This window comes from Bufo gargarizans, chromosome 4 (assembly GCF_014858855.1).
Source record: "Bufo gargarizans isolate SCDJY-AF-19 chromosome 4, ASM1485885v1, whole genome shotgun sequence".
NCBI lineage: Eukaryota > Metazoa > Chordata > Amphibia > Anura > Bufonidae > Bufo > Bufo gargarizans.
Genome location: NC_058083.1, coordinates 290,556,022 through 290,700,200, shown reverse-complemented (window position 1 = coordinate 290,700,200; position 144,179 = coordinate 290,556,022). Strand labels below are relative to the sequence as shown.

General features: G+C 43.4%; 1 protein-coding gene across 1 annotated transcript; it reads right to left on the bottom strand.

Moving 5' to 3' along the window:
• Nucleotides 1–56,136: 56,136 nt before the first annotated feature.
• On the bottom strand, nucleotides 56,137–109,512 carry RPF2 (ribosome production factor 2 homolog). Its single transcript, XM_044290775.1, has 10 exons — nucleotides 109,401–109,512; nucleotides 109,084–109,216; nucleotides 107,723–107,760; nucleotides 106,201–106,240; nucleotides 105,311–105,392; nucleotides 97,974–98,050; nucleotides 93,090–93,189; nucleotides 87,733–87,835; nucleotides 58,911–59,055; nucleotides 56,137–56,648 (listed from the first exon to the last, which is right to left on the bottom strand). The coding sequence occupies exons 1-10, from the start codon at nucleotides 109,421–109,423 to the stop codon at nucleotides 56,466–56,468; spliced, it is 924 nt and encodes a 307-aa protein (XP_044146710.1). The 5' UTR covers nucleotides 109,424–109,512; the 3' UTR covers nucleotides 56,137–56,465.
• Between the last annotated feature and the right edge of the window lie 34,667 nt (nucleotides 109,513–144,179).

Genomic DNA, 144,179 nt, shown 5'->3' with positions numbered 1-144,179 from the left:
TAACACAAATAATAAGAAAAATCAAATAAAGAACATAGTGGGAGGAACACCAAAACAAAGTGACTCGGAATATAATACCATCGACGACACAATATGTGATTGCACACTAGCAAATATTTCTATTCATGAAAACAGTTTAGAGGATGACAATCTTCAGGAACAGATAACAATAAATCAAACCCCCCCTCTCTCCCCACAAAGGGTGCATCTACACGGACCAACTAGCAATACTTTCAATACACATAAAAACGGTTGTATTGTAGTAGAAAATAGATTTGAAATCCTACCGATGGTTGAGGAAACTAATGTGGAAACAAGAAGTGAGATCACTGGGATACACACCACAACCAGGGATGTACAAATACAGAACAAAACCCCGGATCCACACGTGGAGGTAGAACGTGTGCGAAAAACCACATGGAATAAGAGAAAAAGCAATACAAATATCAATAGCGATGATGATGTTGTTAATAAAAAGGAGGAATACAAGAAAATAACAAAGAAAACAGTGAATAAGGATTTTTTTCAGGCAAAGGCACCAGCAAAAAGAAAAAAACCCAAAGAGGGAGAAGAGGGAAAGGACTGAAAAGAAAAATACAAATACAGGATCCAACAGGCCTGAATATATGTAATTTAAGCTCATATACACTGAATAGGGAAGAAACAAAACTACTAGAAAAAGGCCTTAAGTTCGCTCCATCATCAAAATTTTGCCCGTTTAATGCCTTCATTGGCATAAGAAAATTCACTCGAAAACTAGCTCTCAAAAAATATTTTTTGAAAAATACCTCTATGAAAAAAGACGAAACCTTGAAAGAAACAAAAGGAAAAACTAGACAGATAAAGGAAAAAACATCATCCAAAATCGAAGCAGAAAAGGAAAACAAAAAACAAGAAAATTCAACAAATAAAAATGATAACTATGAGGGAAAAGAAGATTACAACAATAAAAACCAGAAACCAACGGACAAGGACCACTTCATCCATACGACACTAAAAGAAAAATCCAAATTTAACCCAATCAGTGAATACTCAGATGCAATAAGAACCTTCCAAACACTAGTGACCAGGGATCTGCGCAGAATCAACCCGCACAGGAGAAGAGGTCCGGGAAACCTCTGTAAGGGTGAACTAAAAGCTATACAAACTTTACAGAATAATAATGGTATTATTATCAAACCAGCCGACAAGGGGGGGTGTATAGTAATACTAGAACAAGAGGCATACCATAAAGAATGTATACGACTACTATCTGATAATAAAACATATAAGAGACTTCTAATAAATCCCACGGACCCATACAAGAAGAAACTGAACAATCTAGTAAAAAACGGCAAACTAAATAACATTCTAACATTGGAGGAAGCGACCTACATTAACAACCAGAATCCCAGGATCCCAATTTTTTACTATCTGCCCAAGATACACAAAAACAAGACCAACCCCCCTGGAAGGCCTATAATTTCAGGAATTGATGGACTCACATCCAATTTATCAAAATATGTTGATGTACTACTACAACCTTATGTTCAAAAACTACCTGCCTACCTCAAGGACACTACACACATTCTACAAATCTTGAAAGAAATTGAATGGAAGGATAACTATATCTTGGGAACGCTGGATGTGACCTCACTCTACACCGTGATTGAATACGAGAAGGGTAGAGAAGCAACGGAATTCTTTCTGAGAAAAGATGGCGTTATGCCAGAAAACCAGATCAACTTTATTGGAGAATGTATCACCTTCATTTTAAAACATAATTATTTTAAATACGGATCCGATTTTTACTTGCAGACGTGGGGGACCGCGATGGGGACCAGATTCGCACCGAGTTTCGCAAACCTATATATGGGTCGGTGGGAGGAGCTCACTTACCAGACCCTGGGCGGAACCGGTGCGAGTCTGGTCCTCTGGAAACGTTTTATTGATGACATAATTTTTATTTGGAAGGGAGATGAAATTTTACTGGAAAATTTTTTAAAGGATTTAAATAAAAATGATTTTTATCTTAATTTTAGTCCCACCTGGAGCAGAACCCAGATCAATTTTTTGGACCTAACTATTTCCATCTCAGAGGGTTCTATCTCTACAAAAACCTATCACAAACCCACTGACACTAATAGCTTCATACCCCTTGACAGTTGCCACCTGCCTACCTGGCTGAACAATATTCCAAGAAGTCAATACATACGCGCTAGGAGAAATTGTACCAACAACACGGACTATGATGAAGAAGTGCAGAAACTTAATGAGAAATTCTTAGACAAGGGATATGACATCAAAAACCTTTTACCAATTGCTGAACAAATTAATAACCTGGACCAACGCACGCTCCTACAGACTAAACAAGCCGTGATAACTAAACAGACAGTTGATGACCACCCACAAACAATTGACATCCCAATCATTAGCAATTATAGTGAAGGCACGTCTACCTTCAAGAATATCATTAAACGACATTGGGATATACTCAAACAGGACAAACAAATCGGCGAAATGCTAACACCGCACCCCAAATTTATATTTAAGAAGGCTCCCAACCTCTCCAACTTAGTGGCACCCTCCATTAAAACTAAAACATTATCCATAAAGAAATGCAATATGAAGAAGGGCTTCTTTCCATGCAAACTATGCCCAAACTGTAAATTGACCAATAAATACACAAAAGGACCCATGTTAGAATTAAAAACAAAGGACTCCGCTTTCAAATTGAACCATCATATAACATGCAACACGGCAGGAGTTATTTACTTCATAAAATGCCCATGTCAAAAAATCTATGTGGGAAGGACCAAAAGACTACTAAAAACAAGAATTAGAGAACATGTGAACAATATACACAAAAAATTTGAGGGACACCCACTATCCCGTCACTATGCTCAACATCATGCATGCAAATTCATGGGATCCATTTTTGGAGGGATCGAAAAAGTACCGGCTAATAAGAGAGGTGGTGATTATATAAAAGAAATGTCAAAACAAGAAAGCAAATGGATATTTAAACTAAATAGCTTGGCCCCATATGGCCTCAATCAAGGTATTGAACTGTTTGCTTTTGAATAAAAGAAAATACTAACCGGATCAGATGGGGTTAAGTGTTCCTAGCGCCAACAAACTAGCAGTTGCCATGGGAACAACAGCCTATTTACTTTCAGGATTGACAAACCTCACCATCCCTGACGAAGGAGCCCGTTTAGGCTCAGAAACGCGTCGGATTGAATTTGTCCCCTGAAGGCTTCCATACTCAAGTGCGGTGACGTCACACGCCAAGCTCCCGGACTCCAACTAGGGTTCCCTCGTGTGAGTGATTTGCTGCCGGCCGGAGCACCACCCACACTAGAGGTTGAACTTGAAGGCGACCTGTAAACCAACCCACCGGATCCGAAAAGAATTATACTCCACGGACAGATAAATTACCTGTCAAATAAGGTAACCACCAGAAAAACTACTGTGAATACATCCTTTCTTGTCTTTCTCACTAGAAAATTGTGAAACTTTCTTTTCCCCTATCTCTCGTACTGTGAGCTAATACTCGGACACAGATTGGAATCAGCGCAGGTTCCGATTCTGATTTGTTATCAAATCAGACCTCCCTAACTAGATTTAGATTCTACTCTTGGGTTTTTACTCCCCAGGTGCATTATCTTGCACTTATCAACATAGAATTTTAGTTGCCAGATTTTTGACCATTCCTCTAGTTTTCCTAAATTCTTTTCCATTTGGTGTATCCCTCCAGGAACATCAACCCTGTTACAAATATTTGTGTCACCAGCAAAAAGACACACCTTACCATCGAGGCCTTCTGCAATTTTGCTGATAAAGATGTTAAACAATATGGGTCCCAGAACAGATCCCTGAGGTACCCCACTGGTAACAAGACCATGGTCTGAATATACTCCATTGACTACAACCCTCTGTTGTCTGTCCCTCAGCCACTGCCTAATCTATTCAACAATATGGGAGTCAAAGCACAAAGACTGCCGTTTTTGGATAAGCCTTCTATGTGGGACAGTATCAAAAGCCTTACTAAAGTCTAGATAAGCGATGTCTACTGCACCTCCGCCATCTATTATTTTAGTCACCCAATCAAAAAAATCTATAAGATTAGTTTGACATGATCTCCCTGAAGTAAACCCATGATGTTTTTCGTCTTTCAATCCATGGGATTTTAGATGTTCCACAATCCTCTCCTTAAGTATGGTTTCTATTAATTTCCCCACTATTGATGTCAGGCTTACTGGCCTATAGTCGCCTGATTCCTCCCTACTACCTTTCTTGTGAATGAGCACAACATTTGCTAATTTCCAATGTTCTGGGACGACTCCTGTTACCAGTGATTGGTTAAATAAATCTGTTAATGGTTTTGCTGGTTCACCGCTAAGCTTTTTTTGCATTAGTCTTCCTTCCTAATTGAGGTCCTCTTTAAAAGAATACTTCCCAAAAAAAAAAAAAGAATACTTCCAATTCAATGCCTCCTCAGTCTCGCACCCCTCTACAGTTTGGCTAGCCCATAAGGCATTTATAAGGGGTATTTTAATTAAGCTAAGTCATAGGGTGAAGAAAACTAGTGAAAAATAACTAAATGACCTAGTCTTTTTTTTATATGGAACAGTTTTTCACAATATTTTTTTGTGCGGCCCATTTATATATTTGTATAGGTTAATCATGTCCTCCCTCAGACGCCTCTTCTCAAGACTAAATATATATTTTTTTATAAATCTTTCCTCATAACTAAGACCCTTGATGCCCCTTATGAGTTTAGTCACTCCTCTTTGTACTTTTTCCACCTCCAGGACATACTTTCTATGAACCAGCACCCTGAAATAAACTGCATATTACAGATGAGGCCTTATCTCAAGTGTCCATGCCTCTTTTGATACATGACAATATCACGCTAGACTTAGAAGCAGTTGATTGACTTTGCATGCTGTTATTTAGTAGATTATCTACAAGTACACCCAAATACTTCTCTACAGAGGACTCTACCAGTGTTACCCTACCAGGACAATTGATGCACGTAGCTTATTAGTACCCAGATGCATATCTTTACATTTAACCACGTTGAATTTCATTTGCCAAGTGGATGATCAAACAGAGTATCCAAGTCAACTTGTAGTTTATAGCCATTTTCCATAGACTGCACATAGCTTGATATTATCTGCAAAATTAGAAATAGTGCTAATAATGTCATTCTTTGTATCATTAATAAATATGTTAAATAATAGGTGATCCAGCACTAAACCTTGGGGTACAACACTTATAACTAAGGACCATTCAGAATCAATGGTCACAACACGGTCCATCAGCCAGTCTTCAATCCAAACTATATTTTCTAAGTGTATACGCATTCTTTTACCCATTAAATGTCTATGAGGGACAGTATGAACTGTTTTTACAACGTCCAAGAACACCATATCTGCAACCGACCCTCTGTCAAGGCTTCTACTCAACTTTTTATAAATCCGCCATAACACAAGTTACTCCTGCAAGGACAGTGCACAGACTACAAAGAAATAGGACTATCAATTACACTATAAAAAGAGATCAATAGTTTTGTTAAGGGTACTTTCACACTAGCGTTTTTCTTTCCGTCCTAGGGGCTCTATACCGGAAAAGAACTGATCAGTTTTATCCTAATGCATTCTGAATGGGAGAAATCCGTTCAGGATGCATCAGGATGTCTTCAGTTCAGTCTCTTTGACTTTTCAGGACGGAGATAATACCGTAGCATGCTACAGTTTTCTCTCCGTCCAATATTCCGGAACACTTGCCTGAATGCCGGTTCTGGAATTTTTTTCCATAGGAATGTATTAGTGCCGGATCCGGCATTCAAATTGCCGCATTGACGGATCCGGTATTCCGGTCTGCGTATGCGCAGACCTTTAAAAATGTGAAAAAAATAAATACCGGATCCGTTTTGCTGGATGACACTGGAAAAACGGATCCAGTATTGCAATGCATTTTTCTGCCTGATCAGGCACTTTTCAGACTGATCAGAATCCTGATCAGTCAGAAAAAATGACATGCGTTTGCATACAGTTTGCCTGATCAGGCAGGCAGTTCAGGCAACGGAACTGCCTGCCGGAATATGGCATTTATGCAGACACAACTAATTAAGCAATAAACCTACAATACAGGAGAGGAGAAGTAGCACAATGGATTACAAACTTCCCAAAGCAAATTAATACATGTTAGAGAACTGGGTTGGATTTGCATACTATTATTTTTTAGTAAATTGCTATCTTTTTAATGTTTTTACTGAAATTATTTTTATTTGTAAATACCTGCATATACACTCACCTAAAGAATTATTAGGAACACCATACTAATACGGTGTTGGACCCCCTTTTGCCTTCAGAACTGCCTTAATTCTACGTGGCATTGAATCAACAAGGTGCTGATAGCATTCTTTAGAAATGTTGGCCCATATTGATAGGATAGCATCTTGCAGTTGATAGAGATTTGAGGGATGCACATCCAGGGCACGAAGCTCCCGTTCCACCACATCCCAAAGATGCTCTATTGGGTTGAGATCTGGTGACTTTGGCAGCCATTTTAGTACAGTGAACTCATTGTCATGTTCAAGAAACCAATTTGAAATGATTCGAGCTTTGTGAAATGGTGCATTATCCTGCTGGAAGTAGCCATCAGAGGATGGGTACATGGTGGTCATGAAGGGACGGACATGGTCAGAAACAATGCTCAGGTAGCCCGTGGCATTTAAACGATGGCCAATTGGCATTAAGGGGCCTAAAGTGTGCCCAGAAAACATCCCCCACACCATTACACCACCACCACCAGCCTGCACAGTGGTAACAAGGCATGATGGATACATGTTCTCATTCTGTTTACGCCAAATTCGGACTCTACCATTTGAACGTCTCAACAGAAATCGAGACTCATAAGACCAGGCAACATTTTTCCAGTCTTCAACAGTCCAATTTTGGTGAGCTTGTGCAAATTGTAGCCTCTTTTTCCTATTTGTAGTGGAGATGAGTGGTACTCGGTGGGGTCTTCTGATGTTTTAGCCTATCTGCCTCAAGGTTGTGCGTGTTGTGGCTTCACAAATGATTTGCTGCATACCTCGTTTGTAACGAGTGGTTATTTCAGTCAAAGTTGCTCTTCTATCAGCTTGAATCAGTCGGCCCATTCTCCTCTGACCTCTAGCATCAACAAGGCATTTTTGCCCACAGGACTGCCGCATACTGGATGTTTTTCCCTTTTCAGACCATTCTTTGTAAACCCTAGAAAGGGTTGTGCGTGAAAATCGCAGTAACTGAGCAGATTGTGAAATACTCAGACCAGTCCGTCTGGCACCAACAACAATGCCACGCTCAAAATTGCTTAAATCACCTTTCTTTCCCATTCTGACATTCAGTTTGGAGTTCAGGAGATTGTCTTGACCAGGACCACAACCCTACATGCATTGAAGCAACTGCCATGTGTTTGGTTGACTAGATAATCGCATTAATTTGAAATAGAACAGGTGTTCCTAATAATTCTTTAGGTGAGTGTATATTATTGATATTTCTGTATTATACCAGAATTAACATTGTTAATGCAGAGTTCACTTAAAACATTTACGCAACAATTGTATTTAATTTTCTGGAGTCGCAGGTTATTAGAGATTGTTAAAAGGGTTTTCCGTTAAAAGGGTTTTCCCACAAATATAAAACAAAAAAACAAAATCACTGAGTACACTATGCAAAGATAATTGGAGTCATGCTATTTTAGAATGAGTCACAGAAGGCATGAACTCTAATATAAATAGATAAAAATGAAATTTAGAAAAATTACGAAATGGGACCTCACAAACAAAAACAATACAATGTTCTATGTATAGTTTCGTGCACAGGACTTGGGGCATACCTTGGCAGCATTTTTATTGTTTTCACTGTACCCGATTATAAATTTTTGATGTCCTGATGAACCCAACACTGGGAAACACATCGGGAGTAGGGTGTATTAGGGAGATATCAGGGGTAGGTTCCAGTGGAGGGTACACCCACCATCAGGGTATTTCCCTGTATTTAGGGCTAAAAAACATTTTTTGTAGGGATAGAACCACTCTTGATATTTGCATTTGGCTTATTATCATTTTTGTTTGTAAGGGTCCATTTCATGATTTTTCTAAATTTTATTTTTACCTATTTATATTAAAAGTTATGTTTTAGAGTTCATGCCTTCTGTGACAGGTTTTCCCACAAATATGCTTAGACAAATAAAACACTAGCCTAACAAAATTAGGACAATTGTAACTGGTTTGTACACTTAATACATTTTCTTCTCTGCCAAAATATTAGATTTCTAAAATTATTGCTCCTCCTATAGTGTATCAACATTAGAGGTGGACAGCATGCATCATTTACCCGCCTCATCTTTGGCAGTATGGAGGGATCCCTGCTGGTGACCGGCATCATCTCTACTTGTCAGAGGAGCTTCTGAACATGGAGAATAACCCTTTAAAGAAAATAACTATCAATGTAAGATGTTATGCTAATATAATTGATGATACCTCATACTGTTAAAACCTTCTATTGTACCTAATACCACCTACTGCCCCTATGATCTCCCACCCATATTTACTTAGTGCATTCATATAAACATAAATGCTATGATATAATAAAAATATCAAGAAACCTCGTTCAGCATGAACAAAGCAGGGTATTATATAAAAATGTTTTCCTGCAGGCTATTACAAAATTGGCTTGGGTAAAATAATAATTATTTTGGCAGTGCAAATAAATGTGATAAGTATGTGTTAAAATAATACTAGCTAAGTTTTAATCGTGTTATCTTTTATAGTTAGATCAAACAATGCCATTATTGGGAAGAGAGTAACAAGGGTTCACGTGAGAAAAACATATCTAAGAAAATAAGATGCGCTACATTGGTGAGATATTGTTGGCTGAATAATTCTCCTACAGAATGTAATGTAAATCCCACTTACCCAAAAAATCTGCATGGTCTGTAAAGTGAAAAAACATTACTCATCGCATGTCTGTGCTGAGGTATTTCAGCAAATGAAGTCGATAGAGTACTCACAGGGTGTGTGTGCCCCATGATATTTTCTCCCCTATTATTACTGAGATATTGCATATGTCCATACAGCTTGTACCATCGCTACAGGGAGGAGGAGACATTTGGTTTTCTCAATAGGCGTCTCCTACTCCCTATGCGGGAAGTGAATGCATAGCACCCGCACTGAATCCTGACCCATTAAATTCAATGGGTCTGTGCAAATTTTTTTCACGCATCATTTCTGCATTGCATGAGAATCGCAGCATGTTTTTATATTCTGCATTTTTCATGCAGCCCTGGCCCCAGAGAAGTGAACGGGGTTATAGTGAAAAACGCATTGCATCTGGAGATGTTGTTTGTCTGTTTTTTTCATGCGCATGAAAAATGCATCAAAACTTGTGCGGAAAAAACTGAAACACTGAATGCAATTGCAGACAAAACTGACTGAACTTGTGAAATGGTGCGAGTTTTATTGAATGCATCCTAGCACAACCCCATATCGTTTGTGTGAAAGAGACCTAAGGCTACTTTCATACTTGCGTTCAGTCGGATCCGCTCATATAATGCAGACGATGGATCCGTTCAGAACGGATCCGTCTGCATTATATTGTAAAATAAATTCTAAGTGTGAAAGTAGCCGCAGACGGATCCGTCCAGACTTTACATTGAAAGTCAATGGGGGACGGATCCGTTTGAAAATTGCACCATATTGTGTCACCTTCAAACGGATCCGCCCCATTGACTTCCATTGTAAGTCTGGACGGATCCGTTTGCCTCCGCACGGCCAGGCGGACATCCGAACGCTGCAAGCTGCGTTCGGGTTTCTGCCTGCTGAGCGGAGCGGATCCCAAACGCTGCCAGACTGATGCATTCTGAGCGGATCTGCATCCACTCAGAATGCATTAGGGCTGGACGGATGCGTTCGGGGCCGCTTGTGAGAGCCTTCAAATGGAACTCACAAGCGGAGCCCCGAACGCTAGTGTGAAAGTAGCCTAAGTCTTTCCCTTTCAGTCTCTCTGGGGAAGGTAAGAAAAGAAGCTTGTAGCAGTGCAGCGGAGTCCAAGATTGTAACTGACTAAACCCATGCAACTTGAAGATGTTTTGTGTCTTGGCCATTATATGTCTCAATAATAATGCATGCAGATGCAAGTCTAGTACTGGGGATTTGTTGTTAGCAAAAGTCAAGCCAAGTTCTCAAGTCTTAAGAACATGCCAGGATGCACTCAAATGATAGGGATGTAAGGAGTAAACATTATCATTCCCCTAATGTACAATATTGTAAGAGTGTCATATTAAGAGACTGCTTAGGGTACATTCACACGACCGTAAATGGGTCTGCATCCGTTCCGCAATTTTGCGGAACGAGTGCGGATTCATTCATTTTCTATGGGGACGGAATGGATGCGGACAACACACAGTGTGCTGTCCGCATCCGCATTTGCGGAGCGTGGCCCCGATCCTCGGGTCCGCAGCTCTACAAAAGATAGAACATGTCCTATTCTTGTCCGCAGGTTGCGGACAAAAATAGGCATTTCTATAGGGGTGCCGGGTGGGTGTGTTGCGGATCCGAAACACACCACGGTCGTGTGAATGTACACTTATTGATATAATACCGTATTTGTCATGTATCTACAGTATGTTGTGTATGCCATGTAAATACAATGGTCCCTCAAGATACGTGTAAGGACTTGCTTTATTGGCCTTAAGCTGTTCACACCTGCGTTGTGAAGTCCAACACTCAGATCTGCTCACTTTATCCAGCAGTTATTCCTGCTTTCGGCTGGACAAAAAATACTACACGCAGCAATTTTTTCCGGAGGAAAGCCGGCTTATATGCCAGAAAGAGGTGGTTTTTCACGCAGGCCTCATAGAAGTGAATGGGGCTGCGTAAAAATCGCAAGCATCCACAGACAAGTGCGGATGCGGTGCGATTTTCTCGCATGGTTGCTAGGAGATGATCAGATTATTTTCCCTTATAACATGGTTATAAGGGAAAATAATAGCATTCTGAATACAGAATGCTTAGCAAAATAGGGCTGGAGGGGTTAAAAAATATATATATATAATTTACTAATTATTTTAAGAGGGGCACACCTGCATCTGAATAATCACATGGAGCTGCAGCCAATATGTTAAATGCTATTTATTTATGTCTAATAATAACAATAAAAACAGATGAGGTACCTCGAATACTATACAATACAATATAAATTGTGTACACTTAAAAACATATAATATGATCTACTATCTGTAGGGACTGGATATTAATACAATAGAAGTTCCCTCAATTATAAGTTGCTGTGCCGTGAGAGATCGTGGTTGTACAGGTTTGTATAAGTTCTTTGATACAAATTACATGCGCAGAGTTGGTTTGTAGCGCTATGTCTCTACTGATCGTAAAATAGCAACTTAGACGGATAGTTATAAGGTTAAGCACTGAGGAAGGAGTCACTGCCAACTCTGAAACGCGTCTGGTGTACACAAGTCTCGAGTTAAGAAAGAAACCGCAGCATAGCATCTGCGCAACACATTTGAAGTTTTGGTAGCGCTTCTCTACAGCCGACAGGAAGAAATTTAAGTCCTGCTGTGTCTAGAGTAATAGACACCAAGTAACGCTGAAGCTCCCAGTGGGTCTTAACCATTCAGACCCCGGCGTCTAAACGGACAGTTTTTTCTCTGTTGCGGCATTCTGTGCAATCATCTGCAGGAGCGCCCGCAATTGAAATCACCTATGCTGTAATACGTGGGACGCCGCGGTTAGCACGAGGGATCGGCCACTCCATCGCTCCAGAACAGTGAGTAGTGTGTATACACACAGGAATATTTAACAGCACACTATTCGATATAAGCTGTGAAGGTAACTAACGACAAAGAAAGAGACAGTATAACTATCCGTCTAAGTTGCTATTTTACGATCAGTAGAGACATAGCGCTACAAACCAACTCTGCGCATGTAATTTGTATCAAAGAACTTATACAAACCTGTACAACCACGATCTCTCACGGCACAGCAACTTATAATTGAGGGAACATCTATTGTATTAATATCCAGTCCCTACAGATAGTAGATCATATTATATGTTTTTAAGTGTACACATTTTATATTGTATTGTATAGTATTCGAGGTACCTCATCTGTTTTTATTGTTATTATTAGACATAAATAAATAGCATTTAACATATTGGCTGCAGCTCCACGTTATTATTCAGATGCAGGTGTGCCCCTCTTAAAATAATGAGTTACTTATATATTTCAGAAGATTGGGGATATCTTTTTAGAGGGAGCACCCATTCCACTATAATTGGAGGGTGAGCCAATCCAAATCTTTTAACCATATATATAATTAAACTCACCTCATCCACTTGTTTGCGCAGCCCGGTGTTCCGTTAAAAGTTGGTACCTGTTAAAAGTTGGTACCCTCGTCACTTCCGGTACTGACGTCAATTTGAAACGAAGGTGTGAGCTGAGAGCTCGGCTCCTCATTGGCTGACGCGAAGGCGTGTTGGCGCTTGCGCAGACGCAACATGGGTACCATGATTTCACAGTAGCGGCTGTGAACGCGCAGAGGGAGGGAACCTTGGATTTACGGCCCACCGCGCATGCGCGAATAGGCTTGGCCGCAATGTAAGATTTTGGTTTATAGGACCTGAGCAAGGGGAGGGACGCAGGGAGGGGGGGGGGGGTTTGGCCGCTCTGTGATTGGTCATTCAAGGTACCATACTTTAACGGTGCACATTATGCCATCGGAGCCCAGGGAGGGACGCAGGGAGGGGGGCGGGGTTTGGCCGCTCTGTGATTGGTCATGGGGGTACCATAATTTAACGGTGCACATCATGCCTAGGAGCCAAGGGACGCAGGGAGGGGGGCGGGGCTTGGCCGCTCTGTGATTGGTTATTCGGGGTACCATAATTTAACGGTGCACATCATGCTATCGGAGCCGAGGGAGGGGGGTGGGGTTTGGCCGCTCTGTGATTGGTCATGGGGGTACCATATTTTAACGCTGCACATCATGCTATTGGAGCCGAGGGAGGGACGCAGGGAGGGGGCGGGGTTTGGCCGCTCTGTGATTAGTCATTGGGGGTACCATATTTTAATGGTGCACATCATGCCTAGGAGCCGAGGGACGCAGGGAGGGGGGCGTGGTTCGTCCGCTCTGTGATTGGTTATTCGGGGTACCATAATTTAACAGTGCTCCGTTAAAATATGGTACCCCGAATAACCAATCACAGAGCGGCCAAGCCCCACCCTCCTCCCTGCGTCCCTCGGCTCCTAGGCATGATGTGCTGACCCGAACCAGCCTTACACTGCCAGATCATCACTAACAAGCTTTACTATGAACGCTTGTTAGCAATGATCTGGCAGACTATCTGCCAGTCTAATACAGGCTTTACTAGAATTCTATTAAATGTCTAAGGCCTCATGCACACGACCGTTGTGTGCACCCGTGGCCGTTGTTCCGTTTTCCGTGATTTTCTGCGGATCCATTGACTTTCAATGGATCCGTTGAAAACTCAGAAAATGCACCGTTTGTCATCCGCCTCCGTGATCCGTGTATCCTGTCTGTCAAAAAAATATGACCTGTCCTATTTTTTTGACGGACAACGGTTCACGGACCCATTCAAGTCAATGGGTCAGTGAAAAAACATGGATGCACACAAGATTGGCATCCGTGTCCGTGATCCGTGGCCGTAGGTTACTTTCATACAGACGGATCCGAAGATCCGTCTGCATAAAAGCTTTTTCAGAGCTGAGTTTTCACTTCAGATCCGACAGTATATTCTAACACAGAGAGGCGTTCCCATGGTGATGGGGACGCTTCTAGTTAGAATATACTGAGAACTGTGTACATGATTAAACTGGGACTCCGATCGGAACTCTCAGACGCCACCAATGATTGGCACGAGGGGGGGGGGGGGGGAGAGGGGAGGCCGCACACTGTACCACCAATGATATTAATACAATAGAGGGAGGGATGAGGGGCCGCACTGGCCACCAATGAAACTGAAACTGGGGAGGGAGGGGGGTCTGCCCCCTGCTGCCTGGCAGCACCCGATCTCTTACAGGGGGCTGTGATCCATACAATTAACCTCTCAGGTGCCAATTAACTCTCAGGGGTTAATTGTGCGGATCATAGCCCCCTGTAAGAGATCCGGGGCCTCCCCACCCCCCCCCCCCCGATCACTGGTGGCAGCGAAGAGTTCCGATCGGAGTCCCAGTTTAATCGCTGGGGCTCCGATCGGTAACCATGGCAACCAGGATGCTACTGCAGTCATGGTTTCCATGGTTACTTAGCAATATTAGAAGCATCACACTTACCTGCTGGCTTCTGTGCTGTCTGTGACCGGCCGGGAGCTTCTCCTACTGGTAAGTGACAGGTCTGTGCGGCGCATTGCTTAATGATCTGTCACTTACCAGTAGGAGGAGCTCCCGGCCGGTCACAGACAGCGCAGCAGCCAGCAGGTAAGTATGATGCTTCTAATATTGCTAAGTAACCATGGCAACCAGGACTGCAGTAGCATCCTGGTTGCCATGGTTACCGATCGGAGCTCCAGCAATTAAACTGGGACTCTGATCGGAACTCTCCGCTGCCACCAATGATCGGGGGGGGGGGGAGGCCGCACACTTTGCCACCAATGATATAAATACAATAGAGGGAGGGAGGGGGGCCGCACACTGTGCCACAATGATATTAATACAATAGAGGGAGGGAGGGGGGGCCGGGGGGGCGCACCCTGGCCACCAATTATATAAATACAATAGAGGGGAGGGAAGCCGCACACTGGCCACCAATGATATTCAAACTGGGGAGGGAGGGGGGTCTGCCCCCTGCTGCCTGGCAGCCCCTGATCTCTTACAGGGGGATATGATACACACAATTAACCCCTTCAGGTGCGGCACCTGAGGGGTTAATTGTGCTGATTACAGCCCCCTGTAAGAGATCGGGTGCTGCCAGGCAGCAGGGGGCAGTCATGTACACAGTTCGTAGTATATTCTAACTAGAAGCGTCCCCCATCACCATGAGAACGCCTCTGTGTTAGAATATACTGTCGGATATGAGTTTTCACGATGTAACTCAAATCCGATGGTATATTCTAACATAGAGGTGTTCCCATGGTGATGGGGACGCTTCAAGTTAAAATATACCATCGGATTGGAGAAAACTCTGATCCGATGGTATAAAAGGGACTCCTGACTTTACATTGAAATTCAATGGGCACGGATCCGTTTGCAATTGCACCATATTGTGTCAACGTCAAATGGATCCGTCCCCATTGACTTGCATTGTAATTCAGGACGGATCCGTTTGGCTCCGCACGGCCAGGCGGACACCAAAACTACTTTTTTTTCATGTCCGTGGATCCCCAAAAAATCAAGGAAGACCCATGGACGAAAAAACGGTCACGGATCACGGACCTACATACCCCGTTTTTGCGGACCTTAAAAAAAAAACGGTCGTGTGCATGAGGCCTTACAGTGTGAGATTACCTGACACACCCAAAACACCCAGATCTAGCCTGAACATACACTGTTGTATAAAGTTATTAATATCCATTCGGTAGAAATTTCTGAAAATCTGGAATAAAAAAAAAGGTATGGATGTTACATTTAGGTATTTCCTTATAGACTATTTTGACTTTCTACAAGAAGAACTAGAAAAAAAAAAAGCCTAGTACTGATTTATGTTGTGTGTGTGATGGTAAGCCTTGAGTGAAAAAATTTGTTAAAAAGGTGTGCAGACTAATTCCCAGCATGAGAAATACTAGTGAAGCCTGCATTTTGCCCAGTAAAGACATGCCCTTTCTCCACCATTTTGAACCATTGCAGAAACTTCTATAAAATCCTTGATACTCCTGACTTCCTCACCTTGTTTGAAACAAAAGAGGAAATCCAAGCCTCTTCTACAACTTAACTTGATCTTCCGTAACGACAAAGGCATTTTAAAACTTGATCTCTCAGGGTCAGTTTAAAACTTGATCTGTCGTTACTTTCAAAGTGCATTTTCACAGATTACTGGATATACTGTAATCTTACCTTCTTTTAGTGAGAACAATACCTTGTGGTTATCCAACAAAAAGTATTTATCAACAAGACAGGTAATAAATATCAGATCACAAGTGGTACAACCACTGGAAACCCCAGCAATCAAGGGTCCCAAGTCCCTTCTCTGAATAAAGTGGTAGTGCACATGGCGATCCACCGCTCTATTCACTTCTACGGGGCTAATGTTTTCTCTTCACCATCTGAATATATTTATCACCTATCCGGTGGATCGACCTGGAGAAAATCTACTCACCTCTATGTACAGTTTCAATCAGTACAAAAAATGGAGCAAATATTTTTAATAATGCAAACGGATCCGTTTTGACTTACATTGAAAGTCAATGGGGGACGTATCCGTTTGAAAATTGAGTCATATTGTGTCAACTTCAAACGGATCCGTCCCCATTGACATACATTGTAAGTCTGGACGGATCCGTTTGCCTCCGCACGGCCAGGCGGACACCCGAACGCTGCTTGTAGTGTTCGTGTGTCCGCCTGCTGAGCGGAGCGGAGGACAAACGGTGCCAGACTGATGCATTCTGAGCGGGTCCGCATACACTCAGAATGCATTAGGGCAGTACGGATCCGTTCGGGGCCGCTTGTGAGAGCCTTCAAACGGAACTCACAAGCGGAGCCCCGAACGCTAATGTGAAAGTAGCCTTAGGCAGGCTTATTAGGCCTCATGCACACGACCGTATGTATTTTGCGGTCCACCAAAAAACGGATCCACATAAAATACGGATGACCTCCGAGTGCATTCCATATTTTGGGGAATGGAACAGCTGGCACCTAATAGAACAGTACTATCCTTGTCTGTAATGCGGACAATAATAGAACATGTTCTATTTTTTTGCGGAACGTAAATATGGACTGTGGGGATTCGCCCTGGTAGACAGGATAAGCGAAGACACAGTATAGAGGCACCAATCAGTTCTTAAATCAAAGGCCCCTTTCACACGGGCGTTGCGGGAAAAAGTGCGGGTGCGTTACGGGAACGCCCGCGATTTTTCTGCGCGAGTGCAAAACATTGTATTGCGTTTTGCACTCTCGTGAAAAAAATTGCGTATGTTTGGTACCCAAACCCGAACTTCTTCACAGAAGTTCGGGTTTGGGATCAGTGTTCTGTAGATTGTATTATTTTCCCTTATAACATGGTTAAAAAAATAAAAATAATAATTTAACTCATCTTAGTCCAGTTGATCGCGAAGCCTGGCATCTCCTGTCTCCTTTGTTGAATAGGTAAAAGATCATGTGACATACCATGTGGTGACCGGAGTGACGTCATCAAAGGTCCTTTACCTGTATTTAATGCTCACCACAGGTCCTATTCAACAAAGGAGACAGAAGGAAATGCCGGGCTTCGCGATCAAGTAGACTAAGATGAGTTAAATTATTTTTTATTTTTTTTAACCCCTCCAGCGCTGTTTTACTATGCATTCTGTATTCAGAATGCTATTATTTTCCCTTCTAACCATGTTATAAGGGAAAATAATAATGATTGGGTCTCCATCCCGATCGTCTCCTAGCAACCGTGCGTGAAAATCGCACTGCATCCGAACATGCTGCGATTTTCACGCAACGCATAAGTGATGTGTGAAAATCACCGCTCATGTGAACAGCCCCATAGAAATGAATGGGTCGGTATTCAGTGCGGGTGCAATGCGTTCAACTCATGCATCGCATCCGCACGGAATACTCGCCCGTGTGAAAGGGGCCAAACAGTTCAGTGTTTATTCACACTCTTGGCAGGTTCATAAACAAAAAGTCACATTCAACACAAAAAGTCACCTTTTGGTTTTGGTGTTAGTGTACACCCAGCTGGCAGTTCTGCCTCAAAGAGTCCATGAACAGACTTTGTCGGAATATTTATGCTGTCTCCGATTGACAGTCTATATGATTTATGTGAATAAATTAAAATCGGTAATAAAGGAGATTCTAACTTATTATCATAAATATCAAGCTAAAACAAGCTCGTGATCTGCGTTGAATTGAAGACAAAACCCAGTTACTGACAAAATATATATGTAATTTATTAATACAATTTATAGTGCAAAATAATATATATAACAAAATTGGCGGTAATAAAATTCAATCAATGATATGCAAAATAGTGGTAAGACAAAAATAATTGAGAACATATATCTATATACACAATTATGCCTTCTTATAATAATACCCCTCACTTATATTAAAAGTCAATTTAATACTTGATTTCTCTCAGCCGACAAATGTCCGATTAAACCCAAATCTGGTTTATCTTTTATCTATATAAATATATATATATTATCAACCATACTGGTCTAGAACTGAATTCAGTTCCTTGGAGATAATACCGTGTTTTCACTAGTATATTTTTAATCTCCCTGTATTGGATTAATTTTCAGGATGATGCTGCAGGTACACCCCAATCTTATTCCAAAACAGATACTATACACAAAGTATGGTTAATTGAATATATCTATAGATATGTATTATATTAATTAATTATCCTATAAAATATAGGTAAGGTTATACTATACCAAAATGTCAGCTAGCAGAAATCAGTTTCAATGGTTCTAAGATGGCTGCCTCCAATGACTGGCAAGATGGTCAAGATGATGTTCAGAGAGAGAGTGAGATCGCTCCCTTCTGTCAGCCCATACCATCTTTTTATCCTATCTTAGAAAGGGCTTGGCCAAGTTTTATCATTAACTAGTGACCTCACTTTATAATTAATAGAACCATCCTCTAGGGAAAAATATACCCTAGATCTTTGTTACCCTAACACTAGATGGCACTAGTATTCCATACAAAAAAATCGAAGCATTCATTTATTTCTCTTATTCATATATAATAGCACTAACATGTAATCTAAGGTTTCAGACAAACCTTGAGAAGATCTTAAAGAGACAATGAGTTTTATACTTGGTCAACTAACTTGTGTATCCTTAAGTCTTTTGACCAGACTTGATTAAATCAAAATAAATATGGCTATCTCAATTCATTGTTCTTGGATGAGACAGGGTTTGTTCATGATTACCTGTGTCCACATCCATTCCAGGAAAGAAATAATTAATTTGTGTGTTCCACTGAGACAGATTCTAAACATGACAGAGGAGTTTATACCTCATTTCTAATCTTACAATTGAATATATCTATGAGGACTATACTCTTATATATATACTATATATTCAGCACACCTATTAAAATTGATTATATAAAATCAATCTACTCCTATATTGATTAATATAAAAATCACAAAGAAAGATTAGAGTCTTTCTATTTACTAAAATCATCAGAATTCAAATACATTGTCTTATCTAGGCCATCACATTTCATTAGACCTTGGGACATCTCCTTCTCACAAAACAGACTTAGGTAAACACCTTGGTATATATCGTAAACCTTAGGTTAGCAATTTCAGAGTAAAAAAAAAATCCTGAATTCACTCTGCCTTAAAATAAGACAAAATGGTTGTCCCTTAGGCTCATGTCCATTCACTTATATAGGCCTTATAATTATGGACTTTATTTATACTCAATAGTTCTGACAAATCCCCCCCCTTCTTCCCACGTTAGTCAAGGATCCCCTTAAGACCTAACTGGGAGAAGGTCGGAAGAATTTTCATGTTCATCAATATTGTATCTGAGTCTTTTATCGCCTCATAACGTCAATCCTGGAAAAGTATATTATCACAGAGATTCTGTGTCCAATGGTTTTAGCATGTGAGAAAAATGCAAAACTTGGCACCAATCATGCCATTATTGCTGTGACTTTGTTCTCATGCATAATGTACCAATTTGGTTCCTTTCCCAAGCTAAAATGGTGATATTCGGTATCTTCATCCAATGAATGTCCTTGGATCCAGTTTCGCAAAGATTCTTGAAATATAATCTTCCTAGCCATCATTCACAATCCTGGGACATCTGAAACACGACTGTAGATTCGGGTTGATGATTAGTTCCGTCTTTAATTGGACCTCTTGAATCAACACCATCTGCACGATATCTGTATCTTTGTTGTCATCATCATCGCCAGGAATCACGTCTGGTTCCACCCGTCCTTTTTCTATAAAGGAAAATGAAAGTATGAATACAGTATATATATATATTTATTTATTTTTTCTTTTGAGATATACAGTTTCCCTAGCGTTGCTATGTAAAATGCTTTATATGGAAACCCCAGAATTGGAACATCTGTGAACTGAGAGAAATCAGATTAACGCATCCTTATTCATTCTCTTATTCAGCGTCATCTTCTATGATTCTCAGTTCTGATCTTGGATGACATACTCGCAATTGATTTACATGGACCCATTTCTCGATGAAACCATCTTTGGTATTAATTTTCACCTTATAAACTACAGGTGATATTTTATCAATTACATCATACGGACCTTTCCATGATGGGAGAAATTTTCTTTCTTTTACCCGATCCCGGGCAAAGTTATAGAGATACACTCTATCTCCTACCTCATATTCCTTTTTGGTCGTTTTCAAGTCATAATAAGTTTTGTTACTTACGGCGGCTTTCTCAAGATTCTTCTGCGCGAAAGCAAACGCGTGTTGAAGATACTTACGAAGGTCCTCCACATACTGATGTGTCGTGGCTGCATTGATCAGGTTATGATCTGATGTGCGATACAACAGATGTTGAGGAAGTACCATTCTTCTTCCTGTCATCAGCTCAAAAGGTGACATCTGGGTAGCCGTACTTGGAGTAGCTCTAATGGCCATGAGTACTAATGGTAACCTTATATCCCAGTCTTTACCCGATTCCTTAACATATTTCTTAAGGATGTTGACAATAGACTGGTTATAGCGCTCAACGGATCCGCTAGATGCTGGACGATAGGCAATGTGTAATTTTCTCTTCACACCCAACATCTTCCACATCTTCGCCATTACCTCACTTACAAAGTGTGATCCACGGTCTGAATCAATCCTTAACGGTAACCCAAATCTGGAAAATACATGGTTAATCAACAAAAATGCACAGGTCTCGGCTGTGTTATTGCGGGCCGGTAAACACTCTACCCATTTTGTAAACACACAAGTGACGGTTAACATGTATTTATTTCCTCGGGATGACCGGGTAACAGGACCAATAAAATCTATTTGGATGTCAGACCATGGTAATGAAAAACCTTTCTTCTGGAGTGGAGCACGATGTTTAGGACCTTGCGGTTGAAATTGCGCACATACCAAACAACCTTGACAATAACTTTGGACATCCTTTAACATATGAGGCCAGTAGGCATAATCACGTAGTGACTCATATGTAATCTTTTCTCCACGATGACCAGCTGTAGGTGCATCATGGGCATGCTGTAACATTAAACCTCTAAATGTAGTAGGAACTACCCACTGCTGAATACCATTTTTAGAGGTTCTCATTAATAACCCATCCTGAATACTAAATTGGGATTTGGATTTCATCAGTAATCGGAGGTCTTCTTTTTGGGTATAATTATCCTCCGATATGGGATTATTATTAGGATCCTCAATATGTTTATAGAAGATTCCCAATATAAGATCTTCCTTCTGGCTTTTAATCAGATCCTCACTAGAAGATTCTTGGCTCCACTGAACTATACTATTTTCAGTTTGGGCCTTAGTTTGTTGTCTAGTGATAGCGTCAATGGGAATCATCTCTAGTAAATGATCTATATTCACATGATCACCACTTATGGCTCCTTGTTTAGCTAGTTTATCAGCTAGGTCATTACCCTCTTTATCTTTATTTTGGGTTTTGGAATGACCTTTAGTCTTTTTCCAATAAATGGTTAGATCATTATGTCGGACTAGCTCATCTATGGCACAAAACAACTTGGCGTGTTTCACTGGTTTGTTATTGGACCGTAACATATGACTCCTCTTCCATGTGGGCATATATTCTACAAAGCTGTTCCGCACATAATTTGAATCAGTAACAATGACGAATTCCTTTATATTGTGCTCTATAGCAATTTTAACGGTTTTGTAGACAGCTGCTAATTCGGCTACCTGGCTACTCTTAGCACCAATACTATAACCTATTGAAATACTCGGGCACCCATCTATCCACGTAATTCCAATTCCTGCCACTAGTTTTCTTTCATCCCCTACAATGGCATGGTAAGCACAACCATCTATGTACGCACAGGGGAGTAGAGAGCAATAGTCGTCTTCATACACTTTGTAAGGGGAAGATTTTTGTTCCTCTAGAAAATCATCTATCGGTTCTTCCGTTTGAGAATTATCAGCGCAATTATGCAGTTCAGCAAGTCCTTGGGCTACTGGACACTTTTTATTTTGCTTATACTGAACTTCCAACGGCCATCCTTGTAAAGACAAGGTCCAAGCAGTGATCCTGCTGTTAGACAAGTTACCATCCCTAATTTTATCACTCTGTAGATATTGTAGGGGTTGATGGGCCGTTTCAACAATGATTTTCTCACCCTGTATAAAACTTCTAAAGTTTTGAAGCGCCCAGACTGTGGCTAGTAAAGCTTTTTCACAGTTGCTAAACTTTATTTCTACTGGTGACAGTGATTTACTTGCATAAGCTATAACTTTATGCAATTTATCTTGTTTTTGGCATAGGACAGCACTAATACTAAGATTTGTAAAACCAGTTTCCAGATAAAAGGGTTTACCCCCCTCGGGATAAGCTAGACATGGGGCTTGGGTGAGTCTCCTTTTAAGCTCAGACATAGCTTGTTCCTGATCCTCCCCCCATGTCCAGGGTACACCTTTCTTTAACAATGTCAGCAATGGTTTACTAATCTCAGCATAGTTATCAATGAATTTACGGGAGTAATTCATCATACCCAGAAATGATCTTAATTCACTAATGTTGGTAGGCGTTTTAGATTTCATAACAGCCTCCACCTTTTTCTTCTGGGGATTCAGGCCTTCACAGGTAACCTCATGTCCAAGGAAATTTACCTTAGTTCGACACCACTGGGCTTTCTGTAAAGAAATTTTCACACCTGCCTCTTTCAACTGATTCAGTACATGCCTAATTTCTTGAATATGCTGGTCAAATGAAGTACTTTTCATCAAAATGTCATCTACATAAGTTAAATTTCCTCTTTCTGTGGCATCAGGCATAGCCTTATGTAAAAATACAGCAAATTCATGACCTGAATTTATGTACCCAAACGGTAGTCTAGTCCAGGCAAACTGTTCTTTACCAAAAGTAAAGGCTAATTTGTATTGATCTTCAGGGCTTACTTTGATGGTCCAATATCCCTGAGCGCAATCTAAGGTGGTAAAGATCCTAGCGCCTTGCATTTGTACCAAGCATTGGTCTATATACGGCACGGGCCAGCCGGACATATATACACGTTTATTTAGCTGACGAAGATCAGCACATAAACGCCATTGACCATTCGGTTTAAGAATTCCAAGAATAGGATTGTTATAAGAACTGTGTACTGGTCTTATAATACCTCTCTCCTTGAGATTTTGGATTATTTCCGCTAGCGAGTCGTAACAAGCTAGTGGAAGACGATATTGCTTGATATAAACGGGAGGTGCCTCAGGATCAGTCTGGATCCTGGCAATGTGTATGTCAGTCAGACCACAATCAAAGGAATCTTTAGCAAAGATATCCTTGAATTCTAAGAGAACTTCCTTTAGTTGTTGTCGCTCTGGGTCATTGGAGCATCCATCAGCTAATGAAATTTGTTGCTGGACCATTTCCATAAACCCTGGAAAAACTTCTGGTTGACCTATTTCATAGGTTTCCTCCAACCTGTCAGTGAGGTCATGATTTGACTTACCTGCTTTTTCAGCAAACTCATGATATTCCTGGGCTTCCTGCTCATTGATTGTATGATCAAAGGTAAGAGAGGATTCCTCTACCTTACAGGTACCTTCTTCAAGATTAAAAGGATATACTGAACTAATGGTGAACAATCCTTCAGGAGAAGAATAAAATGTTTGTTCAACCAATTGTTCTTCTGTTAGATACGATTCAGGTATTAGGCCAATAATTATATTCTGAAACCCAAAAGTATAATAATCTGAATCTAATGCCATACCAATGATAGTGTCTTTAGACAAATGAACTTCATTTGGCATCCCATTATTCACAATTATTTGGGTTTTAAAGGTTTGTAAATTCACCATAGGGGTATGATTTACTGAAATACCTAATAGTTGCATTCTGTTTGACAGGCATATCAATGCATCACCATTCTTTAATTTTTGGCCTTTTGATACCTGAATGGGTAACAGGAAATTATTAGTACCTGGAGGGATGATTATATCTCGTGGCACTAATACACTGACTGCATAAGGCAGTATCTGGGATGACTTGAGTGCTTCATGTTCATCCATAAAACCTTCAGGATTCCCTTTTAATCTTGTCCACAATGTGGAATTCACTATATCCACATGGATAGCAAAACGATGTAAAATATCATTGCCAATGTACATAGGATATCTGGGTTCATCAAGCACCAGGAATAAATGAGTAGCCGATTTTCCTGCAATAGAAATGGTTAATATACATTTTGCAATTATATTATGATCATCAGAATCATTATCTAAGTCATGTATCCAATTATCTTGTGGATTTGGATATCGAATCACTTTAGAATTGGCCACTTGATTTAGTAGATCCCTACTAATATAACTGTTTTCATGGCGCAAATCCAATTTAGCCCTCTTAGTTCTTCCTAAGTCATTCACCTGTACTGGGAAGAACATCTCATCATCCACCTTTTCCATTCCCACTAGGAATTGTTCGTGACCATTAAACCCAATAGGGTCAGTAGTTTCTGGGTGTAGGTGGATTGTAAGAACATCCCCTTCCAAACAGACATCTTTTACTCGTTCAGGAGACACACATATGGTGTTATCTTCCTGTTCACCTATAGTGGAATTTGGAGTGATTTGCAGGAAAGAGACATCAGGGACTTGGCTATTTCGGAAATGTACCTCAATGGAATCCGGCCTTTCCTCTATCACATGGCAGTTACGCCTATTGTGATAGGATTGTGATTGTTCATAATTAATGGGCATCCTCACTTGAGACCATATCACCTTATTAATAAAATCAATAACTGGACTTAATCTTTTCAGGAAATCGATGCCAATAATTAATCTATCAATGGGCATATCCACGATCAATGTAGGATGGCTAATTACTTTGTTTCCTACTTTAAAATCCAGCCAAGCTTTACCTAAAACCTTGAGGGCATTGCCTGAGACACTTACCAGGTTAGCATTAAAACTTTTTAACTTATACCTGTTAGAAGATACATCCTGCAATTGTTGGAAGTATTTTACAGATAATAAAGTTGCTTGGCTACCTGTATCTATCAAGGCTATTATTGGCGAGAAATTATCAAATAATTCAACTTTCATATAATATCTATTATCTATTTCCTGTATGGAACAAAGATATTTGGCATGATTATTGAAATGGTTTTCCTGCTCAGCAGTTAGACTTGTCCTCAACTCCTCCTCCTTCCTTTTATGAGCAGGATCGCATGTCTTCTTCTGTGCAGCTGAAGACTTTGTGTGCTGTAAGACAGAACAAACAGGTTTCCCCTCCCCCTTGCCATGTGGCTTTGTAAGGGTTAAATTCCTTTTAAAGGGAAAGACAATTATATTAGATTGCTCCACTTTACATACATTTAAGTCATCAACCTCTGCAACATTTGACATACTTACCTGCTTCTCCCCCTTTATATTTGGGGAGGATTCTCTATAGGAGGGGTTACCCCTAAAAAAGGATTTTTAGGGTTAGCAGTGATTGTTTTAGACAATTCCTCCATCCGCTGCATCAACATACCAAACTGATCTTGGATTTGATCCATTCGATCATATAGGTTACTTCTCTTTCTCCCATAACCTTTGGGAGATTGATTTTGGTACCGATATGATTGTGATCTCCCAGAACCATCTGACTCAGAACCACTTTGAGCCCTTTCTGGCCTACGTTGATATCCCCTATAATAATTATTCTGATATCTTTGAAAAGGAGGGAACCGTCTATTTCTAAACTCCTTCTGGTGGTTTGGGTTCTTTTCAGCAACATTTGGACCCTTATTCCCATCTGGCCTAGGCTGAATTTTATTTGGCTCGGAAGGTCTAGGAGTTTTTAACACATCAGCATAACTTCTTTTAGGGCTTTCAAATTTTCCCTGATCTCTTTTTATGTGAGTTTCTGCTATTTCCTCACTCGCTTTTTTAAATTTTCTATCAGGAGACTCATCACAATTTTGTATTGCAGCGTACAGAGTTGTACTCTCAGTGAGTAACCAATCCAGAGTCTTTCTGGGATGGTAATCCCTGGCCAAAATAAATTTTATTTTATTGGGCAAAGCGTCATAAAATAACTGGATAAATTCACTACCTTCAAAATTGGGATCTTTTTCAGATAAACTATAGGCATTTTTGAGGACTGACAAAAATTCCCTGGGACTTTGATTATGTCTACATTTCAGGGTAAATAAGGCCCTCCTTGCAGCAGTAGTGGACTTATAGGGACCAAATTCAGTTTTTATTTCTGCGACCACATCTGACCAAGAATCCCTACCCATATCTCTAAGGGAATTAAAGAAATACCGGTGTTTTGGTTCGAATACCCAGGTAATAAATTCAAGTTTCTGTATGTCCTTTTCTAAATGTAAAGTTTTCATGGCCTCCTCATATATTTCCAAATGACTTATTATGGAGGGTGAACCCTTTTTTGCAAATTGACCCACAGTTTCCTTGAGAAATTTGATCACTTTAGTAGTGTCTATCATGGGCTGATAAGATCTCTGTACTGAACTTTTAGAGGACCTAGGAGGTGAAATCGGTCTTAATTTAGGAAGAGAATGTTCTCTCAGAGCCAATAATTCTTCTCCATTAAAGGGGTTGTCATATTTACTTTCTGCATCTAATTCCCCCCTGGAATATTTTACCTGCACTCTATTAGAATCCTTAGGCTGTCTGAATTGAAGAGGGTCAAGATCCCGGTTATCTAACTCTGTTTGTAAATTTCTATTGTCCTTATACAACTTTTTACATTCCTCATCTAGATCCACCATAGACAATTGACATTTAGACAATTCATTAGTAGCCTGACTTAATTTCCATTCCAGAGTCCTAATAACTTCTTGCTGTTGACTGTCTCTGTCATTATATTCTGATAATTTAGCAGACCATTGTGCTAATTCACCAGAAACCATGGCCGCCTTATTTTCCATTTCAGATAAATCTTTTTGAAATTTATCAATTTCATATGCCTGTTCAACATTTTTATATTTTGCTTTTTCTAATTGCTTTGCTATTTCAATAACTAAATATACAAATTCAGGCCAAGATTGAAGGATTAATGAATCCTTATCTTTCTTATGTTTAGCTTGGGAAATGTGACAGAGATAATCAGCAAATCGGGATTTATCAGACCAGATATCATCTGCATATTCTACAGCTCTCTTTTCCAATTCAAACCTCCAATCCTTTAACTCTCTCTTAATATCCAACCTGTCATGCATATGACCCAACACAATATATTCAATTAATTCTTGAGTCTTTCTATCATGCATATCAGTCTTTACCACTGCAGCAGCAGCCTGCATGCCTTGGCTAGCCTCGCCATTGTTATCAGACATTTTTTTACTTGTTGCACTACAAGTACCACAATAACTTTATCAAATATATATTTTGCACCCCAAAATTTTGTTTCTATTACAAGCAGATCTCGGTAGGGACCTCCAATTTAATGTCGGAATATTTATGCTGTCTCCGATTGACAGTCTATATGATTTATGTGAATAAATTAAAATCGGTAATAAAGGAGATTCTAACTTATTATCATAAATATCAAGCTAAAACAAGCTCGTGATCTGCGTTGAATTGAAGACAAAACCCAGTTACAGACAAAATATATATGTAATTTATTAATACAATTTATAGTGCAAAATAATATATATAATAAAATTGGCGGTAATAAAATTCACTCAATGATATGCAAAATAGTGGTAAGACAAAAATAATTGAGAACATATATCTATATATACACAATTATGCCTTCTTATAATAATACCCCTCACTTATATTAAAAGTCAATTTAATACTTGATTTCTCTCAGCCGACAAATGTCCGATTAAACCCAAATCTGGTTTATCTTTTATCTATATAAATATATATATATTATCAACCATACTGGTCTAGAACTGAATTCAGTTCCTTGGAGATAATACCGTGTTTTCACTAGTATATTTTTAATCTCCCTGTATTGGATTAATTTTCAGGATGATGCTGCAGGTACACCCCAATCTTATTCCAAAACAGATACTATACACAAAGTATGGTTAATTGAATATATCTATAGATATGTATTATATTAATTAATTATCCTATAAAATATAGGTAAGGTTATACTATACCAAAATGTCAGCTAGCAGAAATCAGTTTCAATGGTTCTAAGATGGCTGCCTCCAATGACTGGCAAGATGGTCAAGATGATGTTCAGAGAGAGAGCGAGATCGACTCCCTTCTGTCAGCCCATACCATCTTTTTATCCTATCTTAGAAAGGGCTTGGCCAAGTTTTATCATTAACTAGTGACCTCACTTTATAATTAATAGAACCATCCTCTAGGGAAAAATATACCCTAGATCTTTGTTACCCTAACACTAGATGGCACTAGTATTCCATACAAAAAAATCGAAGCATTCATTTATTTCTCTTATTCATATATAATAGCACTAACATGTAATCTAAGGTTTCAGACAAACCTTGAGAAGATCTTAAAGAGACAATGAGTTTTATACTTGGTCAACTAACTTGTGTATCCTTAAGTCTTTTGACCAGACTTGATTAAATCAAAATAAATATGGCTATCTCAATTCATTGTTCTTGGATGAGACAGGGTTTGTTCATGATTACCTGTGTCCACATCCATTCCAGGAAAGAAATAATTAATTTGTGTGTTCCACTGAGACAGATTCTAAACATGACAGAGGAGTTTATACCTCATTTCTAATCTTACAATTGAATATATCTATGAGGACTATACTCTTATATATATACTATATATTCAGCACACCTATTAAAATTGATTATATAAAATCAATCTACTCCTATATTGATTAATATAAAAATCACAAAGAAAGATTAGAGTCTTTCTATTTACTAAAATCATCAGAATTCAAATACATTGTCTTATCTAGGCCATCACATTTCATTAGACCTTGGGACATCTCCTTCTCACAAAACAGACTTAGGTAAACACCTTGGTATATATCGTAAACCTTAGGTTAGCAATTTCAGAGTAAAAAAAAAATCCTGAATTCACTCTGCCTTAAAATAAGACAAAATGGTTGTCCCTTAGGCTCATGTCCATTCACTTATATAGGCCTTATAATTATGGACTTTATTTATACTCAATAGTTCTGACAACTTTAGGCGGCCTGTTTCCCCTCACACTGGTCTCAGACCTCCAAGCCCAGCACAAGCCTCAGATCCCAATACAGAAATCCTTTCTGCTGAACCCATCTGTCTTTTAAAGGCAGCTAAGTGTTGTCAAAACCCGGAACGGCACATGAGTCCAGTCCGGTGTTTGACCTGACCTGGCCGATAATCAGTCCAGCAGCATACACTGGGAGGAAAATACCTGCCTCCCCATACAACTCCCTTTACTGTGTCACAGGACATACGGAAACGGAATTGCAGACCCATTGAAATGAATAGTTCCGTATACGGTCCGCAAAAAAAAACGGAATGGACATAGAAACAAATAATGTTCGTGTGCATGAGGCCTTAGGCTTTTAGACTGAAAGAGGGTTTCTAACATATAGACCCCTTAATAACTGAATTCGTCCCCACCCCCAATAGAAGAAATAGGCATTTGAAATTTTTGTAAATTTTTGAAAGTTTGTAAAATTGCTGCTACAAAAACATCCTAAAATATAAAAGTAGATTAAAAAATGCTGGCAACATAAAGGAGACATATGGTAAATGTTAAATATGAACTATTTTCTGTGGTATGACTATTTGTGTTAGAAGCAAAAAAATAAAAATCTAAATGAAAATTGCTCATTTTTACAAATTATCATCTCAGAATTACTTCGATAAGTAAAAGTGTTAAACTTATTACCACATAAAGTCACACATATCAGATTTGAAAAACATCCTTAAATGGGTTCTCTCCCCATGACAACCCCTGTTTTTATGCCATGTTAGGGCATATTGATGTAAAACCAGATGGGTCTTCCTGTATGTGCCAAAAAGAAGGGCCACCCTGTCTGGTGCATTAAACAAATGTCTCTTTATTGTGACTGCCATTTCTTCCCTGGAAATAACAACTGATTTCTGGAAGTAGACTTCTGATTAAAAATGGGTTGTCTAATGAGAGAACTCAATTAAGTGAAAGCTCTAGGTCATTCAAAGTTTTGAGTTTATTTATTTTAAGCAGTTTTTCAGAAAGCAATAGCAAAAAATATAATTTTTTTTTGTGGACTGCAAGTCTTTTTCTACTTATACTAGTCACTGTGTTAAATTCTTAGCAGCTATTGCTGGTATTGATAACAGTTATGGAAGAGCTCCACCAAAACCTCACCTGAGTTGACTTCCTTGATAGCAACCACACAGAGTAGTTTTTGTGTGTCAAACATAAGTATCCGTTCTTGAATTCACACTCAGTTGATAAGAATCGAATGAATCAAAGCTTTCTAGTTCAGATAATGTTCACTGGACACACAGCAGAGGTTGTAACACTTTTGGGTGTTGCCAATATATTATGACATTGCTACATACTTATTTCACACTTATTTTTTCATAGCTGTGCATGGAAAAGCTAATACATGGGCTTATCTGATGGGAATACAACTAAGAAATAGTTACAAATCAAAGAAATTGGCAAGCAAGTAAAGCAGATGCTTACTGCAGTAGTATGGTGATTTAGAATATCTCCCCACAAGTTTTTTATTAATTGACTGACAACAGTAATTTCCGATCAATAGATATCAAAAATCAATTCACACATTGAAGAGGATGTGCGAGCACTGAGGCCTCTTCAAACAGCTGATGGGGGTCAAGATTATATCATACAGGGATTCTCTGCCGGCACTGGAACTCATTTAATTTCAGCGTTTGCAGACAATCTACTATTACTACTTTCTAACCATCTTGAAGCTACGCCTCCTTTAGATATTTTCCAACAGTATGGTTTAATATCGAACTTCAAAGTCAATGATGCTAAATCAGACCTTTTGAACATCTCACTTACACCATCCCAAGCAGCCACTTTATGTAGGGGGTGCAGATCCCTCAGGAAATTTAATGATCTTTACCTCTTAAACGTCCAGCCTCTCCTACAAAAAATGTCCCGCCCCTTAAAAGATTATAATATCCCTTACTTGTCATGGATGGGCCGCAGAAATTTGCTGCAAACTTATATCCTCCCATTAGTTTTTTATTACTTACAGATGTTACCAATGTATCTCCCAGATTTGTTCTTTACTGCATTAAGGAGGTTATTTTCTTTATACTTATGGAATGAATGCAAGCCTGGCATATCCTACAAATTGATCTCGAGGAAAAAATGTAGAGGAGGTATTGGACTTCCAGATGTGCGTCAGTACTATACTGCCAATAATTTTCAAAGATGGCTTGACCTCTCCACCTCTAACGCTTCCGATTTTCTCCAAGAGCTAGATCTCCTCATTTTAGGACCTTGTCATGTAGAATCAATATGGTTACCAACAAGTACAAATTTGTGGGCACTCTCAGATACACTGGTAGTAGGGACCTTATCGGTCTGGCATTCTTTGTCCAGGTTTAACACCATAGTCCAAGGTTTTTCTCCACTGACACTGCAAGTCTATTACCTTGAATACCCCTACACAATCTGTATGGGTCAGATTTCGCCATCTCACTATAGCATCTTGTCTGCCTTCTAACACTATCCCGAATCACGGTACATTGCAAACTCTGCTCCAATCATTTTTGAGCTACATGCTCTGCTTTTTTTGCTTCTTCCTTGGCCTTCAGGGAGTTAACTTTGTATGAACGGCTGATACTAACTCATAGAACTACTAGACAAAGACTCTCCTCTATATACTCCCATATACTCCCAGCTTATGCTATCACATTCAGTGGACCCTCCCCCTTTTCTGAAGTCCTGGGAAACTAAATTAAGCATCTCTTTATCGAGTGCTGATACAACCTTTATTCTGGCTAACTCTCATGGTTTCTTACCTTGCATAAAATTACAAGAAAACCAGTATAAAATATTATCTAGATGGTATAAAACACCTGACCTTCTATTTCAGCAGAGACTATCTTTTACCGGACACTGCTGGAGATCTCAATCTCATGTGGGCACCCACAGTCATATATGGTGATCTTGCCCGGTGGTCTGCTCCTTCTGAGCTGTTGTTCAAACACATATGAGAATGGTGGGCACACATGATTTACTTCTCACTGCTGAGCTGGTTTTGTTAGCCTGGCCCACACCACAATTGCGACCCTCTAAGCACTCTTTGCTCACGCATCTTCTAGCCACTGCCAAATGTTTTATACCCCTTCTCTGGTTGCAACCCAACCCTCCAACGAAGCTTCAATGGTTGGAAAATGTGAATCAATTATGTCAAATGGAGGAGCTAACTAGCTGGCAGATGCATAATCATGACCTCTACCTACGAATTTGGGACCCTTGGTTGCAATACATGAAAACACTTTAGCTTGGTGATAGCTGATGTGTACTTAACTTCTTCTTGGTTACCCATGATATTGTGCTCTATTTATGTTCACATTTGTATACACTTACACTACATTTGTATAATGAGTTTGGGACAAACTGTTCATGGATTATCTAGGATATACAGTGGGATGCGAAAGTTTGGGCAACCTTGTTAATCGTCATGATTTTCCTGTATAAATCAGTGGTTGTTACGATAAAAAATGTCAGTTAAATATATCATATAGGAGACACACACAGTGATATTTGAGAAGTGAAATGAAGTTTATTGGATTTACAGAAAGTGTGCTATAATTGTTTAAACAAAATTAGGCAGGTGCATAAATTTGGGCACTACAAAAAAGAAATTAAATCAATATTTAGTAGATCCTCCTTTTGCAGAAATTACAGCTCTAAACGCTTCCTGTAGGTTCCAATGAGAGTCTGGATTCTGGTTGAAGGTATTTTGGACCATTCCTCTTTACAAAATATCTTTAGTTCATTCAGGTTTGATGGCTTCCGAGCATGGACAGCTCTCTTTAAGTCACACCACAGATTTTCAATTATATTCAGGTCTGGGGACTGAGATGGCCATTCCAGAACGTTGTACTTGTTCCTCTGCATAAATGCCTTAGTGGATTTGGAGCAGTGTTTAAGGTTGTTGTCTTGTTGAAAGATCCAGCCCCGGCGCAGCTTCAGCTTTGTCACTGATTCCTGGACATTGGTCTCCAGAATCTGCTGATACTGAGTGGAATCCATGCGTCCCTCAACTTTGAGAAAATTCCCAGTCCCTGCACTGGCCACACAGCCCCACAGCATGATGGAACCACCACCATATTTTACTGTAGGTAGCAGGTGTTTTTCTTGGAATGTTGTGTTCTTTTTCCTCCATGCATAACGCCCCTTGTTATAGCCAAATAACTCAATTTTAGTTTCATCAGTCCACAGCACCTTATTCCAAAATGAAGCTGGCTTGTCCAAATGTGCTTTAGCCCACCTCAAGCGGCACTTTTTGTGCTGTGGGCGGAGAAAAGGCTTCCTCTGCATCACTCTCGCATACAGCATCTCCTTGTGTAAAGTGCGCTGAATGGTTGAACGATGCACAGTGACTCCATCTGCAGAAAGATGATGTTGTAGGTCTTTGGTGCTGGTCTGTCCGTTGACTCTGACTGTTCTCACCATTTATCGCTTCTGTCTATCCGAGATTTTTCTTGGTCTGCCACTTCGAGCCTTAACTTGAACTGAGCCTGTGGTCTTCCATTTCCTCAATATGTTCCTAACTGTGGAAACAGACAGCTGAAATCTCTGAGACAGCTTTCTGTATCCTTCCCCTAAACCATGATGGTAAACAATCTTTGTCTTCAGGTCATTTGAGAGTTGTTTTGAGACCCCCATGTTGCTACTCTTCAGAGAAAATTAAAAGAGGGAAACTTACAATTGACCCCCTTAAATACTCTTTCTCATAATTGGATTCCCCTGTGTATGTAGGTCAGGGGTCACTGAGCTTACGAAGCCAATTTGAGTTCCAATAATTAGTTCTAAAGGTTTTGGAATCAATAAAATGACAACAGTGCCCAAATTTATGCACCTGCCTAATTTTGTTTAAACAATTATAGCACACTTTCTGTAAATCCAATAAACTTAATTTCACTTCTCAAATATCACTGTGTGTGTCTCCTATATGATATATTTACCTGACATTTTTTATCGTAACAACCAACGATTTATACAGGAAAATCATGACGATTAACAAGGTTGCCCAAACTTTCGCATCCCACTGTATATGAAGGTTGCCCCCCCTCTCCCACTTTTTCCTTTCCTCTCCTCCTCCCCCTCCTGGTACTGTTATGGCGATACTTTCCTTTATTGTATCTTGATATTCTGATATGATTACCCCTTACTGTTTTTTTAAAGCTGTCTCATAGTTTCTGGATTACCTCTGCGATTCTGCATATTGGAGTTTACATTACATTTCATGATGCCTTGGAGCTATTCCTGGTGACAACCTACCAGGATGATGATGAAACCAAGATTGAACTTTTAGGCCTCAATTCTATGCATCATATCTAGAAACCATATATGTTACTGCTCATCACCTGTACAATACCATCCGTCCAATGAAGCAAGGTGGTGCAAGTATCATGCTGCAGGGTGTATTTCAGTGGCTGGGACAAAGTTGAGAGAAAGCTGAATGGAGTAAAGTGTAGAGATATTCTTAATGAAAAGTTGAGTGCTGTGGACCTGATAAGCATAAGCCAAAGGTTCAACTTCCAACAAGACAATGATCCTAAACACACAGCCAAGAAAGCACAGGAGTTGCTTGGGGACAATTCTTAGAGTGTCCTTGGGTGGCCCAGCCAGAGCCCTGACAATCGAACATCTCTAGAGACCTGAAAATATCTGTCCACCGATGGTCCCCATCCATCTTGACAGAGCTTCTATACATGTGTTCAATGAATCAAAAATGTAAAACACTGAAAACAAGACACATGAAATGAATAATGATATGGTCTTAGCATATTATGTAATAGCTGAGACCACTTTAGTATTACTCACTGATGTGTCATTAATTGGCTTCTTGCCTTCCAACAAACGGTATATAGCTCATAATTCACTTGTATTAGTAGCATGTCCTTTAAACTTAGATGATTTAAAATACTATATATAATAAATCAGTGCTTGCTGAAAGCTTCCAGAAACATGAAAGGGAATGCAAAACAAGTGATGTAAACTCATGCAATGTGTACCATGTGTACAAAACTGACTCCAGAGTAGATAAGTTTAATAAATAGAAGTTTTAATGTGGCACGTAGATCTTTGTTTCCAAAAAATGTTAATGTAATGCCTTAGTCCGGTGGTGATGGCAGTGTTACACTGCTGACACCTGCAGTGTCTGTGATTGTAGATAAATCTGATGTTGGACACTTAACCCCTTAGATTATGAGGTCAAAAGCACCATGGATTCTGAACAGTTAGGCAGAGTGGGGTGGTTGCTCTGCCCATCGACTGCCCCGCCTTCCCCGTGGTGAAATTGTAGGGTGCAAATCGCTTGTCATAACAGCCTGGATCCTTGTAAAAGCTATAGTATTACAGTCTATTGTAAAAGCATATAGATCCAGGACAGTGAACACCGTAACAAAAATAAAAAAATAAAAATGGCAGAATCAATTTTTTTAAGTCACCATGCCCCTGAGAAGATTTGAAAACAGTGATCAAAACGTCATATGTATGTATTAATAAAAACTACAGGTCACCCTTAAAAAAACTAATACTAACACAGCTCTGTATTTGAAAATATAAAAAAAGTTATGTGTGATTGTATATAGTAGCAAAGCATAAGAAAAAGTATATACATTATAAAGTAACTAAATATGGCCTCTCTGTAAACATATTGAGCCACAGAATATGTCAGCTTTAGCACTTAGTGAATGCCATAAAAACAAAGCCCCCCCAAAAATGAAGAATTTTTTTCACATTTTTTATTACATGAAATGGTAAATTAAATGGTGCCATCAAAAATACATCTTGTCCCACAAAAATACAAGCTCTCATATGGCTATATGAATGGAAAAGTAAAAAAAAATAACGATATGCCTCCTAAAAGACGAGGAGGAAAAAAATAAAAACATGAAACTTGTTTATGGAATGAAAGGGCTAGAGCGGGTGTCCAGCCTTTTTTTAAGTGATAACCTATTTCTCAGGATAGGTCATCAATAGCTGATTGGTGGAGGTCTGACACTTCACACCCCCACCAATCAGCTGCTCATTTGCCAAAAGTTGACACCAGACATACAGAGCACTGTCACCATTGTAGTGGACAGTGCTCATCACTGCTGCACTGAAGTCTGCGGTCTGCAGTGACAAGCGCTGACACTACAGCTGATCGGCAAGAGTGTGATAGCCTATCCTGTAATTGTAGTGCCTGATCTTGAAACAGTTACCCCACTAACTATATCCGATCTCTAATATTGGAGTCTTCTTATGTGGCAGCGGGCACTTTAGCTCTCTGAAGTATCAGAGTTTTGGTAGGACTGCTACCTCTGCACCCTTAATAGCTAGGCCTCATATTGTAATAAATAATGTTTAAGCATTGCTGTCAACTGAGCATCAGTCCAAATATTCAGGCAACACTAGTTCCATATGGACTTGTATGGATCCAAAGTTGTCATCTGCATTGAGATGGGCAGCATATGCATAATTAGTGATGGACGAACATCTGCCGGGACGGATCGCGAACGCGATCAAATGTTCGCGAACCGCAAGTTTGCGGCGGGTCCCATTCATTTTAATGGCAGGCGAACCTGAAAAACCTTCAGCTCATAATTGCAGCCAAGAAATAATGTCACCGCCAGTTCTGTGAGAAGGTCTGGCAGACATCCTTCTCTACCTCTTGCATGACGTTTTTTGTTTTGGTTTCACTTTGTCATCTGGTATATCACACCAGTAGAAATTATTTGTTCCAATATTGCTTGTCCCTCTATATACCTGCAGTATCACATCAGAACCGCACACAACTGCCGCACAATACAAAAGCACTATAATATACTTTCTAACATAGAAAGTATATTATAACATTGTACAAGGAAGGCAATCGATTAGAATATACATAAAGATAAAACGTAACCTTTAATAATGTTACTATGAGGGTCCATTCATACGTCCGTAAGTGTTTTGCGGATCCGCAAAACATGGACACCAGCAATGTGCATTCTGCAATTTGCGGACCGCACATCGCCAGCACTATTATAGAAAATTACCCATTTTGCGGACGTGTGAATGGAAAAGATATCCCTCAAAATGAAAATAATTAAAATTATTAAAGTTAAGCAAAAAGCATAGATGTGGTAGGCAATAACAAGTGCTCGGTGGCACCAAATCAGAAACCATATGTCCTACCACAATCCTGGGGGTTCCAGTGCACATCCATGAATCCCGGAGGGAAAGCGATAAAACATCTATCCCTGGCGCTAGATGATGATGTATATTGAAGGACAGGGTGGGCAAAGAACTGTCCCTGATATTGCCCTTCAGGGGGGTGTAATTCTGTCCCTGATAGCCTAACCACAGACCACTCGCCCTGATAAGAGCGACCCCGTCCGGAACCTTACCCTAAATAAAAATGGCCCTAGTAAGCCCCTAGCCCCTAGGCCCCTGACTTCCAGGTGATCACTATATAGATCTATGTGTTTTCGACTCATTATAAAAGTATATTATAAGTATATCGCACCCCTCTGTGTATCACACCTATTGATAGTACACCTATACTAGTCCTTAAAAGGACTTTTGTGGCCCTATTAGCTAGCGTTTGGTGTCCCTAACAGTCTGTCCCTGCTCCACACAGCAACCTCTGCCTACACTGACAAAACACTGAATGTAAAATGGTGGCCAGATCAGGTTTATTTATAAGGTAGGGGGTATGTCCATGTTCTAAAACGTCTCAATTGGCTGTCCTGTACAACCTGATGGATTTGTCATGGGTCAAAGTTATTGACAATGTAAAAGCATACGGCGGGTGCGAATATCTCCACATGTTCGCATGTTCGGTGAATCGCAAACACTCAAAGTTCGCCGCGAAACGCCCACCGGGCGAACCGCAAGACCATCTCTATGCATAATGTTTGTAAAGCCTGGGGTGGACATATTATTGGTGTGAGCTGTGCAGCTGTACAGTGGCCCTAAAGGTAGTGGAGAGCAGACAACTATGAAAAAAAGGCACCGAGGTTCTCTTGGCTCAAAATTGCTGCTTCTGATCCATTAGATCAGGGGTGTCAAACACAAATTCATCGGGGGCCGCATCAGCAGTTTGGTCACCCTCAAAGGGCCGGTTGTATCTGTAGGACTATGTGTCCACTCTTTATTATCATAAATTATTGTCACTGCATTCAATTATTACTGTTTTTTGTAATAATGTAAGTAATAACTAGCTCTAAAAGCTTGACCTGCAAGCGCTGACTGGGGTCACATAGCATTATACTGATTTATGATGCTATGTAACCCTTACAGTTCTGGAATGTGTTGGATAACACTGACATAATGCTGTCAGTGTTATCCAACACATTCCAGAACTGTAAGGGTTACCGTATTTTTCGCCCTATAAGACGCACCGGCCCATAAGACGCACCTAGGTTTTTGAGGAGGAAAATAAGAAAAAAAAAAATTTGTACCAAAAGGTGTGCTTTTGGTGGGTTTTGAACTAATTGTGGTCTGTGGGTGGCACTGTTATGGGGGATCTGTGGATGGCACTGTTATGGGGGATCTGTGGATGGCACTGTTATGGGGGATCTGTGGGTGACGCACTGTTATGGGGGATCTGTGGGTGACACTTATGGGGGATCTGTGGGTGACACTTATGGGGGATCTGTGGGTGACACTTATGGGGGATCTGTGGGTGACACTTATGGGGGATCTGTGGGTGACACTTATGGGGGATCTGTGGGTGGCTCTTATGGGGGATCTGTGTATGACAGTTATGGGGGGGATCTGTGGATGACACATATATAGCATCTTATGCTATGTGTCATCCACAGATCCCCTCCATAAGTGTCCCTGTAGTAGTGAATGACCCTCAATACAGGGCTGGGGGCCGGCATCTGCTTTTATAATGACAGCGGGGCCCGTGCAGTGTATAATTGTATCTCTAATAGTAAATTGTTATGTACATAATCGCATAATGAGCGCTGTGTATTACCAGTACTTACAACTACAAGCGCTCGCCGAGAGGAGGGAGGAGGCAGGAGGCAGGCCGGGAGGACAGGCGCTGGCAGCGTGAGTCATACGTCATGCGCCCACGCCGCCTGCTTCATTCATAAAGTGGGCGGCGCAGGCGCGTGACGTATGACTCACACTGCCAGCGCCCATCCTCCCAGCCTGCCTCCTCTCGGCGAGCGCTTGTAGTTGTAAGTACCGGTAATACACAGCGCTCCTTGCGATTTATTATCACTTCCTGCAGGGGCCGCCTGCAGGAAGTGATAATAAAAGGTGAAGGCTGGCGGCCGGCGGCGGCTACGCGGGCCACATGACGAGGTCTGGCGGGCCGGATTCGGCCCGCGGGCCTTGTGTTTGACACCCATGCATTAGATGAATGAATGGCTAGAGAGCCATAATAAAGAAGAAGCACTATGGTGAGAGCTCTTACTCTTGATAAATTAACTGTTAAAGTGAATGTGTCATCAGAAAATTTGGCTACTTTCACACTAGTGCTTTGGCTTTCCGTTTGTGAGATCCGTTCAGGGCTCTCACAAAAAAAATGAAAATGATCCGCTCAGAATGCATCAGTATGCCTCCGATCAGTCTCTATTCCGCTGCCTGACGCGTTTTGCTGTCCGCTTGACGAAACTAAGACAAACGGATCCGTTTCCGTTTCTCTGACACAAACTGGCACAATAAAAAACGTATCCGTCCTCCATTGACTTTCAATGGTGTTCAAGACGGATCCGTCATGGCCATAGAAGACATAATACAACCGGATCCGATGCATGCGGTTGTATTATTGTAACGGATCCATTTTTGCAGATCCATGACGGATCCGCCCAAAACGCGAGTGTGAAAGTAGCCTTACCTATTGTTTAAATCACATTTTTTGTTTAACATATTTTTAAATAATTTTTGGTGATGATCTATATTTAAACAAAAAACATACAATCCTGCGGTTTTCCCACTGGCAACTGAGAATAATAATAGGCGTCACTTGTAGATCACTGTACACTAGCTTATCTATACACAGAGGTTATATACACTGAGCAAAAATATAAACGCAACACTTTCGGTTTTGCTCCCATTTTGCATGAGATGAACTCAAAGATCTGAAACATTTTCTACATACACAGAAGACCCATTACTCTCAAATATTGTTCACAAATCTGTCTAAATCTGTGTTAGGCTGGGTTCACACGTCCGTGGAACGCGGTCCATGTGATACCGGCCTGGATTTCTTCTTAGAGCAGGAGCGCACGGCGTCATTGGTTGCTATGACGCCGTGCGCTTCTTGCTGCCGCGGCAGTACAGTACTACACTGGTATGATCTATACTGCTGAGATAATCCATCCCACCTCACAGGTGTGGCATATCAGGGTGCTGATTTTATTTCAGCCACGGAGGCTCCTATTGCTATATCTTCCTTTACTACAAAACCACAGCAGCAAAGAAAAAACTGAAGAGATTAGCATATCTCCATGGTAACAAACCCCTCCCACATGGTCCCCTATATATAGTTTCTGTCACAGGAAACCCTCCTCTTTCTTTGCTGCTGCCACAGCTAAGTACTTCACTGTGTCATTTTTTCTAATGTTATGCATAGTAGATATATATATTTCTTTCCATTACAGGGCGCACTCTTCTTTATTCACTAACTTAATTTCTGTCAGTTTATTTTGTTTTTCTCTGGTTTATTTTGCCCAGGTAGTTAAAAAAAATTTTATCTACATTGCGCCCATTAGGTTTTTCTTCATACTGCTTCCCTATTGTCTTACTCTTCTATCGGCTCTCAGATATTACCCCGCAACCGCACTTCCACTTTCGCCGTACCTGACAGGGTTTCCGTCTTCCATTTGGTTCACTTCTTAGCGGCCATTTTATCAACTGTCACTTATCTTTCCTTTGAGCGCGCGTTTCCACTAAGCCACGCCCCCTCTTTTTTTCTGAGGTGAATTTATTCCCTGCATCGCTTCAGATAGAACTGCTCTGCGTCTTGTGGGGTAACTCACCCCGTTTATTTGTGTGCCTTTTCTTTCAGCTACCCCATACTTTATAGTTTATAATAGTGACATTTATCACTAATCCCAGGCCCATTAATTATTCATTTATACTGTATCCTACATAGGCTATTATGGCTCATACCCCATCTAAACAGTCTATGGCAGAGGATTCTGAGGTAGAATTTCACTCCCCTGCTACAGCTCCTACATTTAGTGGAGCCCCTTTAATGTTAGAACCTTCCCATGTGGATATCCTACAACGCTCTGTGTCAGAGGCTATTATGGCAGCAATGGGATCCATGTCCCATTCCCTATCCAGGTCAATTGCTGATGCACTCATAGTTCAACCTCCCCCACCCAGGGTTGAAACCCAATCAGGTACTGCTTCCCATCCAACCTCCAGAACCGAATTGATTGGTGTGTCCAAAGCCACCCGTGATAGCGTGCCAGAATCGCGCAAAAGAGCCTATTCCCGCCAGGCAGATAAGGCGAGGAGCTGGAAATGTGCCAGAGCACAACTAGAGTCAGATTCAGGATCCAAAATTGGTTCCGACTACGAGGAGGTTAGGTTCGAGGATGAGGAATTCCCAGATGCAGACCTGTCTGACTCTCCATCTGCTCGGCCCATTAATAGTTCCGCTACAGCGGCAGGACCGTCTACTTCTCAAGCTGCAGCAGGTTCATCGGGCCCTTTGACCGACCCCTCTGGGGAGCCATTATTTGACCCAGACTCACTACACCATCCAAGATCGGCTGAATGGCTACCGCTGAATCATGTAGCCCAATATCTGGAATCCAGAGTCCGCTGCCCTCTCAGTAAGGAGGCACGTAAAAAGCTCAAAGCCGAATGCCCGCGGCCTTTAATAGCAAACAAAGTTTGCGATACACCAGCAGTAGACCCTAAGATGGTCCAATTTCTTTCCAAAACTGGCTGGAATCCTAGGAGAGGCCTAGACTCTGCTCTTCGGGCGTGCCAGGACAAGCTCCTGGACGTCTTTGGGCCCCTAGCCAAGATTTTCAAATTGGCCGAGACCGCTAGAGCGGCTAATGAATTTGTGGACCCTGAGGTCCTCCGTGGTTGGACACAACGTGCCATTTGTATAGCCGGGAATGTTAACACTTCCCTTTCAATCGAGAGACGTAAGGCGATCTTATTTAAGATCGAGCCAAAATTATCTAATCTGGCCCTATCCGAAGCAGGTAGTGAGGCACAAGGTCTCCTTTTTAGCGACTCATTTATAAAAGATATGAGCAAATATGTTGGAGCATTTACGGCCCTTGACAAGGCCCAATCCTCTATGAGGAGGGTTTTCCATCCTCGTTTTTCACACAGGGCCGGCAGTTCCAGGGGCCGTCTGTCCGGCCGCTCCTCATTCCAGACCCGGGTCTCGGGTCGAGGTTCCTACAACCACCGCTCCTTCTCTGAAAGATCCTCATTCCAGGATTCCAAACAACCATCGGGTTTCTTCCCATCACGACGTGCTCCCAATCGTAGAGGCTTCCGTGGAGGCTCCAGCTCCCGTCGCCCTTTCGGTAAGTGTACCTCCACTTCTTTCTTCTCCAATTTGCGTAGGGGGCAGACTCGGACATTTTTCTCGTCTTTGGTCCACCATCACCACGGACACTTGGGTGCTGTCCACAATTCTTGGTTTCCAAATAGAGTTGGTAAGTCTTCCGAGTCTCCCCTTCCCTCCCCACCCTATGATCACCCCATCAGACACCCTATTTCATATAGACAGGGAGCTGATGGACCTGCTCAGAAAGGAAGCGATCGAACGTGCACCAAATTTCCCTGGGGGTGTCCTGAGCACTATCTTTCTGGTACACAAGAAGGGCGGCCAAATGCGTCCCGTCATCAACCTGCGCCCCCTAAACAGTTTTGTACGGTATCGACACATCAAGATGGAGGGCATCCATCTTCTCAGGGATCTTCTACTAAAAGGGGATTGGATGGTAAAACTTGACCTAAAGGACACATACCTCACTGTCCCAGTAGAAGAATCCTCCAGAGACCTACTTCGGTTTCTGTGGAAGGGAGAAACTTGGCGCTTCACTTGCCTCCCCTTCGGCCTCTCTTCGGCTCCATGGTGTTTCACCAAACTCATGCGGCCGGTAGTAGCATGGCTTCGCAGTCGAGGAATTCGACTAATTATCTACCTGGACGACATCCTTTTGTTGGACATCTGGAACTCACTTCGAACCTGTTAACCGGGTTAGGATTCCTCATCAATTACGACAAGTCCGTTTTGACCCCAGCACGGACAATGGAATTCCTAGGGTTTTCTGTGAATTCGGTAGCAGAAACCCTCAGTCTTCCGACAACAAAGATCAAGGAGATTCGCAAGGAATTACGCAGAACACTGGAAATACCACAAATTTCCCTTTGACATCTGGCTCGGATCATCGGCCTCCTATCCTCCTCCATCCAGGCCGTTTTTCCAGCCCCTTTACATTACCGGGCCCTTCAACGCCTGAAGACGGCCCATTTACACAGGGGAGCCACCTACGCGGATCTTATTTGTCTAGACGAAACTCGGGACGAAATCCGTTGGTGGATCTGCAATCTCCAAGCCTGGAATGGGAAGGCGATTTGCAGTCCTCGTCCAGATTTTACAGTGGATTCCGATGCCAGCCTCCTCGGCTGGGGGGCCCACTGCGAAGGCATTTCTACCGGAGGTCCTTGGTCGATGGAGGAATCTCCTCTGGACATCAATGCTTTGGAGCTCCTGGCGGGCTCATTCGCCATTCGCAGTTTTGCGAAAGACATGATCAGAACTTGCATTCGACTACGCATGGACAACGTCTTAGCTGTCCGTTATGTCAATGCCATGGGCGGTACACACTCTCCCATGCTTTCTCATTTGGCCAGGGAATTCTGGTCTTTCTGTCTGAGCCGGGAACTTACAGTGGTGGCGGAATATATTCCAGGATTACACAACGTTCAGGCGGACTGGAGCTCACGCTATCTCAGGGATGCCAGCGATTGGAGATTAAACTCGCAGGTGTTCTCTGCCATCTCCTCAGTCTGTGGTTCTGTTTACATCGACCTCTTTGCTTCCCGTTTGAACAAACAACTACCAAGATTCTTCAGTTGACGCCCGGACCCGGAAGCGGAAGCTGTGGACGCATTCCTTCAGGACTGGTCCGAAGACCTCCACTACGCGTCTCAATGATCCCGAGAACCCTGAGTCAAGTTCGTTTCCAATCAGCAGAGATCATCTTGATTGTTCCGTTCTGGACCACTCAGTCGTGGTTTCCCAACCTTTTGGAGCTTCTCATCCTTCCTCCTTTTCTCTTGCCAGATTGTCCAGATCTTCTCTTAGGTCCGGGAGACTTTCAACACCCTCTTCTTCTGGAGGGTTCTCTTCAACTACTAGCTTGCAGAGTATCAGGCGTTCCCACGAAGGCCGCGACCTTTCGGAAGCAACTTGGAGATTACTGGAGGAGTCTTGGGCTCCCAGCACTAGACGGGTTTATAAAGCAGCCTGGAGATCTTGGTCTAGTTGGTGCGTGGACCGGAGTCTGGATCCCGTTTCGGCCCCTGTAGTGGACATCTTGAGTTTTCTTACTTCCCTATTCGAGGATGGTAAGGCCTATCGGACTATAAATCTTTTCAGATCCGCCATTTCCTCTTTTCACCAGGGTTTCGAAGGCCGTCCAGCTGGACAACACCCATTGGTCTGTCGCTTACTCAAGGGTTCCAGGATGTCCCGTCCTCCCAGACCACGTTTTTCTGCCACATGGGACGTTTCTTTGGTTTTAAATTTCTTCTCTTCCTGGCCTTCCAACTCCGAACTTTCATTACGTCAATTGTCGGCTAAGCTAGTCACTTTGTTCTGTCTTATCTCTTGCAAGAGAGTTTCTGACGTGAGAGCTTTAGATTATGACGCCAGATTTTTCTCTCCTGAAGGAGTCACTTTTGACATTTCTCGTCGAACTAAGACCCAGATTCGCTCCGTTTCTTTTCCTTGTTTTCCGGTGGTTCCCGGTCTCTGTCCGGTATCTTGTTTACGGGAATATGAGTCTCGAACCTTATCTCATCGTTCCAACGAGGTCCCTCAATTGTTCCTTTCTTATCGCCATCCGTTCCACGTTCTCCACCACGACTTTGGCCAGGTGGGTGAAATGGCTCATGTCTTTGGCAGGCGTTGACACTTCCGTATTCACTGCTCGTTCTACTCGGAGCACGTCTTCCACTTCTATGATGGCAGCAGGTGCTCGTCTGGAAGACGTTATGAAAATTGCAGACTGGTCCAGGGTATCAACTTTCAGAGAATTTTACTTTCGTCCTACTCAACATGTATTTTCTTCTGTTATTGGACAGCTTTAAACTCGCAATAGGAGCCTCCGTGGCTTGAAATAAAATTGGATGATTTTACTAATTTATGACGTAAAGTCATGATTTTATTAAAGACACGGAGGCGAGTATTGCCCCCCCCCTCATTTTCTTATTTCCCTCCCTTGTCACATTAATTAATATATTTATCTTACTATTTTGCTTTTGTATTGATTACTTTATGCTTACTATTTATCATGTTGTTTACTGCTTTGCATACATATTTTATTTTAAAGGAGACTAGTATCCCCTCTATGTGATTTCCTCTTTCTGTTCTTTCTTCCAGTGTGACTTAATCATCTTTATTGGCTGGATTACATATGATCTACGTTCCTAGTTTCCAGTTACAGCATCGCAGTTCCAGTTCCTCCGGTTTCTCGAATTCTGTTTTCCAAGGTTCCTGAAGAGTTGGAGTGGCATCCGCCAAGAAAAAGGAGGGTTTCCTGTGACAGAAACTATATATAGAGGACCATGTGGGAGGGGTTTGTTACCATGGAGATATGCTAATCTCTTAAGTTTTTTCTTTGCTGCTGTGGTTCTGTAGTAAAGGAAGATATAGCAATACTCGCCTCTGTGTCTTTAATAAAATCATGACTTTACGTCATAAATTAGTAAAATCATCCAATTAGACAGCATGAATTTTGCACAGGTGTGCCTTAGACTATTTTCAGCGATTTTCACGCAATGCTGGCTCCATAGAAGTGAATGGGGCTGCGTGAAAATCACATTGCATCTGCAAGTAAGTGCGGATGTGATGTGTTTTTCACAGATGGTTGCTAAGAGATGTTGTTTGTATACCTTCAGCTTTTTATCACGCTCGTGCAAAACGCATTAAGTCGCATTGCACCCGCGCGATAAAAACTGAACAACTGAACGCGATCCCAGGCAAAACTGAATGCCCTTGCTTGCAAAATTTTTCACTGAAGGCATTCGTAACGCATCTGGGCCTAATTCCGCTCACACTCGTCTGCAAGGGGCCTTACAGTATGCTTAAGGCCTCTTTCACACGGGCGAGATTTCCTCGCGTGTGTAATGCTGTGCACGTGAGCAATCACTTGTGCGTTGCGTGAAAATCGCAGTATGCGCTATATTGTGTGTTTTTCACGCAACGCAGGCCTCATAGAAGTGAATGGGGCTGCGTGAAATTCGCAATCATCCGCAAGCAAGTGCGGATGCGGTGTGATTTTCACGCATGGTTGCAAAGAGACGATCGGGATGGGGACCCGATCATTATTATTTTCCCTTATAACATGGTTATAAGGGAAAATAATAGCATTTTGAATACAGAATGCTTAGTAAAATAGGGATGGAGGGGTTAAAAAATAATAATTATTTAACTCACCTCATCCACTTGTTCGCGCAGCCCGGCTTCTCTTCTGTCTTCTTCTATAATGCCCAGGAGGAAAAGGACCTGTGGTGATGTCACTCCGCTCATCACATGGTCCATCACATGATCCATTACCAGCGCTATTTTACTTAGCATTCTGTATTAAGAATGCTATTATTTTCCCTTATAACCATGTTATAAGGGAAAATAATAAAATCTACACAACACCGAACCCAAACTTCTGTGAAGAAGTCCGGGTTCAGGTCTGGGTACCAAACATGCAAATTTTTCTCACGCGCGTGCAAAACACATTAAAACACTTTGCACTCGTGAGGAAAAATTATGCATTTTCCCGCAACGCACCCGCATCTCTTCCCGCACGTCACCCGCAACGCCCGTGTGAACCCAGCCTAAGGCATGATTGATATTGCTCTTTGCCTCTCTGTGATCCTTTTACTACAAAATCACAGTGACAAAGAGCATTATCAATCATGTTAATGCTCTGTGCTTCTTCTGTCCGCAATGGGTCTTGGCTCTCATTCACGCAGCGGATGTCACGCACGGCATCCGTTCGTGTGAAACAGCCCTTAGGGTGCTATTACACAGGGTACCGCACACAGAGTAACACTAATTGCCATGCTATCCTGTGCTGGTAACGTAAAACCAGTGCAAGTACAGATGCAGTCTGCAATTAGCAGTAAATCACATGTGGGTACTGTGGCTTGGTCACACCCGAACAAGATCTAGACTGGTAATGTAATATCCTACATGCAATTGATGAAGACAACTGCTTTCCGCTTTAATGCCAATAGACATCCAAGGGTGAAGTTTTGGGTTAAAATGACCTCCCTTTCACCTGTCCTGTAGTCAAAGCTGTAGCATCAATTATTTTCTTTGCTTAAAAACACAATATAGGACAATATTTTGCTTCATACATTATATTTTATTACAGTAAATAAACTGACTGTTAAGCCAAATCAGCATTGACTGTTCAGCTATGTGTTCACTAGGCTAGTCTGTTATTTTAGCCCGTGGATGAACATTATTGGAAGTAATACATTATTCATTGCCATGTTATCATACGCAGGCAAGTCACCATTTTCACCACGACTACGCAAATAGATAAAAATGTGCTGCTCTACAGCCATTGTCCTTGTAACATGCAAGTTATTTCAAATTATATTTATTCTCTTCATATGAAGGTTAGATTGGAGCTATGAACAAGGTAAAAAAAAAGAATAGGGTGCTCATTGAGCTGATTTTTAGAGAACAATTTTTATAAATAATTGGGAATAACATATATGGTGTCCACACACAGACACCCTGACACCTAAATGTAATTTTTAAAGAACTTATTGCACAGTGTTTTATATTAATAGTCAAGGGGTTGTCTGGGACTGAAATATTGTTCAACTATGCTTGGAATAGGTGATCGATATCTGATCGGTGGGGGTCAAACTCCCAGCACTCCCGCTGATCAGCTGTTGGAAGAGGCTGCAGTGCTCAGTGCTGCAGCCTCTCTCTAGGCCAGTGACATTATGTCCATCAGTCACATGGCTTTTCTGCAGCTTAGTCCCATTCAAGTGAGTTGCAATTCCAAGCACAGACGCTATACAATGTACGGTGCTGAGCTTGGTATACCCGAAGACAACTGATTAGTGGAAATTCAGGAATTTTAGGCTACTTTCACACTTGCGTTTGGTGCGGATCCATCATGGAACTGCACAGACGGATCAGTTCAGATAATACAAACGTCTGCATCCGTTCAGAACGGATCCATTTGAATTATCTTTAAGTCAATGGAGGACGGATCCGTATTCTATTGTGCCGGATTGTTTCATAGGAAACGGATCCGTCCCCATTAACTTACATTGTGTGTCAGGATGGATTCGTTTGGTTCAGTTTCGTCAAACGGACACCAAAACGGTGCAAGCAGCATTTTGGTGTCTGTCTCCAAAGCGGAATGGAGACGGAACTGATGCAAACTGATGCATTCTGAGCGGATCCTTTTCCATTTTTAGAATGCAAACTGATCCATTTTGGATCGCTTGTGAGAGCTCTGAACGGATCTCATAAAATGGAAAGCCAAAACGCGAGTGTGAAAGCAGACTTAAATCACTGCGAAAGGTGCGCCACAATGATATTTAACTGACAACACTGGCTAATTCCTCAAGCTGATGTTAGGAACTGAGTCTTTAGCCAATGTATTCCTGTCAGGAACACATCGGAGCCCTTTCGCACCACCGTCAAGGTATCTCAGTGTGGCATGGGTTCCTACCACTAGACTACCTATGGTGTGTGATCACGGTCTGAGAGGTGCTAAGATACAACTTACAGCCAAGCTCCCACATACCTCCATAGTGAGATCACTCATGTAGTGGGAGAGATGATAAGGTTGTAAGCCCCACATATAACAGGCCATGTGCCAGCAGAATAGTACCAGCAGTACGCCATGGCACATTCTAAACATATCAAGAAAAATAACTGAAATAAAGTGGCCTAAATGGCAGGAAATGCTCAAAAACCCCAAACACTGTGGCGTGTTTATAACCGGGGAAGCAATACCTCCGCATGAGATCCGTTGCTAACGGCAATCCCCAGCAGTTGCATATCATTGTGGTGCAGCTTTCGCAGTGATTTATGTGTTTTTATATTTGCATCCACACATTATCACATCTTGTGTAGGATGCCATTGTGGTGCATGTGGTCCGCTGTCGACATCCTCCATTGTATGCATTTTTGCTGGGGATTGCCGTTAGCAACAGATCACATGCGGACAAGAATAGGCAATTGCAGACAAGAATAGAACATGCTCTATTTTCTTGGGGAGCTGTGGACCGGAAGATCGGGGCCGTGCTCCGGAAATGCGGATGCGGAGAGCACATAGTGTGCTCTCCGCATCTCTTCCGGCCCCATAGAGCCGGAAGAGATAGTCTCCTGTTTATATTTCATGTAAAAGCCACTTACTTTCTCAGATATTCAAATCTGATCGGTTCATGACCAGGGTACTTTCTACAGAACCAGATATAGCAGTTTTTTGAATGGGTCACTTTTGGCTATAACTTTTCTGTTTGTTGGGCTAACAACATAATGTTGCTGCTTTTTTTTGGAAAGGGAGGGGGGGTAGGGGGAAATGCAGGTTTTTCTCTCAACATTTTATACACATCTTTTTTTATTTTTAGGCTTATAGTTTGAAAAGAAAATAATCCATTTTTTTAAATGTAAGCTATTTTTTTTCTAGTAATAATATAGTATTACCCTACAATAGATTTGTTCATCAACCATATAATTTAGCATATTATGTGTCCACTTTCAGGTAATTGGGTCATGGCTACCAGTACAACAACCATTAGCATAAGGAATGTTTTTTGGGATGCATTATTTTATGTATTGGCAGCCAGCTAAATATACTTTGACACGGGGACCTGGACCACCTGCCACAAATATATACAGTGAGCGATTGTTAACCAGTTAAATTTGTGATCCCTGCAGCCATGTGTGTTTTTTTGTCTTTTCTTATTAGGTTCTCTATTAAGTTAGGCCCCTTTCACACGGGCGAGAATTCTGCGGGGTGCAATGCGTGAGGTGAACGCATTGCACCCGCACTCAATCCGGACCCATTCATTTCTATGGGGCTGTGCACATGAGCGGTGATTTTCACGCATCACTTGTGCGTTGCGTGAAAATCGCAGCAAGCTCTATATTGTGCGTTTTTCACGCAAAGCAGGCCCCATAGAAGTAAATGGGGCTGTGTGAAAATCGCAACCATCCGCAAGCAAGTGCAGATGCGGTGCGATTTTCACGCATGGTTTCTAGGAGACGATCGGGATGGGGACCCGATCAATATTATTTTCCCTTATAACATGGTTATAAGGGAAAATAATAGCATTCTTAATACAGAATGCTAAGTAAATTAGGGATGGAGGGGTTAAAAAATAAAAATAAAATTAAACTCACCTCATCTACTTGTTTGCGAAGCCCGACTCGTCTTCATACTTCTCCTTTGATGACCTGGGAGGAAAAGGACCTTTAGTGACGTCACTGCGCTCATCACATGGTCCATCACATGACCCGTCACCATGGTGATGGACCATGTGATGAGCGCAGTGACGTCACTAAAGGTCTTTTTCCTCCCAGGTCCTAAAAGAAGAAGTATGACGAGCCGGCCTTCGCGAACGAGTGGATGAGGTGAGCTTAATTTTTTTTTATTTTTTTTTAACCCCTCCATCCATAATTTACTTAGCATTCTGTATTCAGAATGCTATTATTTTCCCTTATAACCATGTTATAAGGGAAAATAATAAAATTTACACAACACCTAACCCAAACCCGAACTTCTGTGAAGAAGTTCGGGTTCGGGTCTGGGTACCAAACATGCCGATTTTTATCACGCGTGTGCAAAATGCATTAAAACGCTTTGCACTCGCGCGGGAAAATCGTGCATTTTCCCGCGATCACCCGCATCCTATCCGGCCCTCACACGCGACACCCGTGTGAAAGAGACCTTAGACTGGCTACTTACTGTATGCAGAGAATTCTAGACTGCAGGGGCCGTAATTCAGCCCCCATTCCTGCACAGTCCTGCAGATGTCTGTGGGTAGTATTTTAGATCATGGTTTTGCCACATATTGTGGCAAAAATGGGACAAAAGCACAATGTAGAATGATTCCTGATGATACCCATAGTACAGTTTCCAAACTAAGAAGTTTGACAACTGCAAACCATTTTCCATCATATCATCTGTACAGACAGTCTGATGTGTCGCACTCTTCACAGCCCTTCCACTAACTCGTACTGCATGCCGCCTACTCCCCCCTAGAAAGCTTGTTTGCCTTTGTGTCCCCCCTCACCTTGTGTCATGTCCCTTTCAATGCTCCCCTCCCCTTACAGACAGTGATTTACATATGAATGTGGGGATCCAACAAGTTTGGGTCCCTCAATAAACGGTGCAAAAAATGTTTCTGATTATTTTAACTAGGCAGCAATCTATCAGAAATTATGTGATTCATGCAAAATACTCACAGCTCCTCGCTCTTATCTATTCCTGCTGTGCTGCATTAAGTTCAATACCTACAACATGGGGCCTCTTTTAGATTTTTTTACTGGATCATTTTAAGTTCCCTGTCTGCCCCTGGCAAGCATCATTTTGCTTCCACACACTTATTACCCGTAACATTATGTCCATTTCTATGCACAGAACCACACGCTTAATGGATGATAAAACAAAAACTTATATTGATATATGGCAACGATGAGTCTTTTCTACTAGAATGATTACAATCAACACTACAATGCATCTCACATTTTAGGATAATCTAAGAGTACTTTCACACTTGCGTTAGAGGATTCCGGCAGGCAGTTCCGTTGCCGGAACTGCCTGCCGGACCCGGAAATCCATATGCAAACGGATAGCATTTGTTTCCAGATCCGTCTGACAAATGCATTGAAATACCGGATCCCTCTCTCCGGTGTCCTCTGGAAAAACGGATCCGGTATTTGTTTTTTCCGCATGCACAGACCGGGAAACCGGATCCGGTTTTCCGGAACACTTGGTACCAGATGCGGAATAAATACATTTAAATGGAAATTAATGTCGGATCCGGCATTCTGGCAAGTGTTCTGGAATTTTGGCCAGAGAAAATACTGCAGCATGCTGCGGTATTTTCTCCGGCCAAATACCGTAAGAGGGACTGAACTGCAGACATCCTGATGCTTTCAATTCAGAATGCATTATGATAAAACTGAAGCGTTTTTTTCCGGTATTGAGCCCCTGTGACGGAACTCAATACCGGAAAACTTTAACGCTAGTGTGAAAGTACCCTAAGACAGAAGTTAGTATTAGATAACTTATTTAACTATTATTTTCTTCCTTCTTTTATGGTACAGGCAGGCCATCTGTAAACCAACAGAGTTTCCATTTGTTTTTCTAATGTGTAACTGGGAAACCGTAGTTTTGGCCCATGTCCCCAGCCTTTTCTGCGGATTGCACATGGACCCATTCATTTCTATGGGCCTGCAAAACATGTGGACAGACCTCGGATGTCATGCGTGTGATGCCCACATCCGTGTGGCCGTTTCACAAATGATAGAACATGTACTGTTCTTGTCTATTTTGCTGAAAAAAGGAGAAATGAATGCTGTAAAATGTTAATCCACATTACAGAAAATAGTTTCTAGCATGTGCTCTACATATTCTGCTGACAAGTTGTACCCGAGCACACTCTTCTTTGTAATAACATCAATTTTAAATCATAATAATTTGTACTGCTCTTAATGTACACTTTGGGGTTACTCCACTACTGTGAGGAATAAGGGGAATAATATTGCTTTGTGGCAACATTAGTGTAATGAATGTCAACCCCAGCCTGATGCATCTGTGAAAAAAACATACTCGCCTGCTCTGCTGCTACATTCCAGCTCCCTGGCTTCCTTTACTGGTCTTCTGATCCCTTTCTGTAAACTTCTGGACAGTGGTAAAGTGCTACCACAGCCAATGATCAGCCTCAGTGGTGATGTGTCCCCAAGTGGCACATGACCCAACAGTGACTTGGGCACATGTCATCACTGAGGCCGGCTGCAGCAGTACATAAGACAAAGTCTGTCCAGAAGTCTTTAGATAGGGCCCGGAAGACCAGTGAGGATAGCCAGGGAGCTGGAAGGGAGCAATGGGGAGCAGGTGAGTATGCTGGGGTTGAAATGTAAAAAAATAAAAACAACTGTATAACCCCTTTAATATCACCATTTACATTCACTTGCCATGAGGGCATATACTTTGTCTGCAACAATATTTAGGAAGCAGTACATTGCAGAGAACATCACACTGCTGGACCGCTTTCAGCCTACAACAATGCACTCTGGTGTCTTTTCCACGTAAGCAACACACATGAACTTGGATGTCCAAATGATGTAAAAGACCAGACCATCTTCTTCCATTGCTTCATAGCCCAATTCTGATGCTCACATTCCTATTCTAGGTTCTTTTGACTGCATAGTCATCATGGCTCTTACCAGTCTGCAGCTATGAAACTCCATACATAGTAAACGAAGCACTATGTTTCTGAGATCGCTTAACCGGCATTAACTTTTTTAATTAGCAACGTGCAGTCATATATGTTTAGCAGCACTGGGCAAAGGACCTTGAGGAAGATTCTTTCATGAAACGTTTGTACAATGGCCAGCTAGGGTTGCCTTCACACGCCAGAAAATACCACAACTGAAAATCAGTTCCATTCACCTTAAAGGAGCTTGCAGAAATCCATGTGTTTGCTGCCCAATTCAAATGAACGGAACTGATTTTTGGTTGCAGAATTTTCAGCCACAAAAATCTGCCGCGTGCAATGGCACCCTAACATATTCAGTCAAGAGCTATTGGCTATCAGACATATTTTATATATGTGAAAATATGGCAGAGATGTGTCAATAGCATTTTTGCATGTAGGTGGGGCCTCGAGACCTTGCGGAATTCCTTCAGTTGATTAACAACTCATGTCAAGAGCTCAGATGACCTATGACCAACAAAGTACGTTTTCTGGACATCACTATACAGAATGCGAGGGGTGAACCGAGAATGGACTTACTCAGGAAAAGTATAGACAAGAGCAGCATTTTGCACTGACTGTCCTAGTTAAAGATGAGCAAATTACCTATAAATTCGTTTGGGGTCAAGTTTGATTGACTCAGCCATCAATTTTGATTCAGTCCGAATAAATTCCAAATCAAAAGTGCCCCGATTGCTCTGAAGTCATATGTCACTGAGGTCTCCTAGGACTGTATCCAACCCCCTTCAAGCTATTTAATGCCATCAGGAATGTCAAAGTGATAGAAATATATATGTCTATTGGTAAAATGATAGTAGCTTGTGGTAACAAACAGCCCGTTCAAAAACACACTGTACTGTCAGATTTTTTTTTTATGCCTTTAAAATAAAATAAAAACAGTCCAAAATAATCCTCATTTAGTGGCAGATACCTGCCAACGTTTATACACACACCTAGTGGTATCGGTAGAAGCAATGACTATTGTAACAAGAAGTTCAAATATCCCTTTTTGAGGAGTAGCAACAGATTTGATATTTTATTTAAGAGAAAATCTAATTTTTATATAGTAGATATGTTTCTGATGCTCCCTGGGACATTGCCGTGATGTGGAAGGGCACACTTCTTCTTTACTGAAGAATTCAAATTCAGGATGGCGTGTTAAAATGGGTTTTCTAGTTCTGCAGCATATACACATCTATTGCAAAATATACTTGCACTTTGGGTTCAGCAGCACCAAGTGTAAAAACCACTGTAAACGTATGTTAGAGGCTATGCAAAGAAGTATCTCCCAAGACCATGAACCATCTCACCAGCACCACCTACTGGAAGTGGCTCCCTACGACTCAAGATAAAACTTTTCAACAACCTTTGGGAATACAAGCCAGATATCCATCCATAGACAGCTGTTTTGTGGTGCTTGCCCCTCATCGGTACAGAGTGGGATTCCAGCTGGCTCAGTACAATGCCTTGAAAGTGGCTTAGGTAGGGTGCCGAATCTTCTTAAAGAGACCAGTCCTGAATGAGGACTTTTTGAAAGTACCCCATGGTATGGAGACTTATAGGCAATGCTCCATGGGAAACAATATACAAAGAGGTATCTCCCATGAAAGAGAACCAACTCACCAGCGCTGTTAGAGGCTGAAAGAGCATGTCTGTTGCCACAAAGTGATCCTCCACCAACTGATCCCAACCAAGGATGAGAATATCATGCATGCAGGCCAAATGCTACCTAAAGGAACCCTTATGAAAGAGAAGCTAAAGCAGTTTGCTGCAAAATGTTCTGTAATATTAATTCATTTTGGTTATGATTTGTACCTAGTTAAAAGGATGAAAGGTAATAACGATACACCTAATTTACTGACCAGACAGTGACCTCTAGTGTTAGATTTTGCATATATAACTTAATACAACAAATACTGTGTATATATAAATATATATTTATAACCGTTATGAACCAACAGGGCTACGCCCGCATACAAAACAAATACAGTAAGTTTCCAATCCAGAAAAAAATATGGAAAAGACCATACAGAGCTCAGGCAGATTTATTTGCACAATGCAGAACGGAACATTTTGTACAAAGCAGCACAACTTCTCATACATATATTCGGCAGAGAACTGATGTGCCTTCACAAGAGACACATGTTATGTGTATATAAAGTGTTCCAATCGGAAAAGAAAAGGAATATATAAAACATTAAATAAACTACTCCAGTCCTTTACTGAAATCCTGCAAAGAGGACCAGAGTCCTATAATCAGCCTAAACAACCTTGATAGTTTAAGCTGCACTGAAGCTTGTGCTTCAGTTAGAGAGTCCTGAAACATGGTGAAATGCTTTATGATTTCTGGTTACGGTGTCACTCAGTCTTGCTTTTCTTTGGGCTGCTGTCTTCATTTGCTGCAGACATTTTCTTTGCTGGTCTTTTCTTTAGTGCCTTGACTTTACGAGTTTGCAGCTTACTCAGATCCTGTTTCTGCATATGGATTCTGCCAAACTGTGTACCAAATGTGTTATGCGATATGTTCTTCTTCTTCTTTGCCTATTAAGAACAGAGCAAATCATCAGCAAATACTGAGCGGAGAGTAATGGCAGGCTTAGTAAAACAGTTTTGATAAAGAGTAACTGTGTTTTCCAAAACTTTTGATAAGTCAGACATATCAAAGGATTTGAATGGTAGGGGTCAGAGCGGTGAGACTTCCATTAATTACTGAAATGAGGAGAAAGCAGCTCTCTGGCAAGGGTGGTCTCTCTTCAGTAGCTGCAGATGGTCTCAATAGTCTCTGAGCCACTCTTCTCACAGCTAGTGAGTAGAGAGGAGATACAATGATTGACTGCTTCCATCTCCTCATTTCATCAACTGGGGTTTTTATTAGTTAGAGTCCCAACGATCAAAACCTATTAGGGGAGGTGACCACAAGAGAAAACTACTCAGTAGAGAAGCATTTTATGGAGCGTTCGACCCATAATTGAACAGTCCTATCCTACTTTTATTTGGGGGGGGGGGGGGGGGTGTGAAGTGTTTTTTTTTTTTAATTATTTATTTTTTTCTCTTATGGCGTTCACCGCATAGGAGTTTTCTTTCACCTGTATTTCCATTTTTTTCTTTATATTTTACAAAATTGATTTTTTCTACATATTTTGTATATTACCAGCCCGCATATATATCAATAAAGTTTAACACCACAATATAAAAGGTCTAATACATACATTAAACTAAGTGAAGGGAAAAGGGGGCATCCACAAGAGGAAAACACAAAGGGTGACAGTCCATATAAGTAAGGTCATAATAAAGTGCGAAGTGCAGATGTCATTACCCATAATATGCTTCCTCTGGGATGGCGCCAGCCCCGACATGCGTTTTGGCGAGCCAGACGAATATTTGTATTGGACGATATTTTGTATATTGCCCAAACATTACCACCAGGTATCTTGTGACATCTAAAGTTTGAATGTAATTGGTGGGAAGAAGGCATTTATACTGGGGGAATTATTCAGCAATTGTGTCATGAGTAAGAATCTTAAACCCATGATCCGTAGACGTGTGTGTTCGTTTGTAACACTGGACAACTCCTTTAAGGATCAGTAAAATGTTATCCCCTTCTTAGTTCCAGCTCTCTTTTTTGTATTTTTCTTTCAATGTAGTTGTATAAGAATTTTGTGGGACAAGTTGTAGGTTTTATAGGAACCATTTTCAGACTACAAAATTTATTTTTTGTCTGTCGTGAAACAACAATATCGACTTTTTGAGGGGCTTATTTTATAGCATTCACTGTGCAGTGTTGTTCTTGTAGGACAACTTATAGCTTTCACTAGTGCCATTTGTGATGGCGCCCCCCCCCCCCCCCCCCCGTAGAAAACCAATTGGGTGCCATGGTCAAAACTGACCACAGCAGCTATTGGGTTAAAATTTATGCTCAGACTTATAGGAGGGGATAACATGAAGAGTTTATGTCACCCGTTTCCTGGAATGATCTAAACTCATACAAGTACAGGAGGATGATCTGTGAGCCTCCTCTTTCTCCATGTTGCCTGCTCATCCGACTCCATCCTTCTCTACACAGGCTGAAGCGAGAGCTCCAAATACAGCATATGCAGCTCTCATTTCAACCTGTTTGCTGCTATAGGCTTGATTAAGGTCCAATTTTAAAGCAAAGATTCCTGGCTTTAAAACAAGACCAAACTGTATTCTAGCCCAAGATACAACTCCCAGAGTAGACCCTCCTTTGCGGCTACACAGCCCAAGCTGAAATTGTTCAAAATAGTGTTGTCCAGTTCAGTTTGAATCAATCCAACTCATGGGTAATCAGTAGGAGGGTTAAATGAATAAAAGGAGCTTGAGGATTTAAAGGGGTTAACCAAGAGTATAAAGTGTCCCCCATGTGCCGGGCCCCCCACATGAAATATACTTACCCCGCTCCCCGTGGTGCTCCTGGTCCCCACCGCTTCTCCCTGTGCATGGATAAAAACCTCTGGTGTCGGGAAGGAGCAGCCAATGGCAGGTGGGAACGAGCCTCCCTAGCATCGCGGGTCATGCTAGGGAGGCTCATCCCTGCCTGCCATTGGCTGCTCCCCCGACACCGGATGTTTTCATCTGTGCATGAGCAGAAGCGGTGGTGCGGGGACCAGGAGCGCCGCAGGAAGCAGGGTAAGTATATTCCATGTAGGGGGTCCGGCACATGAAGGGACACTTTATACCCTTGGATAACCCCTTTCATTTGTTTTCCTTTCAGTGAGGGAAAATAACTTCTTGTAATAACACAATTTGAATTGGCTTTTAGAAGAAAAGTTGGGTATGCAGTACCTGAAGGGCTTTAGGACGTTTCAGAGAAAGTTTGTAGAGGTCATCAGAAGCCAGATGTGTCCTTCTCATCACAAAATCAAAAGAAGGTCCCATTTCTTCTAGCTCTATTCTGGGTGTTCTGCACCCAGACTTCTTCAGCAGTACCCTGTTCAAGTCAAGAGAAAGCAGTAAGTAAAAAAGAGAAAGCAGATAAGAAAAATAATTAGCACCATACTACCAAGTAATTGTAATACCCTGCTGATATAAGCGGTTGATTAAAGGAATGACAATTAAAAAGGAGATTTTTGTATAACTTACCAGTTAAATCTCTTTCTCGCTCTTCCTTGGGGGACACAGACCTTGGGTATAGCTCAGCTCCCTAGGAGGCGTGACACTAAGTAAAACTGTTAAGCCCCTCCTCCATCAGCTATACCCTCAGCCTGGAGATAGAGGCTACCAGTTGCGTGTCCAAGTAGTGAAAGGATAACAACCAATAACGGAAACAACCAGCCAGCAACCCAACGGGGCGCCAGACCATAACCCTGTAACCAAACACAGAAGGGTGGATGCTGTGTCCCCCAAGGAAGAGCGAGAAAGAGATTTAACTGGTAAGTTATACAAAAATCTCCTTTTCTCGCCCATTTTCCTTGGGGGACACAGACCTTGGGACGTTCAAGAGCAGTCCAAGAAGGGAGGGACCACAAACCCAAGGCGGAACACCACCAGAGCATCAGGAAACCGCTGCCTGCAAAACCAGGCGGCCCAACGCAGCATCCGCTGATGCATGCGTATGCACCCTATAGAACTTTGTGAAAGTGTGCAGAGAGGACCAAGTGGCTGCTTTGCACAACTGTTCAGCCGAGGCCCGATGCCTCTGCGCCCAGGAAGCTCCGACTGCTCTGGTGGAATGAGCAGTGACGCCAAAAGGCGGAGGTCTGCCCTTGGCTCGATAAGCCTCAGACACCGCCAGTTTAATGAAACGGGCAATAGCCACCTTGGAGACCGCCAACCCTTTGCGCGAACCCTCCGGAACCACAAACAGGGAGTCCGTGCGCCGAAAGGACCCGGTGACCTCCAAGTAAATCCTCAACGCCCTGACCACATCCAGACGGTGCAGTTCCCGTTCTCTGGGGTGGGAAGGAGAGGGACAGAGCGACGGAAGGACGATGTCCTCATTGATGTGAAAGGCGGAGACCACCTTTGGCAGGAAAGTCGGGACAGGCCGAAGCACAACCTTATCCTGGTGGAAGATCAGGAAAGGTTCGGAGCAAGAAAGAGCCGCTAACTCCGACACCCGTCGGAGAGACGTGACGGCCACAAGAAAGATGACCTTGCAGGACAGAAGGCGAAGGGAGACCTCCCGTAAAGGCTCGAAGGGGGCTGATTGGAGCGCCGAGAGCACCACATTCAGGTCCCAGGAAGGAACTGGAGGGCGGTACGGCGGAACAGAGTGAGCCACCCCTTGTAAAAAGGTCTTAATTGGCCCTAGAGGGGCCAGGGGACGCTGGAGAAGAATAGACAGCGCCGAAATCTGACCCTTCAGAGAACTGAGGCACAGCCCCAGGTCCAGACCCGACTGGAGGAAGGACAGGATTGTGGGAAGAGAAAACCGGAGAGGTGGGATGCTCCGGGACTCACAGAACCCCAGATAGGACCTCCAAACCCGATAGTAGATCCTAGAGGATACGGGCTTACGAGCCCGGATCATGGTGCGGACTACGTCCGCGGAGAAACCCCGTCGCGTTAAGACGGCGGTCTCAATAGCCACGCCGTCAAACGTAGCGAGCCTAAATGCTCGTGGAAGATCGGTCCCTGAGAGAGAAGGTCTTCCCTGGAGGGCAGTGGCCACGGTGCGTCTGCCAACAGCAACATTAGGTCGGCGTACCAAGACCGGCGGGGCCAATCCGGGGCGATTAGAATCGCGGGGACGCCCTCTGCCGCGATCCTCCGAAGATCCCGTGGCAGGAGGGGAAAAGGAGGAAAGACGTACAGAAGGGAGAATTCGCGCCACGGAAGGACGAGCGCGTCGGCGCCGTATGCCTTCGGGTCCCGTGCCCTGGCCAGGTATAGGGGGACCTTGTGGTTGAATTTGGAGGCCATGAGGTCCACGTCGGGGCGACCCCAGCGAAGACAAAGGGCTTCGAACACCTCTGGGTGCAGGGACCATTCTCCCGGGTCGATGGTGGACCGGCTGAGGAAATCCGCCGCCCAGTTGTCCACCCCCGGGATGTAAATCGCAGATAAGGCCGGCACGTGCGTCTCCGCCCAGAGGAGAATGAGGGTCACCTCTTGCATCGCTGCGAGTGCCTCCCTGATGGTTTATGTATGCCACAGCCGTGGCATTGTCCGATTGGATCCGAACAGGGTGGCCCCTCAGCAGATGGGTCCAGTGTCTGAGGGACAGAAGAATCGCCCTCAGTTCCAGAATATTGATTGGAAGTCTGGACTCAGATAGAGACCAAACGCCCTGGACGGACCGGGGAGGGAAAACCCCCCCCCACCCCCGTAAGCTGGCATCTGTGGTAATCACCAGCCAGTTCAGTGGAAGGAAGGACTTCCCCCTTAGAGGGATATGCAACCACCAGCCGAGGGAAGCTCGAGCCAGGGGAGGCAGAAGAAAGGTCCTGTCCAGACTCCTCAGTGATTTGTCCCAGGCCGACAGAATTGCCCTCTGAAAGGTGCGGAAATCCGGAATTGTGCGAACGGCACCGCTTCGAAACAGGCAACCATCTTTCCCAACAACCGCATGCTGGATCTGAGGGAAGGGCGGTGATGACGGAGGAGACCGCGAACCGACCCGCGAAGGGCCAGACGCTTGTCCGACGGAAGGCGGACCTCCGCCAACTCTGTATCCAGGAGCATCCCCAGGAAGATCAGCCGTCTGGAGGGGGTAAGGGAAGATTTGGGGTGGTTGATAATCCAACCGAACCGCGTCAGGGTCTCCAGAGTGAGTTCCACACTGCGGGATGTCTGAGAGAAGGAGGGTGCCTTGACCAGGATGTCGTCCAAGTATGGGAGAAGAAAAACACTTCTTGAACGTAGAAGGGCCAAGACAGGGGCCAGGACCTTGGTGAACACTCGAGGAGCAGTCGCCAGACCAAAGGGAAGGGCGACGAATTGGAAGTGATCGTCCCCCACCGCAAAGCGCAGGAAGCGGTGATGACATGGAGCAACCGGAACGTGGAGGTATGCATCCTGAATGTCGATTGAGGCCATGAAATCCCCTCTTTCCAGGGAGGCCACTGCGGACCTGAGAGACTCCATCCGGAATCTCTGCAGTTGGAGAAAACGGTTCAGGCGTTTTAGGTCCAAGATCGGACGCACTGAGCCTTCCTTCTTGGGAACCACAAAGAGGTTCGAGTAGAACCCCCTGAACCTTTCCGTCGGAGGCACGGGGGCGACGACACCCTTGTCCATTAGAGAGTGAATGGCCGCGAAGAAGGCGGCCACTCGTACGGGATCTCGCGGAGGACGGGATCGGAAGAAACGGTCTGGCGGAATGGACGCAAATTCGATTTTGTATCCGCAAGATACAATCTCGAGCGCCCATGCGTCTGAGATGTGGGCCCGCCATACGTTCCTGAATAGGAGAAGGCGGCCCCCCACCCGGGTGGGTGGGGGCGCACCTTCAGGCAGAGGGCTGCTGGCCTGTGGGAGCCCGTGCAGGCTGGGACTTGCGCCAGGTAGGTTGCGTCCGAAAAAACGGCTTCTTGCGTCTATCCTGGGCTGGGCCAGAGGAAGAAGAACTGGCCGCGGGTCTAGACCCGGTGGGCTTGCGAAAGGACCGAAAACGGGACGAACCAGCGCGACCACGGGGGGCGCCCATTGGCCTGGACTGGGGGAGGTGAGTACTCTTCCCACCCGTGGCCTCTGATATAAGTTCGTCCAGACGGGTTCCGAACAGGCGGGAACCCGTGAATGGTAGGCCGGCCAAAGAGCGTTTGGAAGCGGCGTCCGCCGCCCAAACCTTCAGCCAGAGTTCCCTCCTGACAGAAACTGCCAGGGCAGAGGAACGGGCAATGAGGGCACCCGCATCAAGGGAGGCCTCACAGACGAATTTTCCGGCCTGAACAATTAGTTGGGCTAAGGAACGGAGGTCCTGAACAGGGACGTCCGACCCTAACTCCCGTTCCAGTTGCAAACCCCATTCAGAGACCGCTTTGCCAACCCAGGCGGAGGCAAAGACCGGTCTAAGGGCCGAACCAGAGGCAGTAAATATGGCCTTGGAGAGGGATTCCGTACGACGGTCCTCAACAGACTGGAGGGAATATCCGTCCTGTACAGGAATAGTAGTGCTTTTGGACAGGCGAGCCACGGGAGGATCAACCTTAGGCGGGGATGTCCACGTGGTCACAGAATCCGCTAGAAAGGGATAACAAATGTCCAGCTTTTTGGGTGTAATAAAGCGGACGTTAGGCCGAGTCCAAGCCTTGGATACCACAGAAGAAAAATCAGCGTGTATGGGAAAAACCTTGGAGGCCTGTTTGGGGCGGAGAAAGGACACGCCGGCCTGTTCAGAGCTGGGGGGGGTCATCGTGTAGCTGAAAGGTATCACGGATGCTAGTGACAAGATGCCCCACCGCGGACGCCAATTTGGACGGAAGCTCTGAGTCCATGTCCACGTCCGAATCCGCCAGTTCTCCCTCAGAAAGCGTATCCCTTTGAGAGGATAGACTTGACTGAGCTCGCACGCATGGCGGAGAGAGCGAAGCATCTGGAGAAGATGTGCGCTCAACCCTTGAACGTTTCTGAGTATGCCGGGCCCTGGAAGATTCGCTGGGAGGCAGGGAACCAGTGGGGGCGGCAGAAACGGTAGTCCCAGCGGGTGCGACAGGGATTGTGGCAGCCTGCGGGAGAGGCGGTCTATCCACGAGACGGCCCACTACGTGTGTGAGGCTTTCCACCGCCTGAGACAGAGACCTAGCCCAGTCAGGGGGTTCAGAGGCACCGGGGGGCGCAGCGGGAAGCGGGCCCTGCACCGGGGCCTGACATGCAAGGCAATGCGGCTCAGATTGCCCACGCGGAAAAAGTTCCTTACAGGCGGTACAGGCATGGTACCAGGGTTTGGGGGCACCTGTGGGATCTGACATGCTGAAGTGTGGTTGTACTCTAATATAGAGACCACAAAGGGTTATAGCAGCTATGACCAGGAGGGTTAGGAGAGGGTTAACTGTCCTACCAGTGCCTCAGAAGAACGTCAGGAGATGGCCCAGATCAGCAGCAGCAGAGAAGCAGTGAACAGCAGTGAGCAGCAGAGAGCAGCAGAGAGCGCCCACAGAAGCCGAGCGATGTACACAGGAGGTTAGAGTCCCCCACCGTGTCCCAGCTTCCTGTCAGGAGTGAGGAAGCGCGGGAAACCTCAGCAGAAAGCGCGGGGAACAAGCTCCGCCCCCTCCAGCGCTTGAAATGTCTCCTGTGAAGGAGAACGTAGCTCCGCCCCCAAAATGACGCGCGGAAGCCCCGCCCCCTGCCGGGACCGCTAAGCCCCGCCCCCCGTTCTCGGCGGGAAGGGGGAGAGAGAGAAGAGAAAAATGGAGTCAGCCCCGAATGAGGGGGAGGGGGGGGGGGGGGGGAAAGATAGCAGCGTGGGGGGGAAAAGCGTGGGGGTGCTGAGGATGCTGCTGTGCTGCATTGTCCTGCAGATGAGCGCTCAGAATGAGCGACCACGGGTGCCCCCCTTACCCAGAGGGGTAGATGCTGCAGATAGGGACGGGGTATGGGCTGGAATAGCCATCTCACCGTGCGACGTCTTCACCCTCAGTCCTTTCCAGCAGGGTCGCCCCTTCAGCCACTGGCACCGCAGTGGCAGGAAGCTGGAAGAGGGGCTTGGCGTGCGGGCGACCCCCTAGCTGGCGGGATGTAGGGGAGCCATTGCTGCCCAGATCCTCCTATTGCTTCTGTGGGGGAGGCAGCAGTGCAGATAAGTTGGCACTGGCGCAGCTCAACCCCGGGAGAGCAGAGAGGTCAAATGCGTCTCTGGTATCCCTAGGAAAAAATAAAATAACAAAATTAGAAGAAAAAGTAAAAATAACAAGGAGAAAACAGCCCTGCAGTAGCAGGGAGTGTCTTGCCTCCTTGGACACTAAGCTAAAACTGGTAGCCTCTATCTCCAGGCTGAGGGTATAGCTGATGGAGGAGGGGCTTAACAGTTTTACTTAGTGTCACGCCTCCTAGGGAGCTGAGCTATACCCAAGGTCTGTGTCCCCCAAGGAAAATGGGCAAGAAATAATATTTTAGGGGCTTGTGGTACTTACAACTATACATCACAATGTAGGTCAAGAGTTTAATTTACATTTCTTTTTAAATAAAGTTGTTTTTATTGATTTTCTCAATTTTTTTGTACATAAACAGAGATAAAGGGATTGCTCTCTCAACAGGGGCGGTGCTGACAGATTCTCTTGCAGACCACAGGGTTAAAGTCCAAATTATGCTTTAGTTTTCATTACACTCTGGCAATACAGGCAAACCTCAGTTATAACTCACTGGGTAAAGTGAAGGTCCAGCACCAAAAAAAAAAAAAAAAATACCTGCCTGTCTGGGCTCTGGCTAATACAGTAAAGATCCTAGCTCACCTATTGAAAACAGATCACACAGAGAAATCGGCTTCTCTAGCCAGCAGGGCAGCCAGCTTCCCAGACTTTCTCCAGGCATCACTCTCCCCAGACTGACAGTCTGGACTATGCTTTATTTTCCCTTAATGATCCCAGCTGGCGATCCCTCAGGCTAGGGGAAAATCTGCCCCGGAAGAGGGTGGACTGGGGAGGTCCCTCTACCAAGCCTACCTTCCCCAGTCCAATAAAATCCAGCCCATAAACTTAACAAGACTGTCTCAGAGACCAATTTTTACTTTCTGGATTTCATATACCTCACCCAGTTGAGGAACCTGGGTGGGATATATACCCCTTCCAGGACTTTACCATACACATTTCTGTTCACCTTACTACATATCCCTCCCCAACCCCCTTCTCCAGACCAGAGGTCTGCGTATTTTTGGCCAACAAACAGTGTATCCTGGACAAAGCATCCGCGTTCCCCTGTAATTTCCCTGGCCTATGTTCATCCTTCAAATTAAAATTTTGCAGGGAGAGAAACCACCTGGCCACTCTTGTGTTTCTCTCCCTGTTTTGTTTTATCCAAGTTAAAGGAGCGTGATCTGTTACCAACTAAAATTTTCTACCCAGCAGGTAATATTTAAGAGACTCCAGAGACCATTTATTGGCTAGACATTCTCGTTCCACTATGGCATAAAAAAATTTCTGCCGGGGTCAACTTCCTGCTTAGGTACATCACTGGGTGCTCCTCCCCATTCATCACTTGTGACAGGACTGCTCCCAAGCCTGTCTCAGACACATCAGTCTGGATCAGAAACTCTCTTCCGAAATCCAGGGAAATGAGCACTGGCTGTTGACAGAGGGCAGACTTTAGGCTTTGAAAGGCCTTTTCTGCCTCTGGGGTCCACTTCACCATTACGGATTTAACGCCTTTCGTTTAGTCAGTCAATGGTGCTGCCATTGAGGCGAAATTCGCTACAAACCGGAAGACCCCGACTTGTTTTTTTAGGGGCCTAGGCCAGTTTTGTATAGACTCTACTTTATTGATCTGGGGTTTAACGAGCCCTTTACCAATAATGTAGCCCAGGTATTTTGCTACCTCTAGACCCACTGCACATTTCTCAGGGTTTATGGTTAGGCCAGCATCACTAATGGAGTCTATCACTGCCTGTACCTTCCAGAGGTGACTTCTCCAATCAGATGAAAAACTGACCACGTCATCAAGGTAAGCGACAGCATAGTCACGATGTGGCCTCAAGATTAGGTCCTTCAACCTCTGAAATGTAGCGAGGGCTCCATGTAACCCGAAAGGCATCACTGTGTACTGGAACAGCCCCTCTGGAGTAGAGAATGCTGTCTTTTCTTTTGCATCATCTGATAATGGTATCTATCAATACCAGTTTGTAAAGGTCCAGGGTCGTGATGTACATTGCTTTCCCAAGCCTCTCAATCAGTTACCTACTCTGGGCATGGGGTACGCATCAAATTTTGACACCTAATTTAGCGTCTGGAAATCATTACAAAATCTCCAAGTCCCAGTGGACTTCGGGATTAAGACAATAGGGCTTGACCACTCACTGGTTGATTCCTCAATGACCCCTAACTCAAGCATGCGCCTGACCTCAGAGGATACCGCTTTTCTGCACGCTTCTGGTATCCTGTAGGGCTTTAGATTCACCTTGCTGTGGGACTCAGTTCTCACGTAATGTTTTATCAGGTGGGTACGGCCTGGTAGGTCAGAAAACCTATTTTTCTGTAGAAACTCCTTTACTTCTTGTTTCTGGGGTAGACAGTGCCTCACTAATTTTTACCGGGGGAATTGGTGGTGACACCTCCTTTATCATGGTCTGTGTGGCCACCAATGACTCCCGATCTTTCCATGGCTTGATTAGATTTACGTGGTAAATCTGGAAGGGTCTTCTCCTTCCTGGTTGGTGCACCTTATAGTTCACCTCGCCCACTTTTTCCACAATCTCGTAGGGACCCTGCCACTTTGCCAGAAACTTACTTTCTACAGGGGGAACTAAATCCTGTCCCCGGGATTAAAGCCCCTTACCTTGGCAGACCTGTTATAGATTCTGCTTTGAGCCTCCTGAGCTCTTTAACTATGGGCATCATGGTCGCTATCCGGTCTTGCATGTCAGCCACATGTTCTATGACGCTCTTATAGGGAGTAACCTCAGTCTTCCAAGTTTCTTTAGCTACATCGAGTAAACCCCTTGGGTGACTGTCTCCCTAGTAGAGAACAGAAGGTATAGTAGGAGGCAGTTCCAGTCCCGAGCATCCTTTTCTATCACTTTTTTAACATCTGTTTCAGGGTCTTGTTAAACCTCTCGACCAATCTGTGTCTGGGGGTGATCCATATCTGGGTGATTTTGAACACCTTGCACAACTCTTTCATGATCTATATACACACACACACACACACACACACACACATACACACACACACACATACACACACACACACATACACTGGTGTCCCCTAGCTAAGTTAAATATAGGACCCATCAAATCCATGGCAATTCTTTCAAAGGGTACCTCAATGATTGTTAGAGGCACTAAGGGACTCTGGAAATGTGAAGTCGGGGCAGTTATCTGGCAGGTGGGGCAGGACTCGCAGTATAATTCTACTTCATTGTACACTCCAGGCCAGAACAATCTTTGTAGTACCCTCTCCTGTGTTTTGCTAACACCCATATGACCCCCAAGTACGTGGTTATGTGCGAGATCTAGTACCATATGTCTATAGGGTTTTGGCACCAGAAGCTGCTCCACAATTTCATTGTTGCATTTGTTAACTTGATGCAGCAGGTTTCCATTCATTGCAAAATGTGGAAATTTCTGGTCAGCTTCTGGTACCTGTGGTACACCATCTATCACTAACATTTCCGTGAGCACTCATGAGTGGGATCTCTCAATTGTTCCGTACCAAAGTTACCCTGAGACACCCCTAAGTCCAACATATTTTCCCCAGTAGGGGAAGCTTCATCTTCCCCAGCTAACAACTGCAATAGAGAAGTATCATTATCAGGTACGTCACATAACCCCAAATTTTCACCAGACATTTCAGTTAGGCCTCATGCACACGACAGTTGTTGTGTTCCGTTCCGCAAAATGGGGTTCTGTTGTTCAGTGATCCGTTTCAGTGTGTCTTCCTTTATTTTTGGAGGACCTCCAGACATGAAGGCAAGTTAAAAAAACATCTAAGTCAAGTTTGCCATGCAAATGATAGGAAAAAAAACGGATGCGGAATCTTGTGTGCCTCCACGATTTTTTTCACGAACCTATTGACTTGAATGGGTCCGCGAATCGTTTTCCGTGAAAAAAAATAGGACAGGTTATATTTTTTTGACGGACTCAAACCACGGACGCAGATGACAAACTGTGCATTAGCCGAGTTTTCAACAGACCCATTGTAAGTCAAAAGGTCCGCAGAAAATCACGAAAAACGGAACAACGGACACAGAATGAAACAACGGTCATGTGCTTGAGGCCTTAGGGTCCATTCACACGTCCGTTGTTTCTTTCCTGATCTGTTCCGTTTTTTGCTGAACAGATCTGGACCAGATCTGGACCCATTTATTTTCAATGGGTCCTGAAAAAAAAATCGGACAGCACAATGTCAGATTTTTTTTCAGGACCCATTGAAAATGAATGGGTCCAGATCTGTTCAGCAAAAAACGGAACAGATCAGGAAAGAAACAACGGACGTGTGAATAAACCCTTAACATGACATCTTCACTTCGCACCTTATCGGCAACATTGCTTTCAATGGTCTCTTCCTTTAAACCATTGTATTCAATGGGCAACAACTTCCAAAACAAGGGAAAGTCCCGGCCCAATATCATATCATGCATAAGTCTTTTTACGACCACGACTTCATAGGTTACAATCCCAGACGGATTCTCCAGCTTAACCCGAGCCACCGGGTATGATTTTGCATCCCTATGGATGCACAGCACATTTACTCTTTTGTCCGGCACATAATTCCCAGCCACGAAGCTGGCATGCACTAAGGTGACCAGACTACCGGAGTCCAACAGAACCACGACGGAGCAGTCATTCATCACCAGGGTACACATCTGTGGCTCAGTCTCTTAGTCATGGTGAAGCCGCACACACCGACACAGCATACAGCGACTGTCTCCGGCTACCTGCACACTCCATGAGGTCAGAGGGCAACAGGCAGCAATGTGTCCCCACTCACGGCACCTCTAGCACTGAGGCGTCACGAGTCTCCATTTTATATAACTGCGATTTGTATGTCTTTTTGGTGTGGCGTGATTTTTATGGTATTAGTAAAAGGTTACGTTTTAATTCCCTATATCCTCCTGATTAGGGATTCTATAGTTTAGGATAGATAGAAGGCACCCTGAGGGGAGTCCCGGCGCTGTGAGCCATGGTCCCCATATAGACTATCTTTTGATTAGTTCCTCTTTTATAGTATACTCTCTCTAGCCCAATTATCACATTCATATGTGCAATAAACTCCTCTTTAGTTTGTACATTGGTACTGATCCAAAATGTGGCTATTAGTTTCCTAACCTGATATAGTTGTCTACTTATACCAATACTAAGACGCTCTGTGGAATCATCTTGTAATAGGCCCAATATACATGTCAATGGCTCAGCTGGAAGTCTAATTTTATATACCTCAAAAATAATATGCAGTATTGCTCGCCAGAAAGGGCCTATGACCGTACATTCCCAAAACATGTGGATTATGTGTGCTTCAGGGATATCACATTTAGGGCAATTAGAAGTATCACGTATACCCAGCCTTTGGAGGCACATGGGTGTCCTGTATACCCTATGTATCGGATACAGCTGTGAGAGTGGGCGTCTCACACAATGATAGCAAGGGACCCCAGGATAGCACCTCTGACCATTGTGAATCGGTTAAAGGACCTACATCTCGAGATCACTTTTCCCTTACTATTAGTAAAAAGTGCTCCTGACAGAATGAGAGCAGTAGTTTAGAAGAGACAGATCACTCCCTTAGTCTTCCCCCCCTATCATAGAAGCCTGTATGGTAAGATCAGTTACCATCCCCTGCACTGCCAAGGCGTGGCGTAACTGTAGGTACTGGTAAAAGTATTTATTAACTTTAAATTAGATGATTAATTGCAACTTTGATTTCCAGCTGAGAGATGGCTTTCTTGTTTCTCAGTGTCTCATCCATATTTATCCCAGACTGATTTAATAATTGCCAATGCTGAGCCGAGTATTTTGATTACTACAGTGGGATCTCTCCCTTTTAGTTCGTTGGATTTTGCTTGTGGTGATAAAGGCAAGATCCAATTTTGTTGGAGGGGATAAGGGGGGGGTTGTTCCTTGGAAACTTGATACATTTTGGCTTCCTGTGCTAGCTAATGAGGCATGTTTGCTGGTCCTTTGAGTTTTTTTTTTTTGGTTGCTAACAATCTGAGGTCTGCATCGAGGAGCAGACTGAAAACTTAAAGTGGCCCTGGAAAAAAGTTTAAAGTGGCCCCATGTTGTAGCCGGCTCTAAATTGACAGAAGGCAGGACCGACACAAATAGGAGGAGAAAACAATACCATATTAGGGTCCATTCACACGTCCGCAATTCCGTTCCAAATTTTGTGTAACGGAATTGCGGACCCATTAATTTCTATGGGGCCACACAATGTGCTGCCTGAATCCGTAATTGCGGATCCGCACTTCCGTTCCCGAAAAAAATAGAACATGTCCTATTCTTGTCCGCAATTGCGGACAAGAATAGGCATTTTCTATTAAGTGCCGGGGATGTGCGGTCCGCAAAATGCGGAACGCACATTGCTTGTGTCCGTGTTTGGCGGATCCACAAAACACTTACGGTCGTGTGAATGGACCCTTAATGCAAAAAATACCGCTCCAGAAGGTCCAAATACCACAGCACATGACAAAAGAATGCCCCAACAGCACAAAATATCACCCCAGAAGCTACCTCTTTGTGGTAGTTGAAACTGGATGGCAATATAGTTGAGTTCAGGAGTCTGAAGGGCACCTGTGGCCACCAGCCAGGTACATAAGTACTTCATCCCATCATTAACTCTGGGAGTGTGAGAACATTACTTACCTGGCTGGCAGCTATGAAGAGGGCTCAGAAGACATCCTGGACAACAGCACACCAGGAAGTTTACTTATAGTGTCTTGTCCAGTCCGACCCTGTCTGCATCTGTCCTAATAGTTTAAGATGCTACGAAAGCATTCTTGAGAGGGGCACTCATTAAAAGACGTCTCCAGGATTAAAGGGGTTGTACCATCTCATACCTTCAGTATGTGCCGACCAGGGTTGGATGCGCTTACAGAAAAACCCAAGTGGCCAGTGCTTCACTGTTTCCCTAGCTTCCAGGAAGCTACGCTATTTTCAGTTTCTGTAACAGAGGTAATTTGGATGCTCCTCTGACTATTAAGGTGGAATCCCTGGCAACATTTCAGAATAACAAAGTCCACGGGAGGAACAACCTGCTGGACAATCTCTGTAAAGAGCAGAGAGGTTCTACCGCCTCATGAGCACTACTGGAAAATTGAAAAAAAAAAAAAAAAAAAAAAAAAAACACCTGCAAAACAATGCATTTCAGCTGAGATTGAAAGTTTCAAAGTTTAAAAGGCTGGTAGTGCTTGGTCAATGACCACTCAGCCAAGGGTGGTGCAAGCTTTATTTTGGGTTCTGCAGCAGGGTATATATACAGTGCCTTGCAAAAGTATTCACCCCCTTGACTTGTTTTATTACATTACAGCCTTAAAGGGGTATTCACATCTTAGACAATAGGGGCATATCGGCGACCCCATAAAAATTAATGGAGGGCGGCTGCGCATGCGCAGTGCGATCTCCTTCACTTTCGGGGCTCTGTTCTCGATATAGGTGCGGGTCCCAGCGGTGGGACCCACACCTATACGACAACGGGGACATATCCTAGCGATATGAGAAAACCCCTTTAAGTTCAATGTTTTGTTATGTATATCTGAATTTTATGTGACAATAGTCTAAGTTAGTGAAGTGAAATGAGAAAAATATATAAATAAAATTGTTTAGAAAACAGAAAATTGGCATGTGCGTATGTATTCACCCCCTTTGTTAGGAAGCCCAAAAAAGGTGCAACCAATTACCTTCAGAAGTCACATAATTAGTGAAATGATGTCACCTGTGTGCAATCTAAGTGTCACATGATCTGTCATTACACACACACACATATATATATATATATATATATATATATATATATATATATATATATATATATATATATATATATATATTATGGTCAGGGCTAGGAAACGTCAGCGTACGCAGAGACTCCCGCCCTGAGCAAGGTGGCTGAATTATGCCGGGAGCCACGGCGAGGGTACACCAAGAAAGGGGGCATACCCAGTGAAACCTTGAAAAAAGGGGCGGGGGGGAGGGGCGTGAAGCTCGGGCGCCTGGCTGAAAGGAAGCGAGGGGTATATATGGCCAGACGCCCCTCCCACAAATGCAGGCTGGTAACAGCCTTACCCATTTATGGTCAGGGCTAGGAAACGTCAGCGTATGCAGAGACTCCTGCCCTGAGCAAGGTGGCTGAATTATGCCGGGAGCCACGGCGAGGGTACACCAAGAAAGGGGGCATACCCAGTGAAACCTTGAAAAAAGGGGCGGGGGGAAGGGGCGTGAAGCTCGGGCGCCTGGCTGAAAGGAAGCGAGGGGTATATATGGCCAGACGCCCCTCCCACAAATGCAGGCTGGTAACAGCCTTACCTATTTATGGTCAGGGCTAGGAAACGTCAGCGTACGCAGAGACTCCCGCCCTGAGCAAGGTGGCTGAATTATGCCGGGAGCCACGGCGAGGGTACACCAAGAAAGGGGGCAAAAGCAACCATTAGTAACAACATTTTATTACGTAAATTACAAAGCCAAAGAACAAAAGGCACGAGATATCTCTACTTGGGGATCAGGAATATATCTAGTGTAGCAAGAGGACCGCCACCGCCCCATGCTCCGAATGACGTGAGCTGGCACCTGATGCCGGGATGCGGCTGAAGCCGCCCCTATGCGGAAAGAATGCCCTGATATAACTTTGGGGTCGTATCCTAGGCCTTGGGCGAGAGCACGGATGCAGGATATGAACCGTGTGGCAGTAAGGGGTTTGCCTCCGTGCGGCAGGAGAGGACTGTCTGGAGAACCGACCTGAATATGTAATAATAATTGGTGCAGCACCCGAACTGGGCACCACATGTTGGTAGTCGGATAAAATCTGATTGCGGTAGGGGGACCCGACTGACTGGTTTTGGTGGAGGGTAGGAGGAGAGTGTAGCAACCTCGGCCACAAGACAGATGCTGTTTCAACGGGTGACCCTGGCGGTTCGGCCCGGCTAAAACTTCCCCAGGCCTAAGAAACCCATAAAAAATGAGGTACATGGCTGCTTTCAAGATCAAGCTAGTGGAGGGCCCAAAAGGATGACCATCCAAAGACGAGGAGAGAGACCTAAACAACTCGCTAGACACGGGTTGCCTACGGCTACGGGACCCCTTACCCTCCTTCTGAATACCCCGAAGGGTGGCCTTAATGGCCTGAACAGAGAAAAAGGACCCGCGGTGAGGATCATCCAGCATGAAGTGGTGTTGAAGCCCGGCTAAGTAGAGTTTGATGGTACTGTGTTACAGACACAGTTGGTAGTGACAATGGGCTAGAAAGGCCATGATGTGGGAAATTTCGGAATGATGACCCCTTGGATGAGTCCTGGAGAATTTATCAAATGCCCTCAAGCCGGCCTGGTAATTCCTCGCCGTATTACGCGACAGAGACTTTCTGACCAGACCCTTGGCTTCGTCTATGAGGACATCTAGCCCAGGGTGAGGGTGCTGAAAAGGGGCACGGGCGCTCCTGACCGATCCGCGTCGGGCACTTCCTGAAAAAAACGGAAAATTAAAGCGGGAAAGAGCGTCCGCGGCCCTATTCTGATGGCCTGATATATGAATGCACCGGAAATGAAAATTGTGGCGGAGGGAGAGCCAGACTAGCTTGCGCAACAATGCCATGATCTTGAATGACTGGGCCCTGCCGTTGTTGACGATGCCCACCAAGGTCTGACTATCCGTAACAAAGGATACGGAAGAATTAGACCAAAGGTGGCCCCAAACCTGAGCTGCCGCCACGACGGGATATAGTTCCAGGAGGGGAGAGGATTTGAGAGCCGCTGGATCTGAGGCCAATTCTGGCGGCCATCCGGCGGCCAGCCAATGGGACCTGAAAATGGCAGCGAACCCGAATGACCCCGCGGCATCGGAAAAGACGAGCGGAGAAGCTGAACCCCACTGTGGCACAAACAGCGAAATGCCATTCCAATTGGATAGGAAACTGTCCCACATGCACAGGTCCGCCATGGCATGACCGTCGAGATGAACAACAGAATCCTGCTCTGGAGCGGAGGGCAACAGACATAACAATCTGGCGAGAAAGGTCCTGCCTTGAGGCATGATTCTGGTGGCGAAATTAAGCATCCCCAGCAAGGATTGCAACTCGACTTTGGTCAAAGAGTGGGACCGGACCGCTTGAGTGATGGCTGAACGAATCCTGTGCAATTTCTCACTGGGGAGGCTGGCCTCCATCTTAACTGTATCCAGAATTATGCCCAAGAAGGTGACCCTGGTGGCCGGACCCTCCGTCTTGGCGGCAGCGACCTGAAGACGGGCAAAAATATCCAAAAGAGTGTGAGGAATGGATGGGACCTGACTAGGACTTTCTACCATAAGGAAGTCATCCAGGTAGTGAATGACCATGGATAACCCGCCATGATGGATGAGGATCCAGTGTAGGGCTTTGGCCAGTTGATCGAAGAGCCACGGGCTACTTTTAGACCCGAAGGTGAGACGGTTGGCGAAGTAGAAATTATCCGCCCACTTGAAGCCATAATACTTCCAAAGCTGTGGATGGATAGGAAGCTGCTTGAAAGCATCAGCTATATCTACTTTAGCCAACCAAGCCCCGGCCCCCGCAAGCAAAATGTACTGAATGGCCTCATCGACCGAAGAATATTGCATTGAATATTCCTCAGAAGGAATGAGTGAATTGAGACTAGGGATGGCCGACATATGAGGCGCAGAGAGGTCGTAAATGAGACGCTTTTTATTAGATGAAAGTTTTGTAACAGTCCAATGGGACTGATGCGCCATGATTGGAAAGGAATGTCTGAAAAAGGACCGATGACAAACCCTTTGTCGACCTCCAGTTGGATGAGAGAGGTGACTGCCTCAGGATCGCTGGCAGCAGATAACAGGTTAGGGCCCGTCCAACAGCCCTGCGGGAGTGTAATGAGGCCAGTATGAAAACCTTCTCTGAACCCATCCAACAAGAAGGAGACAAAAGGCCGATCAGGGTGGTCCCGCAGAAGAGCAGCCAGTAACCCCAAATTAATGTCGGCTAGTCAGGAATCCTTGGCTGCCCTCCTGGGACAGGAGGAACGGGGATGGGCCCGAAAACAAAGGGAACAAATATGGAGCGCCCGGCAGGAATTAAAGGCACATCCCTTGGCATTAAAATTATTGCATACCTGGCTGCTACCGAGGAACACAATGGGTCTGCCCAGCTTATCTAAAGACGGGGAAGACCTGGAGGACCCAGAAGGACCTGCCGAGGGAGCTGACTGTGGGGCTTGCACCGGATTAGGACACCAATCGGTGGAATGAAAAATGGACTGGCAGGTAGCACAAAGGGGGGCCTTGAGACCCGCAAAATGCCGGCAAAACAATTCCATATCCAAATCAGCCCAGCTAGACACGAACTGGAACTGACTCAGAGCGGCCGCGGCTTTAGCCGAAAAAGAACGATGATAATCGTAAAAGGCCGTGCCGCCGTATTTGTGCCCCAAGTCCGTAATCCGGTACAAGTAAGTGTCCAGCTCTTCCCTGCGATCTGGCTGAGCGGAACACACCACGTCCCTATAGAGGCTGAAAGCCAGGACAAACTCGGAAATAGATAGTTTCCTATTAAGCCGAGCATCCTTAGCCTTCAACACTACGGAAACCTCACCACAGTTGATGACCCGGTTCTCTGAAATATCCTGGGAGGCAATAAGGATGGATGCAAGGTTCACGTCCTTGCCCGTCAGGATATCCTTTTTAATATGCTCCGGGACAAAGTGGGAAGGGGCGATCTGAGGGGTGGCAGAAGGCCTACCTGCAACGTCCAGCGGAATGGCAGGGGTGGCTGCCGACCCTGGAAATTGCGGTGGAACCGCGGGCCTGGATTCCAAAACCGCTACCCTAGCCTGAATGTCCGAAACCGAACCCGCCAGACCAGTGATGGACGACAATCTGAGCTAGGGCCAGCTGTATAGAATCAAGGTTGGAATGGTCCGCCATCGGAACCGGGGCCGTCATCAGCAGGCGATACAATTCAGCCTTGCGGGCAGACGCCGGATGCCGTATCCCCCTGCGGTTAAGTTCGGCGACCAATCTTGGCACCGTCCAGCTCCTCAATGATGTACCACTGTCGCGCCCTGAGACGGGAGTTCCAGGCATGGAGACGTTATCGTCCATATCGGAGGAGACGTGAGACATATCTGACCTGAGAAAAAAGATGAGAAAAGTACACCTAGAAAAAGAAACGATACAGACGAATGCGAAGAGGCCGGACGGAAGAAATGTGAGAAACAATAAAGGTGAGTAAAATGCCCATCGGACGAACAACCTACCTGGTAGGACACGAATGGATTTGGAAGCACGGCTCCAAAACCCCAAATGCAGAAGTTGGCGCTAATGAAAGGAAAATGACCCTGAGTAGAACCGAAGTTTGAACCCTGCCTTGATAACCATCTATAAACTGACTTACCAGAGAGCGCCTCGGAATTGCCTGGCCGAAAACGTAGAAAAACGTACAACTAAAAGCCAATCTAAAGGGAGGAACAACACAACGTCAGAATTAAAAGAAAATATACGAACCCCCTGAATAACCGGGAGACCCAGACAACCAGGACGATCCAGGGACATTGACAACATGGGCGAACCAGGGACATAGACAACCTGGGCGATCCAGGGACCCAGAAAATAGGACGACCGGGAGACAGAAGCAAAATGCGACAGAAAAACCGCTGACTTAAAACAGTAAAGAGAAAACTCCCCCTCAACTAGACCGCAAATTCTGGCACTATGATGCTGTAGGATTTTAAAACTGCTATATATGCATGAATTATTATATTTTTTTTTTTTTTTTAACTCCCTCTCTCTTTTTCCCCCTTTTTTTTTTTTTTTTTTTTTATAACCAGCCTGCATCGCTTCTCTGAAAACGGGCACACGCATGGTATATTAAACCCACCGGTAACCTGCTGGAGGGTTTAGGGAGCATAAATGAAGCTATGCCCCCCCCTGAACACAGGAGTACCCCTGCACCATAACACCAGAATTTGACAACGGTTTCTGTGGAAGCACTGTTTCGAAAATCTCAAACATAGCCTCGTCCAGACTCTACCACATGACCCTCATCCTGAGCGGCATGAGACGGAAGGGCACAAAGCTAGGACACCGACCCAGCCGCCTGTAACTGCGTGGCCGGAACGTACTGGGGGAGAGCGGCATCCCCAACCACACAACCCCCGGAGCCAGAGACCAGGCCGGTCGTAAAACAAAGCTGGAGCGGGGTCGCTGAACCCCGATTACCTGGCAGGCTGGCGGTGAAGCTGACGTCGGCGGCACGTGACCACGGTAACCCGGAAGTGACGACACTGAAGGAGGGAGCGTGAAGCCGCAGTGATGCGTGAAGCTCGGGCGCCTGGCTGAAAGGAAGCGAGGGGTATATATGGCCAGACGCCCCTCCCACAAATGCAGGCTGGTAACAGCCTTACCTATATAATATATATATATATATATATATATAATATATAATATATATATATATATATATATACACACACATACACATACATACACACACACACACCTTTTCTGAAAGGCCCCAAAGGCTGCAACACCTAAGCAAGAGGCATCACGAACCAAACACTGCCATGAAGACCAAGGAACTCTCCAATCAAGTAAGGGACAATGTTATTGAGAAGTACAAGTCAAGGTTAGGTTATAAAAAAAAATATCCAAATCTTTGATGATCCCCAAATGGAAAGAACATGGCACAACAGCAAACCTGCCAAGAGACGGCCCGGGCAAGGAGGGTATTAATCAGAGAGGCAGCACAGAGACCTAAGGTAACCCTGGAGGTGCTGCAGAGTTCCACAGCAGAGACTGGAGTATCTGTACATAGGACAATAAGCCGTACACTCCATAGAGTTGGGCGTTATGGTAGAACAAAGCAATTACTTTCAGCTAAAAACAAAAAGGCACGTTGTGAGTTTGCGAAAAGGCATGTGGGAGACTCCAAAAATGTATGGAGGAAGGTGCTCTGGTCTGATGAGACTAAAATTTTACTTTTTGGCCAAAGAAAACACTATGTCTGGCGCAAACCCAACACATCACATCACCCAAAGAACACCATCCTAACAGTGAAACATGGTGGTGGCAGCATCATGCTGTGGGGATGTTTTTGAATAGCCGGGACTGGGAAACTTGTCAGAGTTGAGGCAAAGATGGATGGTGCTAAATACAGGGATATTCTTAAAATCTGTACCACTCTGTGCGTGATTTGAGGCTAGGACAGAGGTTCACCTTCCAGCAGGACAATGACCTCAAACACACTGCTAAAAAGCAACACTTGAGTGGTTTAAGGGGAAAGGCCTAATCAAAGCCCAGATCTCAATCCAATAGAAAATCTGTGGTCAGACTTAAAGATTGCTGTTCACAAGTGCAACCCATCCAACTTGAAGGAGCTGGAGAAATTTTGCAAGGAGGAATGGGCAAAAATCCCAGTGGTAAGATGTGGCAAGCTTATAGAGACTTATCAAAAGCTGTGATTGCCGCAAAAGGTGGCTCTACAAAGTATTAACTTTAAGGGGGGGGGGGGGGGGCCCCCAATAGTTATGCACATTGACTTTTTCTGTTATTTTGTCCTATTTGTGGTTTGCTTCACAAAAAAAAATTAAAAAAAATTCTAAGTTGTAGATTAAATGCAAATCTTCAAACAATCCATGTTAATTCCAGGTTGTGAGGCACCAAAACAAGAACAAAGTCAAGGGAGTGAATATTTTTGCAAGGCACTGTATGTTGAGGCACGGTGAAATTAGAGGAAATGTGTTACCAAAAATTTTATCTGCCAGTTAAAACCGTTTTTTTATTTTCCGATTGTAGATTATATTTTATTTTTTGAACATTATTATGGGGGTCAGGAGGGGACCCTATTGACTTATATGGTATAGTTTTCTAGGCATGCTCTGTGACTTTTTACAGAGGTCATTGTACAAGGAAAGACTAGATGAGACTTGACAATCACCTATTGTTAATTGTGGTTCCTGTCTCATCTGTACACAGACCTTGGACCCATAATTCGGCCAAGGTGGTGGTTGGCTGCTGTGCATGGGAGAGTCGTTGCCCCATCCAGTCTCAGACACCCTGGATGGGAGAGATATCTGGCAATTGAGCTGGCCAGGGGAGACTGAAGAGAATTTAGTGTAGCACAAGCAATGTGTGGGAAAGCATTATCTCGCTGGAACACCAGGTCTCCTAACAGACTAAAAAAAAGTCAGGACTGGTTGAAGAATGTCTTGGACATACTGAAGACTGGTCAATGTTTCCTAAATAAATACCAGATGGGAATGGCCATGGTAGTTAATTGCACCCTGCACCATGACAACTGGTGTTGGTCTTGTGTGTCTCCGCACTTTGCACGATGGTAGTAGGTGCTCTCCAGCTCTCCTGCACCAAGGCAAAATATGCCTTCATCATTTAACACTACTGTTTGCCATTGATGGCTGCATCAGAGTTCACAGGAGGGCTGGAGAGCGCCCCATACACATCTAACTATTATCCTCCAGGGTGAAAAGTTCTCACAAAACACTGATGTCCGGTATAAATTTACTAATGTCTATGGTTGGCAGGACCAATCTTTATGATCCTTATGACACAAGATACCTTATTTGGAAAAACATGAATGAAGCCTAGCTGTGCCTAATCCTTGGCTATATTTCCTGATATCCCAGTTGCAGCATTTTAAAGATAAAGATAGAACACTAGTTTAACTGTTGGCCCTGTTGAGAAATTACTTTCTGCAGCAGCAGCTGTTGGATAGGCGCTCTACTGTTGCTGAAATCAGCCTTTCTTGGGCTGGTGGTAGGTGCTCACATTTGCTTGATAGTTAAAATCAGATCTAAATGACAGAAGTTAAGAAATTAAGAGATGTACCCAGTTTATCCTAGTACAGGGTAATCCTAAACTTCCAGAGCTTTTCAGACTTCAGAGCGTCACTCCATGCGAAATGGCAGGCATACGATCTGAATCCCATCTTACAGTAGGTTTGGTCTTTAAAAGCTTTCAGCAGCTACAAGATGAGTTTTGGTTAGTCTCCCAGGAGATCAGTATCTCCAACTAAGGCTACTTTCACACTGGCGTTTCTGGGTCCGCTTGCGAGATCCGTTTCAAGGCTCTCACAAGCGGCCCAAAACGGATCAGTTCAGCCCCAATGCATTATGAATGGATAAGGATCCGTTCAGAATGCATCAGTGTGGCTCCGTTGCGCCTCCATTCCGCTCTGGAGGCGGACACCAAAATGCTGCTTGCAGCGTTTTGGTGTACGCCTGGCGGTGCGGAGCCATACGGATGATCCAGCCCGACTTACAATGTAAGTCAATGGGGAAGGATCTGTTTACATTGACACAAATATGATTTAATTGTAAATGGTACCGCCCCCCCCCATTGACTTTCAATGTAAGTCAGGACGGATCCGTTTGACTTACACTTAGATTTTTTTTTTTTTTTTAGTTTTATTTTTTTACAGAGTAATGTAAACAGATCCATTCTGAACAGATACCAGCGTTTGCATTATAGGTGCGGATCAGTCTGTGCAGATACCAGACGGATCCGCACCTAAACGCAGGTGTGAAAGTAGCCTAAGACACAAGTGGTCTGCTCAGGGGGGCTTCAACTGATCTATTATCATTGATGAGCAAGGAAAAAAAAAAAATCTGGAGATACACCATCTTTTTATTAGAAGAATATTTGAAAAGCTATCCTCTTACAATTAAAGCAGAAATGGGAACAAGATATTGGGATCATACGATTGAGACTCCATCGCAAGCCATATTTTCCCTTCTTCACAGGGTTTTCAGAACATCAATGTTTCTTTATATGAGTGGGGTTAGCTCTGACGTAGTCTGCCCAGTTGATATATTGGATGCTTTCAATGCAAGTGCCTTTTAGGTCATTCTGGAATGCAATCCTATCCTATATTTACTCAGTTCTGCATTCCAGGATTTCTCCTTCCCCTTTAATGAATCCTTGGTTGGGTAGATGACATTCTGGAGAGGACTACCTGAAACATACTATAAATCATATTCTATACCAATCGAGAAAGTCCACTGGCTTACTGATGTTGTACCTGCTTTTGGAGAATTCCTTGCCAGAGCGAACAGAATGAGGTCTACAAGAAACTGCAAGCTCTGTCGAAGCTTGAAAAAAATATAGTGGAAGGGGTTTTACAGAATTTTTCCTACTTCTCTATTATAATGATCTTGAATTTGAGCGGTAATTCAAGTTATATTGCTTTTTCATCTAGTGTGTTTATATTGTAAAAGACTGTCATTGTTATTTATTCTTGTAGGTGTTGCGCCTACTGCCAGGTGTTTACCTATTTTTATGTGATGTATGATGCTATAATTTTAGGATTCTTACTGCATTATCTGGGGTGGAGGGATTCTCTGGGCTTTAAAAATAAATCTAGCTACTTTCTACCCTGTTGTGGGAGTTGAGTTTGGTCAGCAATTACCCTTCATTTTTTTTAAGCCCAGAGAACCCCTACAAGAGTGTTCTTGTGCCATGTCATAATTAATAAATAAATAAAATATTATATATATATATATATATATATATATATATATATATATATATATATATATATATATATATAAAATAAAAAAAAAGAAAAAAATCAAAAAACACAGCTGCTCCTTTCTTTTGCCCTACTCTGTACTAAAATGCAGGTTAATCATTAAAGAATATATGAACCCCTTAACAGCTAATAAGACAGGTCAAGACTAGGGCAATATACCAATACTGCAATATCACAGTCTCCTAATTACTGTAGTATTTTAGTGACGTCATAGGTGCAGTCGCACTTGAGTGCGGACCGCCTCTAAACGTTGGGCACACAGTATAGTAGCACGCCCACCAGCTGGCACAGTGGAGATGGAGGCAGTTCTTCCCTCCCCACTGTGATGCAGCTGCTGCTGCGCCACCAATGAAAATAGCACTGAGGAGAGGTGGGCTGTGGCGACTGCACCACCAATTAATATAATTAACCCGTTAATACAAATTATGGGGCATCACACACCTGGCACCAGGCCTCAATGATGGGGTGCGGAGATCCACTGAATCCTGTCAATTAACCCCTCAGATGCAGCACCATGGTTCGGCGGGATCCCTGTGTGATACGGCCGGCATCCGTCGCCTCCATTTGTATTAACTGGTTAATTATATTCATTGGCTGCCATGGTAAGCTCCCTGCTGCTGTGTGCACAGCAGGGACAGTGTAAAATCCTATTCACCCTAATAGAGCTCTTTTAGGCTGAATAAGACCAAAAGGTTCTAGCCCCCCTAAGAGGGCTAATATTTATTAAATAAAAAGTAAAATAAAACACTAAAATATTAAGTTTAAACCCCCCCTTTCCAATTTTACATATATACACATATATATATACATATATATATATATATATATATATATATATATATATATATACACACACACATATACAATACTAAAACATTAGGTATCGGCACATCCGAAAAAGTCCAAACTATTAAAAGCTATCTCCCATGCGGTGAATGACGTAAACAGAAAAAAAAATAATACATTTTTATTTAAAAAAAAAAACACACGATTCGCCATTTTATTTAGTCACCTTGTCCGCCCAAAAATAGTATAGGGCTGTTCTATTATGGGTAAGACGTTATATAAAATGTGGAATGCACACAGCTTTTTGGAGTTTTATTTTTCTTTTGCGTGGCATCAAATGGTATCGAGTATCGGAATATGTTTTTATGGGATCGAAATCAAATCACAATTTTGGCATTGTGGCAACCCAATTCACAGGGGCATAACGTCATCTCATGTCCTTTAGCTCACCAAGAAATGGCATCTAGCGGCTGTAAACACCCAGAGCTAGGAGACAGTCCTGGATAACAGTCACTGCGACCCAGTTCTTGGTGGGGAAACTAAGATATTACTGTATGGGGGCAACAAGGAAACACAAGTACATGTTTTGAGTGTGTTTTTATTCTAAATCGTTTATCGCGATATATATAGTTATCGTGATAAATTTCTTAATATCGTAGGAATATTTTTTATAACGCCCAACCCTATTCAAGACACGACTCCCTAAACAATTTGACAAATTAACATTTCACTGGAAAAGGAGGGTAACATGCCTGCTGTAGCATGCTACAAGGAGACAGTTTCCATATTTCTGTTATAGACTGCAGTTTGGTGGTCTAACAACAAGGTCAACATATTTAGTGCAGACATATTTCGCAGCGCTTTAGACATAATTTATTGCTTATGCCAATGGATGCAGATTTTTTCTTAGGCTACTTTCACACTTGCGTTCAGAGCGGATTCGCTCATATAATGCAGACGGTGGATCCGTTCAGAACGGATCCGTCTGCATTATAGTGTAAAAAAAAATTCTAAGTGTGAAAGTAGCCTCAGACTGATCCGTCCAGACTTTTACATTGAAAGTCAATTGGGGACGGATCCGTTTGAAGATTGAGCCATAGTGTGTCATCTTCAAATGGATCCGTCCCCATTGACTTACATTGTAAGTCTGGGCGGATCCGCTTGCCTCCGCACTTGCTGAGCGGAGTGGAGGCTGAACGCTGCCAGACTGATGCATTCTGAGTGGATCCGCGTCCACTCAGAATGCATTAGGGCAGTACGGATGCGTTCGGGACCGCTTGTGAGCCCCTTCAAACGGAACTCACAAGCGGAAACACCCGAATGCTAATGTGAAAGTAGCCTTTAGCCGGACTCAAACCTAGGACCCCAGCACTGCAAGAGACCAGTGCCAACACAGTTTTATTGCACTGTTCATCAACAAACCCAGTTTGGGATATTTGTTCGCAAAAAGTTCCGCATTTTATAAACAGTCTTTAACTTTAAAACATCTATCATTTAATCTGCTCACGTCTGATACAGCATTTGAAGTATGGTTGAGAGAAAACATTTTGCGATTTTTATAGTCTGGAGTGTAGAAATTTATGGTTGTGCTTATTGCTACAAGTGGCAAGTTTACAATGCTTTATAGATAGATGTTTCTGGATCAAAGTTTAAATGTTATATGGCCGTAAGAGACTATATTAAATATTCACGTGTTGAACATGATAGGAAAACGTCTAGTAAATTAGAATTAAAGACCCTTTGTAACAAATTTTAATATGATGCCCCTTATGCCCTAATAAAACATTTTCTAATATACTTTATTAATGAATTTAGTATTTTTATTATACTTTTTCTTCCCTAAAGTGCGCCATTCACTGTGCACTTAGAACTGAGTTCTCTGTACACTGCTGACAGCATAGCGGTGTACAGAGTATGGGCTGTGAAATTTATGAACGGGGCCGCATAAGCAGGGAGTACAGGCAGGAGCGCATATTGCTGCTCCTGTCCGTGGTCCCCGGAGGATTACTAAGTCCTGGCATAGCATGTGCCATGCCAGGATTAGCTGAGCGGAGCGGTCTCCTGCTTCTGCCTGCTCCGCCAAGCTAAGAGCTGACATGCAATTCTCTTAGATTAGCAGAGCAGGTAGAAGCAGGAGCCAGCTCATCTTAGCTAATCCTGGCATAGTACATGGGTACAGGGTACCCATGTTCTATGCCAGGAGTTAGTAATCCTCTGGGGAGCACAGGCAGGAGCAGCAATACGTTCTCCTGCCCTGTACTCATTGCTGCTGCAGCCCCATTCATAAATTTCACAGCCGTACTGCGTACACCGCTGCTCTTTAGTGAAGAAAAAGTAGAATATAAATACAAAATTAATTAATAAAGTATATTACAAAAAGTTTTATTAGTGCATTAGGGACATCATATAAAATCGGTTACAAAGGTTTAGTTACTCTTTACAGTATATAAGTCCTTCCCTTATGCATAATAATGTGCTGAAGTCAAAATGTGAATAAATAATAATGTACTGATGTAATGTATGAAAGACATTGAAGTAAATGCACTGAAGACGACTACGAAATTTTAAGCCGTTGTAATAAGCATTCACCTTGGGAATAAAAATCCCCTTTGAGAGACATTACCATTTCACCATGTTCTGCCATTCCACCAATGCATTCCAGACCATTTTATTATTTTAAGAGTCTGTCAGATTTTACAATCTACACTATAATCTGCTAGGTCATTTACCTAAAAACTAAACATGTGAAGATCTTCCCAAGAAGACATGTCTCAAGAATCTGCTTTAGCTGCAGATGGAATCCCAACAAGGACACACATGTGCCACTCTCTCACATTTGTTACATTGGCAGCCTGGGTCCATTACTGCTCCGATTCTTCTATTAGGAACATTACTCTGTGAACACTACTACTCCCATTTCTGCTACCACCACTCCTCCCCTTGCTGTGTGCAGTTGCACAGCTGTTTAAAATTGCTAATCAGCTGGTTGCTATAAGGGTTCTGGCACACAGTGTAGTTCTGACATCCGATCCTATCGGTGCTAGGTAGATCAGAACGTGAGCTCTCAACGCATTGAACTCACTGGTGAGAAACCAGCCTAAAGGTCTGATTATCAGGCAAATTACAGTTCCTGTGCAGCAGATCGTTCTGTCAAAGCAATCTTCTGTGCAGGACGCTGGTCCCCATACAGCGGAGGTAAGTACTACATGTAAATGCAGCTCTCATCTCTGCTGATGATCTGACAGATATCAGGAGTGTCCGCTTCTTTCCCAATAATCTGCCGGATCTACACATGTAAAACAGACCATCAGAGCTCATGTACACGAACGTGTGCTGGCCTTGCCCGTATTGCGGCCCACAAATAGTCAATGGACTTTACCAGGTCACTTGAATGGGTCCACAATCCGGAAGATACGGAATGGAGGCACGGAGCGGAAGGCCACAGAAGTACTACGGAGCACTTCCTAGACATTTTGGTCTGTGCCTCTGCACTGCAAAAAAACAGAACCTGCTTTTTTTTTTTGCAGTGCAGACGGATAGTGGACCCATTCAAGTTTAAAGGATCTGCACCCGTCAGCACAGGCCACACACACTGTGCCCATGCACTGGAGACCACAATTTGTGCACAGCACAGATAGCACTTAGACTGTGGTGCTGACTTAATTTCCTTGCCTGAAATTAGCTTCCTATTTTGCTAGTTCCTACTTAGGCGATTGCATGAATGAGCCCAGACACGCCCCCTTCCACAATGTGTCTACCCTCAAAAGACTAACTTAAAACCACAACCCCAGGTCCCGCTAAGCCACGCCGGATCTGGTTAGGCCACGCCCCCTTCCACTCCTCAGCCGACAGGGATTTGAAAAAAGTAGTTAAAAATCAACTGTCAGCCGCAGAGGTGGGAAGGACGGTGACTTTCTTCCTGCAGCTCACACTCAGACAGCACAGTGCTGCTGTCCGAGTGTGAGCTGTTCAAAAGGACATCCTTGTGTCCGTCCAGGCCCTGCGCCAGACAGAGGACAGGGAGTCTGAAAGCCAGACTGTCTGGTCTAATACTGGACCTCTGGCTACCCTAGGGGCAGGCTGCCGTGGAGGTCACAGTTAAGGGGATGGTCCGCTATGAAAGTCAGTGTTAAGGGGCAGATGGCTGGCTGTAAAGGCCACTGTCAAGGGGGTGGTGTGCTGTGAAACTCACTGTTAAAGGGGAAGGCTGCTGTAAAAGGTCAAAGTTAAGGGCGTGGACTGCTGTGGCGGTCCTATTTCGAGGGACGGGGCACTGTGGGGCTGTGGAGGTCACCTGTTAAGGTGGCAGGGTGCTGTAGAGGTCATTGAAATAGTGGAGTTGATATCTTTTAATGACACATACAAACATTAAATGAAATAGATTAAATATACCCGAGCGAAGCCGGGTCCTTGAGCTAGTAGGTATATAAAAGCCCTTACTACATAATGCAGAGAAGACACTTCAACTGGGAAAAGCATTTCAAACATAAGCCTCCTGTTACCTATATGGTAACAGGAGAGACTACCTTGTGTTAACACTTACTTGTAGCTACGCATAAAAATTTTCCCATCCACTGCTGTGAAATGCAAGACATGCTCAAGTCCTGCAAGTCGGATGGCAGGCACTGCTGGTCCTCTAAAGAAATCTACATATGACAAAAAAAAGAAAAAAAAAAAACAACCTTGATAAGACAAAACCAAAATGGAGCAGAGAATGTGCATTGGTAATTTTAAAAAGTAAGTATAAAAATATTTCCCAGTAATTTAAATGTTGTTCATAACAACACTACATTTTCAACAAAAAAAGAACAGAAGTTAAAAAAAAAAAAAAAAAACACAATCCTGCTGTATGTATTTTTCATTTGGCACCAAAATCTCATTCTTATTGCCTTGTATTGGGTCCCTTCCTGCCTTAAAGCTGGTGCCTTAACCCCTTAAGAACACAGCCTTATTTCACCTTCATATTATTTAATGTCTACTTCATGTTTTAATTATTTTGGGAATGATATTTTATTTTTTGGGGATGTTACAAGGGCTTAGAAGTTTAGAAGCAAATCTTGAAATTTTTCAGCAATTTACAAAAACCCAATTTTTAGGGACCACTACAGCTCTGAAGTCACTTTGCGAGGCTTACATAATAGAAACCACCCAAAAATGACCCCATTCTATAAACTACACCCCTCAAGGTATTTAAAACTGATTTTTACAAAGTTTGTTAACCCTTTAGGTGTTGCACAAGAGTTATTGGCAAATGGGGATGAAATTTGAGAATTTTATTTTTTTGCCTAATTTTTCATTTTAACCCATTTTTTCCACTAACAAAGCAAGGGTTAACAGCCAAACAAGACTATCTTTATTGCCCTGACTCTGCCGTTTACAGAAACACCCCATATGTGGCTGTAAACTACTGTACGGCCACAAAGCGGGGCCTAGAGTGAAAGGTGCACCGTTTGGTTTTTGGAAGGCAGGTTTTGCTGGACTGGTTTTTTTGAAACCATGTCCCATTTGAAGCCCCCCTGATGCACCCCTAGAGTACAAATTCCAGAAAAGTTACCCCATTTTAGAAACTACGGGATAGCTTGGCAGTTGTTTGGGAACAATTTTAGGGTACATATGATTTTTGGTTGCTCTATATTACTTTTTGTGCGGCAAGGTAACAAGAAATAGCTTTTTTGGCACAGTTTTTTTTTTTTTGCTATTTACAACATTTATCTGACAGGTTAGAGCATGTGGTAATTTTATAGAGCAGGTTGTCACGGACACGGCGATACCTAATTTGTATACAATTTTTTTTATTTATGTACGTTTTACACAATGATTTCATTTTTAAAGCAAAAAAAGTTTTAGTGTCTCCATAGTCTAAGAGCCATAGTTTTTTCAGTTTTTGGGCGATTATCTTAAGTAGGGTCTAATTTTTTGCGGGATGAGATGACGGTTTGATTGGCACTATTTTGGGGTGCATATGACTTATCGCTTGCTATTACACTTTTTGTGACGTAAGATGACAAAAAAAAATGCTTTTTTTACACTTTTTTTTTTTTTTTTTACGGTGGTCACCTGAGGGGTTAGGTCATGTGATATTTTTATATAGCCGGTCGATACGGACGCGGCGATACCCAATATGTATACTTTTTTTTTTATTTATATAAGTTTTACACCATGATTTTTTTTTTTGAAACAAAAAAAAAAAATCATGTTTTAGTGTTTCTATCTAAGAGCCATAGTTTTTTCAGTTTTTGGGCGATTATCTTGGGCAGGGTATGATTTTTGCGGGATGAGATGACTGTTTGATTGTTACAATTTTGGCGTACATGCGACTTTTTTGATCACTTTTATGACCTTTTTTGGGAAGTAAGGTGGGCAAAATTTCAATTTCATCATAGTTTTTTATTTTTATCGCGTTCACCGTTCGGGTAAAGTAACATGACCGTTTTATAGATCAGGTCGTTACGGACGCGGCGATACCAAACATGTGTAGGGAATTTTATTTTTTTCATTTTTAATCAGTGATAAATGTGTTTTTTTATTTTTATTTTCACTTTTTTTTACCAAGACCCACTTGGTTCTTGAAGATCCAGTGGGTCTGATGTCTGTATAATACAGTACTGTATTTTACTTACACTTTGTCTGAACAGATCTATGCCTTTAGCACAGATCTGTTCAGCGCCATGGACAGCAGGATGCCTGAGAAGGCGTCCTGTTGCTATGGGAACCTTCCCCGTCTGCCACAACTTCGCAGACGGGGAAGGGCAAGGATGGGGAAGACGGGGAAGGGCAAAGACACAGCAGCCCCCCGAGTCCAGGGGGGGGCGGTAACATGTAAGGAAACGTGAACCGACTGCACGGCATCACCAGTCCCTGGACTGCGTGACTAAGTCCTCGGCCTTGTTGTTGAACCGTGAGGCCATGAGATCTACATCCAGCCGTCCCCACCTCTCGCAAATTGCACGAAAGACCTGCGGGTGAAGAGCCCACTTGCCAGGATCGAGTCTGCTGAGAATCAGTGCTGTCTCCGCCATGACTGCTGGGGTCAGGGTGCCTCCCTGGTGATTCCGCTTTTTTGACCTATTAGACTGCCCCCTGTTCTGTGGTAAATGAGTGCTCTTGCCACCTGTAGCGTCCAAAATGATCTCATCCAGGCGCTTACCAAAAAGTCTGCTGCCGGTAAAGGGGAGGGCCGTCAGGGTCCGCTTTGAAGCAATATCTGCCGCCCAGCAGGAGAGCCATAGGGTGTGACGAATGGCCACCAACAGGGCTGACTAGCGAGCCATAAACCTGGCCGCGTCCAAAGACGCTTTGCAAATATATGCACTGGTATCCGAGTCGAGACCCTGACGTAAATTACTTGCCCACTCTCCCATAGCCTTGCTCACCCATGTAGTGGCAAACACCGGCTGCAGCACTTTCTTATCTTTGATATCAGAAAAAAAAAAGCCCCATCCACCATTGGCAAGGTAGTATTGTTTAGCCAAGCAGGAAACTGGCAGGTCCACTATAGGTGGAGCCGACCATTTCTTAGTCAAATCCTCCGGAAAAGGATAAAGGACGTTCAAGCATTTTGGCAACATAAAACGTCTATCGGGGAAATCCCACTCTTGGAGAGGAATCAAACTCCTGGCGGTTGGGGAAACACTTGTGCGAGCGATGGGACCTTCTAAAGGAAAAACCAGAGCTGGAAGATAACTGTGTGGGATCCTCAACCTGCAACGTCTCAATAACCGCCATAATTAGATTGTCCACCATGGAGGACAGTTTGGACAACTGACCCTCCGGCGAGACAACATCCTCATCTGACCCTCTCTCCTCAGAACATGCTTCTTAAACTGAGGACACGCGCCCCATGATCCCCAGAGTCGGACCAGACAGACTGCCTTGCCAACAAACGCCCTAATATATCCACAATAGCTTTGTTGGTATTGGAGACATCCTGTACCACACTAGACAGGGAACGCACGCCATTCCGGTTATTCCATAGGTTGGGAAGTGGGAAGCAACGGGTCTGCAAAGCAGAGGGAGTCTGACTGAGGGGATGGAAATTTTGCACGACACGACGCACAAGCAAAATGACGCACCAAAGGGACCGCCTGCTTCGGGACCTGGGGTCTGGGCTCAGACATGGTGACAATCCTGGCGCCGAGAAAGAGGGGAAGGTTAGGCCCTGTAAGAAGGGACAAACAGCACTTACCCAGCCTGTATCCCTCCAAACAGCAAGCCAGTCCATCAGGGTCCAGCCAGCTGCTTGGAATCCAAAAGTGGGATGAGCCCACTCTCCCTCTGCTCTGGTGCTGGCGTGGAAGGTGGGGTGACCACAAGCCACGGCCCCAAAATAACGCCCGATATCTTAGTTCCCGGCCATCATCTCTACCCCAACCCCCTGCAACACACCGACATCAGCCAGGAAAAGATAAGCCGCGGGGGGACACTGCAGGAACAGGGCACACAGAAGTCAGGGCCTCAATTACCAATGGCCCCGACTGCGCCAGAACCTGAGCCGACCAGGTAGCAGCATTCAGAGGAGGAAACCCCGCCCCTCTTATCCAAGGCGCATTCAGGAGGACGCCGCCATGGAAACGGATGCCCCCAGTAGTAGGCCCCAAATGAAGCTGGGGTGTTAATTAATAATTGCCCTGGAGGCCCTGTGGAAGCAGCCACGTCCTCAACACAGAGGAGGGTAACTCCACCCCCTCCTCTCCCTGGCGTTCAGGAACACGCCGCCGGACCAAGGAAGCCGCAGAACGCCGCGTCGTGCAGCCACACAGCAGGAGCAGCCCCCTGAGTCCTGCACGCTGGCCCTGGAAGACAAACGCCCCAGGTACCATTTAACATTTAAAGGGCTCTCATTGCTGCCAATAGTACAGGACGACCACTATGGGCAGTCTCCAAACTTTATACTCACCTGTCCGTCGTCTTCTGCCCCCCTGACTCCAGCCGGATACCCACCTTCGGTGAGCGGCCCTTTGGTGAGGGACGCTACACCGGAAACAGAGGGGACTTGTGGTGGGCGGCCGTGGTGATGCGAATGCTGGCGGGAGACAGGTTTTTACAGGAACTTCTGGTCCTCCTTTTCTTCTGGATCAGGGGGGTTTGGGTGACCCCCTGGTCTCCCATCTCCTGGGTGGGAGTGCAGGCAGTTTTACGGACTGCCTGAAACTTCGCGCTAAAGGAAAGAAGAAAAAACTAAATAATCAGCAGACCTGCAACGCAGGGAGGTCTGCCTACTACAGACAATAAGCTAAAACTGATTTAGCTTGGTCCCTGTAGGAAGGAGCTTACACTTTGTGTGCTTAGTGTCCACCTCCTAGCTGCAACAGCTATACCCATGGTCAAAGCCTGTGTCCCCCAATGAGATGGATGAGAAATACATACGGTTGCGTGCATGAGCCCTTAAAGGCAACCTGTCAGTAACTTTAAGCTGTCCATACTAACAGCAGAATAAAGTAGAGACAGGTGAGTTGATTTCAGCGGTCTGTCATTTATAAGCTAAAAGTAACTGGTTGCCGAGAACCAACATCACAATCATTGCAGACTGGGCCTGGAAAAGAGTCACGACCACCTGAGAAGAGTCATGGTTATTCATGAATTCTTGCTCTCCCTGACAGTCTTCTACCTAGTTTTCTCCCTTTCTCTCTAGGAGAGAACTGCCAATCATCAGCAGATAGTCAGGGAGAGCAGGAGATTATGAATAACCAGGACTCTTCTCAGGTAGATTTGACTCTTTTCAAGGCTCGGTCTGCAATGATTATGATGCTGGTAACCACTTACTTTAGCTCATGAGTGACACGGCGCTGAAATCAGCATTTCTGCCACTAATTTATGCTGCCCTCAGTGACGTCAGCATAAAGTTGATGACAGGTTCCCTTTAATGAGTAACGGTAATACAGTCATTGTTATTTTGATTACCTATCAGCAGGCTTTTCAGTCGTCTGTAGTCTTCATTTATTTCAAATGCATCACCAGCAAATATCAGTAGAGGCTTTGTTCCTTCTGGACACTTGGCGGACTGTAAGCACAGGATATAAGACCATATAATTATCCAAAATAAGAATCAGAATTGTAGGCCAGCAAAAAATAAACTGAACCCTAGAAACATACCCCCTTCCTCCGCAGGAATGGCCTGGTTGTTCCAGAAATGTACTATTTAAACTATTTTAATGGGGACCCAGCTGAGTCCCAGCACAACTGGCAGCGAGTCCAGTCGTATTGTACCAGGGCAGCACTTTTCAGGTGAAGTACCCTCTATGGGTAAAAATAGAAAAAAGTTGTACACTGTAAAAGAAGAGTAATAAGAAGGGATACAATTTACCCCTGTGTAGTCTGCTCTGCCCCAAACAACTGGTCTTTGCATTAAAGGGGCTGTCTCACTTCAGTAATTGGCATTTATCATGTAGAGAAAGTGAATACAAGCCACTTACTAATGTATTGAGATTGTCCATATTGGTTCCTTTGCTGGCTGGATTCATTTTTCAGTCACATTATCCACTGCTCGTTCCCAAGGGTTATGACCACCCTGCAATCCAGCAGTGGTGGCTGTGCCTGTACAATATAGGAAAAAGAGGAAGCCTCTCTGGTGGTCAGGACCATGGCAGCGCACATAGGCATGTGTACACAGATGCTCCCATCTTGGCTGCCTTGTATATACGCTGAAGCAGCGGCCATAACCCTTGGAGATGAGCAATCTATAATGCGATGGAAAAATTAACCAAGCCAGCAAAGGAGGCAATATGGACAATCACAATACATTAGTAAGTGCCTTGTATTAACTTTCTCTACATGATAAATGCCATTTATTGAAGTGAGACCGCCCCTTTATGCAAAGACCAGTTGTTTGGGGCAGGTTACACAGGGGTAAATCGCATCCCTTCTTAGGCTACTTTCCGGTATTGAAATCCATCATAGAGTCTCAATACCGGAAAAAAAAACGCTTCTGTTTTGTCCCCATTCATTGTCAATGGGGACAAAACATAACTGAACAGAACGGAATGTTCCAAAATGCATTCAGTTCTGTTTGGTTGTATTCTCATCCCGAAGAGCAAACTGCAGCATGTGATGCGGAGCAAGACGGATCAGTCATGACCCACAATGCAAGTCAATGGGGATGTTTTCTCCGACAATAGAAAACTGATCTGTCCCCCTTTGACTTTCAATGGAGTTCATGTCTTGGGTATATTAAAGATAATACAACCGGATTCGTTCTTAACAGATGTAGGCGGTTGTATTATCAGTAAAGGAAGCGTTTCTGCTGAACCCTGCCGGATTCAGCAAAAATGCTAGTGTGAAAGTAGCCTTATCCCTCTTTTACAGTGTGCAACTTTTTCCCTTTTTTACCCATAGAGGGGATTTCACCTGAAAAGTGCTGGGACTCAGGTTTCCTGGATGCCAAAAATAAGGACCATGATAATAACTTCCTGGAACTACAGAAAGGTTCCTCTCTGAGCTGTACATTGATGAAGCACAAGTTATAAAGGGCCATTTGTACAATATGTACCACCAGCTTTTTATACCAGGTCCATATTTTGAGCATGGCGATATACGGTTGCAGGACTTAAAGGGATTCGGTCATCATCATTGAGTGTATATAACCGCCTATAAGGCACTGTAGGTCTCCCAGAGGGCTTTCTAAGCATACCTGTATATGCAATATAAGTGTGGTGAAGAGCTTGGAAAAAAGCCCAAGGGGCGGTACTTATTCTCGGAGTCCAGTGGCGCTTATTCCTAATAAACCCCGCTCCTCCCCTCATCTTGTGTTCTTCAGATTTTAATGCTGCAGCAGGGAGACGTCCGCAAATCAAGAAGAATGACAGAATCCCTTTAATCCATGTGAAACACTCCTTCCCTGTACAGATTATAATCGAAGATACAATCTGGCTTCCTGGTTACAGTAGTGGTTCCCCGGATCTGGACAGGGGAGGTGCTGTGGCCATGTATTGCAGTCAGAATAACGCCATTTTTTGTTATCCTTGTATCTGAAGCAAAAGGTTTTCACTGCAAAGGGCCCAGCTATTACCCCTTTCTAGTGGTAGAGAAAGAAGCGATTTCGGGAGATTTTCACCATTTCACCTTATAGTGTCATATGGCAAAGTTGCTCTGGTACCAAGGTTTTTGAATAAAAGGCACACTTGTATAGAAATGATCCAAATAAAAACCTTTGTCCAGAGGTGGGTGCACTAGTTCCCACAGAGTTTTTGTAGCAATACCCAATGGGGGAGAAGGGGAATTCTTGGGGCTCTATTCTGTGGTCTCTCCCTTTATAAATTATACATTTATGAGTATAGCCCAAGAGACTGTCAGAGTTGGTATATTTTAACACTATACCTTTGCCCTGTTGCTTGGCAGGTACTGGTGGAAATGCGGCCTCCCTTTGAAGTGAACAAGGGACTCCTCCAATGAAATACATTTAAAAGGAGTATACAGCTGGGAAAATCTTTCAAATGATTAATAAGGGTCCTAAACTTCTACAAACAAAGTCAGGTGATCTTGTGGTGGGCATTGAAAGTCATCGCTAGTATGTCTTGCCCTAATTAAAGGGGTTGTCTCATCATAGACAATGGGGGCATATCGCTAGGATATGCCCCCATTGTCTTATAGGTGAGGGTCCCACCGCTGGGACCTGCACCTATTTAGAGAATGGAGCCCTGCAAGGTGGTGGCTGGAGGACTCTGGTTTGGCCACCACCAAGCCGGCTCCCCATAGAAGTGAATGGGAGCATACCGCACATGTGCGGCCCCCGCTCCTATTCATTTCTATGGGGCCATTTTCACCTGCCCCATAGAAAATGAATAAAGGGCAGCAGCGCATGCGCCCTCCTTCAGTTTCCGGGCTCCGTTCTTGATATATCCTAGGGATATGCCTCCATTGTCCACAATGAGACAACCCCGTTAAGACCGTACGGGACATTGCCATGTCATATAGGATGTTGGTGCTCCAAAAGTCCCACATTCTTGGCTTCTTTAGTAATCATATATAATACAATGCACCAAACTTTGGCCACTTCTGATCTATCTATACGGGTCCATTTCTGGTGTCCAGAGTAAAAGGAGTTGTGATTTAGCTAACAAAACTGCTCTGCGTGCAAATTGGTCTGGGCAACTATTAAATCAATTAAATCATCAGGAAAAACCAGATTAAAAAATAAATAAATCTAATTCTCAGAATCTAGTGGGGTAAAATTGTATACACGAGTTCAGAGTTTCTAGCGGACAAGAAGGACATGAGGAATGACTGGTTATCTTTACTAGTGGACTCTGTATCTGAAGCGACAGTGGTATAGGGCTCTTCCATTGTCCTACATTCTCTTGGACATTTTGAGTGGTACAAAAAACAGACACCCCAGTTAGGCACAAATAAATTTTGATGCACCAACTAGGAAGAACTAATTGCCCCATAATACTTTTTGTACAAAAAAAACTAACAAACAAAAAAACGAGGTGAAGTGATCACAGGAGACCCCAGATCCATCAAATGTGCCTAATCAGCCCACAGACCGGTTGAATGGGATGACACGATGACAGGAGCTGCACAGCAGCTAAGGGAGTTGCCATGGATGGGAGTAAGAAATTAGAGAGATGGTTATTGGCGATCATTCCACACAGCAAAAAACATTCTCTGATCGCTCAGGTAGCGGCCAGCTACGGTCAAGAACCACAGGGCCAGTTAGGCTGCTTGTTATTTAACTAATGAAGACCGCACTGTATAGCCGGTCTGCGTGATTATGGTCCGGGTCACAGTTATAATAATGTTATATAGTATTCTTCAAATGGCCTACTTAGAAGAGGTAATCAGAACTTTGTCTATGTAATTTTTAGGGTTGAGCAAATCGGGTGTGGATTGCTGTATCCGAACGCAATATCGCCTCCATCCTACTGTAAAATGTATTGCCTAAGCAGAGGTCTTTGAGGTTTCAGCGTATATCGCACGACTTACTTCATCTCGCCTCTATCACGTGTCACTCCGTTTAAAAGAATTACTGTAACAAAATACCAAGCCAAACTCTGCTTCGTGCCTCATTAAAGAAGCAGAGTTTACCTTTGTATTCTAATACAGTAATTTATGTGAATAAAACGAAGTGACACATGATAGGGGTGAGACAAAGCAAGTCTTGCGATATTTGCTGAACCTTCGGAAAGACCTCAGCAGTGGCAATACATTTTACAGTAGGACAATGCTGACACTCAACGTAGTTTTTAAGAGAATCGGGTTTTGGATACCGCAATCCGAACCAGATTCGCTCAACCCTAATAATTTTATTAGTCCTAAATCCAGGCACAGGTTTATGATGTGCCACAGTAATCAGACATGCACCTTTACAGCTCCCCTGAGCTAGCTGTCCCAAACTGCCAGGCTGCCCATCCCGTAGGCGCCAGACAGTAGTTTAAACAATCCAGTACTTGCGCAAAAGAGGATGCGGCTGTGGATGGGCAAGAAAGTGGTCATGTGCTTAACCCACGTGCTCGTTAAAATTTTGGTTCCCATGGAACACAAGTTTCACTTTTTGAATTTAATTAATGAGATAAACTTTGATGACATTGTTATTTATGGAGATTCACTAGTACATAGCCGGAGGACATAAATCCAGGGATCTTATGACATGCAGATCAGCTGAGCTGAAAGGTACATGTCTGATTGCTGTGGCACAGCATGGACTTGAGCACCAATTCAGCCTGGATTCTTTTAAAGTGACCAACCTTTTAATAAGTTATAGAAACAACAGGAAGAAAATATAGGTCTGAAGTCACAATATACAAAAGAGCCCAACCAAATAAAACATTAACCAGAACTGAAACATACCTTAACATCTTGTAAAGCCACAAACTTCTCCAAGCCTAGCTCAATCATATCCAGGACATGAAAATCAAACATCCGGCCTAGTAAACAAACATAAATGCAATGTGAAAATGGCACCATGCATTAACAGAATCTCAAGTATACGAAAACTGGAAAAATGCTCAGGGGAAAATTTATCAAGAAAGGCATTTTATATGCTGGTCTTAACCCTTTCAGGACATTGTGATTTTCCGTTTTGGTTATTTACTTCCTGCTTTCCTACAGCCATACATTTATTTTTCTGTTCATATAGACGTTGAAGGGCTTGTTTTTTGCAGGACAAGTTGTACTTTCTAATGTTACCATTTAAAATATTGCATGGAAAGCTGGAAAAACAATTCCAAATGAGGTGGAATTGGAAAAAACTATGCTATAGTTTTACGGGTTTTGTTTTTACAGCGTTCTGGTGTTTTACTACTTAAAAATGTTTTTATTTATTAATATTAATCATTTATTTTTATTATGGGGAAAGGGGGTGATTACAATTTTCAAAATAAACAGCAGAAGTGGAGGAAATATGAACTAGTCCCAATGAATGATGACAGAGTATACTGTTAGAGCAAGGCGATTGTGAGATTGAGTGACAAAAGAAGGAATTTGATAATTAGGGTGGGATGCCATCAGGTCCACACAATCGAGTGCGAGTGCATAACTCCTGAAAGATTTGAGGTCTATGCGTTCCCTGCTTAGGAAACTTGCCATCCAATTTTTCCACACCTGGAATGTGGACGGCTGACAGGGCTGGTATGTGAACCTCTACCATTCTGAAGATCAGAGAAATGACTCCTCGAGTGAGAGAGACTACTACTCCTGGACCGTTAAGGACTGAAGAAACCTTTTCTATCTGTGAAGACTGGTGTCTTGTGTGACAACTACCCATGAGAGACTGATGAAGGATCAACCAATAGTCAGCATGGGAGAGGACAGCCACCACTGGACTAACATTGGAAGGCATAACTGATCGTTCAGTGAGGACAGAGACTTGTTCCATTTGTTCAAGATTGCTTGCTGAAGAGGATGGCAGCAAAATTGGGTGTATGGGACTTATTCCACTGTTGCAATCAAGAGCCCAAGGTCTTAGATGCAAAGTAGAATCGGTAACAAGCGAGGAGGGGAAATCTCAAAGGACAATGCTGCATAAGCAGGTTATCTTCTCTGGAGGAAGGATTACTCTGGCACATATATGTCAAAGAAGATCCCTAGAAAGACAATCTATTGGGAGGGAACAGGTTGGATTTCTGGATGTTGATTAACAACCCAAAGTGGTGAAGTGTGTCCAGGACTATCCCTCAGACTGGCAAAGTTGGAGCATGCTTTGACAAGAATGTCACTCAGTATGGATTCGCAATGATCCCTCTCACATGAAGAGCCATGAGCGAAGCAAATACCTTGGTAAATGTCTTCGGTGCTGTTGCTAACCCCAACAGAAGTGCCAGAAACTAACAGTGGAGGGGCCCCAATGAGAATCTTAGTACTATTGCTGCATGACACTGATTGGGCTGCAGAGGTAGGCATCTTGGATGTTTATGGAAGACATGAACTCCCCGTAGAGACTCCATGTGAGTGCTTCATTTGGAGAAATCTGTTGAGGATCTTAAATCCAGCAAAAGGTGAACTTGACTATTTGTTGGGAACTATAAACAGGTTTGAATAAAAACTGAGGAATCTTTTACAATGAAGGACTGGAACAATTACTCCCTGAGCTTGTAGGACCCATGTGACTTAGGGTTGCACCGGATATAGAACTTTCGATACCCAGTTGATACTTTTGTACCCGGATTCGCTATTTTCTGATACTAGGCTGTGCTACTGTGCAGCCTAATACATTTTTATTAAGGAGTTAATTATATTCATTGGTGGCGCAGTGGGCGCAGTGGCCGCAGTGGCCACAGGGTCGTCCCCCCCCCCCCCCCCCCCCCAACTCCTCAGTATATTCATTGGTAGCTTCTGATCGGAGCCCCAGCAGTGAAATCCCAGGGCTCCGATCGGTTACAAGGGGCAGCCAGGACAGTACTGAAGCCATCCATGGCTGCCATAGTAAGCTCCCTGCTGCTGTGTGCACAAAGCACAGGGCAGCAGGGACAGTGTAAAATCCAATTCACCCTAATAGACCTCTATTAGGGTTAATAGGACATAGGTTCTAGCAATAAAAAAAAAAAAAGTTTAAAAACACCAAAATATTACTACATACTAATTTCCAGTAACATTTAAGGGAGGGAATATACGAGCAGTCATGGTGGATTCAAGGAAACAGAATTACAGGTAAGTCCAATTTCGGTTTTCCATTTCATCCACCATGACAGCTACAGGTGAGAACTAACAGATTATACAGTAGGGGGGGGGGGGGGGGGGTTACTCTGCTTGCAGAATTATATGGCCAAAAGGTCAGATCTGTAGAGATATTTATCCAGTAATGTTTTATGAACATATTTATACTAGACCATGTAGCGGCCTTACATATCTTATCCAGAGATGCGCCCGCTTTTTCTGCCCATGAGGAAGCCATTGCCCTGGTGTAATGGTCTTTTATTCTAGAAGGACACATAAGACGCATTAGGCTTTGGTAAGCTTCTTTTCTTTATTGCGACCTGAATTAACAGATTGTCATCTTTTCTAAACTCATTAGTTGCTGCCAGGTACTGGATAATTTCCCTTACAACAAAAAGATGGAACTGTTCTTCTGTAGGGTTTTAAGGATCACTAAAATGACAGTAAGAATTTCCTGGCCCCTATGGAAGTCAGAGACCACCTTTGGAAGGAACCCTGGGTCTAATTTTAGTACTATCCTATCGGAAGAAATTCATAGACATGGTTCCCTGCATGAGAGGGCCTGTATTTCCCCCAAGTGTCTAGCTGATGTTATGGCTATCAAGAAGGCAGTTTTAAAAGGAAATATGTTTAATGGAAATGTCCTGGACAGGGGCAAGGTGATCTTAGCCCCCTTAGGACTAAATTGAAATCCCATTGAGGAACTTTAGGAGTTAATGATGGTCTAAGTATGGATGCTGCTCTTATGAATCTTTTCACCCATCTATGATCGGATAGATTTGTGTCGTAGAATGCCCCCAGGGCGGAGATCTGGACTTTTTAGGGTATACCTGGTCTAAGGCCCAGGTCTATTCCTTTCTCAAGAAAATCTAGAATTTTTTGAATACATGGGGAGGACATATTTGGAGAGTCTTCTCCCAACCAACTACAGTGCCTCTTCCAAAATTTTTGGGGTAGATAGCTGAGGTAACCTTTTTTCTACTGGCCTTTAATGTACAAATAACCTTATCCGGAGTGCCCCTTATTCCTTAAGACCTCGCTCTCAGGATCCAGGCCAACAGCTTTAAAAACCAGGGATTCTAATGAAGGATTGGGCCCTGAGACAGGATGTCCTTTTGAAACATCGTTACCCAAGGTTCCTCCAGAGGTATTTTCTTTAGAATGGAGAACCAGCTTCTTTTGGGCCCGTAGGGCGTTGTTAATATCACCATTACTGGGTCTGTTAGAATTTTCTGTAGAACTCAAGGTATTTAGAGCCCAGGGAGGAAATGCACATGCTAGATTCCATGTCCATTTTATTGAAAAGGCGTCTACTGCCCATGGCCGCTCTCTGGGATCTAAGGAGCAAAAGCGTTCGACTTTGAGGCGAACAGGTCTATTTGTGGTTGGCCCCCTTTTTCGGAAATCTTCTGAAAGAATCCTAGATTTAACGACCATTCCCCCAGGTCTACGGTTTTTCTGTTCAAGAAATCTGCCTCTAGATTTTTCTGATCCCCTTGACGTTTTAAATAAGTCGTATTGTCAGAAAATATTTTTATATCTTTTCCGCCTAAAAGGTTTTGAGCTACTTTTAAGGGTCTACCAGACTGTTCACAGCTCTTTGTAATTTGAGGATTTGTTTTTTACTTCTTTTGACCACCTTCCCTGCCAGGTTGATGAGGCTACTTTTGCGTCTGTCATAATTTGTATCTCTGGTTCTTTCAGACAGAGAACGCCTTTTGATAGATTTATCTTTTTCCTCCACCAGTTTAAATCTGACTTTACTTGGTATGGAATGATTATCTTTCTGTCTAGGGACGACTTTTTTTGTTCCAACACCGTAGAATTCATGTTTGTTTAAACCCCCTGGCCTTTGCCCCCTGATAAATCCTCTATAGGGTCTGGACTGCGAACTGAAGGGACGAAAAAGTTTCTTTTTTTACTCTCCTCAGGAAACCCTTTCTTTTTATCGACTGCTTTTTCTTAGATTTTATCTAGTACAGGGCCGAAAACATTCACCTGAAAAAGCTAGAAGACCTCCAAGGCGAAACTGTGTTTTGTCTCACCCCCCAGGATTTCATCCACAGCGCTCTTCTGGCCAAGTTTGAAAGAGCTGTGTCTTTGGCCACAAATCTGATTCTGCAGAAGCGTCTGCCAGAAATGCGGTGAAGGATCTAAGAAGGGGAATGGAGGGAAAAATTTCTTCCCTAGGAGTTTTATTCTTTTTTTTTGTTTTTCTAACTCATTGAGCCAGAAGTACATAGCTCTAGCCACGGAAGTTGCCGCTATTTGTCTTTACTCCAAACATGGAGGCTTACCAGCATTTTCTCAAAAAGGGCATCAGCCTTTTGTTCAATGGTATCTCGTAACTGTGATGAATCCTCAAAAGGCTGGGAAGTTTACTTAACTTTTGCCACCTGTATATCGATTTTTTAGATATTGTTAAAGATTTTTGTTTCAGATGGATCAAAGAGTAATTTTTTCTAAACTCTTGAGACCTCTAATCTTTTTCCAGATCTGTCCATTCATATCCTTAATATTTTCATTAATGGGAAATACGTTTGATTTCTTCGCACGTAATGCCCCAAACATTGTTTTTATAGTTTTCAACAATTTTTCGCCTTCTGACAATTTAACATCCTCGGGAGTTTTTTTTTTTTTTTTTGCACAAGTGGCACACTTAATATATTTTGGTTTAATTTTTGTTTCTTTCACTCCCTACAAGACAAGAGTAACCAGGTATCAGAAGGTAATTTTCCCCAAAAATAAAAATGGAGGACAAATTTGCAGATCTCCCCACAGGGGAACTCACTGTTAGAGTGGCCAAGGTTGGGTCTGCGTTATTCATGTGGGTACTGGGAGCCTCTGGAGCAGACATGCTGCAGTGTCCGTGGAGACTGTTTATCCAAATCGCCTCCTTTTTCGGACCTAGGGCAGCGTCTGACATCACCATCCCGCGTCTCTGCCGCTCACCGCGCTCCACACATGTCACAAGCTCCGCCCAGCCTGCTGGGAACAGAGCGCTGTAACCTGGCCACTCTCCCCACGGAGTGCAGCGTCCAGCTCATGCTGCGGTCTGCTTACTCACCAGAGGAAAGGGAGACTGCTTAGTTGGGGGTGACAGCAGGTCCCTGATGTAAGGAACGAGAGTCACCCAAGTTTCCACTCCCCAGCTTTGGCAAGTTCTGCAGGAGAGCAGAGGACACAAGACCCTTCTTAAAGGCGAAAGGTACTTCTTAAATAAAAGTAAAAGAAAATAAAAAATAAGAACTCTTCACCTCCCCCTTAGGGCGGCCTCTCTGTGCAGTGCCCCTGTAGGGACAGGGAACACTAAAGGGAGAGAGTGGGTGGGGGCTTTTAATCTCTGTGTATTCCTGCCCTACAGAGGTCAATCTCACCTGTAGCAGTCATGGTGGATGAAATGGAAAGTCAGAACTATTTAAAAAAGATGTCCTATGCGATGAACGCAGTGACAAAAAAAATAAACACACAAATCGACGTTTTTTTTGTCACCTTGGCCCCCCCCAAAATAGGATAGGAGTGTTCTATTATGTGCCAGACGTTCCATAAAATGCGGAATGCGCGTGGCTTTCTTGGAGTTTTATTTTTTCGTGTGGTATTGAGCATTGCAATACTTTTTTATGGTATCGAAATCAAATCAACATTTTGGTATTGTGACAACCCTAGTGTGGCTTCAAACAATGTTGAGGTTTTGGCTTGGAAGGCTGGGGTGGTCCCTTGGAAAGCCAGACCTTACAAAACAAAACATGTAACCACACCCCAGCCAAGCAAGCTTGGATGGGGGCTGAAAATGGAGTGGACGTAGACTTGGAGGAAGAGAGTTTGGATAAGTTGTGGTGAGGTCATCATGAAAGGTTTGAAGGACTTCTTTTGTGGTCCTGAGTTGTCTTCAACCCAGAAGGCTGGGGGCTTGGAAAGCACCTAAAGGAGAGAAAGTAGGGCCTAGTCCTTTTGAAGCTGTTGGCATGGGCTGATCTATACTGTTGAAGACGACTGCTCTTGCCCCTGGTGGTGTCCAAGATGTGCTCGTCAAGGTTTCCACCAAAAAAGCAGAAGCCAGCAAAGGGGAGAGCTGTGAGCACTTTTTTTGAAAGAGTTATTTGCCACCCACCAAAAAAACAAACAAAAAACCACAAGGTTCTATGCATGGCAACCAGCTGATGAATGTGCCATTAATCTGGTAGCTTCCACAGAGGCTTCACAGATGTAGGATTACTACCTGATAAGTAAGGCTAATATGTGTACGGTGTGCAAAAATAGATAGCCACAACCAAAAAAGGGGTGCAGAGATATATGATGTGTGTTTCAATTACTCTGCAGGGTTAAAAGACAAGACTAATGGGAGGCCCTTTAGTACTTATTTTGCCCAGACAATGGTGAGGTCATCTGTGGTTGGTTAAGTGCACACCGTGTAACTGCCGCCCAGATGGCAAGAACACCCAGGGGAGGCTCAACTCAAGAGGAGCCAACCTGCTCAGGAATTCACTAAGAAGCTTAGAGGAACTTCCTGAATACTAGTTATACATTAACTACAATAGTACTGTATGCACTAGGCTTAAGAAGTATTTAAACTACTGATAAACATTTATTTGGAAGGAACTGTTTCTTCACGATAACTGCCTGCTCATCAGGGGAGGTGGAGAGCTGCATTTAAATGCAGATATCACCTCCACTGTATGGGGGTAGATGAACGATGGCTACTTCCACCACTCGTCCTCATAAAAATTATTTGTGTCTGGGCAGCAGAGTGCTGTTTAAAAAGCATAATGTGCTGCCCAGAAACAATGATTGAGGTGTCCACATAAACAATCATTTCACCTTATGAACAAGCATTTTGCTTGTCCAGCGGGTGATGAGCAGCACCTTTACAAAAGGCAGATTATCCAGAACAAGCGTTGTAAATGTAGAATTAGGCACTCCATTTCAACTTTTACTTTTTTTTTTTTTTAAGACAGCAGTGCATATATATATATATATATATATATATATATATATATATATATATATATATATATATAGTAAAACAGACTTACCAAAGATCAAGTTGTTTGGCCGTTTCTTATTATGAGACCCAAACACAAATAATGAGCAGTCAGATTTCTTTGAAAAAAATTCCTAGAAAACAGTGAAATCTGTTTTAGTGCACAATGTTACTGAAGATGCCAACACTACGTAAAGCTGAAGAGTGATTAATTAGCAATGATGTAGTAATAGGCTAGTCTTTGTTGCAACTGTCATAACTACAGCAAAACTGCATCAGTTTTTAGAAAACAAAAACTGCTCAAGTAAACACACTATTAGGCCTCATGCACACGGCCTTAACAGTTTTTTCAGTCCACAAACCGCAAATCCTGAGCGTGTGCATCCTACATTTTCCTTCCCGCAGTATTTTTCAAATGCCAATTTTTGTCCACAAAACGGACAAGAATAGGACATATTCAAATTTTTGGAGGGGCAGTGGAACAGACATATGTTGTCTGCATCTTTTGCGGCCCCACTGAAATGAGTGGGTCCGCATCCAATCGCAAATAAATGCGTGTCGGATGTAGGACGAAACTACGGTTCAGTGCATGAGGCCTTAGGGTGGCATTCAGCACAGCTTTTTTTTTTTTTTTTATAAATTTTTTGCCAAAGTCAGAAGTGGATCCAGCAAAAAGAATTCCCCTAAAGAAAAACAAAACCACAAACTACCACAAAAACCTGTGTGAAAAACCCACTCTTAGGCTACATGCACACAACCGTTGTGTGTTTTGCGGTCCGCAAAACACGGATGGTGTCCGTGTGCATTCCACAATATGCAGAACGACACGGACAGCCTTTAATATAACTGCCTATTCTTGACTGCAAAGCCCAGACAAGAATAGGACATTTTTTTTTGTTTGTTTTTTGCGAACCACATTTGCACTCATTCATTTACACTTACCAGGGATGTAGGATCGTCAAAAGGTCTGGTCATGTTTTTCCTAAACAGATATATATCCCGTTAGTTATTTCAGAAATTATTGGAGTATTACAATGAATCATGCAAATAGTGACAACTACACGGATACAACACGAATTATGACTATTCACATTGTGCAGCCAGGTGAATACATGCTAAAGGACATATCTGCTATGGGTGATATACAGCAGAACAGGAGTCACCTGCAATGTACTTTGCACCCAGTGAGTAGCTGCAGGGTCTTTACAAGGTTAAATAGATACATATTTTGAGTGGTTTAGTTTGCAGAGGAAACACAGCTCACAAACAGAGGGAATATACTTGCGCTCCTGGCCCCCGCACAGCCACTGCTTCTCCTTGTACACAGATTAAGGCTACTTTCACACTAGCGTTCGATCGGATCCGTTCTGAACGGATCCGATCATATTAATGCAGACGGAGGCTCCGTTCAGAACGGATCCGTCTGCATTAAAATGCCAAAAAAAAGCTAAGTGTGAAAATAGCCTCGGACGGATCCGTCCAGACTTTCAATGTAAAGTCAATGGGGGACGGATCCGCCTGAAGATTGAGCCATATTGTGGCATCTTCAAACGGATCCGTCCCCATTGACTTACATTGTAAGTCTGGACGGATCCATACGCCTCCGCACGGCCAGGCGGACATCCGAACGCTGCAAGCAGCGTTCAGCTGTCCGCCTGTCCGTGCGGAGGCGAGCGGAGGCTGAACGCCGCCAGACTGATGCAGTCTGAGCGGATCCGCTCCATTCAGACTGCATCAGGGCTGGACGGAGACGTTCGGGTCCGCTCGTGAGCTCCTTCAAACGGAGCTCACGAGCGGACACCCGAACGCTAGTGTGAAAGCAGCCTAAAACATCTGGTGTCAGGGGGGAGCAGTCAATGGCATGCGGGGGCGAGGCTCCCTAGAATAACCCGAGATGCTAGGGAGGCTCGTCCCCGTCTGCCATTGCCTGCTTCTTCCCCCCCCCGGCACCCAACACTGGATGTTTTCATCGGCACACAGGGAGAAGCAGCAGCGGCGCTGCAGGGAGCGGGATAAGTATATTCCTATATTCCCTCTGAGGGGCCCGGCATATGGGGGGGATTGTTTGTGAAATTGGATAACCCCTTTAACACAGTGCAGTATTTCATGGGTCATTTATAGCCATATGCAAAGCTTCTAGGGCAGATTACCTCTAAGCAATAGCATTTTTTTCATGGATACATAAGAAAAAAATCTGTGCATGGTGACATGCATTTAGTAAGGCCCCATAGTAGTCTATAGGTACAGTATTACAGATCCATAATGTGGGTGTATGCAAGCAGATACTATGTATGCACAAAGCCATGTTTCTTCAAAAGCCCCAAAATTTAATGGAATAAAAAAAAAATCCATATACACAAATAGAGATGAGATGAATATTATATATATATATATATACACACACACACACACACACACACACAATTATATAATCTAATATACACATATGCAGTTTATACCTTACCTTTTATACATCACACAGTATGGCTTTTTCAATGAACGCTGAAAAACATAAAAATCAGTTAACATAAAAGCTGTCATTTCTGCATGCGGTTTCGCAGATGGATGCAGATTATAATAGAACTGGACACTAAAGGTATGCAAAGTGTAGAGGAAAGACCTCCAAAAATGTGGCAAAACTTCTTTGTCACTAGCATTTGTAGCAGCATGGATACTTTCAGGAGAAATCTCTCATGTAAGGGTCTCCTATCATCTGTATAATAGCAAACAAAGACAAATGAAAGCAGCATCTCCAGAACTTCTGGAGATGCTGACGTCATTTGTCTTTGTTTGCTGATCGGATGACCAAAGTGGATCTGAGGTCGTGGGTGGGCTGATCCATTCCAGTGTCTACACGGTATTAAGTGCTGCTCTTAGGCCTCTTTTACAAGGGCGAGTTCTCCGGTCGGCTGCAATGCGTGATGTGAACGCATTGCACCCGCACTGAATCCAGACCCATTCATTTCTATGGGGCTGTGCACATGAGCAGTGATTTCCATGCATCACTTGTGTGTTGCGTGAAAATCACAGCATGCTCTATATTGTGCGTTTTTCACGCAACGCAGGCCCCATAAAAGTGAATGGGGCTGCGTGAAAAGCGATGCATGTCTCTGAACCAATAAAGCAATATTCTACTGGAAGAGTGTCTAATTTTTCTTCTGGGGTACCTCTGGTTCCTTTAGATCTCTTCTAAGTACATAGTATTGCGCCGCCCCATTCAGTATTCGGCACGGTGCAGGCGCAAGATTCAGAGACAACTGGAGGAGGAGGACAGAAAATTGCATCTACTGATGACCACCAGAGGTACAGCATTTGGGGCAATTGTGCTGCACTGTGGTATATGGTTCTGCTGGGACAGTATTTTGTGCTGTTGATCACACCTACTTGTGTTACCCCACCTTCTGCCCCCCCAACATGGGGCCACTTTTTTTTTTTTCAGGGCTAGTCCACCCCTGCCCTTTGCACTATTTCAATTCAATGTTGTGCGAGTGGATGTTCCCTGCCATCACTCCACTGATTGCTGAGGGTCCATCTCTGTGGGCGTTTCTTCAGCTTTTATTCTGCCCAGCTCATGGTCACAAGTGACACTGTACATGAAACCACTGCGCCACAGTCCCTTAGTTCTCAGGATCCACATACACACTCATAGAAAGTCTACCAGTCCTTAGAGTACTCTTCAAGGAGGCTGAGCACAGCAGGTCACAATGACCAGAGAAGTCATTCCGCCTCATTATTTCTGCAATTGGTGGGGGTCTTAGTACCCAGACCCCACATATGTCACAGGTACCATTTAACATTAGAGCACAGAAAACTCCACCCACATACCAGATCTTTGAGAGCCTGGGTGACAATCAGGTTGGCATTGCCCCCTTTAATAAGCATGGCATATTTGTCGTTCTCGGTAAGCTTAGACTCCCTGTGCTGAAGGAATCTCTTTGATCTCCTGTTTTTCGGTTTTCTGTAACAAGAGATCAGAACGTTACCAGTACATGGGATTACACACATGACTACTCCAGTATGATAGCAGGAGCGAAGGCTGGAGAATGAGGGAAACCCTCACCATTCAAGAGCCCGCGCCCCTACATTACTGCCACGAGCACCCGTACTCATGGGGCATCCACTACACGGAGTCCGGTACTTACACTACGCGATCTAACTCAGACATTCTGAAGTCTCTCTTCTACACACGTGTAAACTTTCCTCCACCGCACAGGATAATGACGTCACACGGCGCATTCCTGCGCGTCATCAAACCGGATACGCGTTAGGGCATATGTATTGCAGTAGAAGGGTGACACCTAGTGGACTGGAGGAAAACATCAGACCTCTCCCAGGTTCTCTGACTACTTATATTTACTATAGATTCAGAGACAAAAGGATAGAAATGTATTATATGTACTGGGTGCTCTTCAGCAAGACTTTTTAAATTGCATTGTGAAGTGAACACTCTAAAATTGTTATTCTCAGTCTTCCCCAAACAGAACTAAACATAGTCATGTGTCCTCATAAGTAGTGATGGTCAGTTCGCAGTGTTCGCCAGCGAACACATGCGGGCTGCCATCTATAGTAAGGTAGACTCACCCGTCTGGCGATGCACTGGTAAGCCCTTACCTGTGCCTGTGCCGGGAGCCGGTCTGAAATCAAATGCGGTCACCGGGAGCAGGCAGTTCCGAGAACAGCCCAATGAAGGCCCCCGGCGGCTGTTCTCGAAACTGCCTGCTCCCGGTGACTGCATTTGATTTCAGACCAGATCCCGGCACAGGTAAGGGCTTACCTGTGCATCGCCTTACTAAAGATGGCAGCCCGCATGTGTTCACTGGTGAACACTGCGAACTGACCATCACTGCTCATAAGGGTGCCTCCTAACAGCAGATTTTGTTGCAGAAAGCTGAAAATGAGTTTTATTCACATGAAAGGGGTTGTTTTGGCAGGAGGCACATCATACCTCCTAACTTTTGAAAATCACAAAGAGGGACAATATGAGTGGCGCGCATCACACTAGTTTTTTCATACTAGGCCACGCCTCTAACTCTACCCAAATCATAATTACTGACTCCGTCAGAACGGCGATAGCTGGGGATCGGTAAGGTGACTATACGTTCCTTTTTTACAGCATGTGCAGCACCTGGGACAATATTTTTCTTGCGCTTCAATATCCATTTAAATATTAACACATAAATCATCTGAAAATGTACATATTGTAAGGTCTAAATAATGAAGTTCTAGTCTAATATACAGGTAGAAACCATACAGACACTTTAGTAAGGAGCAATTTAGTAAATTTATTAATGCACATTTATGCATTAATTCCCCAGGTCAAAAAGAGGGACATTTAAGGATCAAAGAGGGACTTTGGTCCAAAAAGGTACTGTCCCGCCCATATGGATTTCCGAAAGCCCCATTTAGGTGAATAGCACTGATGTTCAGTCGCAGAAATTTTTCTATAACAAAATCTGCCACGTGAGAAAGCACCCTATATGTCAGGGGCCGATGCCCAGGGGGCCACCCAAGTCCTCCTGTCTGCCACAGGCCAGGTACATAATGATCTGATGATCTCAGTGGTAATTAACACTGGGAGATTACTTATGTACCTGCCCGGCAGCTGCAGATGCTCTCCTGAACATAACTTTATGCCTGTCCTCAGGAGGCTGATAGAGTTTAATACTGCGGCAGGACATGTGAGCCTATGGCTCCCGCCTCTACTGTTCACTCCCATAGGCCACTATATGAGGCAGTATACAGATAGTGCAGGACACAGGTGTCTCAGGCTGGAATAGGCCCATGCCTGCCCTAAAGATGGTGGCTTGGAACAGGTATTTTATTATTTTCTTCTTTCCTTGGACATCACAGATGGACAGCTTCTGTTGTTTTGCTTTCTGTCAATTTGGACCCAGTCTGCCCCTGATACATATAGATCTTGGCTCAGATTTTGCTATCAGGGTACTTAAAACACATGACTTTGCACTGGTGTATTTTGGCCTGTACAAAAGATGGAATATATTGGCCAGCTGCGTTTTTTTTGCAAATAGTGTCTTACAACTAGTGTTTTCTTTATGGTATTATTTCCCAACAGAAAAGGTGATGTAAAAACACCAAGAACTCTAGCATTCCATGTGTGTCCTGCATTTCATATTTTCCCTAGACTGTTGAGAAATTACAGCTTACAGAATCCTCCTTTCAATGGGAGTTACAAGACCAGCCAAGTAAATGTCCATGCTGGGAGTGGTAGTCGCAGGTACAAAAAACACCACAAAAAATGCAAGAGTGCACAGAAATGCCACCAAAAACGTATGTGTGAAAGCACCTTACTGTACCGTTATTCTCTGTTGACTGCAGTCATGTTCTCTATATAGGGCGTTCTCTGTGTAAGTAAATTAGAGTCTTTTCTCACTGAATATTGTCGTGTCCTTCAGAGGTGTGTGTGAGGTAATCCTCAGGCATACATCATACCCATAGGCTACCAATGCTTGCCACACACAAGTTGGCGCACTGGCAACGTTCCGCCATAGTGCCGCTGCTCACTGCCGCGGGCCCGGTGCGGACTTCAACTCACACAGTCTGAATTCTAGTGCTGTCCACCCCAACAATGCACACAAGGAGGAGGACACAACTGCAGCACGGCAAGAAGGAGAAGGCGGCACCAGCTTGGATCCCCACACAGAACTACAGGTGACGACTGCTACATTATCTGTGCTCAGAGAGTTACAGTATCACTGTGTTAACTGTGGTTGTTACATAGGACTGCAGGTAACATCTATTACATGATATGTACTCAGTTATCACTGTATTTTCTGTGGTGGTACATGGGACTGCAGGTAAATTGCATTATCTGTACTCAGAGAGTTATCACTGTTATTTGTTGTGTTACATGGGACTGCAGGGTGGTATGTTCTACATTATGCTCAGAGAGTTATAACACTGTGTTATCTGTGGTGTTACATATGACTGCAGGTAACATCTACTACATTATCTGTACTGAGAGAGTTATCACTGTTATCTGTGGTGTTACATAAGACTGCAGGGAACATCTGCTACATGATTTGTACTGAGCATAGGCGTGCGCAGCCTATTGCATTGTTCACCCTAAAGCACAAACACACACGCCACGCGCGCGCGTATGTATGTATGTATGTATGTATGTATAAATATATTTTATATATATAAATATATATATATATACACACAAATAAACTCTGCATACATACATACATACATACAGATCCGCACTCATATAATTATCAATGTAAAAAAAAAAGTTATATAACCCCAGTATAATAATGTACCCTGATACCCCTAGTTATATTACCCCCTGTATAATTTACCCCTTGGGAGGGGCACTTCCACAGTGTTTTGTGGCGGCAGACAGAAAATAATGTGATGCTTACTTTTCTTTTTTTTTTACAGTGTGCAGATAGTATTGTACCCCTCAGTCCCCCTTCTCCAACCACACAGCACCCTTACTCACATAAAACGGAAGTAATATATATAATATAGCTTAGAGTGAATTACTGTAAATACTTACAGTTCTGAAGACTCCAGCAGGCTCAGGATCAGTGCTCTGGGCACTATGCCTCTCAGCCCCCATTATGCCATTGCCTCTTCGAGTCAGCCCAATTTATGCTGTGAGGGATTGCACCTTCATTTTGTATCCTGGATTCCATTTTACTTTGCTGGTTTACTTTAGGTCAGAATGGAGAATTGCTGAGCCGTGTGTATTTGAGACAAACAAAGTTAATTACTTGTTAGTCTTCAGAACTATGTGTGTCTGATGTTCTGGGAGTAGAACTGGTTCTAGATACTTCTCAAGGATGACCAACTCAAGGATAAGATAATTTTTTTGTAATTAAATATGCTTGAGTTGCAAACATCCAAAAAATTAATTATTATTATTAATCACGCGATGCTTACGTAAAATGACGATATCTATGTTTGGCTTGAGTTCTAGAAAAAGGGTATAAATATTTTGTATCCGCCCAATAAAGATGAGAGATCATTCTGATACAACCTTGAGTCTGTATTGTTTATCTCTTCCCAGTACTCGCATTTTTACCTGATTTGGATGCCAGCAGGTCTTAGATGTAGGTGTTTTGCCCTAACAATGCCTCAGCCCCCCCTTCATTATGTCTTATGCCTCTCAGCCCAATTTATGCCTCAGCCCCCCCCCCCATTATGCCTCTCAGCCCAACTTTTGCCTCAGCCCACCTCATTATGCCTCTCAGCCCAATTTATGCCCCCCCCCCTCCCCATTATGCCTCTCCGGAGTCTCAGCCCCCACTATGTCATTGCCTCGCCGAGTCAGCCCAATTTATGCCTCAGCCCTCCCCATTATGTCTCTCAGCCCAATTTATGCCTCAGCCCCCAGCAACCTGACCATTATTGCCCCCAGCAGCCTCAGATAAAATAAATAAAATCCTTACCTCTCCTGCTCCTGAATGCCGCCGCTCATCACCGGCACCTCCCGCGATCTTCTTCCTCCTGCTGTCGGCTGGAACGCACAGCGTGACATCACAGAGCGACTCACTCTGAGCGACGCACAGCAAACAGTCGAGGACCAGGAAGCGGTGAGTACAGATCCTTCACCGCTTCCCAGTCCTCCGGTACTAAGATGACAGGCTTGATTAGGTTGTGCGCACGCCTATGGTACTATGGTACTCAGAGTTATCACTATGTTGACTGTGGTGTTACATGGGACTACATGGCTTGCCCCAGACGCTGGCAACCTATGTCATACCATTGTGATAAAATAAGATGTACTTTACTTTTAACATATACACTGTGCACAAGCCATGTACTGCTTCCCAGCTTCTAGTAGCTTTCTGACATTTATATCTAAGACTTTAAAGGGCATCTTTCACCCACTGGTATACATTGACAGTGATATACCGTCATGAATGTAGAATTTTTAAACTGGGAAGCATAATTGTTCCACACATACAGGTCCTTCTCAAAAAATTAGCATATTGTGATAAAGTTCATTATTTTCTGTAATGTACTGATAAACATTAGACTTTCATATATCTTAGATTCATTACACACCAACTGAAGTAGTTCAAGCCTTTTATTGTTTTAATATTGATGATTTTGGCATACAGCTCATGAAAACCCAAAATTCCTATCTCAAAAAATTTGCATATCATGAAAAGGTTCTCTAAACGAGCTATTAACCTAATCAACTAATTAACTTTAAACACCTGCAAAAGATTCCTGAGGCTTTTAAAAACTCCCAGCCTGGTTCATTACTCAAAACCGCAATCATGGGTAAGACTGCCGACCTGACTGCTGTCCAGAAGGCCATCATTGACACCCTCAAGCAAGAGGGTAAGACACAGAAAGAAATTTCTGAACGAATAGGCTGTTCCCAGAGTGCTGTATCAAGGCACCTCAGTGGGAAGTCTGTGGGAAGGAAAAATTGTGGCAGAAAACGCTGCACAGCGAGAAGAGGTGACCGGACCCTGAGGAAGAGTGTGGAGAAGGACCGATTCCAGACCTTGGGGGACCTGCGGAAGCAGTGGAGTAGAAACATCCAGAGCCACCGTGTACAGGCGTGTGCAGGAAATGGGCTACAGGTGCCGCATTCCCCAGGTCAAGCCACTTTTGAACCAGAAACAGTGGCAGAAGCGCCTGACCTGGGCTACAGAGAAGCAGAACTTGACTGTTGCATGTCATTCGGAAATCAAGGTGCCAGAGTCTGTAGGAAGACTGGGGAGAGGGAAATGCCAAAATGCCTGAAGTCCAGTGTCAAGTACCCACAGTCAGTGATGGTCTGGGGTGCCATGTCAGCTGCTGGTGTTGGTCCACTGTGTTTTATCAAGGGCAGGGTCAATGCAGCTAGCTATCAGGAGATTTTGGAGCACTTTATGCTTCCATCTGCTGAAAACCTTTATGGAGATGAAGATTTCATTTTTCAGCATGACCTGGCACCTGCTCACAGTGCCAAAACCACTGGTAAATGGTTTACTGACCATGGTATTACTGTGCTCAATTGGCCTGCCAACTCTCCTGACCTGAACCCCATAGAGAATCTGTGGGATATTGGGAAGAGAAAGTTGAGAGACGCAAGACCCAACACTCTGGATGAGCTTAAGGCCGCTATCGAAGCATCCTGGGCCTCCATAACACCTCAGCAGTGCCACAGGCTGATTGCCTCCATGCCACGCCGCATTGAAGCAGTTATTTCTGCAAAAGGATTCCCGACCAAGTATTGAGTGCATAACTGAACATAATTATTTGAAGGTTGACTTTTTTTGTATTAAAAACACTTTTATTTTATTGGTCGGATGAAATATGCTAATTTTTTGAGATAGGAAATTTGGGTTTTCATGAGCTGTATGCCAAAATCATCAATATTAAAACAATAAAAGGCTTGAACTACTTCAGTTGGTGTGTAATGAATCTAAAATATATGAAAGTCTAATGTTTATCAGTACATTACAGAAAATAATGAACTTTATCACAATATGCTAATTTTTTGAGAATGACCTGTATATAGTATTACCAGGTTGCCTCTCTAAGTCGGGCGTCTCTAACCCCTGGTGATCAGCTGTTATTGCGACATTAAAGGTGCATTGCTGTCTTACTGTGAATGGCAAGTAGAAACTCATAGTAACAATATTTTATTTTCAGTCTCATAGGGAAGGGCAGGGGTAAGCAACCGCCGGCACTCCAAGTGTAGTGAGACTACATCTTACATAATGCACTCTTGCTTGGCTGCTCTCTAAACTCCCACACAAGTGGAAAGAGCATGCTGGGAGTTGTAGTTTCACAACAGCTGGAGTGCCGAAGGTTGCTGATCCCTGGAGTAGGGGCTTGCCTTTATGATTTCCATATGCCAAAAAAGTACATATGGACAGGGGTTGTCTTCATGGGACAAGCGCTTTAGAGTATGTTTACATGTGGGGCATATGCTGCACATTTTCCATCACAATGTGTGGAAAATCTTCAGTGTATTATAGTACCAGCAAAGTGGATGAGATTCTACAAAACTTCATGCAAACAAAGAAAAATGTGAAGCAGAATCAGCATATAAGTCCAGGGGTCAGTTTATGTTGCCGATTTCCACACTACAGAGAATGAAACTGGTGGCCAACCTGCAGGATTTCTGCTATGCATTCCGCATCAAAATGCATTTCACTTGATTCAGATTTTGCTGCTGTGGATATTCCTCTGTGCATAGTCTGCAGCGGACCCATCCCCTGACGTGTAGTGCGCATGGACGAGGCCGCAAAAATTGAAATGTCAGTGCAATATGTAAGCATTATTGTAGTACACTAGGTGGCAATATAAACCCGCATTATTTATAAAAGGTCTCTAATAATAAGATAGTCGGTAATTGTCTCTCATTTATTCCACGTATTATGTACTAAAAAACTCAAATCTTGCAATCTTGTAACATTTACGTGCAATTTTTAAAAAATTCTAATTCTAAAATTTACCTGTGCTTAAAAAATAAAGCTCTATTGTTAAGCATTATGGGGGAGATTTATTAAGACCGGCACAGTACTGGTGAAATGAAACTCCCCGCATCTGCCTCTCTGACACAGTGTAGTTGCTATTCATTCTATAGCGGCATGAAACACAAGGGCTATGTTAGGATTTGCTTATGGTAAATCTAATGTGTATCTTTCAAAACTCTGACTTCAAGATATTCCAGCAGATCCACATGTGAATTAGGGCTCATTCACATGAACGTGTGTTGCCCGTTGCCATATTGCGGCTCGCATTTGCGGATCCGCAATACACGGGCATCGTTCCGTGTGCATTCCGCATGCGGACCCATTCACTTCAATGGGTTCGCAAATCCGGAGATGCAAAACGGAAGCACGGAATGGAACACTACAGAGTGCTCCCTGGGGTTCCGTGCCTCTGCCCCGATAAAAGATAGAACATGCTCTATCTTTTTGCAGAACGGACGGTTCGCATTCAAGTAAATGGGTTGGCGATCCCCATGCGGCTGGGCCACGGTCGGTGCGTGTGCATTGCGGACCTCAATTGGCGCTCCACAGCACGGGCTTCGCATGGTCGTGTGAACAAGCTCTTAGTTGTCATTTTTCATGAGAAATCTGTGCAAATAATGAACATACTGTAGATTTTAAAATCCACTCCATGTTCATTTTAGCCGTTGCATGTAAATGGGGTATAATATAAGCTGTGGAATGTCATACTACTGAATCCAGCATTAAATCTGCACATCAATGCTAAAAGAGCTCCAGTTTCATGTTTAAATTTAGCTTAGTGAATTATTTGTGTCTTCTGAGAAGAGACACCCGATCTGTAATGTCATCCTCAAGTTCTGTACATGACTCATGCACCTACGGTAGCTGTCAGTAGTAGCAGTTATCTGATGACTACAGACCCATTAGCCTCACTAAACAGTTTGTACGTTTCCCTATGTCATATACCAAGTCTGGACTATTAAGATGGTGCTCTCCTGCCCTCTACGGCAATAACTTTCTTTCTTTTTTTTTTTTTGCGGACCCATTGAAATGAATGGTTCTGCATACGGTCCGCAAAAAAAAAAAACAGAACGGACACGGAAAGAAAATACGTTTGTGTGCATGAGCCCTAAGGGATATGGTGCTACAATATTAAGGTAATGATGTGCATAGGTAAAGTATGTGGCTTGCCACACAAAAGACTAGGCTGTCTGGAAACTGACGGTAGTAGACTACTCATCTTTCATGATTCAAGCAGGTTTAAGGGTGCGGCCAAACATTCAGTTTTTAGGACGCAGTTTTTTAAGACAAAATTGGGAGTGGATCATAAAAGAAGAAAAAGAATTAAGGTTACGACGTCTCTTTTTTTTTTTTTTTTTTATATTTAGTCCTGGTTTTGGCTTCCAAAACTGCAACAATAAACCAGTATGTTTGGCTGTACCCCAAGGAGTTATGTAAAAAAAAAAAAAATATATATAAACTTGACGGCCTGCAATATATACAAGAATTAGGCAAATAAAGAAAATATATATAACTGCTCAAAAAATAAAGTGAACACGACATCCTAAATCTCAATTAATGAAATATTCCAGTTGCAAATATTTATTCATTACATATGTGGAATGCATTGAGAACAATAAAACATAAAAATTATCAATGTAAATCAACATTAATATCCCTTGGAGGTCAGGATTTGGAATGCCTCAAGACAAGGAAATGACCTCCCTACAACGCCTGGGCATGCTCCTGATGAGGTGGTGGATGTTCTTCTGAGGGATCTCCGTGATGTGGTGTTGGTGGATGGAACGAGACATGATGTCCCAGATGTGCTCAATTCGATTCTGGTCTGGGGAACGGGCAGGCCAGTCCATAGCATCAATGCTTTCATCATGCAGGAACTGCTGACACACATCCTAGCATTGTCATGCATCATAAGGAACCCAGGGCCAACTGCACCTGTCATATGGTCTTACAATGGGTCTGAGGATCTCATCCCCGTACCTAATGGCAGTCAGAGTACCTCTGGCTAGCACATGAAGAAATGCCTCCCCACACCATTTCTGACCCACTGCCAAACAGGCCATGCTGGAGGATGTTGCAGGCAGCAGAACGTTCTCCACGACGTCTGTCACGTGCTCAGTGTGAACCTGCTCTCATCCGTGAAGAGCAGAGGACGCCAATGTCGAATCTGCCAATCTTGGTGTTCTCTGGCAAATGCCAATCACCCTGCACGGTGTTGGACTGTCGGTCCATGCCTCCATTCTGAATCTCCTGGATTGCGGACCCATTCAAGTTAATGGGTCCGCATCAGTTATGTGGGTGCACACGGCCAGGCAAAGACTGCCTTTCCCCTCCCCCTGCTCTGTATTGCTTACTGTGCTGTCAAAACAAATCTATACTTGCCAATCTTCTGCGACTGGCACAGTCTCCACCTATGAGGATGCCTTCTGAATGAAGTGCGCATGCCTGATGGCTAAGGATGTGATCACACAAGCGTGTTCCCACAGGGCAGACATCAGTAGTGAGGACCCGTGCTCCAGGGCGTGTCTTGTTACTCCGACACAGTGGAAGAGGATGAGATCTGCACACCCTTCAGTGGTGGGTGCTCATAGAGGACAAGCGTCATTCAATTCCAATGGAGAAATCTATGGCACACCAAAGATTATTTTCAAGTGATGCTTTAATACATAATGTGCAATTTTACATCATTTTGTGTTTTGTCTCATCCAGTGTGTACACCAATGTAACAGGGCATGAAAGTAGTCCGTAGCAGTATCACAGCTGCTACAAAGAAACAAGAAGGCTAGTATCAAAGAATAGTTTCCGCGCGACGCTATGCCACACTTTCTACAACACCTTGAACAGAGGCAAAGACGTGCATATACAGCATCAATACAGTTATACATAGTCAAAGAAGCTCCAACTAATCATTATCCTTCATCAAGGATATCAACTACTCCTCCCAGTGACGAGGGGGAGAAAAAGAAGGTAGTGGTAAGAAAATAGTAAAACTGGATTTTTTTCAGGCCAGATGGAAAGGAAATGCAAAAGGGGAAATAGGGGAAAGAAGTCACCACCAATTGGACTAAACAAACTGATTAAATCTTTAGGGCAAAACATTTATAATCTGAGTAAACATAGATTAGGAAGGAAGGAGAATTATAAATACTACAAAAAGGTCTGAAGTTTTCGACAATATTTTTCTATAAATTTGAGGCATTCATAGGGATACGAAAGTTCATGAGGAGGTTAGCATTAAAGAAAAAATGTATTTAAAAAAAATAGAGAATTAATAAAAATGAGAAAAGAGATGATGACAACAGAAGGGAGGAAATTAAGAATGAATATAAATATACTGGTCTGAGAATGAAGTCCAGATACCATCCGAGAGTATTCCCAGTCTTTTAATACGTTTATGAATTTAGTAGTGAAAGACATACGAAAAGTAAAAGACCCAAAAAAACACAATATATGAGTAACATCTCAAAAGCAGAGAGGGATGCTGTCATAGCCATGCAAGAAAACAACATTATACGTCCAGCGGACAAAGGTGGTGGCATCGTCATTATGGACAAAGATAATTATTGCAAGGAGGCATATACAGGTCCTTCTCAAAAAATTAGCATATTGTGATAAAGTTCATTATTTTCTGTAATGTACTGATAAACATTAGACTTTCATATATTTTAGATTTCCGAATGACATGCAACAGTCCAGTGCTGCTTCTCTGTAGCCCAGGTCAGGCGCTTCTGCCGCTGTTTCTGGTTCAAAAGTGGCTTGACCTGGGGAATGCGGCACCTGTAGCCCATTTCCTGCACACGCCTGTACACGGTGGCTCTGGATGTTTCTGCTCCAGACTCAGTCCACTGCTTCCGCAGCTCCCCCAAGGTCTGGAATCGGTCCTTCTCCACAATCTGGAAAAAAATCTGGAAAAAATATACAAATAAAAAATACAGATAGTTCATTTGTATATGATATAAAAGACTACATTACATGTAATAGTCGAGGCATCATCTATTCACTAATGTGTCCATGTGATAAGATCTATATAGGACGTACAAAAAGGTAATTAAAGAAGAGAATGGGGGAACACATCAATAACATTCATAGGAAATATGAGGGTCATCCCTTATCCTGACCTTACAAGGTTTAAGTGAGGGCACTCGATTTAGCGGAATGGAAATAGTTAAGGTGTATTAAAGAGACGCCCTCTTTTATACACCTTAACTATTTCCATTCCGCTAAATCGAGTGCCCTTACTTAAACCTCCATGTTTTTCCTTTTAAGGTCGGGCTAAGGGATGACCCTCATATTTCCTATGATTTTATTAGAAAAATGTCTAGATTTGAAGACACGTTGGATTTTCAACATGAATACATTGGTGCCAATGCGGCTGAATTGAGAGATTGAATTGTTTGCGTTTGAATGAAGGAGAGGAATATGGTTGAGAACTAAGGGTTAAAAAATGGGAGGGGAGGAGTACCCTATATAAGGAACACTGGGAGGAGTAGTTGATATCCCTGATGAAGGATAACAATTATCAGAAACGCATTGGAGTTTCTTTGACACTCCTACATACCGATACTCTGGTTCTGTGATGTCACACAGCGCTTGAAGTCAAGCGTGAACTAGTAGGTTTAATATTGAGCAGTAGGGATAGACCGATATAGATTTTTTAGAGCCGATATCGATAATCTGGGAACTTTCAGGCCGATAGCCGATAATTTATACCGATATTTTATATCTCATAATATTATATTAGTTGGTAGTCACTGAGGTGGTGGAAATTTGCATTTGGCACTAGGTTATTATAAATGAATAAAGCCCTTAGTTGGTAGTCAATTTATAATTTACATTTATAATATACTAGTGCCAAATGCAAATTTCCACACCATCCCCCCTCCTCACTGACTTTATTAACCAGACCTTTATTAACCCCTATCAGACCTCATATCAGACCTCTATTAACCCCTATCAGTTCTTTTTATAACCCCTATCAGACCTCAGATCAGACCTTTATTAACCCCTATCAGACCTCAGATGAATAAAATAAAAAAACTCCTCACCTCTCCTGCGCCACGGCTCCTCTTCATCTCCGGGTCCGGCATCTCGCTCCCCTGTCTTCTCCCCATGTCATAGTGCGCGCACTACGCCCTGACGCTGTACGGGGTCAGGACAGTGCAGTGCAGGCCCCATCAAAGAAGACCAAGGAGGGTGAGTATTGGAAGCGCTTGCTGCGCTTCTTCCCCGCTCCCGATGCATAGATGCATACTAGTGCGCGCTTCCATAAAGATGCAGAGTAAATGTACAGATATATAAAATATTACTTGCCCGATTATGGAAAATATACATGCTGAATTAATATACATATATTGCTCTGGGTCCAAATAGTAATGAGGAATGCAGGACAAAAAATATTGTTCACAGTTGATGTAAAGTCAGTTTCAGGTAAGTAAATATAGTTACAGGTAAGTAAATATGAATATAGTTACAGGTAAGTATATATGAAGATATATAATGGAGAGTAATTATGTTAATATACATAAGTCTGTCCAGTAGTTAGTCGCTATGAAAAGAGAGGGAGGTAAGTATAGACCTGTGTAGTTAACAATGCCAGAGAAAAGTATTTTGGATGAGCTGTGCTCTGGATGTGGACGCTGCTTCAGCGTGCCTCCTATACATAGAGGGTAGAGTGTAGTGTCTCCCGGGAGGTAACGCACAGGACGATTGACATCACGAAGCGCGCGCATGCGCGTAGTGTATTATGAAGCTGGAAGGGCAAGCGCTATGCCCAAATTATGTGGGGAGCACTGTAGTAATTTTAAAGTACTTAATAAATTATGGGGGAGGTTCAAATATATATATATATATATATATATATATGAAGAGAGGCACCTAATGGTTATAGTATAGGTACCGTATGTAAATATTAATTATGAATTAGGACTGGTAAAGGAGGGTAAGAAGAAGTGATAAAAATTAAGATTAGAATAATGAAAATGTAAAAATTATGTATTGGAATAAAGATTAGGTTGGTCAGTCACAAAATAAAAGCAATATACAAGATATAACTGTATCATGGTGAGGGGGGTTGGATGAGGAACAAAGGGGGCAGGAGGTGTTTTAAAAAAAAAAAAAAAAAAAAAAGAAGGATAAGGAAGGGGGATCTCACCCATGGGATCTAGATGACTAGGGACAAAGTCCGGAATATCGAATCTGAAATGAAGGAAATGATATGTCAGATATATCCATACTCTAGAAAAATTAAAAAGACAATGTTACAGGAGAAATTACATTCTCTATTAAGACCTTTGGGAGATAATGCGCCCAGGCGGTGTATCCAAAAGGATTTGCGTTGTCTTCATAATAATGTCCGGTTTCCACACCTCCATGGGGTTGGTACTTGTTCCAAGACTTGGAATCGTAAGGAGGAAACCTGGTGGTTGCATTCCTTAAAGTGAGCGGGGATTGGTAACAGTAGTTGATTGGTTCTAATGGTAGATTTGTGTTTGGAGATCCTATCTCTTATGTGTTGAGTGGTTTCACTAACGTAGATGAGTCCACAGGGACATTTATTGAGATAAACCACATGAGTAGAGTCGAACATGAAGTATCCCTTGATAGAGTATTTTCTGCCTGAGTGAGGGTATGTAATTGTGTTGCCCTTGATTATGCTGGAGCACTGAGCGCAATGAAGACAAGGAAAAGTACCCGATTTGGAAGTGTTTCGAAATCTCTGACGGGGAATTTTAAGGAGGGGCCCTATATTGTTGCTCCGACAAGCACAGCGCACAGATCAATCATTGGTGACGTTCTGTGCACAGAAGAAGAACTGCTCCCTCCCGCAGTGCTAGGCTGGTGCACAAAGCTTCATGATAGGAGGCAAACAAGCTGAAGTCACAAATTACGTGATGCTCAGTGAAGTATGAGAATGGGTCACTGTAGTAAGTCAACTGAAAATTAATAACTTGGACAACTCCCAATTTGCAGGCTATTGATGATGGGTACTGAACAGATCACCATCAGGGGCAAACACAATGGCCCTGTTTTATCATAGGCCGGCATTTTATGCTGGTCTATGCCATCTCCGTGTGCTGCACGAGGTTCTGTCTAGTTTATGAAGAGGCACATGCCTCATCATAATTTAGGCAAAGATTTCAGCAGTACATGCATCTAAACTGAAAACTACACCAGATTTCATTTTTCTTTTTATGCCAGAAAACTGGCTTAAAAGATAAATGTGCCAGCCTCTATCACCCCCATTTTGGGAAAGTGGCAAAGGCAGTGGAGAAACACGACATGTGCAAATATGTTTTCAATAGTGGCAGGGGAATTGTGTTTGCAACTTTTTCCCACCAGAAAACTGGCGTAGGGGAATGATAAATTTGCCTCCAATATGTGCAGAGAACTTATTGGTTAGCATGGTATGGCATTATCTGCTTGGTAGGATATTGTTGGGGGCAATAATCCTGTCAAGGCACTATCCACTTGTCACAATTATTTTGGGGTGACTACAATTAAAAGGGATAAATGTGCAGGAACAGCACACAACGATCCGTATTTCTTGCAGGAAGATGCAACAGCCCCACACCAGCCGTGGATACAATTAGCTGTTGCATCTTTCTGCAAGAAATACGGACCGTTGTGTGCTGTTCCTGCACATTTGTTTCTACTAGTCGATCCTGGCAGCGTGCACCGTGGTGGGAATATACATCTGAAAAACACAGGATGGAGACCCCCATAGGTCCGGGTAAGAACCATGAGACTTTAATCAAGCATGCATACATGTATACTGATGAGGACATACACCGCCTGATCAATGCTGGTGAGGGTGATGCATCCTTCCTGAGTGCGCCCTCTATTGACATGCTTAAGCGTAAATATGAACAGGAGGCTAAGAGACTTAGCACTATGGAGTAACACCTCATTACCTTGAGGGAATACTTTAAAAACCAAAGGATCCCAAGGAGTTTAAGATCCCATCTGCGTCCCAATCTATTCCCTAACCACGCTGAGTTCGGCAAAGCATTTGAGGAGGTGAATAATAAGTATTAGTTTGAACTCCTACTATTAAAAATTGACTATCTACAAAAAGAGGTTGACACCTTAAATATATCCTTGAATGAATTAGGGAATCAGATCCAGGGTCTTCTGAGCACAGAGGACTTTGCTGGACAGAAAGAAAAGGTGACACAACATGTACAGCGACAGGGCCGGTGCTACCATAAGGCAGACCAAGCAGCTGCCTTAGGGCGCACCCTGGGGGAGGGCGGAAAAATGAACCTTTTTTTTTTTTTTTTAAATCACTTACTTGTGAGTTGTGGAGGGGGAGAAATGTGACATTGTGGATGTGAAATGTGACATGGGGGTGATGTGACAGAGGGGATTATGTAAAAAGGAGGGGGAGAAATATGACATAAGGGGGTGATTTGACATTGAGGGGGAGAAATGTGACATGGGGGGCTGATGGCTGACATGGGGGGCTAATGGCTGACATGGCATGTTGGCTGACATGGGGGTCTGATCTGAGGCATTGGATGTCTGATCTGAGGTCTGATTAACATCATGGGTCTGATTACTGGTCTGACCTGAGGTGTAATGGAAAATATTTTTTTCTTATTATCCTCCTCTAAAACCTAGGTGCATCTTAGAGGGCGAGAAATACAGTCCTCAAACCAGCGATTGTCTGAAGCAGAGAGAAGATACCAGGACCACACAGAGTAGAAGCCAGCTGCTGCGGGGGGGTAAGGCGACAAAATGTAGCTTCGCTTGTGTTGGCAAAAGTCTTTGCACCGGCCCTGTACAGAGACACAGGTCAGAAGTTGAACGTATGAAAAGGGAAAAATGGCACAGAGATCTAGACGATTACCAGTCTGGCAAGGTCTATAATTGGCAATCATCACAGTCACAGAACACATCTAGGCGGAGGAAGGGCAGAAGATTTGACCATGGTCGGTTTGGATTCACCACAGGGGAATCAGATTCCACAGATGAATCGGTGTCATCTAATTTTTTAGGGGCAGCAAGAAAAGCAGGAGAGGTGGATATCGAAGGGGTGGAAGGAAACATCACCGGCCCCGTAAAAGAGTTACCACCGATTCAGTCTGGGCCCTTGTGAAAAGGAATATTGCTGAATTGCAGGGTACCAATTTGAAACAAAACAGGTCCAATTTATCTGCTGTGGAAATACATGCCATCAAAGAGCTTGAGTGCAATAAACAACTCACGATCAAGCCAGCTGATAAGGAGGGAGCCATCGTTGTCATGGACACATGTAGGTACATTGGGGAAGTTATGAGACAGTTACGGGAGGTGGAGGTCTATGATGTTTTGGCAGGTGATCCCAAATGGGACATTATGCGTATCCTTGGGGGGTATTCTGGATAAGGCAAGTGATGAAGGAATCATCGATGATGATTTAAATGAGTATTTAAGAATTAGCCAACCGGTTACCCCAGTGATATACATGCTTCCTAAAATACATAAGAGCTTGGTGGATCCCCCGGGCCGACCTATTGTGTCGGGCAGGGGCTCTGTCTTCAATATTGTCTCTATATTTCTGGACAGGGTCCTGCGTGTCCATGCAACTTCGGCTCCCTCCTATATCAGGGACACTTGCTTTGATGTTGTTTCATTTTACACCTCTATCGACCTTACTTATGGTCTTAATGTCATCAATGTGGCTCTGGCTGGCATGGGACTCTCCCTGGGCGCGTGCCGTCTGGTCCTCGACCTCCTGGAAGTGGTCCTATGGAGGAATTATTTCCTCTTCAGGGACACCTTCTACCAACAGAAGCGGGGTGTGGCCATGGGGTCCTACGTGGCCCACACCTACGCTATCCAGTATCCTCAGGAAAGATTGGCACATCCTCCATCGAAGAATGCCAACTATGAAGGAGTTTGCATCACCCCCGATGATGGCATACAGACGGAGTGTCTGTATACGGGATAAACTGGTCAAATCCGATGTAGGTGGAGCTAGAATGGAAAAACAGACCCTACTGGCGCTGAGGAAAACAGGTAATTTTCCATGTCTATCATGTTGCAATTGTAGTGGGATTATGAAGGGTGATGTTTTCACCCATCCATATAGTGGGGAAACCTTTCAAATTAGACTCTGTAGGGCCACTGAGGAGAGGTGGTGACAAAAATAAATTACTTAGAAGGAAGGAATTAAAATGGATCCACACCATGAGATCATTGCAGCCTTATGGGCTGAATATAGAATTTAATGTATGTATGTTTCACATCGGTGTTTTGCATAGTATATGTTTTTATGATAATCCAGGTTCCACCTATGTTAGTGATCACAAATTGTCAGAATTGTATTCATCCTAGGTCACCATTTAAGATCTTTATGTACTTATATGCCATATTTGCACACATGACTGCATGGCACAATACATTGTGCGCTGCATGGTATGTAGGTTTTGTAATGATAGAACCAATGCCAGTTTAACACTTCGATTGGATCTAGTCTACTGAGGAAGGGGTCATCCAGACAACCCTGAAACGCATATGGTTAATACCTTGTACTAGCATGCTGGGACAGTAGTTCCCATGGATTTTGGAATCGAACGGCTGTGATTGAGAGCGACGAACACCGGAGGAATCCCTGCACAAGTAGCCACAAACAGAGTTTCGTGAGCGGATATCAAGGTGATGTCGTGTTCACAGCGGATCTTCTTTGGTCCGGACAAAGGATAAGGATATACCGGCCAGGTAAAAACAAACTAACATAGCTCCATTATTAGGTGGGACACCACCTTGGTGCACGATTGCACTATGTCCTCGTGACTAAATAAGAATGGCAACGTTTACCCACGCTTTGTCAATAAAGTGGGCTATAAGACTTTTCATTTCATATGGGACTATATTTGAAAGAATATTATCCATTGGAACTGCGTTTTTTTTTTCAGACTTAAATAAGAATTGCGGTTTCTCGAATTTCGACAAGTATTGTGGTTTTTCATGATCGTGATTCAGGCCATGTATATTGCTGCTACAATATGTGAAATATACATTGCTGCTATTACTATGGTGTTTGACTTATGTGATTTTATGTTATATACTGTTTTATTATATCGGCATATTTTATTGCTATCGTGGGAATTATTCCCTTATTAAATAGTTTGACCAATTACTCCATATTTGAGTGCCTGGTTTATTCTTGGTGTTCTTGGATCTAGTCTATATTCGCTATGTTGCGATATGGATATAGATTGCACTTGTAATGACAATGTATTTCTGTTGTGGCCTGGAATCATGCTTTGATCCATACGCGGTTCCGATATACTGGCACTGTGGGATCTCCTTGGCAACGCGATGCTTAACTCTGGGACTGCGCGAACAAGTGGGCGTGATCTCTGTGACGCTGCGCTCAGCTGGTTGCTCACGTCAGCTATCGCGGGATCTCGCTCCTGATGAGCGTGCGTGACTTAGAGCAGAGCCGCCGCTGCAGAGACATGCGCAGTACGGAATGAAGGACGCGGACCACAATGAGAAACATGTTACCGACAAGGTGAAGGATAAGCACAGGTGATGACTAATTGAAGTATGGTAATGAGAGGAATGTTGAGATCTGTGCAAGGATAGGTAGTGAGATATGCGGGTGTGCTTAGGGTTAGCCTCGATTGGCATTGACAATAGTGGGTGGACCGTGATTTTAGTATTTATATGCATATGTATCATATTGTTTTTATGCTTGACAAAGGCTGTTGTACAGCCGAAACGTTGCTCAGTTTTTGTATCCTGTGAGGTCCTCAATAAAGATGAAGTGATGGGAGATGCTGCCACCGCTGTTTGATTTCTACAATTAAAAGGGAGTCCATGACCAGGAAGTTCACTGGTAAAATTGGCACAATTGCTTCTAGGGCTAGTACAGCTGTTATACCTTTCATCTATCGAGTCATTCTGGAGAAAATACTTTAAATCCTTATGCAAATGAGCAGAAAAGCGGCTATGTGAATAGCCCCATTGTAAGCCCCATATAAGTACACCAAGGGTGGGTGCATCCTTTCTCCTCCTGCTTTCTCCTATTTATCTCAACTAGCCCTGTCAATCAAAGCGTGGCTTGCAGAGGAAGCAGGAGCAGCAAGGGTGGTTTGGACCCACTCTGAGTGCACTTAACAGCTCATTTGCATATGGATTAAACGTACTAGTTCTCCAGGATGAGGCAATAGATAGCTGAGGACTCATGCACACGAGCGTAATGGTTCAGTGCCCATGCTGCAGATCACAAATAGCGGTCCACAATGCATGGGCACTGGCCTTGTACACTCCTTTTGCGGACCCATTGACTTGAATGGGTCCATGATCCGCAAGTTATGGCCAAGATAGAACATTTCACATCAAACACAGCAAAGTTCCTCCACACCACAAAAGAGAGGTGAAGTCTTATCTTCGGTCATATCTTGTGGATTGCGGACCCATTCAAGTCAATGGGTCCGCATCTGCACCATAGAGTGCACATGGCCAGTGCCTGAATATTGTGGACTGCCTGTTTACAGTCCGCAATACAGGCGCTGAGCCATTATGCTTGTGTTCATGGGCCCTAATTGAAAGGTAGCATTACATTCAGCTGAGCTAGACCTACAAGGCATTGTGTCTCTTGTGTCTACAAACGAATTTCCTGGTGGCAGACTCTTAACCCCTTAGTGACTGAGCGATTTTCCGTTTTCATTTTTTATTCCCTGGCTTCCTGGAGCCATAGCTTTTTTTTTTTTTTTTTTTTTCGGCTTCCATAGCTGTATGAGTCAGTTCAATTACGGCGATACCAAATTTGTATAGTTTTTCTTGCGTTTTAATGCTGCAAAAAAAAACATTTACATTTCATCGCCATATTCTGAACCCTATAACTTTTTGTAGTTATGTGTATGCAACTGTGTAAGTGCTCATTTATTTGCTGGGTGATCTGCACTTTTCATTGATACCATTTTTGGTGTGTGTGACTTTTTGATCACTTTTTATTTAATTTTTGTGACCATTTTTGTGACAATTGGCCATTTTGACATTTCCATTTTACTGTTTTATATATATTTTTTATCTTATTATAGTACGGGCGTTTTTGCATGCAGTGATGCCCATGATGTTTATTTGTTTAAATTATTCATCTATTTATATTTTGGGGGAAGGGATTAGAATTTTTATAACCTTTTTTATTTATTTTTTACACTTTTTAATAGTTTCTGTAGAGAACTTGAATAAGCAATCATCAGATTGCTTCTCTCATAGGCCCCAATGCATTAGCATTGGGATCTAAGAGACTTACACTATATTCCTATGGAGCCCTGCTATAAGGAACATATGTGCGGCAGCCTCGGATTCAGGAGGACCGAGGTTGCTGCACACAGCATCCGGCTTCCCCGGTCCTCGCTAGGAGGAGCCGATACACACCCGGAAGTGCGCGCTTCCAGGTTTTTGCTCTCCCAGATGCCTTGGTCACATTTGGGGTTAAATGTCTGCGACTGGCATTACCACTGGTCGTGGTCTTTAGGCCCGGGTGTCTACTGTGTGAAACAGCTGTGGTGTGTGCCATCTTTAGGGCACTTTCACACAAGTGTGTCTCTTGCGGGAATTGCTCTCCGTGTGAGAAAGAGGTTGTGCAGTCTAGACTAGAAAAGCCCCCAGCATTATCATGATTGATAATGTTGTGTGCTCCTGTGTGACCTTTCTGTAATGGAATCATACTGACATAATAAGTCACATGTCGGGAAAGGGTTACTATTATTTCTACAGTAATGCATTTGGGGGCACTAGGCATGCTGACACTATTAGGGTACTTGAATATGGACTTTGTGTTAAGAAGTTAGGGAGCATGATGAGGAACCTAAGATATCTGGTCACAAATCTGCAGAGACAAGGCATAGCTAAAAGTAGCGTTTATAGCGGGCTGGACCAAGGAAAGGAAGACTCCATTATCAGTCACTGAAGAAGCCATTATCAGTCACTGAATGTAATTGTACTGTAATAATAAAATGAAAAGGGGTTGTCCCACAAAAAATATTCCTGGATCTGAATACTGTCGTAATTGCATGTAGTTAAATATTTTGTTTAACCAGTGAGTTATTCAATAAAATGTATCTTATAGCGCCACCTGCTGTTTGTTCTTTTTCCTATTTCTTTGCCCGGCTCACTGAGAAGGCCGCACATGTTCAGTTCTATCCTTTAACTGCTTCCTGAGCTGTGATACGGAGAGCTCTAGAAGAAAGTAAACACCCCCTGCAACAACAAAAAAGGACACTCCCCTTGAGCTGCCAGCTTGATATAAATCTAGGGAGGAGATCTCTGGATCCATGTGAGGTCCAGGGCTGGGTCTAGCTTTGTTAGAAAGAGATTGCCACGCAATATATGATATCTGATTATAATTTTTTATAATATTCATGGGATAACCCCTTTAATATACAGTAGAAATACTAAACTCTATGTAAGCAAGCCTAGTGCCACATAGACATTGCTCACCTGATTACAATTATGCCCTTGCTTTATTAATCCGCAGCTCCCTTGCAGAGTAATTCTGCTCTTTATCAACATGCAAGGCACCTAGTGCAACCAGGGTGGCATAGTTGCTCTTAAGCACTGTTCCTTTACAGGACCAGGGGAGATTGGTCCTGTCAATCCACATTTCTATGGACAAGCTGGGCAGAAAAAGGTGCAGACCTAGAATACAATGACAGCAATGGCACCACCCTCATTGCACTAAACACCTAATTTGCATATTGATAAAAAGTATATTTGATTTTCTCTGCAGGGGAGCCGTGATCAACAAATCAGGGCACCATTGTAATGAGGTGAATAATACCTATTTGGCACTGGTTATAGACCCTAGCAACACCCCTAATGTCATTGGCTTCATGATGTGGTCCCAATTCAGCAATTCAGACCATCTTAACTTAATGCCCTTGATCTCCGCCCTTGCTGCAACCCTAATTATCATTCACTTCTGATAAACAACAAAAATAATCATTAACAGTATACAGTAAGTCTCAAAATCGCTGCTATGAATACGGAGTATATTATAAATCACAGCATGGAATTGTATGAGTTTGTCACTCGTATGCATACAGTTGCAAGAAAAAGTATGTGAACCATTTGGAATGATATGGATTTCTGCACAAATTGGTCATAAAATGTGATCTGATCTTCATCTAAGTCACAACAATAGACAATCACAGTCTGCTTAAACTAATAACACACAGATAATTAAATGTTACCATGTTTTTATTGAACACACCATGTAAACATTCACAGTGCAGGTGTAAAAAGTTTGTGAACCCCTAGACTAATGACATCTTCAAGAGATAATTGGAGTGAGGTGTCAGCCAACTGGAGTCCAATCAATGAGAGGAGATTGAAGGTGTTGGTTAGAGCTGCCCTGCCCTTTAAAACACACACCAGTTCTGGGTTTGCTTTTCACAAGAAGCATTGCCTGATGTGAATGATGCCTCGCACAAAAGAGCTCTCAGAAGACCTACGATTAAGAATTGTTGACTTGCATAAAGCTGGAAAGGGTTATAAAAGTATCTCCAAAAGCCTTGCTGTTCATCGGTCCACGGTAAGACAAATTGTCTATAAATGGAGAAAGTTCAGCACTGCTGCTACTCTCCCTAGGAGTGGCCGTCCTGTAAAGATGACTGTAAGAGCACAGTGCAGACTGCTCAATGAGGTGAAGAAGAATCCTAGAGTGTCAGCTAAATTCTTACAAAAGTCTCTGGCATATGCTAACATACCTGTTATCGAATCTACAATACGTAAAACACTAAACAAGAATGGAATTCATGGGAGGATACCACAGAGGAAGCCACTGTTGTCCAAAAAAACATTGCTGCACATTTACAGTTTGCAGAAGAGCACCTGGATGTTCCACAGCAGTACTGGCAAAATATTCTGTGGACAGATGAAACCAAAGTTGAGTTGTTTGGAAGAAACACACAACACTATGTGTGGAGAAAAAGAGGCACAGCACACCAACATCAGAACCTCATCCCAACTGTGAAGTATGATGGTGGGGCATCATGGTTTGGCGCTGCTTTGCTGCGTCAGGGCCTGGACGGATTGCTATCGTTGAAGGAAAAATTAATTCCCAAGTTTATCAAGACATTTTGCAGAGAAACGAACTTAAGGTCATCTGTCAACCAGCTGAAGCTCAACAGAAGATGGGTGTTGCAACAGGAGAATGACCCAAAGCATAGTAGTAAATCAACAACAGAATGGCTTTAACAGTAGAAAATATGCCTTCTGGAGTGGCCCAGTCAGAGTCCTGACCTCAACCCAATTGAGATGCTGTGGCATGACCTCAAGAAAGCGATTCACACCAGACAACCCAAGAATATTGCTGAACTGAAACAGTTCTGTAAAGAGGAATGGTCAAGAATTACTCCTGACCGTTGTGCACGTCTGATCTGCAACTACAGGAAACGTTTGGTTGAAGTTATTGCTACCAAAGGAGGTTCAACCAGTTATTAAATCCAAGGGTTCACATACTTTTTCCACCTGCACTGTAAATGTTTACATGGTGGGTTCGAAAAAAACATGGTAACATTTAATTATTTGTGTGTTATTAGTTTAAGCAGACTGGGAATTTCTATTGTTGTGACTTAGATGAAGATCAGATCACATTTTATGACCAATTTGTGCAGAAATCCATATCATTCCAAAGGGTTCACATACTTTTTATTGCAACTGTATATTAGGTATTTCATCCTGCCATTGCAATAGACAGAAGATGTTCCCCAATATAAATGACAAAATTTGCAACAGAGGGAATAGTCGAAATATTGTTCGGGAATAACTATTTTCTTCTCTGATAGTTGATTAATACTAGAAAGTAGTGTTGCATAAGTTCCAGAGCCTAGGTGGATAGACCGCATTCTCAGCATTCTTTGCCCGAGGCATTCACAAGTCAGTATAACATATTTGCATGTACCAGGTACAAGCAAATTAATAAGTCCACTTAAAAGTATATTCATATCAATTACACAATTAGCATTCGGCACAGCTTTAGTTCCCAGTTAGGGCATGTTCATGTATGTGAAATTTCTGCTACAGCATTTGTTCACCCTCACCAAACTGAAAGCGGGCGTCAAAGCACAGCATTGGGGGACCATAGGAGCCAGAACCTGGAAGTGGAAACAGCGACTTTTGTCACACCACTTCTTATAGAAAAGTAGCGCAACATTTTTATAAGTCAATTGTGTTGCAGTGGGTCATGCTGTGACACGACAGTTGCAAAAAATGTTGAGCAAATGTAGTTGTACCCTTTTTGTTGCCGTGTAGCCCTAACCTTAACATCAGGGAGATGTTCCATACACGAAGTAGTCTATATTCCTCATTGTTTCTTCCATGAAGAGCAGGCATGAACTTCCAAAATGGCTGCCATTACGTGAGGCTGAAGTCACCGAGTCATACACAGTATAACAGTGAATGATATGAACTTCATTAGTTTTGAGTGTGGAATTTGAGTGTTTCCATCTATTGGGTAAGTATACTGGCATACACTAAGGGTGCATTCATACAACTGTATTTTTGGTCTGCGGACAAGGATAAGCAATGGATCAGCCAAAAAAAAAAAAAAACACGATGCAACATGGATGTCAAATGGACATCATCCGTATTTTTTTGCAGATCCATGTTTTGCAGACCGCAAAATACATGGTCCTGTGAACACACCCTAAGGCAGTGATGGCTAACCTTGGCACTCCAGCTGTGGTAAAACTACAACTCCCAAGTTGCCCCCTTGCTTGGCTGCTCTCAGAACTCTGTAGAAAAAAATGGAGCATGCTGGGAGTTGTAGTTTCACCACAGCTGGAGTTAGCCATCACTGCCCTAAGGCCTCATGCACATGCCCGTTGCCACAAACAGCCAATTCACGTAACACAGGGATGCTCAACCTGCAGCCCTCCAGCTGTTGTAAAACTACAACTCCCACCACGCCCTTCTGTAGGCTGATAGCTGTAGGGTGTCCAGGAATGATGGGAGTTGTAGTTTTGCAACAGCTGGAGGGCCACAGCTTGAGCATGTCTGACTTAATATGTTATTTTTTTTGCGTTGCAGATTAATCACGGACTCATTCAAGTTGAATGGGTCTGGACCAGTTTGCGGAAGCCACACAGATGGTGCCCGTGCATTGGAGAATGCAAATTGCAGTCCCCAATGCACAGAATGGCCAGGCAACAGCCATGTGCACGAGGCCTAAGACTGACGTACACAAAGGCTGCAAAAACAGCTCTCAAAATGGGCTTTCAGTCAGCTCTCTTGGATTCCAGAATGGCTCAATGCATTAGTTAATATGATAGAGCTCCACAACTGCAGATTTAATTTTCAGGTTCTTGGGAAAGATGATTGACAGAGTGGGTTAGCAACTGTGGGTGCATACATGGTGGATGTACTGGACAGCCACACAGAGGACAAGTCAATGACTAATAAAAGGCAAAGATTTTCCTACAGTAGGGCAAAAAGTACTATTCAAGGCCTCATGCACACGGCCGTATCCATATTTTCCAAACCGAGACTGGATACCGTCTGTGTGAATTTTAATGTTTCTCACTCCCATCAATAGAAATAACTATTCTCTATTAAAGCGGTTATCCTGGAAAAACTAAAGTTTGACATGACAGCACCCACTGGAGGATGTCCTATTGTCTCTGTAGGTACAGGAAGCGACAGAGATTAAAAGGCCCCTCCCCACCCTCTAGTGCTTTCCAACTTACTACACTGTTTAGGATCCAACTTATTTATTTGAAATCACAATGTTTCATATCACATTGTTACATAGAGTCAGATCAATCAATGAACCAAGAAAGGGGGGGGGGGGGGGTAATACCAACTTAGACAGAAAATTGGGGGGGGGGGGGGGGGGGGGGGAGGCGACCACCGCCTGGAGGACTTTCAGTCTAAATGCCAGGTCTTGGTTGGCTAGAGCATCTAGTTTATAGTGTTTAGCAAAAGTCAAGGAACTAGACCATATTGTGGCCTTGCAAGTCTGATCAACTGAAGCCTCGGCTTTCTCTGCCCAAGTTGCTGCCATGGCTCTGGTTGAGTGTGCTTTTATGGATAAAGGGCAGACTATATTTTGAAGTCTGTAGGATTATCTGATAGTCTCTCTAATCCATCACACTAGGGTATGTTTTGAAGCCTTGTTGCCTTTTTTTCCTCCCACCGAACTGGATGAAAAGATTAGTCAATCATCTCCAGGATTGTATAAATAAATTGTATTGGGAGAATGGGGTGGCTCTACTAATCAATGGGGATGGGATGGTGCTCTATATCTCAGTGTGAACTCCACACACCAAAAAATTTATACAAAAGGATAATTAAGGAAGGAAGATATGGCACTCATATATCAGGAGGACTGCTCAAACATTTATTTTTATTAATATCAAATATTCTGCAGGTCACAACTAAATAAAAATCATACATCTAAAATCAACATACAAGATAGGTAAATTGTACTAGAATTACACAATAAAACCATTAAAACGTCACTAAAATGACTATTATAATGTTAAAGGGTGAGGAATAGGGTATTCGTTGAACCTATGTGCCCAACAGCAAATGTAGTCAGGTCATCAAATAAAGGTGACCGTTCAGGCTGGGTGTCGATCAGACCATCACCATATATTCGATAACCACAAAAATTCAATAACCACAATTCATAATATGCTCTGGTTAACAAATATAATAGTCATTCAAACCAGAATCTCGATTGGGTGATCAACAATTATTCGGCATTAATAACCACCATTAAACATGTTGTAATGCATTTGTATAATTTTCCCAGATAACAGGACGTGGTTCCAGTTAGATTATTGGCTGTAAGTTACAGGTGTTGTATCGATCCAACACTAGATATTTGGTCGGCTCACAAAGTCAATATTCCATTATAGAAACACTGTATCAGTTTCACAGATTAGCTTGAATAATTTGGGATTCCAGCTCTCTGGTGGCGTCCCACCTCTATGAGCTGTACTACTCCCTTACCTCCAAAGCGCAATAATGCCTTTCCTCTGGTCTCTGCTGTTTCAGCGTCCCTCGTGCTCAAAATCCTGGGTTGTTCCAATTAAGGTGGAGTGGAACAGTGTGGCTCCAGGGAATTCTACTCCTACTAAAGAATTCCCTGGAGCCACACTGTTCCACTCCACCTTAATTGGAGCAACCCCGGATTTTGAGCACGAGGGACGCTGAAACAGCAGAGACCAGAGGAAAGGCATTATTGCGCTTTGGAGGTAAGGGAGTAGTACAGCTCATAAAGAGGTGGGACGCCACCAGAGAGCTGGAATCCCATATTATTCAAGCTAATCTGTGAAATTGATAGTGTTTCTATAATGGAATATTGACTTTGTGAGCCGACCAAATATCTAGTGTTGGATCGATACAACACCTGTAACTCACAGCCAATAATCGAACTGGAACCACGTTCTGTTATCTGGGAAAATTATACAAATGCATTACAACATGTTTAATGGTGGTTATTAATGCCGAATAATTGTTGATCACCCAATCGAGATTCTGGTTTGAATGACTATTATATTTGTTAACCAGAGCATATTATGAATTGCGGTTATTGAATTTTTTTGGGTTATCGAATATATGGTGATGCTCTGATCGACACCCAGCCTGAACGGTCACCTTTATTCGATGACCTGACTACATTTGCTGTTGGGCACATAGGTTCAACGAATACCCTATTTCTCAGCCTTTAACATTATAATCATCATTTTAGTGACGTTTTAATGGTTTTATTGTGTAATTCTAGTACAATTTACATATCTTGTATGTTGATTTTAGATGTATGATTTTTATTTAGTTGTGACCTGCAGAATATTTGATATTAATAAAAATAAATGTTTGAGCAGTCCTCCGGATATATGAGTGCCATATCTTCCTTAATTATAATTTTGTATAAATAAAGTCTCTGGTACGTTGCCTTTTTCTGTGTTGCAGGTCCCAATCGTGAAGTGGGTACAGTTCACATAAATCTCAATCCTTTTTCCAGTTGGACCTCCCTGCTACAGGAGGCAGGAAAAACACCACTTTAGACTCCTTCCAATAATCTGTGGATATAGGGAAGCAAAAGGCCACAGAAAGCAGCAGAATATCCACTCATTTGCCTCGGTCAGACACCAAAGGATAGCCACAATAGTGAAATACCATCACATAAACGGAATAACAGTATTATACTCGCAAAAGTGAATAGAATACTATTTAGTATGCTATTTTATACTGCTTGTATTCTATTCACTTTTGTGAGTATAATAAATACGGTTATTCAGTTTGTGATGGTATTTCACTATTATGGCTATCCTTTGGTGTCTGACAGAGGCGAATGAGTGGAGATTCTGCTGCATTCTGTGGCCTTTTGCTTCCCTATATCCACAGATTGTTCTTCTAACATCCAGACGATGGAATCGTTCCTCCTGTACATTTTTGTGGGAGGTACAAAATGAAGGAAGCATTATTTCCCAATATCGATTAAACTACCTTAGGTAAGACGGATGGATCCAGTTTCAGTATTATGCGATCGTCTAAAATCTTCCAGTATGGCTCCAACATAGAAAGGGCTTGGATCTCCCCTATTCTCCGAGCTGTAGTTATCTCTACCAGGGACAACATTTTAGCCAATATTTGATCAACTGATTTAAAAGGGGGGCTACAGGGGGGCGGAGCTTGCCAATGGCCGAGTGAGCAGCGCGCACTCAGAGCTCCTGACTATCTCCGGCTGTTATCTAAATTCCAGGCCGCAACGGACTTGATTGCCCTCATGAAAAACAGGAGGAAACGTACCTCGTCCACGCCGGCACCAGTGGACAGGGAAACAGGCGCCATGGATCGCTTCCTAGCCTCCTGCTCCCAGCCGGTGAGTGGCGCCAAGACCCCCATGCTTCCAAACATGGCGGACGCATCTCCTGGTGAGAAAACTGTGGCGCACGCCGCCGCAGCAATGTCTCCTGATCCCAGCCGCTCACCCGTGACACCGAGCATCCGGTCAAATGCAGGCGCGGTCCACAGACCGTCCTCAGTGACCCCATCCTCGCCCGCTATGGCGGACAGCAGACACTCCTCACCATGCTTCTCACATCAATCGCAGTGCTCTTCCGGGCGTCCATGCACGGATGTGCAGCCGACGCAGTCGTCACCAGAGGAGGAGTGGGACTGGAAGGTCCATCTTAAAGCTCTGCCTACAAAACATGAGATGAAAGCTCTTTTCTCCAAGCTAGAAGCGTCACACAAACAAGATATGGCTGCCCTACAGTCAGACCTCAAGCAAGTGGGTCATAGAGTGGAGGATATGGAGGCCATTCAAGAGCAGACCCTCCAGTCGCTGGAGTCTCATCAGCAGATCCTGCAAGATCACACAGATCAGATTCAGGACATATTAAGTCATCTTGATGACATTGAGAACAGACACAGGAGAAATAATCTCTGCATAAGGGGGGTCCCAGAGTCTGTTCTCCCACAGGACCTGGAGCACTGGGCTCAAGGCCTCTTTGTCAAGCTGCTCAACAAGGATCCAGACACGCCGGTCGAGATTGACAGGATCCACAGAACACTGGGTCCGAAACTCTCTGATCCCGCTCGCACGCGCGACATAGTGTACAGGATTCATTTCTTTAGAGAGAAGAAAGTGATCCTTAAAGCCTCAAGAAATGCTTTGCCAAGTATCCCAGATTATCCTGGTGTGCTCATCCTACCAGATCTAGCAAGACGTACACTCCTGCTTCGGAAAGCCCTTAAACCTTTATTGATCCTCCTTAAGGACAATGATATTATATACCGATGGGGCTATCCCTTTCAGCTCTTTGCCAAAAAAAGATGGGAAGTCGGCTTCTTTTAAGACCATCACTGACCTCCAGAAGTTACTGGACACTTTCAACTTACCATCTGTCAGCTTGCCTGACTGGCCCAGACAGCGAGAGATGATATCTACGCCATGCAGAGATCCTTGGCAGACGGCACTCCCAAAACAACAGAGACCGCCCAGAAGCTCTCGCCCACCTAAGGACTGAACTGTCTAAATTGTGAGAGGTTCCAGTCTCTAGTTATAAGTGATCCATCTCTTACTCTAAAGAGGCCCTGTTACTCAGGCCCATAAGAACATTCCTACTGTTCTACCTAATGTTCTGATAGTTTGATTGTGACCTGATATAGCTACTTGCTTCATTGCTTAACCGGAGACAAGTCAGGCAGCCCCAATGCCTTTGTCTTCTCTTACCCCCACTAGGTACCGCAGCACTTACCGAGTGTCGTACATGACAATAGTCATTGCTTAGTGACCGTTGAACCGATTGTTTGGTTCTTGTTACTTCACAGATTCTTATTATCTGTTCACTGACATCCCAGTGTTCCCTTACTGTATTGTTTGTTTGTCCTACATTTTCCTCTTGTCTCTTCCCTTCCGTATAGCCTAGTCCCACACCTGTATCCTTTCCCTTTCCATCCACAATGGCAGGAATATTGTCGTTTAGCTCCTTCAATGCCAGGGGCTTTAACAAACCCGAGAAGCGCAGCCAAATTTTATACCGATTTCATAAGAAACGAATCATGATAGCGATGATTCAGGAGACCCATTTTAAGGTCTCATCCATCCCAAATTGCAGGAACAGATACTACCCTACCTGGTTCCATAGTTCACACCCAGACAAAAAAAAAGCAGGTGGAGTCTCCATAGCCTTCCAACCCAAGGTATTAGCCTCTGACATTGACACCAAGGGGCGTTATATATTTCTTAAGCTTGCACTTAATGATCACATATTCACTGTTGCCAATATTTATTTTCCTAACCAGGGCCAGGTCTCCTTTGGGACCAAACTGCTGAGAAGATTGGCTGGCTTCGCCGAGGGTTCCCGTATTATCCTGGACGGAGACCTTAACATGACTATGAATCCCGAGCTTGACTCTTCGGTGGGTAAGTCCACGATCTCTCCCTCTGCATTGCGTCAGTTCAGAGCAGCACTTACATCCCTCAGGTTGGTCGATCTTTGGAGGGTTTTGCATCCGGGTGTCAGAGATTACAGCTATTACTCCGCTGCCCACAACACATATAGCAAGTTGGACCATCTCTTCGTATCGCAGAGCTTCCTGGACCTTGATCCCCGATGCTCGATCGATTCTATGATATGGTCAGATCATGCTCCAGTATTCAGACTACTATCCCCAACCCACACACTCCCTCGCACATTCACCTGGAGATTAAATGATAATCTCTTAAATGACGCCATGTGCACTGCTGATGTGAAGAAAACTATTGCTGATTTTGTCACCAATCATCGGTCGGATGCTACTGCTCCGCCTTTAAAATGGGAAGCACTCAAATGTGTAGTCAGAGGCATCTTTCTATCACACGGGTCTCGGCTCAAAAGAGAAAGGGCACACAAATTAACCACACTTTTCACAGAGCTTGAAGCGAAGGAAGCCATCAATAAAACATCTGCTTCAGATTCCCTTAAAGCCGAACTCTCCTCCATTCGACAGCAGATCTTAAAAATCTTAGACCAAAAATCTCTATGTCTGAGAGACAAAGTTAAAAAGGGTTATTATGAGTTTGGTGATAAATGGCTGGCGAAAACCTTACACCCGCGCATCCCTCTCACACATATCCCTCGAAAGGCCAGATACATGCCCCGCTTGAAATTGCACACGAGTTCCGGTCATTTTACTCAGACTTATACAACTTAGATCACACAAACACATCTGTCCCGAGATCATCTCACGACATACAAGAATATCTTTCCCAATTCGGCCATTCAAATCTTCCAGATGACGCATCTTCTGGTATGGAGGAAGACTTCTCATCGCCAGAACTCCTGTCTGTCCTCAAAGATCTCAAAAATGGGAAGAGCCCCGGCCCAGACGGGTTGACCGCACGTTTTTACAAATGCTTTAGGGATGACCTATCCCCCATACTGCTAGATACATTCAATTCTATTTCCGCCACATGCCCTTTCCCATCTCAAACCTTGCAAGCCCATATCACGGTGATACCCAAACCGGACAAAGATCACTCCCTTTGCTCCAATTACAGACCTATCTCCCTTCTTAATATCGACTTGAAAATATTTGCCAAAATGTTAGCCTTAAGATTACACCCCCACATCCCAAATTGTATCCATAGGGAGCAGGTAGGATTTGTCCCAGGACGTGAGGCCCGCGACAACACCATTAAATCTATAAGTCTGATCTCTAAAGCTAAACAACTAAAGATCCCTATGTGCCTGCTCTCGGTAGATGCGGAGAAGGCCTTTGACAGGGTCAGTTGGCACTTCCTGGAAAGGACCTTGACACATATTGGGGTAGGTCCGAAGATGATCAATAGAATCATGGCCTTATACTCTGGTCCCACTGCTCGGGTTCGTGTCAATCGTACTCTGTCGGATCCCTTCCCTATCTCAAATGGTACGAGACAGGGATGCCCCCTTTCCCCGTTCCTTTACATTCTTGTGATGGAATCCTTAGCTAATGCCCTGCGAGCCAATGATGCAGTAAAAGGCATACGCATTGGCAACGTAGAACACAAACTATCACTGTTCGCCGACGATCTCTTATTATACCTAACTTCACCTAGAATTGGACTTCCCTCAGTTCTGAAGGAATTTCAGATTTTTGGGACATTGTCTAACTTTAAAGTCAACATCCAAAAATCTGAACTTCTAAATATTACTCTCCCTTCCAGAGATGTTACCACACTTAAAGATTCATTCGCTTTTAAATGGGCCCCAAATAACCTTAAACACTTACATCTCTTCCGATATTTCCCATCTGTTCAAGCTCAACTACCTCCCTATACTCCACACCATTGAAAATAACCTGAGTTCTTGGTCAGCCTTAAATGTCTCCTGGTTCGGTAGAATCAACACCTTAAAAATGGATGTTCTACCCAGACTCCTATATCTATTTCAGACAATTCCCTGTAGGATCCCAGCCTCTTACTTTACACGACTAAGAAAGCTTGCCTCCCGCTTTATCTGGGGTAGGTCCAAGGCCAGACTGAGCTACAATCTTATGATTAGATCCAAGGACCACGGGGGAACAGGGTTACCTGATTTCCTATCATACTACAGAGCGGCGATTGCCAATTGCGTGATTGATCTTACCCATAACCTTGAGAGGAAGCTCTGGGTTGAACTAGAACACGCCCTAGCCCCTGGTCTAATCCCAGGCATTTTTTGGTTCCCGACAAGCACCTTGAACCATATACCCACCCAAAGGCTATCACCTTTCCTCTCTTCCTTAGTAGATATTTGGTCCAGATTTGCCTCAACAGCCCGATTGGCCACGATTCCTGGCCCTCTCACAAACATATCTGGTCACCCGCTGATACCTGCCACACTGTCAGCCCTACCATCTTTCGGGTTACTCATATATGCTATTCTGAACTCGGGAGAGATCGGGGACGACCCGGAAGAATTCCCTGCTCCGACCAAGAAAATTATGCAATCATGGGAATCTGAGTTGGGTTATACCCTAACACTGGATCAATGGAAGAGATCCCTTCTGTTCACTCATAAGTCCTCCATCTCCTGTAAGATTCAGGAACTCAATTACAAGATCTTGTCTAGGTGGTATAGGACCCCGGTCAAGCTTAGCCAATTTTACCCCACTGTTCCGGACACTTGTTGGAGGTGTATGGTGGGAATGCCCAGGAGTAGCAACACTTTGGCGTGAGGTATTCTCGCTCTATGACCATTTATACAAAGTCTGCACGCCTTTCTCTCCTCAGTTAGCTCTTCTTTCTGTTTACTCGGTCAGAATTAAGGGGATCAAGAAAGGCGTCCTCAGATTCTTTATCATAGCAATGCGCCAAATAATTCCTCGAGCTTGGCGTTCAACAGAAACTCTCCTCAGAGTGACCTGGGTGACTTTGGATTCTCTGGCGCGCCTGGAAGAGTTGGGTGTGGAAGACCAAGGCTTAGGCGTGGCGCACACTAAACAATGGGAGGCCTGGTATCAGTTTTGCTCTTCTATGGGTTTCTCGGGTTGGTTAACCTCAGGCTCTATTACTTAACGTAGTCTGTTCAGTCTGGCTGCAATAGAATCTTGTCAGGTATACTAGACACTATCTTTTCACCCCTCCATCCTTTCATTTTGATTGCGGATTGTTTACTTTATATCTGTACGCTGATGTGATATGTAATTCAGAATCCTGCATATGTTACATATGTCTAAGCTTACATGGTTTCCAATAAAAACAAATTGAACCATAAAAGGGGGGCTACAAAGGCTATTTAAATCCCCAGCAGTAACTGACTGTCTAAATGTAGGTCTCATCCTGGATACTGCCTTTACAAACCTTTTTATCCATCTGTGGTCTGCCAATGGGGTGTCTAGATAACAACCAAATGCATAAATCTGGACTTTAAGGGTACTGGGTTTTAGTCCCATATCAAATACCATCTGAAGGAAATCCAGAATGCAACCTATTGACGGTGAAGTGTTATTTGGATAGTAAGTTGGATGGTAAGAAACAGCCATGAAGAAAACTTCTTCCATATTTTA

Excerpts from the sequence above, each read along its gene's own strand:
- RPF2 (XM_044290775.1), bottom strand. The coding sequence starts at position 109,423 with ATGTCTGAGTTAGATCGCGTAGT. Across the intron at positions 109,217-109,400 it reads TCTGAGTTAGATCGCGTAGT|AAAACCGAAAAACAGGAGAT; the intron begins GTAAGTACCGGA and ends CTCTTGTTACAG. Across the intron at positions 98,051-105,310 it reads GCCAAACAACTTGATCTTTG|GCCGGATGTTTGATTTTCAT; the intron begins GTAAGTCTGTTT and ends TTTGTTTACTAG.